Source organism: Poecilia mexicana, unplaced genomic scaffold (genome assembly GCF_051168715.1).
Source record: "Poecilia mexicana isolate PSO_F unplaced genomic scaffold, ASM5116871v1 scaffold_4, whole genome shotgun sequence".
NCBI classification, from domain to species: Eukaryota; Metazoa; Chordata; class Actinopteri; order Cyprinodontiformes; family Poeciliidae; genus Poecilia; species Poecilia mexicana.
The window spans coordinates 16,992,186-17,136,364 of NW_028263373.1; the positions used below are offsets into that span (position 1 = coordinate 16,992,186).

Sequence of the window (144,179 nt, forward strand, 5' to 3'; positions counted from 1 at the left end):
TCACAGAGTGTAAACGGATCTGCCCTAACATTATCGTCGGCATCACAGGTCTATCTATCTCATTGACAGGCCAGTGGCGTCAAGTGCCAGGGGGTATGACACAGCTGACACAGGAGTGTGCCCCACTTTCACACACACATGCATGCACATAAAGACACATTAATTACTGCCAAATACAGACACCCCTGTCTCACATCTGGAGTAAGAGGGGTTTAACCTCATTGCTGTCCAGATTTTGAGGTTATAGCAGGAAGGATTAGCCAGGGCCATTTTTCAACTTAAATTGATTCTATCTATATGAGCTTGTGGCACTTGCATGTGAGGTCAAGATCGTAAAACTTCAGAATGTACAGTTGCTTGGGTGCAGGGGAATCCATGGGGCCTCTAGCCTATTTGTATCCATTGGTGTGTCAACATGTTTGCCTGTTTGTGGGCATGCTTTTATTTTACGTTTCATAGTTTGTCCTTTAATAAAGGTTGGATTACAGAAAGGTGTCCTTTATTTAATTCCTTCTTTCTTTCTTTTGTTTTTTTTTAAGAAGCATGCCATTCTAAAGTCTTGAACATATATATAAATTTACTGTGTGTAAATGTTTATGTGTGTGGGTGGTGGTAGTAGTAAAGCCAAAAGGCCATGAAGCAGCTGGGACTTCAACAGCCCTCAGTTGACCATATCTCCCCCCAATTCATCCTTGTCATGTCGCTGTGTGGACGTATGACTGTTTGACTTTTCCTTGTAATGAAAATTCCACATGTGGCAAATCAGACATGGCTGATGGGAGCTGTCGTCACCACACATCCTGGTCACAGACACACATTCAGAAAGGGGAAAAAAAAAAAAAAATGCATTGTAATTTATTGTGAGCTATAAAAACTTTCCATTTCTTTTACCCATACTACAAAGTCAAGCATTCTTTTTTTCAAAAACAATGTCAGAGTCTGTGTTTGTCAATATTCCTTCATTATAGGCCAGTCACTGTGGTGACAAGAGGATCACTTCACAGCAAAACACCTTCTATCGAGCTGCAAATCGAACAAAGCATATAACCAGAGCATGCCCCACCAGCAAACAAGTCTTGTCTTTGAATGTAAGTGTTGAGCACTGCTTTGTGTTTTGGCATCTGTTCCTGCTTCCTTTCTATTTTTTTCCCCCTGTTCTCCCGCTTTCCTTCTTCTCTATTGTGTTGGCAGTGGATGGTGAAGATGGGATGGGATGAATCTCTAATAGATTTGTCTCGGAGAGCACAATGGAAGGAGGGATCGTTGTTAACATTATAAGATATTGATCGCTTCAACTCCATTTCCCAAGGCCCTGTCACACAGAAGCCATTACTCGCAGCAGTCAGCCCCACCACTGCTCAGTCACATTTAGAGGCCCTTGTACAGCATGTCTATGCTGGTTCAACATGTTCATTTCTTATGACCCTTTCAACCTTCTTTTGTATGCCGCCTTTTTGCAATGAGGACTTTATTTTTTTACTTTATCAGCATTAGCATTAACAAAAGATGGTTCTGGTGAGATGTTGACGGTGACTAATGGACATGTGTAGCATACATTTTATTTCAAACTCTGATTTAATTAGAGGAGTTTATGTCTGGATACATCAATTTACTTATCAAGTTCATGACTATCAGCCGAGAAAAAAGACACCATTGTCTTATAAAAGCAGTTTTCATATTTGAGTAACACTTTTTGGTGTTGGTTAATTACTGTTGTGCCTATCAAATAAATTGATATCACTGAGCTTTTCCATAGTTTGTTCAGTAACAACTACAACATTCAATGTAGTCTAAGATTGTAACTCACAATTATTAAGTCAACAGAAAAGCACTTATGATTTTCTGTAAGTTTTACAAATAAAAATCTACAAAGTTCTTTTTTAGATACCCCTGAATAAAATCCACTGCAATCTTTTGCCTCAGAAATTCTCTCAAGTTTTTACATCTCAGAAACACAAATAATATGTTAGATTTTTATTAAATTGCAGCACTTATAAAGTGCACCCTGACTTAGTCGACCTTTGACTGAATGACTTCTCAGCATTGCACAGTGACTGAAATAATGAGGGTTCCCTAATTATCAAAACTGAACTTTGGCTAGAATGAAACCACGTTTAATTTGACCAATCTCAGGATTGTGAACTGAGGAATTAAATTTGAATTAAATTATTACGTTTGTTAATTTATTTTGTGATGTTGCACATTATATTTATTTATTCACAATAAAAAATGTTTCCAGTTAAGTGTAAACCAAAGTTGATGTTCACTCAAATCATGTCTCTTTGTTTTTATGTGTTTCACAGTATCTTAGCTACTTATGAATCTAGAGTGACATGTATCCAATAGTGGATTACTCTTACATGAAACAGTTTGAAGTTTGGCAAAAAATAGCAAAAAAATGTGACAAACCTTAAGGGTTTTAAATAACACATCAGTTTACATAAAGTCTTGCGTGTGGATTGAGAAACTCGAATTCATTTTGTACTGAATTTCACACATTTGAATTTACTTCTTTGCCCTCTCTAAACTGCAGGTGGCAGAGTCATCAGACAAACTTGTCAGATGTGCTGACACCCCTTCACCACTTTAAAAATTTTGATAGTTGTGACTGAAGTTGCAGATGTGTGGGAAAAACATTGGATGAACATTTATAGATTACATTCCCTATTGATCATGTATCTGCAAAGAGTAGGGAAAGTTGGGTTTGTCCGTCTGGGCAACAGATGTGCCTCAACTGCTCATTTTCCATGAAAAGAACTGACAGTCCTGAAACATCTAAAGACGGTGGACTTCAGAGCAACTGTCCATGCTAATATCTTTGACAATGGATCTCTTAGGATGGTCAGACTGCAAATCTTACCTGCCTTGTCTTGAACTTGCTTGGGTCAAACTTCAAGAATGTGTGTATGTGAATGTTTAGCTGTGTGCATTATGTAATGCTAAACAGAAACTTTTACTCCAGCGTTATTTGTCCTCACAAAGAAATTCATAAAAAATATATATTTTAAGGCCTCTTTTTCTTCAAATCACCACTCTCTATTTACAGTCCTGTTGCTAAAATAGCACAAATTGACAAGTAAAAACAGACTAAAAGCTCTTGATCCATCATAAATGTTGAATTCAATTGCCTTGGCCCTTTCTGTCAGAGCCCATTTGAAGTCCTTCTGAAGACTGATGATCAGAGCCCTCCAGGGTCAGGAAAGATGCGGTTTTCTATCCCTCCGCCGTGAAGAAAAAAAAAAAACAACCTTTTTGATCTTAAAACTGAAGTTGGCCCTGATTCTTCCATCAGCTGAATGATGGTTTGGATAATGAAGAGTGAATCCTGATTTATTAAATATCAATTTCCTTGACGGTCACACATCATTATACAGGTTATCCATCTCTTGTGTCCGATCACAGTCAAAGAGAGATGAATTTTCAGCTTCAGATCTCTCATTGATGTACTTACTTGATTTCCAGCTTAAACACAAAGATTTGGAAGTGTCATTGTCAATTCTATATTTACCTTCTGTGAGATAGTTTGGTTGCAAAGCAGTGCAAGTTCTTCATTATACACATGTATCCAACTGCTTCAGCTTGTATGCAATATCTATTGAAATATCATAGCAATGACCGAGTAATGCTTTATCTCATGTAACTCTTTGCAAAACCTCCAACAGTGCTGATGAAAATTAACCCTACACTATAAAAAGCAATAGGTGGAGTTTACTCAAACAATTAAAGCAAACTTGTTGCTTCAAAAAATGTTGGTTTTCAAAACGTAAAAATGTTAATATGTCCAAGACGTACATCTTAAGTTTACACAATTCAACTAAGTTGATAATTTTGAGGAAGTTGTACTCAACCTAAATAGTTCTCCTTGCTTAAAAATTATATTCAAACTTGTTGCCTCCAAATTTTTATTTTAAATTAACTGATTGAGTATCATTTGTGCAATTTTAGTGAGTATAACTTAATAAATCTGAGTATCTTGTAATTACATCCACAGATTACAATTTACCATTTGTAGTATGTATCATGATATAAACAAAAAAGTACTTAATTGAAACAGTTCCTGCTTTCTATTTGTTTCTCTGCCCGAACTTTGACAGAAAATATAGAAAGCAGTGAAAGTTTGCTCATTTTATTTCAGCAAAAAAAAGAAAAAATGAACACGACATACAAGAAGGCTTTGATTTAAGATGTGAAAATAGCACAGTGATACTGTGCAGTGCTTTTGGTGGCTGCTTTAAAGTTAGATTTCTAACAGCTGAATTTTATTGCTTATCTGCTGGTAATTTAATGAAAATAATCAACCGATCATCCAGTTTCACATCCAGACACACGCTAAAGGTTTTGGGGGCATTATGCAAAATCAACATTTTTTAGTTTTATATCATGTTTTAACGTTATTCTGTCACCAAACACATATCTGGAGTGTTGGTTAGACATACTAATATGCATGTTTGAGGAATCCTTGCATCCCTCATGGCAGCCATTTGGAGCTGCCTTAACACCTATTCATACAATGCGCCACCTTTTTACCCAAACCTTCACCATTTAGCTTCAATGCCCAGGTGCCTGGAGAATGCTGATGTAGTGAAAATTGGTCTTTTATCATTACGAAACCTAGATCTATGAGATCTAAAAAAAAAAAAAGAAGAAGAAGAAAATATATGCACTGGGAGAACATGCAAAGTCCACACTGAAAGCCCGTGCCAAGATTTTGGAACTGGCAATGTGGAAGCTGTAAGGTAATACTGCTAACCACTTAACCCACCATGGGATTTTGATGATCGCTTGGTGTACTTTTCAGATTATGAAGCAATTTTTGCAAGCCACATTTATTTGCTTCATAATAAAAAGCATTTAACTTATTGACAACTGTGGGAATTTTGTTACATTACATATACGTTTCTAGAAATTGTCATTCATGAAGCAATAGTTGAATAAATGTCTTAAGATTTTCAACCTGGTCATGCTAAAAGTGAAAAAAAGCTTGTTGTAAAACATCTGCTACGTCATATTTATTTGGGTTATTTAATTTCCCTTTGGGATCAATAAAATAATTTTTGAATTTGAATGTAAAACGTAGTTGCTGTCTATATAATCTAGAGCATCTAAATTTCACCAGTTGACACATTACAAATTATATTTTGTGCTTCTCCAATTCCACCAGGTGCAAATCTTTCCTCCACAATCCAGTTCTTTTTCACCCAATCTTCTCTCCACCATAACATCCATAGTCCCTCAGGGGAGGCTGCTGTCCTTGAACTTGGACCTGGGACAAGAAAGTAATTTGCTGACTGATTTGGAAGCTACCTGGTCCAGCCAGTGGCCCTGACCTTGTGCAAGCTGTGGTGAATTATAATTACAGATGTCAGAGTTGGGTAACAGTAGCATGGCTGTTTTTTCCTGGGAGATGATCTGTGCCAGCCTTTCCTGTCGGCAGTTCTCATCATGTTGCTGGTCCGCACTCCTTTGTGTAAAAAAATCTGACGACATTGTTCATAAGCACTGAATTGGTACTGACCAGCACACATAAGCTTACTGTACCTGGCATGGTATGAAAATACAGAAGAACAAGTTGCAAAAGCAGTCCAATATACCAAAGATTGATATAAAAACATTCTCATAGACCAGAGAAGACAAAGAAATGTCAAAATATGTGATTTTTTTCCCTACTTACCATTTGTTTAGAATGTTATGGCTAATTTTCTTTGGAATACATCATGAGACATTCCATGATGAGCATCCTCATCATCATATCCCTGAAGAGCTATTTCTCCTTCCTTCTTTCCTGTGTGACAGTTCACTGCTTATACATTAAATGATCCTTTATATTCTTTCCCAAGGTCTCAAAGGTTTCTCCACAGTCTTTTCCTCATCTATCAGGTCTTCTTTTTACCAAACTCTCAGCAAAGGAGTTGTGCTTGAGTGAAGCATTATAATAGCTCAAGGAAATGGCCCTTCTTGAGAAACTTTCAGTGAGCTGTCAAAGGGAGAAGATTAATGCATGGCCAGGCTCTCCAGGGGATCCAGCATCCCCCTCACCAAGCTCCCAATTTAACACTAATTTATCCATTTCTTTTCTCTTTTCCCTCCATCTCCACTCTCATCTTCCTCACTTACCCCCCAAAAGTGTATGCACCTTCCAAACAAAAGATGTGGTAACAAAATGACTTTAAATGTCAAACACAAATTAATCTATTTCAGTCTTAGTGTACAGATACACTGTTTGTATGTGCAGTTTTCTCAAGAGACAGCAGAGTGCTTTGAATACAGTCTAGTAAAAAATGCACTCATTATCTTCCATTTTTAGGTCATATCACTCAGGCTGACAGAACTTAAGCACTCTACAACAGCAGGTGGATTTATTTATTTATTTTTTTACATATTTAAACATTTAATATGAGTTTAAGTAATTCAGAAATATTGTAGGAGTATATGTCAACAATAAGTAAAGAAAATGCTTTTATTTTTTGTGAAATGTAACTTTAAAAAGCAGTTTGCTAATGAGGGATGATAAATTGAGACTCCTTAGCATTTACGTTAACCTAAAATAACAAACAGAAACATGTGTTTTATTAATTTAGAAGTTACTATATATTTGGTTACCATAGTTAGAACAATGGAGTTTGGACTGTCGGAATTGCATTTGTGGTAACAATTTCCCAAAAGAGTGAGGAAAATGTGCCAAACCCAAGAGAAAGCGTAAACATATCTGTGCAAGAAGTGCCTTCTGTTCTGCTCAGCTACTTATGATGAAAACTGAGTGGATTCTAGGTTCTTTAAACGGGTCAGAGCAATCAAGAAAAACTATAGTAAGGCAAATGAAAACAAGACAATGAATATTTTACACTTTTACTGGAAATGCTCTGGGTATGTGGCAAAAAGAATGAGATTACAAGTGGCCGAAAATATTTCCTCTAGAGATAGGATGAGAAGTTTGGGCATCCTGGAGGATCTCATAATAAGGCTGCTTCTTCTCCACATCGAGGATAGCCAGTTAAAGAAGACTAAGAAGAAAGATCAGGACACACTGGAGGATCTATGTAATCTAGGATTCCCCCAGTTTAGCTGTTCCAAGTGGCTGGGGAAAGGAAAGTCTGGATTTCTCTGTTTAGGCAGCTATCTTCAGGAATTGACCCCAAATTAAGCAAAAAATTAAGAATGGATCTATCCATGGAGGGATGGACAGATGCTCTTTAAAATCCCTTTGCGTAAAGCTGTAAACAATATTCCAAAAGCAACAGCAACAAAGATATGTGTGTAAGGAATTGATGGGTGCCAAAAACATTTTCGATTTCACAGGAGGACTGAGAAGATGCTTCTTTGATGTGCAGAAATGACTAATTGCTGTTGAGGTTGAACAAACGGTTATGACAATTGTACTTGTGATCAGAGAACTGCATCAAAGCGCCTGGAAAAACTGTAAAATATCTAGTCAGTCTTTCATTGAGGTTTACTGGGGTAGCAAGCAAGCAAGCAAGCAGTCATTATGTTAAAGGGCACAAAGTGATGACAGTTAAGAAGAAAATAATAAAATCCCAGACCACAAACAGGATATTTCTTGCAACTTGGCAGCGGAAACTACCAAAAACAAACCATACTTAGTTTGCCATTGCAATTTTTTGAGACCAGTTTAGGAGCATAATTGGGTTAATCTACTAAATTACTTTCGGGGTTTTTTTTCTCCTTTTGTTTTGTTGCAGAAGCAGTAGTTATTTCATGTGCTTAAGTTTGGTCCCTGCACACTTAACGTGTTTATTGTTCATTATCTTATATTGCCCACAGGCTTAGAAAGATGTGCAATAATCATCTATACTCGCCAACTCTTCTCAATTTGAGATCACTCCACATTCTTCCCCCTTTGGTCTCCATGTGTCTGACATTGGATCAGTGACACACATGTATACATTTGAAGGCTGTGGACTATGGCCTATCCTTCTGCACAGCTGTTGAGAAGATGGGAGGATAATCAACCACTCAAACATTCCTCTTTCCCTATAGACCCCCTTTTCCACCCTCATCTTCTCCAGTTTTCTGAGAAGCGGGGGTAAGTCTTGGCGGGGTGCCCCGACTCTCTTTTTCTGCGTTGGACTCAGCAGTTCTCCTCAGGGACTGCTTGTTTGAACTTTTTGAATCAGAATTTGTAACGATCCTCAGCAAAGCATAGAAGATGCGGCCTTAACAGAGCCACGCACAACAGTCTAAGACGAAGACAGGCCAGATCAAACACACCCCTCGGGGAGCAATGATGAACCTCCAATCCCATCCACAGAGCGTGGCTCCATGTAAGACGCCTTTTGTTTCACAGATTTTTTCCAAGTTTGTGACCTCGGTCTATCATTTGCATCCAAGCAGCATAAACAAACATGTTATTTGTGCGGCATTCCCCGGGCCACCCACCCCTTTCTTCCACTGACGGCACCGAAAGTGAATTAAGCTCTTGGGGCAGTCTGTGGTTTCTGTAGAACACTTTGAACAAAGAAAAACAGACTGAAACCCCCTCCTAGCAGAATTTTATGAGCCAAGATATTTAATTTTTTAACCCAGTTCCAATTTGCTGTTGTACATTTGTGTTGGCTCAGATGAAGTGGCACTGCAGTACAGATGACAGGGGTAATTACATAGCTCAGAAAATGTTCAAGGAGAAATGAAAACAGTCATGTTTTTCTGACCATAGCATTGAAATAGAAGGCAAGTGGCACCAACCCCAATATCACACCATATTCATTCTCCTGACAGAAACCAGGACCCTGGTGCTGATTTTGTACCACTATTGCTCGTCTGCTTTGCAAAAATATGTCTAAGTTTTGCCAAGTAAAACTAATGAACTGAACCAAATGGCACTTTGCACTTAGATTTGCCCTATGGTTAAAAACTGGTGAAACAACTCCAGTTGAATTCTCAAACAAACTTTTTATATAAATAGATCAAATTAAGAAATAATACTAAAATAATCTTCCACCATCCTTATTGTGGATTTTGGTGGAATACAAAAAAAGTTGATCACTAAGCGTTCTGTATGTTTCCTGTGCTATCTAGTAATTTTGGCAGTATGTGATTGTATAGAGCAAACATACTGTGAGGCAGAAGGTTAGCTTTGGTGTGTGTGTGTGTGTGCGTGGGGGTGTGTGTGTGTGTGCATGTGTGTGTGTGTGTTAGTGGCTGTGGAAAGACATCTGAGAGACAGGATGTAGCTGACTAGCAGTTAAAATCCAAGAGAAGCCTACAGAGGGTTGGCTCCAATTCCAGTATTTTTTAATTTCGCTTTGATTTATTAATGTCACGTCTTGAAACACTTCCTGCTTCGGATCAAAAGCTGCCACACCTGGAGAACAAAATTTATACAGTCTAGCTAAGTGTGCGAAGTTGCGTGCTCCACAGCTATGAGCGCGCAGCTGTTATTGACAAAAAATGCTTTTAGTCACTGTGTAATGTTACAAAAGTGATAATTAAAAACACTGACATGTCCTGTTTCATTGAAGATTCACAATCCATGTCTCTGTTTAGCTGTATTGATTTCCAAAAAAAAAAAAAAATGATGCAAATGAACAAACATGCAGTTAGTCAATACAGGAATGGAAAAAATAATCTTCATTGAAAATATAGGTGGCATGGAGGGCCAAAAATTCTACTAGAATTGCCTATGTCATTATTATCAGGATCTCCATTTTTTCTATACATTTCTTACAGTCTGCTTTGAAATATCTCTACACCAAAAATGATTTAGCCACTTTAGCCTACAGATACCAGAGTCCAAAGAGTGCAAAGTGTTATTAGCAGTACCTCTAAGTGACCTCTCCAACACAGCGGTGTACCCTTTCAGCAGTGGGGTCACGTCAGGTCACAGCTTAGCCAACCATGTGACCGGGAGGGGTCACAGGGTGGAGGTTAAGCGATCAAGTCCACTTCCACAGGAGGCACAGAGCAGAATTTCAAACTCAGTCACAACATCATGGCTGTAAAAAGCAGGCAGTTATGAGGCTTCTCTAACAATGAGCAGGAGTTTTTTTTTTTTTTTTTTACATTTCTCAGTTCAACTTGGAACAGACTAAAAATTACAATGACTTTCTTTTCATCTAGGTCCACAACAGAAGACTTGCAGTTAAATATGGATCTGTTTAGACTTGTGGAAGAAAACATAGACAGAGAAATCTAAATTTTCTTTCTTCTGACTACAAAGGCAATCATTGGCACATGTGTGGAAAGGTTCCTTTGATAATGTGTCAATAAATGTATAAAAACTTTTTCTTTCCGTTTCTTTGATCTATTTCTGCGGTTTTCTATTGTTATCTTTAAATTATTTTTGGCTCCATTTCAAACTTTTACCTGCACAAATGTGCACACAGAGTCCTACCACCTTTATTCATACTGTGTGTGCCAGATGGGTCAGTTTCCTGAGTCATGAGGTCATCTCTTAAACTTTCTATTTTTTTGACAATATAACACAATCTTTATTTTATTGTATATCTTTGGGGGGGACGGGGTGGAAGGGAAGGAGAGGCTTTTTAAAATACTTTTTGTAATGATATAATGGGACAGTAGTGGCCTTTGTGTAATACAATTGAAAACATGTTTAAAAGGGAAACATTATGTATGTGTTCCAGGCACATAGTACCGTTTAATATCATTATCAAGTGACTGTGTTACCTTCAGTTGTGATTTTGCAATTGAAAATTATCTTAAAATTGGGACTCTGTATCTTGAAGAAGCTCCTTTACACTCCGCTTTAAGCACATCACCACAACAAAGCTCTTCTATCAAGCAGTTCTGAGTAACACAATGCCAAAAAGGACACATTAAAAGAAGAAGAAAAAAAAGTATGACACAACTTGCTTGGAAGTTGTGTAAGAAGATTATTAATCAAAGGACAAAATGCTGTGAGGGCATGAAAACTAGGATTGCGCGACACCCTGAACACACCATCCCTACTGCTGCTACCATGGTGGTAGCAGCATCATGCTGCGCAGACATTTATGTTCAGCAGGACGCTGGGAGTTGATGGGAAGGTGGAAGGATCTAAATATAGTAGAACCCTCTATCTAAACATACAGCCATGTTGTAGCCACAATGGAAATGTTCACATTCAAATGTTTGCTGAAATTTTTTAAAATGTCCCAATCAGAGTGAAATCCTATGGAGAAACCTTTGCAAGACTTTAAAACTGATATTCACACTCTTCATCCAAAATTTACTAGACAAAAAAAAAAAAAAGTCAGGCACTTCATCTTTAAAGCTGGTACACACAATAGACATGTGACTGGAATTGCAGTAACTCAAAAATGTAATTGACTTAATAAACTAAAAAACAAACAAACTACAACACACTTTTCAGATTTTATCTTTGAAAAAAAACAAACAAACCTGAAAAAAACATGTGTGAATGGTCTTTCCCTGACCAACTATGTCAGACGCTCTGTAGTTCTTGACATAATATCCTTGTAAAGTACATTGCAGTTTGTAACATGACAAAATGTGAAACAGTCTGACCACTTTGGCAAAGCATTATTCATATTTAAGCACAAGGCACATTTTAAACACTGCATTTACTACTCTGTTGGGGAACTTTTGTGCGTCAGTCTTGTGAACAAAAGAAAAATAAAAGCTCTAATATCTGTTCACCTTTTTGGCTCTCAGCTCGCTCGGACACTTTATTTCTTCTACTCGTGCACTCAGCTCCCGCTGGCTAATCTCTTCGACTCACTGACGACAATCACTTGTTGTGACTTCTGCCGGAGCGGCCTCGGATCATCTCCTCCATTTCCCTCCTTCCCCATCCGTTCCTGCTGATTTCATCACTTCCCCACCATTCAACTAAAAGACACTCAGGAGTCTGCACACAAAGGGGCTGCTGTGTGCTTCATCCGTGTCAGGATTAACCAGGGTGTGACAAGTTGGGAAGGTCCTTTCCTTTGAAATGCAAAGTAAATGGGAGGTAATAATTGATTTGGTTTTTGTTCTTTTTACACTACTGAATGCTGGTCTGATTATTTTTAGACTACATTCATTGCTGTGCATCAACTCAGTGTGGCTTTTTAAAAAAAATCAAAATAGATATGGGAGCCTTTGAAGTGATTTCAGTTACAAAATTTCATGTCCACTCTAACTTTCCTAAGTAATAGAATAATGGTTGTGGCTGAGAAATAAAATTACTGGACTGTTGCAATCCCATTAATCAAATTAAAGTAATTTAGTCACCCAGTGAAAACATTAATAACAGTCACAGTAGATTGGAAAAAAATAATCCCCAAGTCAGCTTAAGCGTAAGTCAATTTCCATCTTTAATTACCTGTTAACCAGGTCACTTATTACATTGTGCTTAAAGGAAGAATGTCAACTCAGCAGAAGGGAGCATTTGTAAAGATCTGACTAAAAATGGCTGATCTGAGAGGGACAAAAAGGCACAAATGGTCAGGGGTTAGTGGTTTATAATACCAGACAAATTTGTGCTTTGAAGCAAACTGCCATAATAGAGAATGGGCTATAAAACCTGAGGTGACAGATGAGGGAGGAAGTTTGAGCCACTTGGCCACCAGGACGTCCTGTGTGACTCACTTTCAAAGTGACAGTGGCCAAGCTGTGTGCAGACAGCTGGTGGACCTGGCAGACTGAGCCAGAGTGTCTGCAGACACTCATTACATCTGAAGCAGCTACATTTCAAGGAGTTAAGCTGTAAGCCGTCAAAAGACTCCACGCTGACACAAGACCCAACTCTGAACAAAGCAATCACGAGGCGCCTGCACATAAACATGAATAATGAATGACTGCATGCTGAATAAATGCATTTCCAAATCCTCACATGTTGGCTGAAAAGGTGCTGGTTTTTATGTGTTGAAAATCAAAATTTATGTTAATTTTCATGCCTCAGTGTACAGCACTGCATGGGAAGCGGTTTGCATTTCAATGACAAATCCACACTGAGCCTCCACTCAGACATTTAAATCCAGAGTTGGAATTTCAATTGGAGAATTTTCATTTCAGACCCCACCCCCCACCCTCCGTCTTCTAATTATTCTAGATAAAGTTGCTGGGGTAAAGACTCGTGAAGGAAATTAACCAGTTCTCACCAGATCATTCTCCCAATGTGTTCTCAGGCAAGTGGGAATCTTCAGCCCCTTCAGCAGCTTCTGGGTGTGCGCTGCCTCCATCCTGAAAAGATGCCCAAATCACCTCACCAGATGTTTATTATGTGTATAAGAGCAACTCTCGTCTGAGCTCACCCAGGATGATAGCTTAAACTTCTCAACCTATTTTTAAGGCTGAGTCTATTGAAGCATTTCTTTTCTTTATCATTATACCAGCATATGAAAAACCTTTCATTGCACTACATAACCTCACCACAAAAGTTGTGAAAAGGAGATATAAAAGACCAACATATTTTCACATGCACACACATCTATAATTCTGTCTCACTCACAGCCAAAATTTGAAGGTGCCAACATATTTTCTGAGCATAAAGACAATTGTAAACACAAAAAAATATATATGTCACCCTCGGGTTAAAGTGACAGCAGATTTTGTAAACGTAAACAAGATAAAATGTAATTTTATCAATAAATATTACTCCCAAATCACTATTTGGATAACAACAGTATTCAATTCAGTGATGGTCCTTGTGTAAAATTTGTTCAAGAACCTGCTGATGTTTTTTAACTGTGCACAGGACCTTGTTCTCTCAGTGATGACCGATAATCTCATCACCGTATTTGGATATGCAGCTTAAACTACCTTAAAAATCAAGAGTTTTGGTAATTTTTTTTTTGGGCTCCCTCCTCATCACAACAGTCCAGAGCAGCACTTTAGTTACTGAAGATCTGTTCAATCTTTATCCTTTCTCCTACCAGAAGAGTCAGCATGCCCTACCTTCAAATACCACCCAGCTCACAAAGCATCCAATCTGGATGTTTCTTCGAACTTTTCACTATATTTTGAGCTAAAACCAAGGAGCCAAGAATAGCACACAGGGCACAACCCGCAACCTAGGAGGGTGCTCCTTTTCTCCTGCTCTTCCAAGCCTGTGTTCGGCCATGCTTAGCCTTGCTTCTAGCCCCCTTCCTCTGTGTGTCCCTTGTAAAGAAACACTAACAGGAGCCAGAGCCTGAGGCAACATACCTCCAAGGATTATGGGATGCTCAAAACCTTCCTCTGTGTAAAGGTTGTGATTCTTTGGTGTGGGGGGCTAAAGGATTGTTATCAATGTCAAATGTACTTGTACATCACATTTCAAACAGCACTTGACCAAAACACTTCACAATTTACACCAACCATCATAATATAAAACAAAGATTAAAACAATAAAAAAAACAAAATCAAAATAGCTCAGAGATATCAAACAGCAAACAGAAAACAAGTAAAAGTATCAGAAAAACAGCAACTCAAGCTGTATTAAAAGCCAGTGAAAAGAGAGGTGTTTTTAAAGGAGATTTAAAAAATGGAAGCGATGACGACTGTCTAACATCAGAGGGCATGTTGTTCCAAAGATTAGATGCCACAGCCAAAAAAAAAAAAAAAAAAAAAAAAATCCCGATCTCCTCTGAGCTTCATCCTGGTTTCTGGGCGGTCAGATGATCTTAGTGCATAATATCCCCCCTTTAATAAATAATGGAAATATGGTAAGAATCTGTCTTCAGTGAGACAGATCACAAAGCCGCAATCAACATGTTGTGACAGGGAGCTAACTAAATGAGACTTTTTGAAGAGTCAGGTCAGATTTTCCATAGAACAAGTTTCTTTGTTTTCTTCTTCCAACAGTGTGAGCCCTCTGTGCTCCTTCTGCATTTACATCAGAACATTTAAAATTAATACTGTGATTTAATCATAAGGTGCATTATTTAGTTGCAGTTTTCTAGGGCAACAGGAAGATATGAGTGGAAAGAATGAGAAGCAGACAGATGAATTGTGGGCACAGAGAACAAGTTGAGAACAGGAAATAAGTTGCTGGAGAAATGGGTGGCTGTAAGGTTTTGGCATTTGGCCTTCTCTCTGTGTTTGCAAGGATGCCTCTGGCATTCACACATAGCGATTTGTTGAAAGGAACATCAAGTATTAATCCAGTTAGAATTCAAACACATTCTGCGAGTTTGATGTGACCTGAAAAAGCTTTCAGGATTCTTAAGGTTTATCAGTAATATTTTACTCTAATTTACTAATATTTTGCTTGACTTTATCTTACTTCCTATGACTTATCATCCTTTCAGGTATTTAGTAAAGTTAGACATTTTGATTTCTGTAATTGCATTTTTTTTTCTCAAGGTAGTATTACTGTAGAACAGGTATGTTCAGAACAACTCACAATATTGGGTACAATATTTATGTTTCTTAAATTATCCCAAAGATAAAAGACAGGGACCGGCAGTAGATTGAAATTTAGAAAAATAGAGTCTATTTTTCTTATGCTTTCTGCTGTAGTCAACATTTAGTTCCCAAAATGATAATGGTATATATTAAATAAAATACATAATATATATATATATATATATATATATATATATATATATATATATATATGTGTGTGTGTGTGGGGGGGGGGGGGGGGGTGTGCGCGTGTACAACAGCAGGCATGTGATGATAGCATCAGCTAAGACAATGCATTATACTGGCTGGGTTCACAAAAATGAAATGAGATGCAATTTTAGCAATACTTTGGAGAAAACCAAATACACACTCTTTGATAAACAGAATATTTTTTTTCCAAAGGTTGAACTCTGTAAATATAGTAGTTTTCATGCTTCTCTTAGACTCCCCAACCCCCCATCTGTCCTGAACTCATAAATTGCTCCCAGGTGAGTCCTGAGTTTCTCCAACAACTAAAAAAGGTGCCAGAGAAAGCTAATTTACCAAAGCATGCCACTCTAACACTTACTGTAAATCATAAATAAACAAAGTTTGTAAGTCAGACATGATGTTATGTTCAGCCTGAAGTTGTACAGCTTTCACTGTATAAGTGGAAATTCAGTGCTGTAAAACCCCTGTTGATAACTGGAATCACAGTGGGCTCAGGGTGATTCCAGTGGTCACCGCCATTACTGTTTAAAAATTCTGATAATCTCTAAACTGAATCATGCAAATAATGTTCACAAGGGAAAAACCAAAGACACTGAGACCAGGATCTGGCACAGGAAATCTTGGTATTACATAGACAAGATTAAAAATGGGATTGTCTGTGAGGATAACAGAAAGGAAGACAATTTTTAATCTCCCTTTTCATGTTTGGTTTGTTTGACTGGAATATCATCCATCAAACTTCCTACGATTAAGCCTCTAAATTCACTTTGTCATTTTCTCCAACCACAATTATTTCCTGTGAGTCTAAGAACAGAGGATGTCCACAACTGACATCGAGTCGATGATTTGACGGAGGCCACAGGCAAAGAGCACAGCCCCCACTTCCTAAATTGTTAGATTTAACAGAGAAAATGCTTCTCTGGTATAAAGGTAATGGAAGGTTCAATCTGGCCTTCACACTAGAACTGACACATTTGTTTTAACTGTCTTAAAGTTCTATGCAAAATTCACATTTTGAACTTCCATTTGGTTCTTCCTATTGCTTCTAAAACAGGCCCAAGCACTTAAAAAAGTCTCTCAGCCATTTTTTGGCAATAAGTTGCTGCTGCTGGAAAAGACAAGTGTTTTGTTGTTGACTTACCATCTAGAAACCACTTGCTGCATTCTTGATGGTTGTGGCAGAGGCTTTACTTCTGCTTTCTAAAGGCATACGCTTGTATAATTGAGCATCTGTTTGCTGCCATTTTCCCATGCCATAGTAAATGTTGAGTTGGGGGCGTGGCCAGCATTTAAAGTGGCAAGCGACCCCAAAACAGCTCGTTCTGAAGGAGCTCCAAAGAGGCAGAACTAAGCAGACTAAAATCTCAATATCTAAGAACGCTTTTGAACAAAAAATTTAATGAAAGTATTTAGTATAGCCCATAGATCTACCCTAACTTCTTCATGGAAGCATAACCTACAGGCTGAGATGTTTTGGCTCGGATGAATGTATTCTATTAAATCCCTAAGAAGAAGGCAAATTTAGCAGAAGTTTGACATTAGTACTGTAAATGGTTCATGTTTGACTGTTTTGTTTTTTGTCATCTTGTTTAGTAAAATAGGGAATAGGAAAGTTATTATTTGTATAGGATTCTCCATGGCAACAAAGTTTGTGGTACAAATGTGTAAATACGCTTTAGAGTTAAGCCTCATGACTTAAGTTAAAATATCAGGATATATTCACACAGGCTTCTCACAATAGTTTGCAGAAAGTTTGGCCCATTCCTCCTAATGAAACTGGTGTAACTGAAACAGATTTGTACGTCACCTCACTCACACACGCCTTTTCCAGGATTGCTAGCTGTGCTAGCAATTCTTCTGGGGAACTGAGATCAGGAGTTTGAGATGATCACTTCAGATTATTGATTTTGTTGTTGTTTAGTCAAATTGTAACTGATTTTGTATTATGCTTAATCATTATGCATTTGGAGGAGCCTTTTGTGTTCAAGATTTATCTTCTAGTCTAATATCTTGAGATGTTCTCTTTTAATATTTTCTTTTTACGCCTTCTTTTCTTGTGACACCATTTATTTCTTAAAATGGGGTTTTCTTATCTTCTATGGTTGATGCACCCTTTTTGAATGTGAATTTGCTCAATTTTGAGACATAGTACAGTATGATTGCTGAACATTCAGAGTGTCTATAGTATAGCATATTACTGTTTGAGCGAAGTGTCTGGAAGCTGTATTTGCAAATCTCTCTTCATTATCAGTAGAATTTTACTAAAACAAAATTTAAAGATCAAAGATTCTAAATCAAATCACAAGCAACAAAGAAGTGAATGATTTAAGGAGTTTTGTAAGCAACATAATCCCACAGTTCATGACAGATTAGGACTTAACTAAATTCCTATTAAAAATTTGGATCTTCATTTGAAAAAATCAAATGCCTCTGAATTTACTCAAAGATGAAAATATCAATATATTTATCTACACTTAAAGATACTTGATGTTGCCCTGTTCATAAGGTATTATGTCAGAGTGTAAAATCCATAATAATGTTACCAATCATAAACCATTAGGAAACATGACAACTAGCACATTCTGTTGAATTCTTTGAAAACCAAACAATCAAATAAAGTGAAGTGTCTCGGTGTTCTGTCCCTTTGCTGTTGTTACATCTGAATTTACTCACTGTGGGAACAATAAAAGATATTTCTATTCTATTCTTCTATTTTAATTCAGTACAACTGCAAACTGAAGAGTCTGAGTATTTCAATGTATTGAATAAGTTACACAAGTTCACCTAATGAACACTGAAAGCTGGTAAGATGAACAAACTAACCAGTAAACTCTGAACCAGTAAGTTTTTCAGGACCAGCAATAGACCAAAAAAGTGTTACAGAATAACCTGCAGATTTTTTTTTGTTTTGCTAAGGATCATGTAATGGGGAATATAAATTATATAAAAATATAAATATAACCGGATATAAAAACTAGATTCAAACACCCTTAATATAAACTCATCTCACAAATGTTTGATTGCATTTTTCCTTAACATCCATCTCTTTTTTACAGAAGAAATTCGATAAAACAAGTGCTCACAAATGCAGTCAAGCAAATCAGGGAGAGCTTAAATGGAGACGGTTCTGATGATTGAAAAATTTTATTCCAGGGATTTGAGAGGGAGTCCCTCTCCGGTGAACACTCCCCTCTCTGCAAACACCTTTCAATTTGCTGGATTAATGCCCCTGTTGTACCCCTGGCATGTTCCAAGAGACACTCAATGGCACAGACACCCCTTCTGAAACATCCGCTCTACCCCCACCTCCTCACATCCGACCGCTCCCACTCTCCCCAGTCTTATTAAACTAATTAAGCCTTTCCCCATCTCCGAATTTCATTCCATTCCATTTTGTTACGTCAGCTCTTTAATAATGTTTAAGGTTAACACAATAACCCTGTACCAAAGCCCTCTGCTCTCAGGTCTCATGTGAACAGTGTGTGACTATGGGGGTGGGGTGGATTGGCTTCAAAAGTAACTGTGTTAAGACTGCATCGCCAAAAAAAAAAAAAAAAAAACTACAGCAAATATTCTGAAACCAAAAATATTCTGTTTCCATGGCAATATGGACTTAGTCAAGCTTCAAGTGGCATACCATATGAGTGTTTTAAGTTTGACCATTTCTAAGCCGAGAAAACCAGCATGCTGCTCAGTGTTTTCATACAAGATCCTATTTTTTTCTTATTTCTATTAGCCTTTAACTCATCCAGTAATCTGATGATGTGCAGCTTTATTGTTTATGTAGAAAAACATCAAGATGTTAATAAATCAAGTCACTAAAGAAATATTGGCAGTGAAAACAAACCCAAAAAAGAAATCATCACCAGCTACAGCTGAAAAGAAGAGACAAAACATTACAAATATATATCGCTATAACTGCAATACATTTATGTAAGGCTATGTCTCAGTGTTTAATTCTATGTGTGGAATGAACCATATAACAATAAAATTTGCACACAAACACTGTGTTCTGCTGTTTATTACAAAACAAAAATAATTTTATGAGTCCAATGTTTTGTCGGTATAAATGCTGGTGTAAAGGTCCTCCATGTATTCCACTCACGCCACATTATTTATTTACTTTTGCAGCAGACAACATTTCCATCGCAAAGTCAAAACACTACACCTTGAACTAAGCTTACTTTGACATGTCTATCAATCACAGTGCGTACCATGGATTGCTCGGTGAAATTTCAAATAAACACACTCCAGCCACTGTTAAGTTCAGTTCTCTGTGTTTGGAGCAACACATAAACACACAGAGCAAAAAAAAAAAAAAGCAATACCCTGTTGTTGTTTCCAAGCACACACATCATTATAACTGAGGATGTGACCTTTCCCTTTCACAGAAGAACTTCCATGTTATCAGCAAGATCTTTAAACACTTTGAGTAAAGGGTATGGAGTTTATCTCCCATTTATATGCTACGGTCATACATGATTTTTTTTCAAATATGGCAACTCAGACAGATGTAGTATATTTATATTTAGTTAATGCTCATAGAGGCAACTCTAAGTCTCTAACTATAGAGATAGCTATATTAGTAATAGATTATTAGAAAAGAGGTGACCTGAAGTCCTGGTAGACATTATTGGTTGTGCCTTTAAATGTTTATCTGCCAAAGACCTTACATCCACTTAGTCAATATAGGATGATGAAACATCTTATAAACTGCAAATATTTGATTTCAGTTCAAAAATAATGTTGCCTGAAAGCAGAGCATGTTGCAAAGGTATTTATCACCCTTTAACTTCTCAAAATGTTGTCACATTACAACTATACACATTAATGTATTTCATTCAGATGTTTCTTTGGGAGACCAACATAAAGTAGAATTTTCTTTTAACAATTTAGTGTTAAAATTTTTAACACTAAAGTGGCAACACTGTGACAGCACCATGAGGACAAAGTTCATGACAAAATAAATGTTAAACAATCTATACATTTATTTTCAGTTTACTATGTTTTACTTTGTACTGGTGATCTCAATACCTCTTAAAAATTTAAAATCTGAATGAAAAATAGTTACAGCATGCTTTCTTAAGTGAAAATTCGGATTTACAGTCCAAAAATATTTCTGGTGTAAAGTAGGTTGTGAAAACTCTACATATTAGAACTTGGAGGGAACATTGGACCAAATTTACTCATTTGCTGACTCGTCCTGGCTGTTAGATTTACTTCACACCATGTTAGGTTATGGTGAAAATACCTAAGATGCCTTGGTAATGGTCTCACAGATTCACTGCTTGATTTTACAAGCCACATGTGTTTTCTGGTTAGTTCAGTAACTAGAAAATGTGAATTTGTAAAACACTCAGAGTTAACTCAACCAGAGTTAAACCGTGAAACAGAAAGTTTGGGGTTGAAATTTGGATGTATGACATAGATTCATTTGTTATTCTCAATGTCCTTCTTGTTTTTGTTACTGGTGTTTTATGCTAGCAAAATGTATTATCAAAGCAAAGCATTCAACCGATCAAACACAGTATTCTTACATTTTGTGTGGCGCACATTTTATTGTTTGAACAGTAATGAGTTCTTCACATGTGCCTTTCAAGTGAGACTGAAAGGCCACATTTTACAGTTTAACTCATATGTTTGTAGTACACTTATTTTTTAGAGACATTGCTTGTTGTTTTCCCATTGAAAGCCTAAGAATTTGTATTTCCTAAGTGTTTTTCATGAAAAGTCTCATTAACTCCTTACCTGTAGGGTAAAGATTGGGTTATCAATGAGTTCATTATTGAATTCTCCTTACATTATAAATGACTGCTTTATCTCCATAGCAAACTGTAACATCATTAACCTCTCCTCCTAAATAGCAACAATTTGTTAGTTCATTCCAGGAAATTCTACAAGGAGGTGGGCAAAACTGTGAGGTTAACACTTTCATGAGAATAACAGCTTTGGATGGTTGGAAGCTACAAATTGCCCTGCTTAGTTAGTGCTAGCAGCTGTTCAAATGTTTCCCAGGATGGTCACACGTCCACTGTCCAAATGCCACTTATCATTCTGTTGGTTTTTAGCACTTCGGTTTTCAAGACTCCCAGCCCCCAGCTAAACAAACCCAGGACATTAAAAACAAAGCCACGCCCTGAGCACACATCTCCTACCAATCATCCACGCTCGATTCTAAAGTCAGGTTCCTGACTTTTCTTTTCACACCCGAGAGGGCAGAACCCCCTTGAAGGATTAGAAGGAGGCAGGAAGAGACACACAGGGCAACAAGAGTAAAACGGAAGGATGAGCCTCTGTTAATAGCTGCTGGAGCGGCAGCTGACAGCAGCCACGTTGTCAATAGGGTGTGAAATTCCTGCTTAGACGGGATCTCCGTCTGGCAAATAGCTGAAGAGACACCGAAGAGGCGGAAACGCGTCAGCCTGTCTGCCCTCACTAGTCCTCTTGAGTCTTTCTGACATACCTCTGGACAGTGGACTGTCTATCTGTAGTCGCTGATGCCCAACCGGTCTCCCCACGACCTCTGTTGGCAACCAGCAGGGAGGCTGTCATAAAGAGCAACGAAGCAGTGAGGAAGTGCTGCTGTTGTTTTATGTGACTTGAAGCATTACAGAAAAAGCTATGATGAAGAAAATAAATCATTTGGGATCAAAGATGGTCACACTGTGAACACAGCAAAGCATGTTGACATAAAATACTTAGCCTCATCTTCTCCACACCGAGTTCATATAATGTGAAACTACTTCAGTGAACTAAACCCAACACAGCTGAGGTGGCGTATTTAACCAGCTGATGCATGTTGATCAGAATTTCACACACACCACAGATCATGTAAAGAGCCCTTTGTTGCCATTTAGTGGGAGAGAATTATCCCCATTTATGCCTTGTTTAAAATAAAGTAGCTTACTAAATACCTAAAGTATATTTATCCATCCAGCTATCCATTGTCTATACCTGCTTATCTTTGCAAGGTAGTGGTGGTGGGGTGGTTGGGTCCTGGTGCCCATCTCACATGCACATGTGTCATTAGGCGAGAGGCAAGGTACATTCTGGGCAGGTGGCCAAAAACATATGAAATATTTTCTTATATCTTTTTAAATAAATGGAGCCAGTACAGGGTTATCAAGTTAAATTTATGGCAATTGTGTGATGCTATTTTGCTAATATGGGTTCAAAATCCCTAAGAAATTACGCCTTTTTGGATCTCTACACCAAAGAACTGAGTTTCTTTGTTTCCGGTTTTTGAATAAGGTCAACTGACTGACATAGCATGTGTCAAAAAGAATGAAACTAAATGGATTTGGAAATTACCTGGCTCTAGACTATTATCAAAGACCTTAACCTTTTTTTGTTCTCAGGTCACACCTCTCCACATGCTCTCACCTCGAGCTTCGTGACATATTTTCCCAATAAGAGACAATTAATTAGCTTAGTGCATTACGCTGTTCGAAGGTGATACAGTTCTTTGCCTGGAGCTGGCCAAACTGTCTCAGGTGGGTAGGCACATGCAAATCTGTTTGTTTCATCAGGTGTGAATTTAATTTTCAAAGCTCCTTTTAATCTAGAACACCTTTGCCCCCAGCACACATTAGGAAAAGTTAGTATGAAAAACAGGAAAAGGAAAGGACAAAAGCAGAGGAGAGGAAAGAAAAGAGTCAGTTCCGCAAAACCTTGGAGAGTCTAAATAAAATGTTGTTGGGAACTTTTCCCAACAGCACCCATGGGAATTTCTGTGTTCAATATAAAATGTTTCAAATGCAAAAAGAGTGCGGGTAAAAAAACAAAACAAAACTCATGTTTCTACACTTTCTGTATCAGTGAATGCTGTTAGTTTTCTGTTTTGCCTGGGTCTGTTTTGTGCTTCTCTTCAGAATTTGCTTTATTTTCCCCAGTGTATGCAGTCAAATGAGAAAACATGGATTGGCTACAAAGACAAAACATCATTTTGTGGTGGAGTCGGTAAAAGAGGCTATCGCTGTCCCTGGGGGAGAAGTTTCTTGAAAGTAGGAGAGGAGAAATATTTGATTTGTTCACTGAGACACGTGAGAATGTTCACATAGAGACACTCAGAGACGAACCCACGAGGACTTTAAACACAACTTTGATCTGTACAATAAAACACCCACAAAACTGCCTTCTCACTCACCCACCCTTTATTTTCTACTCACCTACCCTGTTGAATAAACATACGCAACTGTCGGTTTCCATGTGTACACCTCTATATAATGCACACTAGCTATTTTTTTTATTTCCTGAATGGATGCTCCTGGTGATTCAGAGCCATGAAATGTGTTTGTGTGGCTTAAAAAAAAAAGAGACACCTCACAGTCTACCCAGGATGCCTCATTCAGGTCTGCGTGGGTGTAGGCCAGGATATGTTAGTGTTAACCGATGACAGATAGCCGATGTTGGTCCAACGCTGTCAATGCCGAGGCATGCAATGATGTGACATAATCTGTTATCACACGAACGTGAACCAGCCTCAAAAGCAACAGACTGCAAATCACGGCAGCTTTAGCAGCAAGCCATTTTCCATTTTAGGAAGAGTTTTGGGGAGATGAGTAAATGGCCTGCAGTGCCAGAAAGTGATGTTGTCTGTCGGTGTGTCTGTTTTTGCCAAACTGCTGTTTCATCATAAAACATTACTGTTTTTGAGATTTTGTGACTGCACAAAACATTTATTTTTGCACAGTCGCGGTTCCTTTGACTGCTTCTTTTTTCTTTTTTCTTTTCCTTTTACAGACATGCCATTTGGTTCAAATTAGGTTCTTTCTTGGGAAATGTTCCTAGAGAACTCTAAGAGCACACTAACAATAACACTTTTGCACCCTATCATTCCATCAGATCTGTTTTCAACTATCATCCACCTCTAATAAAAAGCTTCATGAAAAATGCTAAGCATAAAACATTTCTTCATCTGAGGAACACCATTTGAAACAGGGACACCTGTGGTTTGTAAAGCTCAGATCAACTTAAATTGAGAGCACATGCCTTGTTATTTCCACTAATGTAAGCACAAATTTAGGCATAGTCAAAAACAGCCATAGACCCAAAAAAAAGAGAAACTTTTTATCTGATGAGCTCATGATTTAAATTGAAGTCAGGCAATATATATTATCCTATCAACTAAATAGTGGAAAGTTTGATAAATATAACCAAATGTTCATTATGCAGTGTGCCAAAGTTGTGCTGAATAAGTCAGAGACCTAAACAGAAAGAAAAGCTTGGCCTCATTCATTAAGATAAAACAACAACATGGATTTCTACTTATCCTTAATTCTACTGTCCCCATGTATTGAATTGGATCATTACACATGTTGCATATTTCAGCCCAATCTCATATCAACTCTTACCCCTGTTCTTTCCAACCTATTCCTAGATTTCAAATGCCACAAGAATAATTGTGATGTCTAATTTGAAGTATTCCTACATGCTGCATTTCTGACAACTGTGATTAGATGTTTCATAATTCCTGGATTAATATGTTTTTGAGAGTTTCCACTTTTCACCACAGTGGATTTATTTCAATGAAATTTCAGCCAGCATTTGACATTTTTTTTGTACTGCATTTTGTTGTAATTCCAGCAACACACACACACACACACACACACACACACACACACACCCACACACACCCCCCCACACACACACACACACGCACACACACACACATATATATCTTTCCCAGCTGATATTTTGTGTGATTACCGCATGTTTTTTTCCAGTTTTACAGTGTGATGTGTGAAGCCTGGCTCAGCTCTGTGTGACTAACTGTTCTGATGACAGGTCCCTGCAGTCCACAGGGACACGACAGACAGTCGTGACACACACCACACCGCTGTACTGCAGCACCTCGGAGGGTCGCAGTAATCCCAGCGTATACCATTACACCGCATACAGACTAAACACAAGGCCAGGTGAGAGAATGACAGAGAGCTGCTTGTGTGTGCGTGTGTGTGTGTGTGAAGTCATAGTGTTGGTGTATATGAGCATGCATTTTTTTTTGGTGTGTGTGTGTGTGTGTGTGTGTGTGTGTGAAAGGAGCCATATCAATGTGTGTATGCGTGTCTGTGTGGGGCCTGCTGGCCTGTCTCACCCTGTGCTTCCACTATAACACTCTATGCCTGTGCCGAACAACGGGAAGTGTGTGTATGTGTGTGTGCGTGTGCAAGCCTGCTGGTGTGTAAGTCTACATAATGCAGAACAGCCTTGCCTCCCACCCCAAGTCAAAGAAAAAAAAAAGTCACAGCAAGGAGGCCACTTTGAAATACCAGGTGCTCATTTGGCAAATCCAGGCAACTGGGGTGTTTACATTTCAGCGACTGAGAGGGGAAAAAGACCAGATGCCCCCTTGAGCAGCACAGCAGCGTCCATACAGAGATGGCTCACATCACCATTTGTGCCGGACCTGCGCGTGTATATGTGTGTGTTTGTTGCTGTCATGGGAGAGGTATGGAATACAGAGAGAGCAGTGCAAAGAAATTAAACACACTGTGATGACTTGCAGCAGGAAAAAAATGAAATATTGCAACAATACTCATAATTAGCCACTCTTGTAAAGTTTGTTTGTTTGAACAGCATCCACTCTGTGACCCCACAAGCCACACACATGCAGGGCCTTGCAAAAGCATTCACATTTCTTTAGCTTTTTCACACTTTGTTCTGTTAGAACCACCATTTTTTTATTAGGATTTTATGTGGCAGTTCAACACAAAGTTGTGCATAAGAAAACGACACGTTTCAAAGTCCTTCACAAATAAAAAATTGTGGGGTGCATTTCTTTTACACCAATACCCCCAAACCAAAATCAAAAGCATCCAATTTTGCAATTAGTAATTTTCCATCAGTGCAATTTCATCTAAACTGAAATCTGTGAATTTTGCAAAGGCGTGAATGGGTATTGGGTTATCTGCTAAAATATTAGCGAACAAAGAGAATCAACAAGAAAACCACAGCAGTCATGTTGAGCAGAAATTTGTAGGAATTTTTTTTTTGTTAAATATCAAAATAATATCCCAAACTCTGAGCACTGTTCAATCCATCATTCAAAAACAGAAGGGTGTAGAACAACTCCAAAACTAACATGACACCCTTAAGCTGACAAGCCAAGGCAGCATTTTGCACAGAAGCACCCAAGAGGCTAATGGCAGCACTTGAGGAAACGCAGAAGAAGACCTCAAGAAGAAACTATGCCCAAGAAATTTTCACCATCGCTATGGTGAAATGTAGTGATGGCGACATTGTGCTGTGTATGTCATTTTTATTTTTTTCATTACAGACAGGAAAGCCTGTCAGAGTTGGTAGCATGACTGTTACAGGTAAATGAAGACATACGCTTGAGACATCAGAAGGACAAAGACCAAAAACAAACAATCAAATGTGTTTGAATAGGCCAGTAAAAGTCCAGTCATAAATCCAGGTGAGAATCTGATAAGACTTGTAATATAATGTTCACATTCCTCCTCCATCCATTCTGAAACAAGTTCACGCTGTTAAGCTGGGTAATTTTACAAAGACAACAAATGACAAAAGATTTCAGTCTGCAGGGGTTCAACACTTTTTTCTATAACATATTGTCCCAATAAAATACATGAAAACTTGTGGCTGTAACTGAACAAAATGTTAAAAAGCTCAAGGTGTACCTATACTTTTATAAGGCACTGTACTCTACTTCCACATACACACGCATATACACGGGCGCGTACACACTAACTGGTCTGTTACGGTGATGTGAGCAACCTCTGTGTGGACTTCGCTGAGCTACTCGCACACACACACATGCCCTCCTCACTGTTTCTCTTTTCTTCTAATTGACCTGTTCTTACTCTGTATAGCTGCTGAATGGCTCTATTGTCCTCTCTGTTTGCAAACTGCTCAAGTATTTCCTTATCAGTTAAGAAAACAGTGGGTCATAAAAGAGAAAGAAGGTAACGGGGGACAGGTGAATGGCAAAGTAATGGACATCTCCCGCTGCATCCCTTCAAGCACACGCACACACATGCACACATGCAGGCACACGCACCCACATGCACATGCACAGAGATACACAGTATGTCTGTCTATGTTCACAGGGACTTTGCACTGACTTACATCCATTTTTCAGACATTCATATAGCCGAATGCTGACCCAGTGGTGGTTCTTGCCAGAATTGTGTAGCAAGTCCCTTCTTCTGCCTTCATCCAACCAATTAAAATGCAAGTAGCTGATTTTTTTTTTATGCAGAAAACAGTCAGCCTATCTCCCAGTACTCACCAACAAGCATGGGAAACAGACTTCACTGCAAACGCGTTCAGGCCACGACAAACAGATAAGATCTAAATATTTATTTCTAATTCTTGGGTGCCTCGCCCCTTTCTAATGCTGCCCTGGGCAACTGTCCATAAAGCCCATATCAGGAACTGCCACTGCCCTTAACCTTATCCTAAGCTTAACCATTTAGGTTAGTCCTAAACCTGACCTAAATTCATGCCTTAGTCCTAAACTCAACCTCTAACCCAAAAACAAAACTTATTTTTAATGGGCCCCAAGAGGAGCAGGAGTCTTCACAACATAATATTTGTTGGAAAATGGGATTCATAAGCTGTGAAAAGCTAAAACGCACACACACACGCACACACACGCCCACCAAATGCACATGCAAAACTTGAGTACATGTAGCTTCAAGAGTACCTTGCCCTGGCAGACACTTTTATTGTTTCATTATGTCTGCTATCAATTTTCTGGCTTTAAATTCACTCTGTCTCGAGAAAACATTGCCTGTCAATTTTCTCCACTGCACCTGCTCATAACAAATCACCACAGCACCCTTCGAGACTGATTGCTTCTTGGCAGAGCATTTTGTGTTGTCCGTTTGTATCAATGACGACCATAAAGCGGATTAATGGAGGTTAAGGGTGTGTGTGTGTGTGTGTGTGTGTGTGTGGGGGGGTGTGTGTGTGTGTGTGTGTGTGTGTGTGTGGATAACTACTGGTGAAGCAATTGTGAGTGTTTGTGTATGTTTACTCACATAGATGTGCATTTTCAAAGAAAAGAAAATTCACTGTACATGCATTTCTTCTCCTTTTACATAATTTTAAATTGGAACTACAATTCAAATGAAGTGTTTTGCTTTTGGCAAAATGATTTTGTTTGTGAGTGTGCAAACTAAACACAAATATAAGCATCAAACATTCTTCAGTGCTGCTTTAATGTTTTCATAGACAGTCCCACTATCACATTGTGAAAATTACTGGCTTGTTTGGGTTAATGTCAACCTATTTGTCATGTAAATGTCACTGAAGACTGGAAAGGGGTTGAACTCGGCCACCTCCTGTGTGTTGCTGTCTGTCAAATGCTTCCCTGGTGCAGTTGTGTATTTGCCAGCATAACTGCTTTCATTCATCCCTCCCTTCTGCCATACTGCACAGGCTTTTCTGTAAGTGGTAGAAGGTTCTTAAATTACATAACAATCGTAGCGAGTAATTTTCTCTTTGGACGATTTCTTTATTTGGTCATCAGAAACCATGGCCGTGGACTTTTAAAACCATTAAAATTCCATGGCCATGGGTGAAATATGAAGGAAAATATTAATATTTTTAAATAAAGAGAGGCATTATACATTTTTTTTCCTAACATGGTTGAAAACATTATCTGCATGACATTAGAATTGGATGAAGCTTTTTTTTTTTTTTTTTTTTTTTACAAATTCTTCCTTCTACTTTTGTAAAGAACACTAACAGTATGGTGCAAATGAAAAGAAACAACCATGAAGCTATCCTCAAACGTTTTTTTTGGGATTCATTAGAAACAAATCAATATTATTTCACTCAAATGTCTACTTTCTAAATTTAAAACAACTAAGTGTAAAAAAGGATGGCAGAATCATGCTTAAGGTTATTTATGAGAGAGGGCAACCTAAAACAACTGAAGGAAAATTACAGGGACAACACTGGGAGCAAACCGGTAGGAAACACATAATGCAACAAATAACAGGGATAGTAATGGAAGCTTAAGGGGAGGGTCTGAGTAGGTCATAAAACCACAGGCAACTACAACTAAACACATGTATGGATTACTGATAAACAGCAGGATAACAAAACACCATAGTGAATCAAAACATAAAATTTCAGACAATACAAAACTCAAAGCCCATGTGATCATGTTAGATTAACTCAGGTGTTACTTTGTTTCGGTTAGCCCAACAATGAACGGGTGATCCATCTAGGGTGTAACCTACCTGTCGTCTTTTAATTGGTGGGATAGACTCCCACATTCCATACCCCCGAGATTAGGGACAAGCTCATCTGGAAAATTTATGGATGGATAGTTTGCTGCAAGCCATATGCAGTCAGTCTATAAATACAGGTCATAAAGCAAGCCCCGTCCGATACCAGACAAGATACGTTTGTCGTCTTACAGAACCGGTCACCTGGCTCTCCTAAGCAGCCTTCTTGCCGTGACTCATAGTTAGGATGGATTTTATGAGCGCTGGCATAGCAGCACTAGTTTCACTTGTTGCTCTAAATATTGATGATGTAATCATGTGTAACTGCATAGACATGTCGGAGCCTTGAGGCAAACAGTAATGCAGTGTGATTTGTTTTCTGAGCCGACGCCGAGACAACTGCGAAACTCCGGGATTGAGTACTTGTTTCATTTGCGGCTAGGCTTTAAATCGTCAAGGAATGCATTGCAGCAATATTTACATGAAAGCCGGAGAACACTTAACTTCACTTCTATAAAGGATGGAATTTAAACTGGTAAAACTATTGGCAGCTGGGTTCATTGTGTTTTACAGCATGCCTAGGCTTTACCTTTTCATACAGAATTGTAAGTGTTTATTTGACACGCCATCAATAAAAAGAACCACTTATTTTACTAAGGGTGGCAGATGGGTATATTTTATGCCATTGGAGGAAAGAAACTGCAAGATTACATGCTAAAAAGAGACTTTTTAAAAAGTTCAAAGTTATGCTCATATGTATACAGTTTTAACTATCCCAACCTAGCTTGCCAATATTTCAGCCTCACTAAGTTTAAACTTTCTTCTAAGCAACAGAGCAGCTGATGATGTGCATTACATGCATAACTTATCAGCCTATTGAAAATGCCATGGATCTCTTACTACATGTATATATGATGAGTAGACAGAAGAGACAAAATATGAACAATTCTGTATTATCTGTTGTATATTCCATTGTGAAATTCGTCAGGCAAATTAAAAGAAAAACTTTGAATTTTATTTCACATTTTTCTACTCATTTTTAGCCTTCAACCTTACATTTCTGAAGGTGTCCTAATTGTTTCTGTGAAACAGGGGAAGGACTTTTTAGACCGTAGAAAAAGAGTTTGCAAATACATAATTCTGAATGGTAAATATCACACTTAATTCTGGAAAAAGGTGTACTATATTTCAACTTAAAATACATACTAACTTTTTTAATGCCTACTAAAATGTATTCTGATATACTGTCAGGTTCAATTACTAAGTATATTTTCAAGTAAGATAAACCATCAGATCTGCATATTTCAAATATGTCTGAACATTACTCTAAATTTAAAAGTTTCTCTTTTTAAGCAAGAATATTCTCTATGGTACATACTGTCCAGTCTCTTTATTAGGTATCGCCTTTTGCTTCCCAGACAAACCTAATTTCTTTCAACTAGGTGTGGGAAACATTCCTGAGAGATTTTGGTTCCATAGTGAAATGCATGCTCATACTCCAGATGGGTTGGCTGCATAACCATGAAGCAAATATCTTGTTTCACCACTTCCCAAAGTGTTAAGCTGGATTAAGATCTGATGACTGTAGATGCCAACGGAACACACTCACCTGATTGTCATGTTAAGAAACCCATTTGAGATGATTTTAGATTTGTGATGTGTTGCATTAGTCTGGTGTAAGGTCCTATAAAAAGATGGCTACACTATGTTCATGAAGCGATGAATATGGTCAGCAACAATATTTGGGTTGGCTGTGGCATTTAAAAAAAAAAAAAGGCTCCATGCAAAGGAGCCCAAAATGTACCAAAAGGCATTCACCGCATCATCATGCCACCAACAACCTGATTTTTTAAGGCAAGATAGATTCATTTTTTTGTAGCTACCATAACACTAACATTTTACCTTTTTGTTTGACTATTCTTTGTAAACCTAAGAGATGGCTAAATATAAAATTCCCTGCAAAACAGCACTTTCTGACATTCTCAGACCAACCTATTTGTCACAAAGAACGATGGCACATTCGGAACCACTTAAATCCTAAAATTAGTGACAACTGGGCAATTAGGAAAAACAGAAACTACACTGAACTGTGCATTTAAAAACTTCAAACATTTTCTATCTTATCTGTCTATATGGAACTTTCCGGTTTTACTTATTCTTAATGTTCCTGATACTTACTAGTATCAGGAACATTAGGATGTGTCATTCATTATGAAGGTAGAAGCTAATCTGAGCACAGACTTACACACTGTGTTCTGCCACAGTAATAAAGGCCTCGGTTATGTTACGCATATGCTAGGTTAATAGGAACTTAGCACGCACACATATAAATGGACCACCTCACCCACACTGAGGTAATAAGGGCTCTGCTCCCTCACAGACATGCACACAGACATTCACAATGAATTAGAAAAGTCTTACACCAGCTTGCCAGGTGCTTTCTCACCACATGCACATGTACTGTGGAGACTTAGCAAACATCAGACCAAACAAATTGACCAGCTGACTCCAAAAACCACAGCCACCTTTTCAGAAGAAAAAATAAAAATTCCCATTTAGCAGTTCTGCAGAACTGTTTTACCCATATGGGGAAAGCTATTAGTACATACGCCGTATTAAGAATGAAAGTATTTCTCCACGGATGTGGGTGACATTTCCTATCGAATGCCCAGACTTGGCAACAGTGAAGGCATTCTGTTTCTTATTATGCATCCTTTTGGTCATGGTTTGTCATATACAAGTAGTGCAGAAAGAGAGCGGGAGAAAGAAGGAGAAAAAGAGAAATAAAGACAGAGAGAGAGAGAGTGAGCAGAAGCGGATGGAAGCCATGTTGAATAGTAGCAAGAGCTAAACTAAAACCATGTGCTTCTGTGGTTTGAAACTTTGTCATGACTAACTACTTCTGGGAGAGCGGACATAGATCTGGACACTAAAGGGGAAGGAAATCCTTTTTTCTGTTGAATGACAGTAACTAGAAAGGGAGTGATTTGTTGTGATTTAATGCTCATAAAAAGTTGACGCTTGAAGCTTCTGACCTCCACGTGAGACGTGCAGACAGCAGTAACTACCCAATCGCAGATTTTGATGTGATTTCAAATGGCTGAAAATACCTCAGAGCTGCTTTAACAAGTTAATTTCCAGACTTGTTTCTGTGGAACACTGGTGTTGACCTTCTGTAACCCACTGTCAAGAACACCGCTGCCTCTGGCTCCCAGCCTTTGGGTCAGTGGCTGCATAGAAAATTGCATTTCTGCAGCTGAATATGCTGACATGTCAAGGGTCAAGTGAGGGGACACTGGAAAAGAAGAATACAGCTCACAGGGGAGACGGTGTGTTGACATTATGCTCGGACACTTTGAAGAATGTTGTCTCAGACTGTAAGAAGCTTTGGGCCAATCAATCATTTTGCTATTGAACCAGCACCAGTGATTATTCATCCAGGGCCTTTGAAATCTGCCGATGTCAAATGGCCGCCGAGCCTCCTGTACCTCTTTACCTTCCAAATGTCTGGTCTCCCTCCATGGAAAATTGTCAAAGCTATATATCTTCAGAATGTTTACTTATTAAAAATAAATTGAGTGATTTTCTTTTTTCTCTCTCTCCAGAGAGCATGATGATAATCCACAGCAATGACGGAGCGGTCCAGAATATTTATGAATCTAAAGAAATTGTGTTGGCACAAGCTCCACTTAAGATATTTCAGTCTCAGCCATTGACGCATGAAGATATTGTAAATCTGGAGTGTGCAGGCAGGGCATACCTCAGCAGCGGAGACGGAGTAGGTCGCACATTAGGAAAAAATATGTGTTGCAGTACATTTCTCAGTGATAGCTTCAAAAAGCAGTGACCGGGATTTTTTCTGTTGTGTTAATGGGAAAAGCTTTGAAGCGTACTGTAGAGTTTCTGCTGGGGTGTTGACTTGAGCTGACCTCTTTCCACCTACTTTGCCAAGAAGGCCACATAAAAAACACTAAAACAGGGAACAGAGGTCTGGTGTCAAAAGAGTAGGGAGAGAGTTTGGGTTCAACTGAAAAATAAAAGGATTACATGATGGATAGAGGTATGTACCAGGATCTTACTGTAGGAATGATTTTTTTCAGTTTGTTGCTCTGGACTTTATTTGGGGTTTTCACAACAAAGGGGACTAAATAAAAATACACACCACACTTGTTCTATATCTAATAAAATCTCAAGAAAATATATCAGCACTGTATTTTAAATGTACACTAATATACTTCATAGCTAAAAGGTGTAAACAGCTCAAAGCTGTGACAATTCTAATTTTTCTCTCTTTTTTGTTTGAAAATTTACAATTTTCAAGGTGAATGATTGTGTAGAATTTGATGAGGAAATTAAATGGAAGCTACCGTTCAGAAACAGAAATGCATGAGACTTTATGCACCTGAAATCAAATGTGTAAAATCACAATAAGAGATTATATTGAGCAATGTTGGATATATTGGAAATCATTGCTCCACCAAACATGTACAGTGTGAAATGTTGGTTGTCTGTGGATGTTTACATGACTTTCCTAATAACTCCCTGCAATATTCTATGGTAGGCAAAGTGTGTATCTTGGAAGGAGAGGCTTTAATGTGATTTTTGTAGGCGTATTGCTTGCTTTGTGTATTGCCTTTACATGGCTTATTTTTGGCCCCATATAATGTAAACGGATTTGAAATTATTTGAACTAAATAATTTTCAGACTCAATAGAGCAAGCACATGTCATTTCAAATAAATAAGGGCAAAAAAATTGAGTGACGTCTTTGCACTTACTCGTATTTTTCAAAACACTTCTGATCCTGCTTCCCAGATCCTATGCAAGAACATGAATTTACATGTATCAAGTCAATGTTTTGTTTTCTTGTCTGCTTCTTTTTTGAGAAACATCACTGTCCAACACTCCTAAAATAAATATTCATAAGCTTCCATGTAAAGCTGAAAACCAAACCTCATTTTGCAAGAAAAGCAGCTTCAATGACGGACTCACTTTTTCATCCTCAGCTTTTAACGTGCCCTGTCAAACTTCTGAGTGTTCTCTACGTAATCCTGTTACGGTGCTGAAAGGTTATTTCTCTCTCACGTGTTGTCTGTACAGTGTATAATTTGCAGGCTCACAGGCTGTGTGTCAGCTGTGCATGCGTGTGCCTGCAAGATATCGTCATCCTCCTGCGTGCATTTGACTGACTATCTGTGACTGTCTGTCGGCCTAAATGGCTTTCTGACTATTTGTCTGGCTAAAGACTGCAGGGTCACGGTGACTCCAGTTTGAGTCATAAATCTTCTGTGAGTTGAGATAATGAAGTATATGTTTTCATGGTTTTGTGGAGAGATGGTGAAACGTAAAAAACTGTCACCAGAGACAGACATTACAGACATTGGGGTTAAGATAAGACGATGACAAAGAGATGTGAAAGTTGTTGAGGTTACATGGGAGGTGGGATTTAACAGCAGCGCTGCTGTTGAAGTCGTGGCAGTGGCCGTGAAGCCGAGTGGGTGTTTGTGCAAAACAGGGTGGGTGATGGTGATGTGGGAGGGGTTCAGTATGGACTGAATTTGAGGATCCTGCGTTAAGTGGTCGGTCAGCGGTGAAGGCTTGGAGGATTAGATCCCCATCCTAAAACTCTCGCAAACACCCCCCCCCTCTTTGTCCCTCGCACACTCACACACACGCACACACACACACACACTCTTCCTGGATTCCAGCTTTGAGCTTTTTGTGAGATTCTCCAGAGCCACCCACCACCAACTCCTCCTCCTCCACCAGTACTACCAATACACTTTGCCTCTTCACTCGTACGCACTCGCACATATTCAAGCTCACACACACACACACACACACCCCCACACACGCACCCACACACACACACACACATCAAAAGACACTCAAAACAGAACCAAGACCTTGCTGTTCGGTTAATATTGCCACCGTAAAGCGATCCTCTCACACTCACATCACATTAGTGCTGCTATTAGAGCAGACGCAGACACGATTGCCACAGTATGTGTGTGTTGGTGTGGTGAAGTCTGGAGGAGTTTTATATACATTGAATAGGCCGATCCCATGTGTGTGTTTGTGCATGCATCCAGGCATGTGATTCGAGGGGGAGGAATTGAAAGGGAAGTTCAGTGTGCGTCAGACAAGGTCCTGTGTTTTTGTGTGAGAGAAAGTAGAGACACTGATATCCTGGCACAAGATGAGTGGGAGGAAGGATGGATGAGGTTAGCAAGGGTCTGGCGAGAGCTCAGTAGGTGCAAGCTTGAGAAATTTCCATATGGCAGTAAAATGTCTGCCACTTTGCTTATTGGGTTTCTAATGTGTGCCAGGTGCTGCTGGGACGCTCTCAGGAGCACTTAGCGGACCATTTCCTTGTGTCTGTGCGCAGTATGTGTTTATATGCATTTGTTTTACCCGCATTTGAAACAAATTATGGACTTCAAACCAGATCAAACGCTTCACTGGGACAAAATCAATGTCCACAATTTGGTTTCACAGAGGTTGCGTCCATAGGCGGCTAAAATATCCCGTTTCCTCATGGGGGCTGAATTACAGAGTAAAGGTAAGGTAAATCTTCAAAATAAAAGCATGGTTTGGAAAAGGGTAATGGCTAGGGTGGGTGTCCAGGCAGAAAACGTCAATGCAATATTCCCAAAAATAAGCCATCTGTGTGTACGGAGTGCACAGATGGCGCAGAGCTGTAAAATTCAGTCATTACACAAAAACAGGCCTGCGGTATAGTTTTCCTGTTACCTTTGGTAGGAGGACTCTTAGTAGGAAAAGTAAGTAATATATTATGTAACATGTAGATACATAACTTAGATTAAGTTTAGCAAAACCACACCATTTCTCTAAAAACAACAGTTTGATAAAATTATGTTGACCTTCTAGGTTCTGGAAAAAAAAAGAAGAAGGAAAAAAAAAACTTTCTTAGCTTATTGGCTTTTACCAAGCTTGTATTTATAGTTAAATATATCTATTTTTCACATTTATGAAAAAAGAAGTGACACCTTCATTTTCACTCCCTGGTTTTGTGCAATATGAAAAAACAAAAGTTGAGAAATAAAACAAAGGTTGTGCTTTCTACCACAAAGCTGCTCTTCTTTCCCTTTACGTAAAACAGGAAGTACACTGAAGTTAAGAAGGTGGCTGCCATGACTTAGAGCACGCCTGGTCAACCTTTAGTAGCAATCTGGCAGGAGAGTCTGGGCTTTAGTGGTTTTGGCAACAAATAAAAAAAACTTTTTTGAAGTCGCCGCATCTCCTCTTACCCACGTCACTTTGCCAGACTGGATGATTTCCCTTTCAGGCAGACTGGTGACACAGCTATACACCAGATTCTACAAATGTTCTGCTAATGAGAAAACAGCACATATTAGGAGCAACAAAGATGCCCCTAATGACCCCACTACTTATCATAAATAAATGACACTTTCATTGAAAAAGAATTAAAAAATCTTTAAAATTTAAAGAAAATATATATTTTTTCAATTTCTCTGAATAATTATTGATCACAATTTGAGAATTTCCATTATGAAATTATAAATATTAGAAAAAAAAACGTTGCGAATTAATTGTCTTAAACAAAACTGTCTTATTTATTTTATTTATGTATTTATTTATTTTTTGCTTTTTAGATGTGTATTTTTTATTTATTTACTTATTTGCTAACAATGTGCATCAATAACTTTGAACTAGGACAATTCCTGTTTCAAGATGAACATTTAGTACATTTCTGTAATTAGTTTATTTAGGCTACTTATAATGATGGAGTCCTTTTCCTTGCTTGGGTCATTGCAGCTATTTTGCTACTTCACCAAATGCATGTACCAAAATAAATAAAACATAAAATAATTATACAAGCTTCAAAAAAAATGTATCTGTGAAATAAAATGCATGTCACTCACATCACTCAGAATAATGATGTCTGTAATAAATTTTCCAAATATAAGTGAGATTTGTAACGACAGTATTATTTTTTGGCCACATCTAAAACTGCAAGTTGTCATTTTCTTCAAGAAATAACATTTAATTAAGGGGGGAGGGGGGGAGGAATCAACAACTTTACATTACATTTAGAAGGTGAGGAAAATGCGTGTTTTTTCTATACCAGTAAGCCCAAACAACACAACAGTGAGATACAACAGATATGGTTACGTCTGTCTACTTGACAACTCCATTTCTCACAATAACTTCATTTTATATCCTCTAACTGTAGCCTGTATCTTCTTAACATCGTCACGTTTTTCAAAGCATAACGTCCACCGTTCAGTTGTACTCGCAAAACATAATAAACCTGTGCAATCGTCCTTAACTGTAAATGTTTTACAACTGTAGATGAAGTTGTACTTTTGAAAGGAGTGAACGCTTAAGCATTCATGATTTACCTGCAAGGCAACTCAGTAATGAAGTCCAACCTTTTGACCTGTATGCTTTCTTTTTATATAGTAATATGGGGTTAAAGTTAATTAAACTAAACTAAAAGATCAGAGAAACTGGAAAGGCGTTGATTTTAATATAACATTTGGGAAAAATCCACTAATCATTTGAACGAGTACTTCTGTAACCACTGCTTTGAATTTGCTGGAAACCAAATTAAGCAACAAAAGGCATCGAAAGGAGCGTGCACGATTGAAGATGTTTTTTTTTTTTTTTTTTAAACTTTAGTTACTGCTGTTTCTGACTCGATAACACTACAAGTGTTTAAAGCCAAAGGAACTACAATTCAAAGGGGAGAGGTTGTAAAAAGAGTCTGGTGGTGAGTCGTGATATCCCCCCGCCCCCCTCCTCTTTCTTCAAGTCACTCAATGACGGGGAAAAATAAACATTTATCTCCAACGATTGAGGTGAATGTCTAACCAGGTTGCATACAGTAAAGATAGACGCTGATATACGCTATTTTAGACCAAAGGCAAACCTTTATAGGAACTTGATTATGACTTAAAATTGTAAGCGGATTTCGACTGACCGTTTCAGTTACATCCAGTCAATCTCGATGATCTTGGAAACTGAGAATAAAAGTGCTTTAGTTGAAGGAAATAAGCCGAAAGCTCCTCTTTATTAAAATGAAAGGCATCCGCAGGGGGGCGCTGTGTGTCCATTGCTTTAGAGGAGAAACAGCCAAAGTGGCCCGGTACAAATAGATGACGAAAAAAATATATATATATATATATAAAAAGAGCAAACGTACCTTGTGGTTGGCAAAATTTGCAAAATCAAATGATTAAAAAAAAAAAAAAAGCATTAGCATATATATTTAAAAAATAATAATACTATAAATATTTGGGAAAACAGAGAAGGGGATTGATTTCTGATTTCTGTGCTGTGGGAAATGTGTGAGACATATGATAAAAACAGTCAAACAAAATTAGTGAATATGCATAGATTTTGATTTTTAAACTAAAATACTTTTTACTTTAAGACTGAAACTAAGTGATTTTATAGGTTGGCATTTTTTGAGCGCAGCTGCTCACACTGTAACCCCTCCTCTCTCTCTCTCTCTCTCTCTCTCTCTCTCTCTCTCTCTCTCTCTCTCTCTCTCTCTCTCTCTCCCTGTATCTCCTCACACTCCTTATTCCTCCTCTCTCTGGAGCTTCATTCCTGTGCACGATCCGAGCGAGACAGACGGCTTAACGGAGCAGCCAGAAGAGGAAAGATTCGCTCAGGGAATAAATATCTGTGAACTGCGCGGCTGTTTTCTTTACGGGAATACCACTGGGTTGCGGACGCACGTGAGCACCCACATGCTCTTATGGGACCGCTCGACATGGCTCTGATACCTCTGTTCTGACCAGCAGAAAAGAAAAGAAAAGAAAAGAAAAGAAAAAAAAAAAGTATTGTGGAATCTCCCGGAGCAGGTTGTTGTTTTGTAGCAGAATCTCCGAACGGGAATGCTGTCTGGATGGTGACCGCGGACTGGACTACCTGCTCTCCGTCTGTTTACTCAGTGCGCAGGAAAGGGACTGGGAGACTTGCACCCGCTGCCTGCGTGCTCTCTGGTTTAATAGGGCGCTTTGGGGATCAGTGAAAATAACACAAAAAGCGAGAAGGGCTTCTGTTTTTACACATTTTATTCCGAGGCCAGCGCTATTCTCTGCGAACTCTCACCTCTGAGTGTTTTGTTGAATGAGGATAACTCTGAGCCTGGAGCCTCTACGCAGCAACTGGGACTAGGACGGAACTGGGGGTGCGTGGAGCGTTGGGTCACCCCGGGATTGTTTTGTACCTCCACACTCTTCTCAGCCGCGGCTCTGTGTTCATGTCCAAGTTGAGCACTTTATGACAATGGATTACTTTCTGCTCTTATGCAGCCTCTTGGTGTCCGTGGTCTCCGCCGTTGAAGGTAAGATTTTTTTTTTCTGTTCTGTTGGTGTTGTGGTGCGACGCAGGCTCGCCTCTGAGCGTTTTTTTTTTTTTTTTCACCACTCCAAACTAGTATGACCCCGAAAGCTCATCTTGACGCACATTCTCAATTTTTATTGGTTTCAATTCAAAAATTAAAACTAAACTATTATTTTTTTTTTTTCAGAGTAACTGTTTTTGAGGAGTTTGCGCACCTGTGAAGGCAGGCTTCATTCAATATGCAATGGTTATGCCCCAATTAATGCTCACGCCTTCCAATTATACATTATAGATAGACTGTCTTTATATTTTTTGTAAAGATCAGATAGCAATTTGCTTGCTTTTTTTCTTCACTTCAAGGGAAATTAGCTACACACAGCAGGTCTCATCGGGGAGTGGCGGCGGCCTCTCCACCACCAGCCCGCCCCCCACTGCCACTTTCCCTTCAGGTCGGCTGCGTGTATTTTAGGCTTGTTTGCATGTGTGGTCTTTTGACATCTGGACTCCGTATCAGTTTAAGTGTACTTAAAAAAGAGAACAAAGGAAAGAAAAAAAAAAAGTGAAAATACAGCATAAAAAGTTTGGTTCCTGCGAACACTTGAAAAGTTTTCAAAATGTCAAACTTTAGAATGAAAATCAGAATGAGTAAGAAGTTTTACAAAGACCTTGTATGTATATATATATATATATATATATATATATATATATATATATATATATATATATATATATATATATATATAGTAAAACAATATTGATTAGTTATTTACAGTAATTTGCTTCGACAGAGGGACCATCTGTTTTAGCTGAGTCCTCATGTTTTCAGTGCGTAAAATCAATGGGAAACTCAATCTGTCGTTTCTTTAAGCAATCTACTCTCTTTTTCTATTGCTTAGTACCGTTTGGTGCATCTCCCCATGTTACTTGTGAGATATGATAGAAAGAAGGCTGAGAGAAAGGGGCCTGGAGCTTGAACTCTGGATGCTTGGTTTTCAGGCAAGGCGCACATTAGTTTCCGATGCCAGTAGGAAAGTAGGACAGTGGGCCACTGGTTCAGTGAGCACTTCTTTTTCTTTTTCTTTTTTTTAAAATTCTGTTTGTTTCTCGATCTGACTGCACAGCCCACCTGTAAAGTTTATCGTGTGACCGCAAGTGAATTGCGCTTCCATTGACATATTTATGTGTTTTACAATTTGAGACAGGATTGAAGTGCATTCTGAAACCGTTTTGTGAATTAAGCGATGGCTTTACTGTAGCTGTATTTAAACGAGGGGTGTTATTCATAACGTCCCAAGAAAACTTCTCGTGCTGCTTTTGTGAACCTGAGTCTTGTTACTAATTTTTACTGTCGCATTTTCTTAATTTACCCGGACCTGGCAAACAAAAATACACAGAAAAAAACAAACAAACAAACAATGGAACCCCCTTTCTAAAAGAAAAGAAAAAAAAAGCATGAAAAAAGTGTTGATTTCTTAAGCGGCTTGCCATGAGAAAGAACGTTCCCAAATGTATTTTATTGGTCCGTCAAACTTCCTCTGGGCAAAATGTTGGCGATTATTTTCCCTGGGACCCCCTGGCTCCTTCTCTCTGACCCTTGCGGGTCACCGGACCCCAGTTGGGAACCGCTGACTTAAAACACATGGCTTGAGCGAATGAGTGAATTCTTGGGGAGCTAGAAAGGTAGACACAGACGGGCATTATGGGGAATAACAGAAAGAAAGTGATCTCGGTTCGCGCTGCTGCGGACCGTGCTTCGTGTATTTGAACTATTTCGTTATAACAGTCTATTCCCTGCCTGACCTATGCCATAAATTGCACCCGACTGACCAGGTTGAGGATGTTGTTAAGATTTTTAATACGAGCTCATGATTTATGGGCCTCTGCTGGAACTTGTTTCTGGTGCATCATGATCACAACAAGGTCGAGGGAAACAGGAGGAACCGACCGGGGAGCGAAGCGCTTCTCCTCCGGGTCGCCGGGGCACCCAGGGCGACACTTGCGAGGAAATAATTAATGTTTTCCTTCCCCGTGCTGTTTCGTATAATCAGTTGAATTAAATGTAATAATGAAAGCTGGGGTCTTTCATCTTGCAGATGTAGTTTACTGTCTGTAATGCAATTATGACACAATTACACGGAGAGGTTTCGGTAAACGTGGTTGCTTAGGGAAAAAAATAAATAAATTATATGATAATCTAAAAAAAAAAAATAAATCCAAATAATAGGTGCTTTGCTTATAATGTGCCATTTCTCTTTCAATTTGTCTACGCATTGTGCTGAATGATGGGACGTCAAGCTGATTCGTTTTCAAATTAAGGAATCATCTTTTATGGTACTTTTTAGTGCTTTCGTCTCTCTCTCTCTCTCTCTCTCTCTCTCTCTCTCTCTCTCTCTCTCTCTCCCTGTTATTTACTTTTATTTTTTTTACTGGTTTTAATTAGATTACAAATCCACGCCGTTCTCGCTTTGATCAAAGTGCGACGTGGCTTGTTGCGGTGCCCATTAGGGTCAGCGTATTCCTCGGTGGGGAATAGCTGCATGCATGAGGCCTTGGCTTGTTGAACCTTCAGCTGCTGGAAAGCTGAGGAGACAAATTGCTTCGATGACAGTCCGCTGTGGTTGCAGAGGCAGTTTGCTTACCATTCGGTGTAAATTACCTGTGATGGGAGGAGGAAGAAAGTACAACACAAAAAATGTATTAACCAGAACTTAATAACACCCAGGACACTTTGGTACTGCTCCACTTCATGTCCCGCTGATTTATATTTAAAGCCACTAATGCTTGAATTACGGGGAGTTTTGCGCTTTTGTTCATATTTAAGGTTGAAAAAAAAAAAAAAAAAAAAAAAAAAAACTTCAAGTGATGGGTTTTATTCTTAAGTAATATGTGTGTGACCGTAGCTTAATGCGAATTTTAAACTCGGCTTTCTACATTTTATGTCTAAACAAAGACAAACGGACCTTACAGTCACCGCTCAGGATTTCCCCACTCTGTGCCTTTTTTTTTTCCTTCTATTTATGGCTGTTTATTTCGTGGCACGATTACGCACAAGCAGGCCCTTTGTGGCGCATGTTCATGTTTTTATGTGGGTGAGATCACACCTCCGCAGGAGTTTTCTTGTGCCTGTTTTCAATTGGCACATTTCTCATCGAACCCTCCTCACATGATTTATTTCTTTCCTCTCTCTCCCCCCTCGCTCTGACAAGGGATACCCGCCCTGACCTGGCCGTCGACATCGTAAAAAAAAACAAACAAAAAAAAAAAAAAAACTGCGTTTAACATTTAAATTAAGAATATAAAATACAGAGACCGGATGCAACTTCATTAAAGCAATATTTTAAAGGCATACATTTTGTTACTTATCTATGAAACAGACCTAAAAGATACTCAGTAAAACTTAGTCGCTCCTACAATAAGAAATAAAAGATACAATTTAGTTCCAATAGATCATTTGAGGCGTCTCGCTGCTCGCTAAGAACAATTAACCTTTGCAATAAAGAGAGTTAGTGGGGGCCATTTGTCCGGCGTGCTCGCTGTGCCATAAGGCCTCCATGCTTATAGACGCAGGATCAGGCTGTGTGGGCCCTCAGCGGGGCTCACACGAGAAGCTGCTGTGTCAAACTTTTCTCTGGGATCTCCTCTACGTGACATTCAGAGGCAAATTACTGAACAAATGTATTTAGGGTCTCCGTTGGAGTAACAAAGGGAAGTATTAGTGACTGTGGTGGCTATTACAAGGGCTGAGTGGAATTGGGCTAAAGAGGCGTGAAAGTGAATTTGCAAAATAAAAGCAAAGTCATTCAGCCACTTAAACTGATCTATCTATCTATCTATCTATCTATCTATCTATCTATCTATCTATCTATCTATCTATCTATCTATCTATCTATCTATCTATCTATCTATGTTTTAAAAATGTGTCATCACTTACTGTACCTTAAAATATATATATTTGTTTGATTATCGTCCATGCTGTTTGTAACAGTTTGATTTAAGGAAATCACAAAAAAGAGATGAGACACAACAACTGTGCCAGTCTGTCACCCTCGTCAGTGTCCCTTTATACTGAATTCGGCAGGGGATTCGAGCCAGCCATCGGGTCATATGCTATAGACTGACGCCATGTTGAACAGATGTACTTTGACTTAGATTCAGATTGGTGTATGGAGCGTTCTGGGGGGAAAATGGAGGAGTGGATGACGACATTTTGAGGAGCTGGGGCGGGGTGCTGTGGGAGAAGCGCGCTGGTGATGGTGGCTGGGTTTGAGGGGCGGATTTGGGTCATAGGCCCGGAGATCTGCAGCAGAGTTGACAGTCCTTTCAGATCGAGCAGGCATGTAACAAGCGCTCATGCTCACCTACCGATGGTTCATGAATTAAATGGCGACATCGCCACACTGGAATTTCATACGCAGATAATCTGCTGCCATATTCGGCCTGCGGGGGTGTCCGTTCACCTGGGAAAGGATGGTAGAGTAGGACAGTGAGAAAGAGAATGATGTACTCTTTTGTAAATTTTAAGTATTAAACTTTTTAAAAATATATTTTAAATAGTCCTTTCAACAAGATCCCACTGAGTGACCAGTTTTCTCCAGTGTCGTGTAGCATGATGGTTTTGATACACACTCCCTGGTAACTGGCTGAAAGAAGGCTCGGCTGCTCTTTGTTTACTTAAAAGTGTGAAAAAAAAAAAATAGTGTTCTGGGGGACATTTCAGACTGTGAAAATCACAGGCTGTCACTCATATTACAGTAACACTTCTTCAAAGACAGTAGGTCTCTTAAGCAGTGACAAGTTACACACCACTTTATATAGCCCAACAGACTTATCACTTAATATTACCTTGTTACACTCGTGTTTCCTTAAAAGGTGCAGAACTGAAAAAAAGTAATATTACTCTTCTTAATTTATATGATGTTTTTTTAAATGGTTTGTCTATTAAAATAAAAAAAAACCCAATAAATTCATTCTTAAGATAACATTGTTAAAATTGTAATTTTAATGTGATTTTATTTTAGCAGTAGCCTGACTTATTGCTTGTCCGTGTGAGATAAAATACTGTAAATATCTTTTATCTTTTAAATCTATGAAACCTGTGAAACTGGCATTGTTACTCAGAGTAATCATCCTGTCAGAATCTCATAAAACCTTATGGCTATCATAAAGCAGTTGCAAATTACATTTTAGATTCTTAAAAGTACACAGTGGATCGCTTTAGGTAATGATCTGGTTCATCTTACTCTCAATAATACATCTGATTGCAGCATATTTAAATATTGTGCATGTATTACCATTAATTATATGACCTTGTCATTTATGAGGCAGGCATATTTCATCCACACGACGGTGACAAGCTACTGGGTCATCAATCCTACTTAACTAAATGTAGGTTTGAGAAATAAGTCAAATGAATGTGACCAGTGTTTCCAGATTTTGTCACCTTTGTCACTCTATATCAGTATTAATTTACAAACTATTCTTTGTAGTACAAAGTGGCATGAGTGGCTTCCCAAACAGGATTTCCATTGAAGCACTCAAAATTTCAGAGTATGTATACAGTTTTTATGGACGAATCATTTGTGTGACATTTGTTTGGGAAGTCTATCCTGGCATTCAACAGAGGGGCCTTGTGGGATGGCAGGTCTTTGACACCCACTGTTGAGAGCAAGCCTGGGAGGGGGAATGTCTCTGAGCCTGCCCACCATGCACGCACACAGTCTCTGTCTCTCTCTCTGTCTCACACACACACACACACGCACGCACGCACGCACACATGCGCACACACACTGCTGCTGTCTGCAGGCGGCCAAGCAGAATGACAGAGACAGAAAGGAAGAGACACAGACGGAGGGAGTGAAAGAGAGCCAGGGAGAGATTTTGCGCTTGCAGGGAGTGCAAGATGGGTGGTACATCTAAACAGAAGGAGTGTGTTTATTGGTCGGGATACGTAGATAGGGGAGTGTTTTTATGTGTGTGCATTGCTGGGGGTGCAGTGTGTCTGGGTGTCAAGTGAGGAGGATTAAAAAAAGATGTAACGTGATAACTGCATAGAGGGATGGATATACTATTTTAGCATTTATAAATGAAAAAGAAGGTTGGATAATACCAGAGTGACTTTTGTTTTCATTGCAACTGCAGATAATCCACGCACAATTGGCTAGAGAAAACAAACACTTTTAGACTTACATTCCGTCATCTGTGTTTACAATTTAGTGTGTGGGAAAAGAATTAAGTTAGTCGACTTAGTGTACACTTTAGATGTTTATGGTTTTAGTTGAAAAATCAACTTATATTGAAGGTTCCTGTACAAGTACAGATGAAAGGAAGCTACTATAGGCAAGGGCCTTCTCCGAGGTTCTCACCGAAATATATAAACGACTTTCAAAATGCTGGTGAAATGTTCAGCGTAATATTAATGGCCATCAGAGTTGATGTTTTATAGCCCCTGTCTGCACCGGATGCCCATAAAGCGCAGCTGAGATTACCATGTGTCAAACTGTCCAGATTATTACTGAGTTAGTACCTGCTGAGATTTCCACCCACGGCAAACCCACGCCCCATGACCTCCACCCACAGGCCAAGAACTGATCCCCTCATGGAATATTTTTAGGCGGACCTCACATCCCTCGGCAAGTCTTGGTCTTTAACAATAGTCATAAAACAATCAATCTCCTGGGGTCCTTCTAATTCCAGCAGTGCATAAAAATACCATTGAAAGGTGGTGCGTATTTTGTAGAAAAAAAAAATGTGAGTGCAGCTTACCTCTGCTTATTGGCAGATACAAGAAAAGATAACTTTTCCATCATATTTGTATTGGCGTTTTCAACTTGCTTCCTGTTTTCATTTTGATTTATTGACTAGCTTCTCTGGCCCCATTGGAAACAAGCCTCCCCACGCCATGATGTTGCCATGATGTTGCCATGATGTTCCATGTTTCATCATCAAGATTGTATGTTGAGGCGATGTGCTTTCGAAATTGTTTCTCAACCCAGCCCTGGTTGAAATCGATCATTTCTGCAGTGTCTTAAATGTCTATCCTGATGCTACTTGTTCAGTAATGTCTGCTAGCAAACCTCTGCTTTAATGCTAAAGCTGAAGTGCACACAACTAGAATCTATTTACTAATTTGGTAACTTCTAAAGAAAATTGGTTGCAGTAGTTTGTGTTAATAGGTATCACATTTAAGGTGCTAAATGTTTTTGACAATACACTTTTTTGAATGAATACCAGGTTTCCCTTTGCTTCCGCTTGACTTTCGTGTTCTACTATGGGCTAGTGTATAACACGGGTTTATGGTTGTAATATGACAGAATGTTGAGGGGTATGGATTCTTTTTCTAGACACTGAATACTGTTGAGACTCACAAGTGGAGAATGTTCAAAGCATAACCACAGCACATAAGTTATGTTAGGGACCTCTCTTTAGCACCCCTGCCAGTCTGCAGATAAAGGTTTTGCATGTTGGATCCGCACTACCGAGAATGGACACATGACAACTATTAGGCTGTGTGACACAGACTCAAAGGGTGGAGCTCAAAAGAGTAGATTTCTCCTTCCAGCAGCTTTTCAAACTCAGTTCCTCCTACTGTTTCTTTACGAGCCTCAGACTCTTGTAACAAATTTCTGCCAACGGAGCAGAAAGAGATCTTTGATATTTTTATTTAAAAAGGGCCCATTACATCTGTGTGGAGAGAGTGGACACAACTGTAAAACACTGAGGCTTGAGGGGAATTACCTGGTTTCAGCCTCTTCTGGTCTTGTAAAATGTAAAAAAAGAGAAATGAAGGAAATAGAATGCAGAAAAGGTAGTCTTTTTTTTGTTGAATTGAACCATAGCCGGGTGGTTAATAACTCAACATTTTTGAGGAAACCGGCTTAGCTCCAGGCCTTATTCCTTTTAAGAAAAGAGAAGCAACTTTTGTGCATTTTTAAATGGAGAGCCTGAGTCAGCTTGTGTGTGAAGGTTGTTACTTTTTTTTTTTTTTTAAATAAAGAGCTTTGGTATCAGCTAAAATGATGGGCTTAAATGTCTGTGAAAATTAACAGCAATTTCTGTTTGAGAGAAAAAGTTGCTCAAATGGTCAATATTTTTTCTTTGTGCGTTGAACTGTGTGAAAGCGGTCCTGTTCATGTTGAGTTTGGCTTTTGCAGAAGGAGGCTGATACACTCGCCATGCTTCTTATCCTCTGTGTCAAAAACACTTTACAGCTGCACTTCATGTGCACTTCAAAAGACCTTCAGGGAAGAAGAACTCTTTCCTATTCAGTAAAATTTTTCATCATTTTTCTTCTGGTTTTTCTCAGTAACAGCAACAGGTTTAACCCAGACCCATGTTCCATTATCAACAGTTCAGCAGATTCCCCCGAACTTCCTAAACACACTCCTCTGCTCAGCTCACCCCAGGCAAATCCAACACATTTCAGTGGCAGCGGGACCAATCACACGCAACCTTTGTGAAGATATTTACATAATCCCCATGGTTCCACCACAACCTTCCTCAGAAGCTGCCCGCTGCGAAGAGCATTTATTTAACCTCAGCCAGGGTTGATGTGAAGCCTAAGTGACATTGTAACTTTAAAGGCTTAAATATGTGTACAGCTTAGAGGACAATATAAAGGATGTCTAAGCACCTAAACATCACATTTGGAGGCTAGCATTTCAGAAGGGCAATGCAGTAATTGTAAAGATGTTGCTTTTTATCTAGAGAGTCCTACCGCCTGTCCAGTAGACTGAGATGAAAATTAAAGATGTATGTGTGAAAGAGATAACCCCCTGTTTTTAGTTGCAAATAGAGGTCGGATTAATTCATTACTATTAGTTTTACAAAATCAGAACTGTCTATCAACTACTGATTAAGAAGATTCCCATTGCGTTGCAGTATTTCCACCCCTTGAACTTGATCAAATTTGGTCAAGTGAAACAAGAAAACTGGCCAGATTTGTTAGAAAAATAGATCAGCACAGAGCAGTTTCTAAAGAATGCCTGTTAGGATCTGCAAGATACTTGAGACTGGAGTGGAGGTTCACCTTTCAGGAAGGTAACAGCCCAACCATACAACCAGAGCTACAATGGAATGATTTAGGGAAATGTATATATACATATAAGTTACAAAAAATCCAATCCAACCTAAGACTTGAAAGCCAATGTACAAATATGATCTTCATGCTAACCAACTGAGATATAACCATTGCACATTGTGAAGAAGAATGAGGAAAAGTGCCTTCAGTGTGCAAAGCAGATAGAGAGATACCTCAAAAGACAAGAAGCTACAATTGTAGGAAAAGGTGATTCTAAAGTATTAACTCAGGAGTACAGATAAACGCATGCCACAATTTCTCATTTGCAATTATTTTGGAAAACCACTCATAATTCATAATTTTGTTGTTTTCTCAGTGTATTTCTATATTTGTTGAACATGGTCCTTGTTAGCTCCTTTTTTTATTCAGATAATGTGAACCACATTGAGCTAGATGAAAGTGCTGGGCTATATTGATTTACCCCCTCCATTTGTGCCAAGTCAGACTATAAACAGCTTCTCTTTCCCCTTTCACACTCGATGGGAGTCCCTCCTGACCTCTCATTTCCATCTCGAACACACGTCTAACTCAAACGAATAATGACAGTTGCTTAATTGCTCAACCGCACAAATGTATGCACAAATTACCTCCAAACATTACACATTTATTCAGACCCTCTAAAAATCTTCACCCTTGCAACCTCTCGTTGGGGTCAGAGCGCAAATCACCAGTCATTCACAGCTCAGCTAATGAATCAATCAGCTGGCTCTGTTCTTTTTATTTCTGTCAGACCCAATCGATCTTCCTCCCTGTCTTGCCAGAGCAGCAGGGAAGCGCGAGGATTGAGAGAAGAGGAAGGGGTTTGAAACATCTAGGCAGTGCATAGACCCCCTTATTTTCTGTCTGCTTTGGTTTCACAGAAACGTGGCATTTTTTGAAGTTATGTGGCAGTATGCAAGAAACGGTGCAAACAGAAAAGATCAGAAAAGACATCTTCTAAAGTTTTCCTAACTCTTTAGCTAAAGTCACATGTCTCATAACTCTAGATTGCATCAATATCTGATCAGAAGATGCAAAGTTTCATCTGTGTTTTATCTTTGCTATGATGCCTATAGTACTCCACCCTTCCACGGAGTTTATGGGTGAAAGAATGAAGGACGGGTAGATATTCTAAAAAAAAAAATAAAGTCAAAAATAATTTTGAAGGCTGTGATTGTGAGATCTGTTTGAGGAAAGAAATTGCAATGCAGCGTGTTACCAACACAGAGGCCCAACTCTTGGCCTGGAAAACAAAGTTTCCTTCCACACAATTGGACCTGAAATGTAAGATCTACTGTTCTCTACCAATGCCTTTTACTACCCACAGTCTTTAACTTGCACAACCTCTCTGCTCACAAATCATACATACAGGCTTTGATTCAATATAAACTGAACCAATTTTTGGCTTTTACAGCCATCCATCCATTTTCTATGCCCCTTTAATCATTGCAGAGATGCACCAGGCTAGGACGGCATACACCTTTCACAGGTCACCAGTCTATCAGTTATACACTGTGAGCTATAACAAGGGATAGGCAGATGAGGCAAAAAAATATTAATTGAACAAGTGAAAAGAGCAAAAGAGCAAGCCATCCTTTTTGCCACATAGTTCAAAACTACCTTAGCTTTTGAAAAATGTGAAGGTTTGAGCATCGTCTCATATCAGAATGACTTTGGTCACCATAACTTTACTTGTATAGGATGTCAGTTTACTTTTTACTCAAATGGTAATAGATTTTCTTGGGCTTAACACTGGGATACATCTGGGGTAATTGAATTAAACTAAAAAGATATCCTATAAGCATTTTCTGAAGGTAAGGCTTTATAGTCTGTCAGTTTGGATTGATCTACACAACCTTTAGCTATGCTAAAATCCCAATCCTGACAGTAAGCAGGTAGGAGACAGGTGATATTGTTACTGTCTAGTACTTAATTAGATCTTCAGTGTCAATATACCTCTGCTTGTTATGTGCCTGGAGAGAAAAGGTAGCAGCTCAAAGCTGTGGGATACATATATATCAGTTCCACACATTCTAGTGGCTGCAACTGTATTCTTCATCTCACAAAAGCCAAATGGCACTCAATATACAGGAAAGGGAAACAAAAGAAAGTTCAAAGACCAACACTTACATGACAGGTTTGGTGTACGCTTTTAACGTCATTGTTGCCCTAGGCTTTTTATTAAGAAAAAAAAAAGTGCGTTCCCCAGCTGTCAGCTTGGACAATGTGAAAGATTAGCTTTGAAGAAATGGTTGAAAAGAAAAAAAACAATAAGCAGATGGTTCACAGTTGCCTGTAACTTAAGATGCTGCTCTAGGTGGAAGAGGGTGTCTAAGTGTGAGTTGCAAGGGGATGTCTTGGTTTAAAATGGTGAGGCAAATGACTTAGAGTGTGAAAACAATCGACAAACACATGAAAGTGCAAGCGAGAACACATACGGGAGTCAGATAACCCCTGGGCAGATGGGAATGCTCAGGCGAACATAGGTTGATTTGGTGTGTGTGCGTGTGTGTGTGCGTGTTTATGGCAACAGTGTTAGAAACAGGTATACAAAAGCACTGCCTCCTTTGACACTTCTGGCCTTTGTAAATCCTCCAGGGTCCGGAAACTAAAAGGGTGGTGATGATTAGAAATTCAATTTAGCATGCTATCAATCAATCCCACAAAGACAGACAGGATTGCTGCCTATTGCCCATCCTTAAACCAGATTGGGCTGGTGTCTCATGGGATTCACACCCTTTTTTCACGCTTTGTTAATTAAGCGACCAAGCTGCCCCTGCACTTACTTATTTATGAATCTTGGCTTCGACCCCTACCACTTGCCCCCCACCCCCAATTAGTCTCTCACTAATGGCTCTGCTTCCAGACAATTTTTAGACCCTATTTTGTCAATGTGCACCACCAAAGTGTAACACCCAATTTGACCTTGACGTTACACAACTCACGCTGCCTGGTGTTGTGTTTCTGTGGTACTGGATAAAGTGCCCCCACATGGGATAATGAGGCCACACTTTAAAAAAAATCTATATCCATTGCCATCTGTCTGAGGAATTCTTCACCTGTTCATTAGGCTAAGACCAGAGCAGCCTGGATGTGTTGAGCCATGACAGCCATAGAATACTAAAGTATATTTAAAGAAACACAATGTATTTGTCATGGGAGTGAAAAGGGGCTTTTTTTTTAACATAGCCATGATTTTATTCACTTTATTGATTCACTTACTTTAAGCAAAGCTTTTTCAGTAGCATAATTCTGTATCTTGTGCCAACCTCAAATCTAGATACTTCAAAAGCATTTTTTTTTTTCATTTCATTCACTAATAAAGTCACCATTTTGGGCGACTGTCTTTATTCAGTGGGGCCTTGTGTGGTGTGGTTTTGGAATCCGGTAAACAGCGGTCCAGAGTCAGATACACAGACTAAAATCTCTAAGGACTCAGTTGTATTCCAGGCTGGTTCAAGTGACTAATTGGGTCAAGGCTGATCCACACCCTGAGCTTTACTTACCCTGCCTGTTTCACTTCGACCAACAAGTGGTTCTGCAAGTCTGTGTACTTATCACTAAGAGACAGCCGAATAATATTTTTGGTGCTTCCTGTTTCCCGTCTCCTCTTATAGAAGAAAACAAACATTTAGCTCATTCTGTATTATTTTCTTTTAAGCTTTGATAACACGGATTTTCACCTACCCACCCCAAAGCATGGACATACTTTTGATGTTTGGTGTCATTGTAGTGGAGTATTATTCTAACATTTTAATGAATATGCCTAATTTAGGTCTTTCAATACACTCAGTGATACCTGTGTGACAGATGTTTATGGCTTAGATCCAGGGAAACATCTGCATGCATAAATGTGCATTTTCTGTCAGCATGTTAATCAATGCATGCCTGGCTGCCCTGTGGCTAGTGTGTGAAAGTGAAGGTGGTGGATAACTGGTGACACCCCACTCCCTCTAAACTGCTAGTTTTAGTTACACATCAATAAAGAGTGAATAATACATTAACTGTGGTAGCCTACATCTTTCCTTCATACCTCAAAGGAAATAAGAGGATGAAAAGATAGGAACAATTATAAACTGAAAAAAGACTATCTTTGCTCTAAATTATCAAAGATTATTCACCCAAACAATTAAGTTTTAGCCTTACTCATTTTAGACTCTGCTCATTGTCTTCCTTGTTTTGACAAACACCCAGTGTCTTCCTTTGAGATCTACTCTGGTGCATCAAGATGCATTTATATGACACAGGAGGAAATGAATAATCTTTTGGCCTTGGGATTGTTGGACTTCCTTGTCGTGAGGATCGTTGACAATTATAGGTGACATGTGTTTCCGTTTGTTGTTTTTACAGTTAGAGGGAAAAAAAAAAGTCCTCTCTCTGTTCCATTTTATGCACGGTGTGTGAATTTTCTGCATTCTGGCACTTAGCTCCCTGCCACTTGTACATGTGTAAGTGCGTATATGCTATGTGTGTCCTTATCAGCCTTTGCAAGAAAGACTAACTGCAGCCTGATTTATTCCTTCTCTCTCCTGTGTTGCTGTCGGGGGCTCTCTGTGTGTCATGCCAATGCACAGAGGTCTTTATGTAATTGCAGTGGGCCTCCAAAAGCCCCCTGCCATATGGACCCCAGCAGCCTTGGATCTCTGTCTGTCCATCCGTCAATTACTTTTAATTGCCCAGAGCCAGGATTCTGTGCTGTGGCTATCTATTGAGGGGGTTCTCCATAGGTTAAATACATTAATATGTAATAAGGTTTGGGACCCCAGCAATCCCTGACCATGAGATTGACCAGATAATGCTGAGCTGGGCTAAAAACACTGTAGGATGTCAGGGCTGTTATAGTCTGGTTATAGTCTGGCCTTCATTCCCCAATTTGCTAGTGATTTACATTCCTTTTTAATCGAACAGTTTGGTTATTTATTTGCAACTTTTTAAACATAAACATGGATTGGATTAAGAAATAATATATCTTATTTATTTCTGTTCATTCCAAACCTAGATAAAGCACAAGAGTTTCTCTAAAGTTGAAATATTCAAAAAGCCTGTGATCATCTGGGGGATTTAGTAAAATGGACATGGTAATAGATGAGAAAGAAATAATTACCTATCCTTTCAACTCCCAAATGGCCCAATAACCAATCCCACATGTTATTTTTCAAAACTATGATTTTATTCTGCATTAGCACTTCTTGTCCACAAACAGAAATTTTAGTTAAAAAAAACCTGACGCATTTGAAAATTGAGATATTTTTAAACTTCAGTGTATGAAAATGTAGATATATAATTTTTTGTGCATACCCACTGCCAGTTTCTGTGCATGTAACCACAACAATAGGTTGGTTTCATGTCTTTTCCCCCACATTTGGCTTGCTGTGTTATATGATTGAGAGGAACAAGTTAACAGTGTAACAGAGAAGTACAAGGTAAAGTGGTGTCAATGGTGCATTAGCATTGCTTTACTAATACCCTCTGTTTCCAGCTCCTTAGTAAACAGCTTCTGGCTGTCCTCAAAGTTGCTACAAGTCTCTAAATGACAATGCCATTAAAACCAAATAATTGGACATGTGTATTTAATTGTTTGGAATTACAAATTAACTTCCTGGTCTCCATTCTTCTTTTTTTATGTTACAGTTGCAACTCTTTATCTAGGCTTGGAATGAGCAGAAGAAAAGCAAAATTGACATTCTTTATTTGGTTGTTGTTTTTGTTTTTGTTGTTTTTAATCTTATCAACTTCTGACCTAAAAGAAGTCACAATACATTATTTGTTTTAAACACGTGCAATACAATTTCTACCTTTAGAACATTGACTTTGTTTAGAGACAATGTTAAAAAGCTTTATGTTGTTAATATTGAAATTAATGCTGCCTGCAGTTGTACCATTGCTGTTAGCATTTTAGTATTTCTGCATCCTTATTCCAAGTTGTATTCCAGAAAAGACTAGAACTGCACTGATGAGAAGATGTTACAGAAAACATAAAATACAAACATACGCTAGTTGTTCATTTTTATTAATACTACAAAAAACTCTCTGCATTTTCTACCCTTTTCTACGTACTGGTTCTTCACAGGGGATTTTAGTTACCAAAGAAACAAAGTCCATTTGCACAGAGAACATCTAACAAGTCATTACAGCAGCCAAGTGTAAGATTAATTAACTCAACAGTGATTAAGAATAGATGCCCAACAAGGAGAAGAGGAGAGGTAAAGATAGCATGATACACAGCATCCACCTAAAACATATCAGCGTGATTAATATCAGCAAGCCATTAGCAGATAGGTAGTGTTGGAAAAAGAACTCAAAGTAATTATCGTGTCTCCCCCTCACCTTTTACTTTAAAAAATTAATGTTTCCAAATAATAAATAAACACTTATTTCACACCACTAACCTGAGTTTTAATGCCCGGAAAATAAATAAATAGAAAAAAAAAACAAAAAAAAAAACTCTTTTTTTTGTTTTTGTAAAAACTTACCATACAGCTGTTTATCATCATAGGCTATAAAATGTTGCTCATGTAAAGAAAAAAAAAAGAAAGAAAAAAAAAAGATTGTGCTGCCAACGTATGCAAAAAGAAGCTGCAGTATGGCGGTTTTGCAGGGCAGAAACATTAAGTACTCCAGTTAAAAGTTTAAAAGGTGGCTAGATATTTAAAGCTAAGAAACCCACATCAAGGAAGAAGGAAGGGATCAAGATAAATGGGAGCAGTAGCCATATGTATAAAAGGGAGAGCCGGTCATAAAAGTAAGAACAAAGAGACACTGACAAGAAAGAAAGGAAGCATTTGGGAAAGAGAAAGAATAGAACCATGTGAATAATGATGCATAGTCGCCCTTTGTAGATGTTTGGTCTTGAAAGGATGAAATGGTTAAGTGCATCTTGGTATTTTTTTAAATTTTTATTTACGGTAACCTTTATTTTACCAGCATAAAAAAAAAATTTCCTCTTTGTCAACGAAGTCCTGACCAAGAGGTAGCAACAAATACAACAGAGGAAAAATAGAATAACATAATTAATTCTTTTCCTGTTGCATTGCATTTGCGTGCAATGCTTCCTTTCTTAAAATCAGGTCCTGCTATTCTACTTAGAAACAAATTTTTTTCCACATATAAAGACAAAAAAGAAGGCACTCTGACATAGTTACAGTAAGGGTGTGTACCTTCACGGACACTGACCTGGTTGGCTGCATTCTTTACTTTAACTGTCCCACAGTCCCTTTTGTTTTTTTTTTTTGTCTGAAAAGCCAATGGCACGGAAAGCAGGTAAAGTCTCACAATACCTGTGTATGCATAAAGAGCTGATGTAAGAGGCACCAGCCAGCCGGGCTTTGCAAGTCATTTTCTTCTCTTATTCCCTCTTTAGAAAAAAAAAAAACAGCACAAAAAAGTGAGCTGTGACAATATTTATTTGATCACAGGGTGGAGCATAATTACTCATCCACTAAAATTTCTGAAACTTTTGTTTTTCACACAGGCAAAGGTAAAGTGAAATAATTGGTGATGAAAACTTCCTTGATAATTAACCTGCAGTGTCTTCATAAATCATTAGTTCTTGCTCAATGAGCCAAAAGATAGCTTTTAGTGTATTTAGTTGCAATCTATGCTAATCGCTAGTCCCATTCTCCCAGATGTGATATTTTGTTTATAATGTCTGTTCAAGTTTCCAAGGAGAAAGAGAAATTAAACAAGCAAACCTCAAAGACTGTTGGTTTCTACCACCACAGTATTTTTTTGTAAACTATTTTAAAGTAATTGGAAGCCACTGGCATGTGGAAAATGTGGACCGCATTGGGGCTTTGCCCCTTGCTGCAGTCACAGGGGCAGCTGTTCCGGGCTGAACAGGAAGTAACCATCTTTTATTAGATTAAACACAATCATTACACACTGCCCTGGAAGTGCATTGCAAGGTGAGCTGATACGTTGGCAGATGGCTGTGTTAGCAGAGGATGTATTAAGTGAAACAATGGCCCAGCGATGCAGAGGCACAAATACACCATGAGAGTCAAAGAAATTTAAAAGCCATGTGTTTGTGAGAGACTGTGTCTGTGGAAACAAAGTGGCAAAGCTGTGTGCTAAGCCCCTTTTCTTGTGGTGCTCAGGCATTGAAAAACCCACGGCTTTTGTTCAATGGATTTTTCTAGCTCTTTCTAGGCTATACCCCCTGTGAACTAGTAGGATTTGCATGTTTGCGTGTGTGTGTGTGTGTGTGTGTGTGCGTGTGTGTACGTGTGCACGCATGTGTATGTGTATTAATAACATGTCTACTTTTTATTTGTATCTATTAAGTATAATGTGTGTGCCTTTGCATTATGAGAGTATATTGTAACAGCTTGTTTAAGCTTTGATTGTTGAGTCAGCCATTGCTGACAAAATAGTCTGAAACCTGCTATTAAAGCAGTTGTAGCTATTTACGCACAATGCAGCTGCCCAGGCAACACCGCAGAGCTTCTCAAACAAAAACTGTGCATTAGTGTGTATTTTAGTGGATGTTTATATTTCCTTTTACTTCTGAGATCCACTAATCGGCAGCTTCCAACCATACAAGCAAATATTCATGCGCACAGGTGAATGTGCGCGTACACATGCAAACACCGCTTTCAGCGTCAATAAAACGATTCCGCTGCAATTCATACGGAAGTCCCCTAGGACAGTTGCTGCGATCAGCCTCATGTACGAGTTTGGCCCGGGAGTCTGTGCTTCTTTCTTCCAGACAGTCTTTTACCAAAGCAATTGAGCTGTTATGAATGGATGCAGTGGAGCAAGGTAACACTGGAGAGGATGGAAAAAGAGAAAAGTGAGGAAAGGAGAGAATGGCTGGGAAGAACTGGGGAAAGGACAGCGGTGATGTAGACAATGGCTCCCTGGACTGCAGTAAAGCAATGAGCAAAAACACTTCCCAACAGGCTTCATGTTGAATCCACACACCGCAGGCAAACACATGAACGTACAGAGGACACTGTGGATGTCTCTGAAGGTCTAAATGCATGTCAGCATGCCAGAAACACGGTGGCACGGAAAGGAGAGCAGGAAAAGTGGGAATACGAGAGACTGTGTATAGGCTCTTCATCCTCCTTTTCTTTCCTGTGTTCTCTCCTCCCTTCCTCTCCCTCCTTTGTTACCTCACTCACCTGTCAATCGTTTTGTGGTTTTTGTCCCGTCTTACCCTCTTTCTCTAACTTGTCTCTTATTTTCGTTTTACTGTTCCTCCTCCACTTTTTTTTCTTTGTGTTTCTTTTCAGTTGTTTTTGAGAAAGCCGTGGTAGCCACACCCAAAGCTCCGAATAATTACCTAATTGTTTTTATCTCTTGTTTATCCCTTGTTTTTATGCCACTCCCTACGCATCTTGAAAAACAAGAATATTAGGTTATTTCCTTTGTTGAAATGAGAGGGTCTGTGCTGAAAGCATTGGGGATGGGACGAAATGCTGGGCCTCTATTTACGTAATATTGATAATCCATATTTTTTTGTTTGTCTCTCATTGCACTATTCAGTTGGTTTTAACCTGTGGCCGCCTTGTGAAAACAGTTGAAGCCACCATTTCTGGGTCCAGAAATGAAAATATATTTTTTTCCTAAAAGTCGTTTTATGTTTCTATTTTTTCTTATTTTTTGGGAAACTCTGAGACATATTTATGTGGAGATAATATAAAACATATTAGATGGAGGTTCATTTTGTACACTTCCACTCTGGCATTCTGTAATAGAATCCAGAACAAAAGTGGAAAAAATGTCCCCTTTTTTGGCACTAGTGGCCCTTATTAAACAGTAATTTGACAGGAAACAGTGTGGAGAGAAAAGACGGAGACTAGGAATTTATCTAGGCCAACGGGATGGAGGACTATAGCCTCTGAAGAAGGTGTGCCTGCTCCTCCAACTTAGTCACACAGTGTCCCAAAGAATAGACATATGAAGGGTTATCCCATATGCGTCTCTCTTACCATGTAACTTCAAATTTTAAAACAAATCATGCCTGAGAGGAAAGGGTAAACATTGCTAAAGAAAACACAGGCTACAACTCTTGTGTAAATTCTTAGTCTAGCACTGCTTTATCTGTGATCAGGATCCTCTGTTGAATTAGATGCAGCAAACGTCAATATCACTGCCACCTGCAAGCGAAGCGGAGCTTTTTCAGCACATTTCACTGGAATCACTCGCGCTATGATTGCAGAAGTCTTTCAGATGCACAGGAAAAATATATGAGTTGAAGAAATATTTGTGGTAGCAGGATTGGGGACTTAGTTTTTCACAAAAAAATGTTGCTTAACATCTCCTCACATGAGCTTGATGCATCATTACACGCCCATAAAATAAGACCATGCAGTATTTTTTCGCATGAGTCATTCTTTCTTCATATGCTGTTGTGTGAGACGCAGAATCACTTGCTGTCACTAAGAAAACACTGGTTTATTTTTTTTTTTTTATTCTCCTTGTAGGAGTATCATTGGTTAGACGATCAGGATAATGAAATGTTTTCATTCAGAGTCAGGCATGGATTCTGCACCAGTGTGAGTAGGAGGAGATTAAGCCAAGATGTCAGGGTAAATTGAGGCCTGACAAAACCGCCGTCGACTGACATGATGTTCTAAATTTGACTTGGAAGGTGTTAGGAGGAAGTCGTGACACTCACCTGTCAGTTTTAGGTGCACCACTAATACCTGAACTAAACTGAGGTGTTAGGTGAATTTTTGTGCGCAGACAGACCTACACTGGCACTGTGTAAATAGACCTTTCATATATGCATGCCGTGCAGCAACTCTAGTTAATTGAAATTTCATAGGATTTAAAATTTGATTTTAAATAAGACTGTTATTTAAGTTAAATGCTTATTTCAAGAGTAATTAAATAATAGTTCACACTTTTTGTGACCTCTGAGGCACTTGGTTTCTCTGTACCGCCTTACGTTATTCTTATCAGATTGGGAGCTCTGGAGTGTCATTTGTTCATTAACGCTTTCCACAGAGGAGCCACTGAAGCAGGCCGCATATCAAAGAGTATCAACACTGTTTTATCTGAGTAAATGGCTCTGCTGCCCCTTTTATGTTTCCTTTATGGATGAACATATAATGAGGCACAGACGAACACCAGTAACAAGCTTTGAATAAATAAAAATTTATTCAGGAGAGATATATGTTTGTTTTTTATGTTGCATAAGTAGCTGCTTGTTCATTTATTCACATTAATTAGTGCTAATGTCTGGGTATTCAATGGATATTATGCGTTTTTTCTATTAACTGGGTTCCTTAAAAGCATCTTAATTATTTCTACATCTGGATATTTATGGAAAAAGAAAATAGATCGTTAAGTATATGTCATCCATCCATCGCTGCACTTTTTTCTTTCTGTTTGCCCTTTGCTAAACTGCCTTTGAGCAAACCTATTTTTACTATTAAAAACAAAGGAATGCTTTGATGAAACATGTTCGTAAGCAACACACTTTCTGCAAATGCATGTTAAAAAGTGAAGAGGGAACCCAAAAGTTTCCTCGGCTGCTCGCTACTTTTATTTGTGTCAAAAGCTCTGGTTTTGAAAGCTTAAAATCATTACCTGCTGCATGTGCATTGATATGTATCAGTGTGGTTGCATTTGCTTTCCTTTCATCTGTGTGGCACAGCTATAACTTGGTCAGAAATCGCTGTGGTTGAAGTCTTAACTGTGGTGTGTTTTAAACATATATTCCATGTAATAACGCTGATTCAAAGAGTAATAGATGAGACAAATCAACTGCTGGGGTGAAAGCAACCCCTCCAGAATGCTCTACCACACACAAACAGAAACAAATTGCTTCAAACTCACAAACACCCACAAAATTTGAAAACGGGGTCGGTATTTCCATATCCACGTCTTCCAGGTAAAACCAAACGTGCTACTCACTTGCTTGTTTGCATTTTTCAGTCGTGGCTGGTTGAGTCATCAGTCAGGAAACTGGGTGATTCTATCTAAACGTCTCACGCAAAGGTGTGCAGAGACAAGGACGTTAGTGCATGCTTGTATACCTTTAATTTATAAGCTTGTATTTCCTTTAAATCATGCTTACTGTTGGCATTTGAGGTTTTGTTTTATTGGAAAAAGAGAAAACTCGGACTAAATCATAAAATGTTGTAAAACTTTGAGGGGATATGAGCAAAATCTTTCCCGGATGAATGTGCTTAAAAAATGTTTCATTTATGGAAAAGTTTGAGGCAATTCTTTCCATGTTGGGCGATATAAACATTCCATGTCTCTACAGAAATCTGGTGTGGTGCCCATTTCCTGGGGTGGTTAAACACAGGCAGACTTTATGTCCTTAAAGTAATCATTTCAAAATGAGGACCATGTCTTTCCGCTATGAAAGTTTGCAAACCGAAGATACAAAACAACCAGTACTTTGTAGATTGCAAGTTCATTTGATATTTCAACAGAGAACTTTGTAATTTTGATGCACCAAGGGGCGTTGTAATATTATGATTCATAAATGTTTCTTGCAAAAAGGAAGTCTGCCATGCAAAGCCATTCTAATTACTGTCACATCTGACAACGTCTGGAAAAATACATGCATGCTATTATTATTGACCATCCATCCATCTATTCCCATATAAAGCTAAACCTTTACATCTAGTGCTTTATGTTTGTGGCCCTCACTTTATTAGACTCTTATGAGGGTCTAATACTTAGACTTTTATTTAGAAGAAAAGAAATGCAGAAGACATTGTTGGGTTGTTGCCCTATTATATTAACAGTTTGCTTAAGCCACTTTTTGATTTTTTTTTAAATCGGGCAGGATTGGGTATTCTTGGTAAAAAACAAACAAAAAAAACATTGACAGACATATGAATAACAGATGAGCACTGTGAGAATGCTGTTGCTTGTTAACTGTTACACGCCAGGGGCAATAAAATCGGCGTCCACTTTGTAGCTTTCTATCTCCTGTAAACTTTCACTGATTTTTAAAGGACTGTCTTTAAACATCTCTAGTTAAAAATGTGAGAAGGTGTTTGGTCAAATGCACTGTGAACAGACGTTCTCTAAAACACAGTTTAAATGTTTAAATTTGCAAAAAACATAAAAAAAGTGTAATGTTTTTAAGAGCAGGACCAAATTAGAATTAGATAATAAAATACACCAAGTAATGTAATTTGATTCTTGTTAATTGATAATTATTGATAAAACCTAAAACCTCTCATGGACCCAGTATTGTGTAATATTCATCCATTTTCATTAGCCGGGTGTATCTTTTGTCTGTAAATCTGAGAATTATTTTGCAGCCAGCTTAAAACAATCAAAAACATCGAACAGTTTTCTTTCAGGGAGATCTTTGTTAAACCTTAAGTGAAAACCTTTCTAATTACATGCCAGAGCAAACGGACAACATTTCACAGTCATTAATACTCAGGTTTTTTTCTCAAAACTTTGGAATTACTAAAAACCCAGTAAATCACACGCTGGGACATGTCTGACAAAAGATAAATTGATAAATGGATGAAAGAGGGAAGAGAGGTCGACTGTCCTTGCCACCCAGTTGTGAAACACATCATCGGAAAGACAAATCGATGGCCACATTCCCCTCGCACTGCATGTGAAGTGCAGCTTTCACAGCACTGAAAAGAAAAAGGTTCTTTCTGTTGCAACATTTAAAAATCTTTATCTGAGGACAAGTAGTGAAGTCTTTATCTTACAGGTGAACAACTGTAAAGAAAATGTTGTCTGGCTGACAAGTAAACATTGTGCAGGCCCTTTCAGAAGGGAGTGTTTGTTGATTTCAGCCGTCTGCGTGCATTCCCATATCTGTATTTTTCTGCACATTCCCAAAGCATGTCTGGACATATGCCTGCTTTTGTAAACATATGAATAAGACTGAATTTAACTAATAGTGGTATTTATTTATTTATTTATTTGCAAGATGTGACATAAACTTGAAAAATGCCTAGAACTTACACTTACATGTGTAATTCGAGTTTTAGATGAGGAAACGACTACCTCTGGATTGTTCTTCCAGCAATCAATTGTTGAAAACAGACTGATGCTTATTTTCCACTGTGGCAACTGCTGTGGTGGTTGTGTGCCTGAATGATGAGGCTCTGGTCCACATTATGTTGCAAATTTTGATATACTGTTTTTCTTTGTTTGCACTTCTCGTCCAAACACAATCAGTGTTTCTGGTAATTTTTTTTTTTTAAAGTTGTTGGATTTGGTTGATTTGAAAAAAAAAAAAAAAACTCTTGTTTGTGGTGTGTACTTGTGGACTGGATATCCAGAGACTTCCAAAATTGAAAACCTTGAGGTTCATTCTGTGTTAAAAAGCACATCATCATCATTATGAACCATTTTATATTTTATTTCTTCATCTAGAGCACTGTTTCACTCTGTTTTTGATAAACCCGTTATGTAAAGTAAGATGAAGAAGTGAATGACAGAGGATTTTTTTTCCATGCTCATGGTTATCTTCTTTTTAATTTTAATGTAGCTAAAGTTTTACAGCAATTTTTTTTTTGTAGTCTCAGAAAGTAAAGATGATTTATTGTCAAAACAGATCTAATGATATTTAATGTGAATCCAGGGCAGACTTATGAAAAAACTTATCACAAACTATTCTATAGACAGAGTCAGATTGTTTCCCCCCCCCCCACAAAAAAAAAATGTTTCCACCTCCCGTTAGGGGCACTTAATGAATAAAAACAAGACATGGCAAAACACTGTTTTCAGTAATGTGCAGATTTTTTTTTTTTTTTTTTTTTAAACGTAGACCATTCACTTCTACCTTAGCTTATCTCTACCATCATACTGATGAGAAAGAAGCAAATTTAAAACAAAAGGTACATTTACTGATGAATGGACAAATTCAGGCACAAACATGCTGACGCACTTAGGCTCCCTCACACAGACGCACACCTGGTTCTTTAGACAGCTGCCCTCAGGGCTACCTGTGTGTCAGATCCTCTGTGGGTTGTAATTAGGAGGGTGGAAGCGATGGGAGGATAGGGGAAAAGAGAGAGAAGGAGATGAGAGAAAGAGAACCAGGCAGAAAGAAGATAAAGAAGAAGAAAGGGATGTTAAAAACGACAAAATAAAAACAAAGTGACCCATTCCAATAGCAGGAACTAAAAGAGAAATGATCTGCCTTTGAAAGCTGCAGAAGCTAAACACACATGTACACACACACACACACGCACCCACACACACACACACACACACGGAGACGTGTTTCATTGCTCATGTCCTTCGTGCTGTGAACGAAGCCCTTTCTTCTTGTATTGAAACAGTTTTGCTCTGCTCCGACAAGCTCAGCTTAATAATCTGTAGAAAAACAAACAACAAAAACTTGTTTGTGTGTATTTATCACAAAGTCGCAGAGTCACTGGTAAGAACTGTTTGTCAGAAATTGCCTCTTGAGACATGATGGGCTAAACAGGAACACAAAAAAGCCATGCAGTCTGAAATCCATGCAAAGTACTCGGCTTTATGTACCTTTTGGCAGTGAGGAAAAGCAAACCCAGAGCTGTAATGTCCCTCAGTGACAAATAGAAGAGGGCAAAAACTTGATTTCATTAAACTTCATCACTGGTTCATCAAGGGGGAAGTGGGAGAAAAGAAGAGATGGAACGGGAGCTTATTTACCCATTATCTGTGGTGTTACACTGTTGGCACACAGAGACACACGGAGGATAAACGTCTTGTGTGACAGCCATTGTGAGATGACTGACAGTGAGTGGTAGCTTGAGGAAGTGTGTGTCAACATATGTGTGTGCTCACAGGGAGGGATTGTCATGGGAGGCAAGTCTGCCCAGGAATTCCACAGAGGAATCAACTCCTTGGCTTGTCCGTGTTGCAGTCACCAATTACCGTGTGCGTGTGCGCAAGCATGTGTGTGTATGCTTGGTGGGGGTTGAAGTAGAGGCCTTTCCTGAAAATGGAGGGGACTTCTCCTAATCATCGCCCTCTGGCCTTGGACAAAGGCAAAAAGACTGCTTGGACAATTTGAATTTGAATAGCATCTCTCCTCCTGCCCTCTTTTCTTCTGTGTCTGTCTTCCTCTTTTCACCGCCTGAGCTTCACTTCAGTTTGGGTAACAAAAGTGGAGCCAACAAAGATGGCCCACAAAGCAATCAGGCTAATAGTGCTAATAAGTTGAGCGTGGGGTCCTCGCTCCCAGTGTTGACACATTTCACTGTTTCTCTGACTAAACAGAGGCTGGAGTGTTTGGAAACCAGACAGCGCAGTATTTTAATGGAGTGGCTACCCCATGCCAGGTTGCCATGTGCTTGGGCTGTTTGACTGTAGAGGAACACAACAATAGCAAGTTTGGGAAAAGGTGGAGAGACGATAATTAAGTGGGGGAAAGCATCAGGGGAAGAGATTTGAGGAAGGAGTTATTAGCACTCTGCAAGTTATATTTTTCGAAGGAGGTTTGATGCTCCACACAAAATACTGCTTTTGCTTTGTATTTATTTTGCACCCAGGTCTTTACAGTATTGATGAAGTATTTAGGCAAGATTTTCTTGTTTACTAAAGCATTTCACGCGTGCCTTGTGGTTGTCGAAACATAAGGTTTCGTTAAACTGTCACCTGACGGAAGCACGCTAACAAAAATTGGCATGCTAAAAAGCACAAACAGTCACGGTGAGATCTAAGCTTAACCCCTCACCTGTCTGCTCCTTGAGACCAGAGGACTTGTAAAAAGTCTATGCATGCCTGTCTCTCAATAATAGCCCTTCTTCCGCTTTCCTCCTTTGGCCCCTCTTTTTTTTCTTCCTTTTGAGAAGCCTGCTTGTTGGAACAAAGAAATATTTTAAGGCGCTTGTAACTCTGTGCGATGTGTGCGTGAGTGTGTGTACACACACACACACATCCGCACGGGTGTGTGCGTGCATATGTGTGTTGGATGCGGCCGTAGGGACGAATGCTTCAGTGCCCTCCTCTGTTATTAGGCCTGGCCTGTCATTATGGGATTAGTCTGTAGGGGTTTGTGTTTTTTCATGCTTGTGTGTTTGTGTGCGTGCGTGTGTGTGTGTGTGTGTGTGTGTGTGTGTGTGTGTGTGTGTGTGCGTGTAAGCAGTTGTTTGCTTGTGTATGATCTCCCCGAGCCTGTTTGTACTACTACAATTTTTCTCACACAGTCATAGCATGCTGAGAAAACAAATGTCTCTGCCATTTTCCCCCCAGTTGTTAAGGTAATCCCAGGTGCATTTGACCTCTATTATAAATAACACTTTACTAAAGCAGTTCTCAGGTTGCACAAACAGTAAGTTGCTAATTGAAAAGACTTGGTAAGCAATGGGTGGTTGGAAAAACAGTCCCCCGTACACTGCATGTCACATCCATCAATGTGTTGCGAAAAAAAACATGAGCGATGACACAGAGGATTGCAAGAAAAAGAGAGGGGAATTGAGGAGAAGTAGCTGAGGTCTCCACTTACTTCTTAGTGTCCACAAAAACACACCAGTCAGGGATTGCTGAAACACATCTGCTTGCTTTAATTATGGAAGGTCATAATAGGCTGGCTTGCAAACCGTCTGCCGAAAAGAAGACAGAAGAACTAGAAACCAAGAACAAAGTAATTTCTCACCCGCATGTTTTGTGTCCGTTTCTTGGTAAAAATATCCAAAAACTGAACCAGACAAATACACACTTATACCTCAGGACAATTTAGAGACACATTGATTTAAGAGTGATGTTTTTTTAATTGTGGGAGGAAGCTAGAGTACTCAGAGAGAAACCATGCAGACCAGAGAAAACATGCAAAAAAAAAAAAAGAAGAAAAAAGAAAGACCCCAGGAGAGGATTTGAATTCAGGACATTCTTGCTGCATGTCAGTTCCACCAACTGCTCCACTGCTCAGCCCCCTTAATTGTATTTCTTAAAAGCAAGCATAATTGTTGTTTTTTCTTCTTCTGCTCATGTTTTGGTGGTATGTTTGCTCCCTCCTTTTCCCCCACCCCCTGAATGAGAGGATAAATATGTACAGTCCTGGTCATGAAAGTCTGGCCTGCATCCCAAAGTCTGCTGAGTCTCCTAAAAACAGGCACATCCAAATAGTGAAATTTATGCCACTCAGGCCTCATGGTCAAGGCAATCCTTGAGCAGACTGGAAGGTCTGAATTTGGTCCAAATAGAAGTATGAGATTGTTAAATGGAAGGAAAAATGAAAGAACGATGAAGTAGATTGATATTTTACATGGAATGATGACAAAAAGGGAATATGGCTTAAATATATTTAACAGTCTTGTGTAAGGCATACGTACTTCCCTCAATACCCTCATAGCCTCTTTCATACAACCCTCCTGTCATAAACCTGCAAAGACAGGCTCCTCTCTGAGCTGCCGCTGGCATTCATAAATCACAAATTAATCTTGCAGTACACCTCACATGTGAGCTTCCAAAACTCCAGCTGGCACAGCTAAGGAGGCATGGAGGTAAACTCAGCGGGGTCTATTAAAGGCTCCTCACATAAAATTAGTTTTAGACATAAAGGACAAAAAACAAGGTGGGGTGTGAGACCTTACCACTTTAGCTCAGTTTTCTAGTATTACTACTACTGAAAGAACTACCCATTGTTGAAGTCTAATTTTAATATCAGTGGTAAAAAAAAAATTACATACGTTGTGCATCTTTGCTTTTTTCACTTTAATCTCCCAGTAGTGAACAGTTCTGATTTGACTGCAAGTTCAAATCAGGACTTGCAATATTCCAGTGCAATATTCCAGAAAATACAGTAAAAAAGGGTCTAAATTCCAACTTAAAGACACTCATATTTTACTCCTTTTTTCTATGTGCAGTTTATCATGATACGTTTACATGCTCATTCACTTGATTTACTCTCTTTGCCTCATTATTCACAACCTGAGCTACAATCACTCCTTCTCATGTTTTATACTTGTGAAGAATAGAGTTCAAACAGAGAGATAAAACACAGAGAAAAAAAAATTTCTTTATATCGAAGAGTCTCTTATTCTCTTTAGTTTCACAAAGCTTTTGTTTTTTTTCTCTCCTCCAACTTGCCCTTCTGGTTTTCTTTACCGTCTATTTCTCTTCTCCTCATCCAGGCCCATTGGGCAACCTTCCAGTCCATTCTTAGAGGCTTTCAAAGATTGTTTACTTTGAAAGACACCTTTCCCTCTTTAATCTTTCTTAGTCTGAATCCTTGTGCTTTATCTTCTATATAGAATAAATCTGTCAGTTTGGTGCTGAAAACTCTTCCTTTGTTCATGAGCTTAATGCACTTTTTTCTTGTTTGGTATGTTGCGGGTGCCTTTTGCCAACGCTTTTTATAATAGCAGTACACATACATGTGTTGCCCGATATTTTCTAACCAGCTAACAAGCTTCAGCTAAGTAGATGAGAAATGCAGATGTGCATACACAGAGGGCGAGTGTGCGTGAGTGTGAGTGTGTGTGGGGTGGGGGGTCGACAGGTTAGATTGGGGTCATTCTGTGCTTTTACTGTGGCCCATTGACTCAGGATTGATGCTCCACTTTGACCACAATGTGGGGCTTTGCTCCCAATAGACACGCACATAATTACCTTCTGCCACTGACGCACAAAAAACCAGCCAGGCACGCACACATAGACTCAATCCCAGTTTGGTGAAACAATGCACATGCACCGAAAAAGGAGGGGTTATAGAAAACACCTGCACTCCAGAATGATCTACTGCCCAGACCACAGGCCTGGGCAGCGTATCTGTTTGCTTTGCAAATCTGCCTTTCTGCCACACGGTTCTTGTTCTTTCATTCTCATCACTGGTGTTGCAACCCTGTCAGTCATTGGGTTTCACTGTGTTGTCATTTTTTTTCTGCAAGGTCAGCTCGAGTAACATCCAGACTTGCATACATGCGACCTAGTTGTAATGATAAAGACCAGGCAGAGAAGGTATATCATTTTCACCACACCAACGTGCATACCTGTTTATCTGTCAGTAATAAGCCTCAAATCACAGAGTGTCACAATGTGAGTCAGGGGAAGTTTTGCCATAATATTTGCTGACAGTCTCTGAGAAACAGACACTAGTAAACTGTAATTTAGGTGAGAAGGCAACAGCAGATTAGTTTCATTATGTGTTTTAATTGGGCAACCGTGCCTCAGTGGATAGACTAGTTGTCTTGTAAGTTGTGGGTTTGATCCCAGCTTCCTTCTGCCTTGTCGATGTGCCCTTAACCCAAAGTTACCTACCAATCTGTGTATGGGCTTATGAATGTGTCTGCTTTTGTGAGTGCAATTGGCTGGATGTGTGAGGTGCTTTATAAATTTAGTCCACTTAACATTTTAAAGTATCAACAAAAACAAAAAAAGTTCAGTTCTTCAAGCATTTCTTCAGTTCTTGAACTGGTTTAGAGTAAAGCCCTCAACCAATGTTCCTCAGGGGGAACAAGTCAGTATCACAAGAGATTGCAACCGAGGATGTTTTACTTTCTCCAGAACAATCTTGAACATGAGGATGATATATGCTATCAGTGTATTGTGCATGTCAGGCACACTGTCACTCTGTGTGCTGGGGTAAAAGTCTACAAGAATTCTTCCCCCTGGGGAACATGCCATTCTTAAGAGTTAGCCATAATTCATCAGGAGCTCGGCGTTTGTCATAGCCAGTCTTCCTAAGTGCATCGATTGTGATAGCAAATATATGGTGAAATGGGAGAAATTTGGGTTACAAGCAGAAATGCATCAGTTATAGATTTTGAATCCAATTTCTGATCAGCAAATTCGTACAACTTTGACATGCAGATACATGTTTTAATAATAAAAGTGTTCCAGAAAACAAACCAATGCTTTCTTAAAAACATTCAAAGATTACAGAGCTTACTCTGAAGGATTTCAAATCTACAAAGACACTGAAATACTGCACATTGTGCAGCAAACGCATCTGTAAATAAAACAAATCTCAAATTAATTGCAGTTTATCTGACTTACCTTTTTTATCTCACCTAAGAGAGACTATTACTCACTCTGATTTTTCTGTTGTGAGTTATATTTCCATAAGACCATTTAACAATAAATAACTTGTGTCCAACTTACTTTAATACTGGAACAAAAAGAGTAATTTATTTATTGAGACTATGAAAGAGCCTCAAGCAGACTGTCTGTGAATCGATCAATTTTTATTTAGACTACATCAAGATAATGACAAAGTAACAACATTGCTCACAGTTTAAACCGTCTTTAGGATTTTATTTTCTCATTTACCATAAGTACTGCAATACCTTTGCAAACTGTAAACAATGATCTCTGTGTATATTTTCCTGAAAGAATAAATGCAACCAAACCTTAAATGGGAAATTCACGGTATACCAACTCAGTGTTTGCTCATCTCTCCCTTTGTGGCGGCCTCTAACAAATTTTATGCATCGTTTGACTTTTTCGAAAACCCCAATAAGATTAAAAATAGCTCTGTCTTCATCACTCAGTAATAACTTCCACACTAAAGAGTAGTTCCTGTAAGACTGACATTGGGGAAAATGATAGGTTTTTTTGTGTTTTGTTACTGATCCAAGTGTAAAATCATCCTATTCTGGTCACCATAACATTTAAAGTCATGAAAATGGATTTTGAACATGAGTTTTATTCCCTATCACCTCACCAAGTGAAGTAAAATTATTAGGAAAAACCAGATCAAGAGAAAGATTGCAGCTAAAAAAAAAACTTTTTTCAGGCCTTTTCCTTGAAACCTCATTAGTGAAATGAACCTTACATTTTTTTAAATGAACAGATACAGCACAAGCACACTTTTTTCTGCATGCTGTTTCATCATCTTTTACCATCATGTAGAACAGCGCGGCGGTTGAGATAATAACTGTGGCTGCACACTGTGCCTAGAGCGTCAGGTAGTAAAAGAACCGACATTTATAGCCTCCCTTCCCTTTTCTAACAAAGCTGGTAGCTCGTTGCCGGTAAAAATTAGAGAGTGGAAAGTCAGCAGGAAAAGAAGGGATTTGCCACAGAGGTCCACCATTTTGTTTAGTCCTTTGTATGTGTGAGTGTATTTGAGTTTGCCAAGAGATAGATGTTAAAAAGTGAGCTTAACCTGAAGTGTGTCCACACCCAGTTATTGACACAAAGTGATATGTGATTGAAGCTTTCTGACCTCTGGATCCCCCACAATCTCCTTCTTTGTGGCTCTAAACTTTATTACCTCTCGCTCCATTCAAGCCTTCTGTTGGGTTGTGTATATTGCAGGAGTTTTACAACATGCTGCTTACTGTATGTGTGTGTGTGTGTGTGTGTGTGCGTGCGTGAGTGTGTGTGTATGTGTGTAAGTGCCCTGTGTGAAACCAAAACAACTTCTCTTTGAGTTTTGCCGCCTTGTTTAAAACAACCGTCTAATTGGGACTAATTAGCCATATGAGAATCTACAATAAGATTTTACACAATACCTCGCTGATCAGACACTTCTATTTCTGTCTCCCTCTTCGTTCTTGCTACATACAGGAAAGCACACAATATTCTGCGTTAGTTTAATTGGACTGAATGTGCTGAAAATGTATCCAACTGTTCAGTTATTCTTGCAGTTATCTGAGAACGGTGACGGTCAAAGCCTCTTATCTGTTGCTTGAAACTCTTATACAATTTTTATGACGTTGTTGTAAAACCATTGAAAGTTCTATTGACCTATTCTCTTCTTCTCTGTCTGACCTAAATGCCTTCTTTCTTCCTCCAATTTACAGAGACACTGATGGACACAAAGTGGGCCACGACGGAGTTAGCGTGGACTGCACACCCTGAGACCGGGGTAAGTTTGGATCATCAATCTCTTCACTCCTGGGACCAGAGGGTGGTGTGGGCATGATAGCGACAGCTGTTTAGGGCCAAGCTTTGGGCAAACACAATTTGTTTACAAGTATGTATTCAATAATAAAATATAGGTATAATTTTAATAATCTTTAAGGATAAATGTTATAGGTACTTAGCGTAAATTATTATAGAAGTCTTGTTTATAATTGTATGTTGTTGTTTTTTTTAAAATCAAGTACTAATTCATGAGAACTAAGTACAACCTTTGTGTAAACGTACAATAAAGTAAAATAAATAGTCAGGCTCTATCACTATTTATTTTTTTTAAGCGTGAGCTGAGTGTAAATGGCTATTAATCACTGTAGAGAACAGATGTCCAACTCCAGGCCTTGATGGCAAGAGTCCTGCAAAATTTAGATATGTCTCTGTTGTAGCTTCTGAAATAAGAAAAGGAAAGATATGACTGTTAATATAAAATATGTTTTTCATTGGAAACTTTTAGCTTAATTTCAAAACCCATTTGATGTCAATTTTTTATGCAATCAAGAAGACATCCAAGAAAGCGAATAGGCCCACGAGTTGGAAAATGCTTAGGTCAGCTGTACATCAACTTAAAATGACTCATAAAGTTGTCTTAATAATCTTCATCGGGATATGCTTTTAATGATTAGGAAAAATATTTGCTGCCCAGTCTCACATGTTCTTTTTTTTCCTCAGTAATTTCTCTTAAGGCACCTGAAAAGTTGGCCATTGGGTAATTCTTTGAATGCTGAAATATGTTTAGTTTTAACCGATGCACATCCCCACTTCAACATTTACCTCACACACAAAATGCCAGCGACAGCCTATTCTTGCATTCCCATGTGGTGTTCACAAAGAGCCAAGCAGGAGCATAAAATCTTGACCTCTCCTCAGCTTTCCTTCAAAGGTTGCCAACGCTCCTCCTCTTACTTTTATGCAGTCCTCTGCAGCTTGTGTTTTCAAAGGTGGACCCAATATCTATTTTATTGTCTCCCTAACAATACTGGCACTGAGATCCTTCCTTAGCTGTTCTTAGCAGTCCACGCTCCTTCTGCCTTTTTGTCTTTCTGCTACTTAGCAGCTGATGAAGGCAGACACATTAGCCACCTCAGCTGTAAGCAATCAGGGGCCAAATCCCCTCTCGGCCTGTCATGACCTTTCTACTTCCCCCTTTTTTTTCCTTTTTCTCCTACTTCCATCTTTCCACATCCTTCTACTTCTGATAAAAGGCATGATAAAAGCAATCTATTTCAATATAATTTCATCAGTTCATTCTTTTCAATAGATAAGCACACAGTGACATATTTTGTATCGCCTATACCACAAATCTTCAGCCAAAAGATAGAAGAAATATTCTCCTTTGACGTTTTCTTTTATTATTTATCAGGAAACTGACAGAACTACTACTATCTGTCTACTTTTCTGCTTTTCTTTAGTTTGCTATTTAAAAAAAAAAAATCAAGCATCAATCCAATTGTCCTTCTTTCCATCCATCTGTAATAATGGACAGTGGATTGCATGTATTTAATCGTTTTGTCACATGACCTTTCTGATGGGGGACACGCATGTCAGAGGAAGTAATACACTGGCAGAGAGGATAAAATCAAACTTAAAAGATAGAGAGGAAAAAAAAACTAAATGAGAACATCTCTGTGTTACTTCAAGTGACAGGAAGCAACATAGAAATAAAGCCAAAAAAATATAACCACAGAAGAAGCATGCTTTACTCATCTTCACATAACTCATTTCTAGGAACAGATTGTGCATGCTTCTTATTAAATTGTTTCATTTCTGTCCCTGTCTTCAGAATTAGTATTTTCCAGTCACGCCATGTACCCTGCTTTACCGCTGTGTGATAGTGTGTGATACACTTTTGTGTCCAATGTTTGCAACTTCATGACCCTTCTTTGTCTTTGTGTATTTTCTTAGTTAATTTCCAATCATTGCAGCCATCGTTTATTGTGTGTAGGCTTGTCCAAAAGCTACATGGAAGATAAAGGGGGATTTCCACTTTTGCAAGCTTGTCAGATTTGAAGCAGTACCCACAGGGCTTTTTCGCAACCATTATTCCAAGTTGGCTTGTGAATTGTAATGACTATTCTTAAGGTAGTAATTGCACAAAGAGGCTGCATGCAAAGAGGCTGTTTGCAAAGAGCACATTTTAAAATCTATCCAACATCCTAAAACTGTTTTAAAAATCTGTTTTAGTAAACAACAGGTTTTCAGTTAATTACAATGTGTGTGTTTTTTTTTTTTTCATTTTTAACTTGTCCTTGGGGGCCACAGGAACCCTTCCAAAGGCTGGAGAAGGCCCTCTACCCTCAGTTTAGATACCCCCTTTTTTATGAAAAATAATTTTAGCTGTTTTTAAAATTGTAGCTTCTCAAAATGTTGGTGTAACTTGATATTATATAATGGTCAATGCCTAATGAAAACATTCTATAAAGCTTTCATAAAATCTTTTAGAATGCATTTTACATTTCAAGAGATGGTAAATAAGCTCATTTCTTCTACAATTACGGACTAAAGGTGAGATTATTTGTAATATCTAATAAAAGAAAAAGGGGAGCCATTTAAGTAAATATTACTGCAACAGTCAACATGTAAAAGAGCATCTTTAGTCAATAAAACCCAAAGTGCATTAAACTGTTCGGTCTTGCAGAACATTGTTATTATCTGTGAGTCACACTAAGCTCTTATGTCCAAAACAACCATAAATCCCTTCGCTCCTCACTGCTTGTAATAACTGATTATCAATTATGAATGTGTAACTGCTTTTTTCACAAAGCACATCGAGTGTCTTGAGGATTCTTGTGATAATGTACATAAATCCCATGAAAACAACTTTTATAGAATTAAAATCATAATAAAAAAATTTGCATAATCATGGGATCAAAAAGGGAAAACATAAAAAAAAAAAAACTCAATCACAAAGATACAGTCGAGTTCTAGACTCATGAATGAGCCAGACAATTTTTAAAGTATGTATTGCATTAACACAAAACACCACACTTATAAGCAACATATTGCTTTTGAATTTCTTTGGATAATCAGTTACAGCACTAATCTCATCTTTCTCATCTTTCTCAGTCCAATCTTGCTCTCTATTAATACTTTCCGATGTTTTTCCAGTAGTGATTTGGTGTAGACAGGAAAAAAAATGTAAAAAAAATATATAAATAAAAACAATAAAACAGTTGTTGCCAGGAGTTGTTAAAGCAACTATATCATTGTGACAATATTCAGCCAGGAGAGTTATGCATTAAAATAAAACAAGCAAAATTAAAAAGGTTTTACATTCCCATAGAGTTCTAAGGATTTAATATTGTGAATCTTAAAAGAGATGTGCATAATACTCCTACTTCATAGCTAGTGGGTATTTAAAAAAGTAGCAGTTACAATTAATTCAATTACCTTTGCATGGATGTGCTTATTGGGCTTTGTAAGTGATTTTCAGCATATTTTTGATGAACAAAAGTCATAACAGCAACTTGTAAGCAGTAGCATATTAGAAACACTCCAGAAATATTGCTATCCTCATCTTTGAGTAATACAAAATAATTCTTCGTGAGTATTTATAGGTATATGCACAACACTATTCTGTTTATATCAACAGCTTGTCTTTGCAAAACATTCCAAAATATAATTCCCAAGCTCCATAATGGCTTCAAGAATTGGCATTCTACATTACTTGCGTGTTGTTCAGTGTCATCTGACAGTAAAACTCAAAGCCTTGATTGGGAAGGACACAAAAACTATACAGTGGATTGCCAATTTTGCACAATTCATCTTGATGAGAGTCAATGCCAAGAATCTTGGGCCTTTTCACAGAACCTGCCTAATTTATTCATGCTTGGTAAGCAGGCACTTAGAGCATTTGTCCATTGGTGCATGTCTTAGGGAAGAGGATCGCTCTCTAAACGTGCACATCTAGCTTCGTATACAATCAAACATCCACACAGAACAAGAATGAGCTCAGGGAGGCAGGCACGCATTAAACAAACGCAGCCAAATTTATACACACGCCCACAAACACTTGGCTGCATTGGTTTTTTGCAAGGGTGATTTATTACTCCGAACTAAATACCCATTGACACTTCATGCTTTTAGCCATCCCATTGACCCAGGTGGTGATTATTGATTCCCTCCAGTCGCTTCTTCCTTCTTGAGCCATCGTTTTAATGCCACTACCCAACTACACCCATTCTCCCCCTCACTGCCTCATGGTCACCAGGGTCCTAGATGAATAGCCTTGTCTCCACCACATCCATATCACAGCCCTAATTAAGATACTCACCGTTCAAAGTGAAGCATCAGGGTCTAAGCAACAAAGTGGTGTCTGTTTGCAAGTTTTGAGTTGCGGAAAACCTCAAGTTCTAAGGAAAGGTTAAGTTGTGTTTTTCTCATTTCTCGTTTTGGGAAGTTAAACTTCCATCTCAAGGATCTGCTCAACCACACAGAGGAACATTAGACATACATCACATTAGACAGCCAATAAAAAATATAGTTTACTGTTTCTCAACTAGATTCTTTTGTCTGAGAGAGAATAAACAAACTGTCTTTGTAGACATTACAAGTTATTTTTACAAAGCTGCCTCAAGGAGCATTCACATAAAAGAAAACTTTGACAAATACAACATTCATATTTTTGAGATTTTTGGACAGCCCCTGTGGGGAAAAAAAAAAAAAAGATTAAACTTGAAGCAATAGCAAATGCATGTTTAGCTAATCTGGTGAAAGACATTTAGGGTAGGTGGATAATCAAATCTGGAATGTTTGGGGATCTACACCACTGTGCAAGTAAACGTGCATAGGTGTTGTATGAATAGAAATTAAATTTACATTCAATTTAAGCCCAGTCTGAACTTTTTCTTTGTTGTCTCTTTACATAGCTTCACTTTGTTCTTCAAATTGTTTGATATATTTTTGTGTGTTGTGTGGAACACTGTGGGACTGCCGTTTGAATTTGCCAGGCAAATAAACTTACCAGGCTTAGCTAAGAAAATTAATGTGCTCAACTCTTTGTGTAATGGAGAGGTGTAGGGTAGCCTAGCCCAAAGCAACCACACATGTAGACACACAGATATTACACACGCAGGAACTGCTGTTTGAAATTAAATGATTTCAGTGTGTGGCTTCATTCAGGAGTGAAACGTACATTAGACTTCTTGCTTTTACAGCAGAGTGTCACAGAGATCGCTTTCATTCATCCATTAAGACCGGCAATCAAAGTTTATAATTTTTATTCTAATTTATCTCACATAAATACTCCCCAGGGCAATGGAGTAGCGCTGAAAGTTGTAGAGGTCTGTGAAAACAAAAAAAGCATGAAGGTTAAGTAATGCCTTTTTTCCAGTCGTTATTAGAGGACGTTGCAGTCATTGCTCCATAATTGAAGCGTAATTGGTTGTGAAGCAATGTGGCTGCTGCTACTTCCAAACAGATATGAGGTAAACATGCTGTGGTGGTTCTGTGGTGAGGAGGTGACAAGTTGCTGTAATTGTGATAAATTTGCAGTTCTTGTCCCTGGCTTTTTGCCACACTAATCAGAGATGAAAGGCACATTATGTTGAGAGGAAGCGAGTGGAAGTTAAAATATGAACGGAAACATTCCAGCTACAAGCTCCGTACTTTTACTACATTACTTCTACAGTTTGCCTTCTATAAAATATTAATTAGTGTACCTCATCAAAATTGAATGAAAGCTCTAAATAGTGTCACAAATTAAATTAATTAGCTGCCCGACATGTCAAGAAACATGCAAAGCCTCTTTGTTAATTATTTATGTCTTTTTTTCTGTTCTCTCGTTTAGTGGGAAGAGGTGAGTGGCTACGATGATGCCATGAATCCCATCCGGACATACCAAGTCTGCAATGTACGAGAGCTCAACCAGAACAACTGGCTACGTAGTGACTTTATCCCACGCAAAGACGTCCTGCGTGTTTACGTAGAGATGAAATTCACAGTGCGTGACTGTAACAGCATTCCCAACATACCAGGTTCCTGCAAAGAGACCTTCAACCTTTTCTACTACGAGTCTGACTCAGATTCAGCCACCGCCACCAGCCCTTTCTGGATGGAGAACCCTTATATGAAAGTGGACACTATTGCCCCAGATGAGAGCTTCTCAATGCTCGAGTCTGGACGGGTAAACACAAAGGTCAGAAGTTTTGGGCCACTTTCCAAAGCTGGGTTCTACTTGGCCTTCCAGGACCTTGGTGCTTGCATGTCACTTATCTCAGTGAGGGTGTTTTACAAAAAGTGCTCCACCACAATTGCCAACTTTGCAGTTTTCCCAGAAACGGCAACGGGAGCCGAGGCAACCTCATTGGTTATTGCTCCAGGAACTTGTGTCCCCAACGCCCTAGAGGTCTCTGTGCCACTGAAGCTTTACTGCAACGGAGATGGAGAGTGGATGGTTCCTGTAGGATCATGCACATGTGCAGCTGGTTTTGAACCAGCCATGAAGGATACCCAGTGTCAAGGTGAGTGTTTTCACTACAAATACCTCAAGTCAGTTGAGGATTCTGTTACCCACTGTTGATGGTAGTGGATTAAAAACGTTTCTTTGTTTGATGTGGATTTGGAGTCTAAACATTCCTCATTGGGAAATCTGTGGTTCAAGCTCCACATAATGACCTGCCAGTGATTTTGTTTTCCTTGCTTTTACCTTTGTCAAAGATAGTAGTGGAGCTACAGAAAAGTAATTTGGCTTTGAGCAGGTCAAAATAAACTTCCTGGAAGCATTAGTTCTCAAGGTAATTAATGTTCAAAAGACTGAGGCTGAATCATGGTGGCTATAGATTAAATTATATCATTTATTTTCCAGTTGCCTCATAATTGTCAGTGAGGTAAGTGCCTCAATATTGGACACCTTAATACAGTGATTACTGGGCAGAATGAAAGACTTTACGGCATTGTCAGCTGGAGGCTTTCCACTTCTCTGACCTCGGTTTTGCTTTGCAGCTGGGTGCTGACAGAATGGTAATGCAGCTGATGCTGTCTGTTTGTGGAAGCTCGGATCCTGATGGTTTCTGGTCGAGTGGAAAACATGACACTTTCAAAAAGAGGTTGAGCTAGAGGTGAACTTTAACAGCATGATCTCGTCTGAACCAGAGTGCAGGTGACAGCAGGAGAAGAATGAAGGATAAATGGAAACTGTTTGCGTGTGTTGATGGCTATGAGGCGTAAAATTGGGCTCAGAGTGAGTAGGTCAAATGGAGAAAGCAGAAAAAGACTGAAGAAGAGGGACAGGGGCAGGCTGCGTTATTGATCACCTACGGCTGATTTCATGATGTCTTTGCATGCTCGCTTTGTGGGGGTTGGACTCCCTTGGTTTTAGAGGCTCATCCTTCCTCTCAGAAGGGACAGATGAGGCCAAGAAGATCATTTCTTCAGTACCCATGCTCATGATGAGGCATGGAAATCTTGGGGACCTTATGTTGACAGGTTCTGAAATTACATTCTCACCTGAGAGAGTGTCTGTGCAAGAAAATGAGAGCAGAAAAAAAAAATCCAAAACATAGCATTGTTGTTTACACGTGACAGCTCAAGGTTAAACTCCAGTGACTGGCCCTGATGTAGCATTTCTTAATCACCAAAAACCCTGAGGGGTACATCCCACTTTCTCTTTTTTTTATGTCACCTTTTCTCAGGTGTGCTTTATTGTTCCTCCTTTACCACTTCGTGACTTCGCGCTCCTTTGTCGTCATCTTTTTACATTTCATACACCCTTTTTGGCTTTTCTGTCCATGTTCCAACAGGCGTTGAATCCTTTTCCCTGTGAAAGTACTTACTTCCTAATCTGAAGGCTGCTGCTCTCATTAATAAGCCACCAGAGATACAGTTGGGATGTCAGCATTAATATTAATCGATGAGCCTTTTTTGTGGCAAATTTTTCACTCCCCAATATTCTTTACTTTCTTCATGCCTCACACTTTCCAATTTCAGCATACATTCTAATCAGTTCCTTAAGCTCTATGTTCTGCATGAGAGGATAAGACACAGGGGAGTGCAGAAAGGGTATAGGGGTGTGGGGGGTTAAAGGATTAGCATTTTTATGCCTCCATCCCCCTCCTTTTTCTCTACTACTTGTCTGTCTTTCTGCTTCCCTTTTTAATGGATCCTCTAAGGGGAAAAAATGGATGAAAGGAAGAGGATGACCCCTTAGTGATTGATCAGCACTTTTAACCTTTTTCATGAAAATGAAAAATAGCCTGTTTTAATGGAAATCCACTCAATACATCTGGTCAAACCCAACGTGTTCAAGAACTAATATTTCATCCACTGTTGGGAAATTTCTTGCAGTTTGCCGTTTTGCTAGGTGAACCTAAATGAACTTACAGAGGTCATGATACCAATCGAAGAGGTTGTTCTATAACCCGGTGTAACTGGTGGGCATTTCTTATCTGTTTATCAAGCAGCACTTCCTGGTAGCCAGGAGTGTGGATGACTCTGATTAATGCTGGAAGAACAAATACACTTAGTGATAGTGTACACAGTGCAGCCAACTGGCAGTTTCTAGCCAATATTGAAGCTTTTAAACAAAAGAACAAGAGGAGCGTTCTGCTACCCTTGCTGGTGTTGGGTTCATGTGACTCCCAGGCTTTTTTTTCCCCCAGCAGGAGACATAAATTCACCACACAGAAGCTAAATGCTAATCATCATCCAGAAGGACAAACTTTGCAGTGTGTCCTTGACATTGACGAGCCACTGCACCAGTGGGTCAGCTAATCAACAGGCCCTAGTAAACTGTCTGCCTTACCTGCTTCTGTCTTCTTTTATTAAGCACGGCGGCAAGCTCATTCATCTTTTATGAAGACAGTTTATGAAAGATATGAAGCCCACCGAAGGATTCTGGATTGCAGTGTCGCTGTTATGGTTACACTCCACATCTGTTACTTATCAGCAGTGTTATAAACTTCCAAACAGCCACTATAAATGGAGATAGGATTTTTCCAAAGGATAACAATGTTTTCAGATTAATGAGACATCAGTTTATCAACAATCAGTTTAGGTAGAACTCTGTGAAAGGTTTTTCCCCAAAAATAAAAAAGACATTCTTGTTCTGAGGAAATTGTGTTGACATTAATACATGACAGTGACACTTTTTCACAATGTGGAGTTATAAACATTGTGTAGTTTCATTTTATTTACAAGCAGCACAAACATTTAATTGGTAAGGTAATGCCCATGTAGAGTGAGTAGATATAATATTATGACATACTGCCTGATACATACTGTGTGTTAATTCCCCTTTTGCTGCTAAATTAGCCTAAAGTCATAATGGATTTTTTTCTTAAATTAAGACAATACAGAGGATCCTCTAAATATGCCATAGTGTCACTTTTCAAGATTTAGAATTAGGTAACATTAGCTGTAATAATTACTACACAGTTTACAGAAACTTCTCATAACTCCACAACTAACTCAAGAACAAGAACGAAGCTAGAATTAAAATGAATGAATCTGTGAATATGAAATATACGAGACAGTAACATCTAACTTCATTTAAACATTTACATTTAAAATAGAGATCCCGATGTATGGTTAATGCTGTCTTAATTGTTAATTGCCTTAACAGTCGTCTTGCTCACCAATTTAGTTGTGGAGGTTTAAAAGGTTCTAACTCGGATGTAAACCCAAAAAAGATAAGATTGTTTTTTAATCAGATGGTTAGGCCTGCAATGTGCTAAGCTTGCAATAGTGAAATTACATGGTAACATTACCAGCATTTTCCTTATTCAATTGAAAGATTTCCTCTAAGTATAATGTGTGCACAGCAAGACTCTGGGCATCCAAGTTGGCAGACAGCAGCCCTATAATCATGTCTAAAAAAATCTATTTGATATCAAAGCTAGTTTCTACACAACAAAATAAATAGTTTGATTAGTAACTTTAATCATCTGATGTTACTCATACAGACATGTATTAAGAAAATCTGCTGAAGGTTTTCAGTATAATTATGGGTCATAATTACCTGCACTGATTTTCTGCTGTTTTTGAGTTTTAGCTCCTCTTGCTGTTCTGCAGCAGTTTGAATATGCATTTCAAGCACATTTTAGGAATATTAAAATTACTAATTGTTGCAGGTTTTGGTTAAATTACTTGTTTAATACTCTAAAATAAAAGTTTAAGACATCAACTTGGCTCAGAACTTTCATGTGTTTACTTGGAACTTTACTTATGACTCAGGTGGAAAGACTTAAGGCTTACTTTGAACTTGCAAAGGAACAACTTTGTCCCAACTCTTTATCATATGCTTGGCCACTTGCTGTGCAATATATCCCAGATGCCATACATTTGTATGATAAACAGTTTCTCAGATAAAACCTGTAAGGGCAACTGAGTTAAATACTGTGCATTGCTATTAACACTTTTTGTTTTATCTCATTGTTTTCATCTGTTACTTTCAGCTTGCAGCTCTGGCTCCTTCAAGTCCAAACAAGGGGACGGCTCCTGTTTTCCCTGCCCAGCCAATAGTCGAGCCACCTCTGGAGCAGCCATCATTTGTTCCTGTCGAAATGGTTATTATCGCTCTGACACAGATACTCCAGACTCCCCGTGCACCAGTAAGTAAAGCCTTTTTTCAAGTGTTCCAGATACTGAGGGAGGTTCTGATCACAAGACATATTTTTCGGGGGTAGGGGTATATTAAATGTTCACCTAGGTTTCCTGTTTGAACTGTGTTTTCAGTAGCTGATAAAATCCCTGAAGAAAACATTCCCATCATGTCCCTCAAATGTCAAACAAGACTGCTTACTTTCGCAACATTACCAGACCTTTATCGTCTTAGCTCTACCTCTGCCATCTGCTTGTAATCTCTGTGAATGAGTAGTATTATTGTCCCTCGACCTGCAGAAAATGGTGTGTTTTTTTTTTTTTTTTTCCTCTAGCTGTATCTTCATTAAACACAAACATGCAAAGGTGGGAGAAAATTCAGTCAAATAGTGAAGAGTGAAAATTTCTTTTTTTCTCCCGCTGCTGAGGGGTGGGGGTCTCATTCTCCCACAGTGCAGTGTGAGATAACACTCTGTTAATTGGATAAGAATTGCCAAGACTCTGCCAATAGTTTGTCTTACCCTTTCCCTGCAGCACTTTACACACACGCTTAGACACAGTGGAAATAAGCATGCAATTCAGATTTTAACTTGTGTCCTCCTTTTTTCTGAAGAACCGCTGGAACAATCTCTTGCAAGTTGAAAAGAAAAAAAAAATCCTCTAGCTAATTCATGAAAAATGTACTAATAGCACAGCACCAGGGAAATTATTGGGTCATGAATTGTGCTGAAAGCAGCTTGCAGTAATGAACATGTATGTGTATGTGTGATGATATGTATTCTGTGTACCACAATAGAACTGTCTATTGTCAAGATTCCTCTGTACTGTTACCAAGACAATTTTTTACACCTATTGTGCATGGAGATTAAATTCGATCTCATTACCAAGCAATTTTCCTCAACTCATCCACGCCTTTACCTCGCTTTCACAGCTGTTCCATCGGCCCCACGCAGTGTCATCTCGAGCGTTAACGAAACATTGCTGCTGCTAGAATGGAGCGAACCTCGGGATATGGGTGGCCGCGAGGACGTCTTCTATAGCGTCATCTGCAAAAAGTGCCTCCCTGAGCGAGGGATGTGTTCACGATGTGATGACAATGTAGACATTTCTCCACGCCACCTGGGCCTGACTCAGCGCCGTGTGACAGTTCGCAACCTCCAAGCCCACACGCAGTACAGCTTTGAGATCCAGGCGCTCAACGGTGTGTCCAACAAGAGCCCCTATACGCCTCAGTTTGCTGCAGTGAACATCACCACAAACCAGGCTGGTGGGTACATGTAGCCAACCTTGCACTTACCTGGCAGAGATCAATATTGATCTTGCAGGCAGTCAGAACTTTCAATGTCTGGAAAAATAATTCTTGTATTCATGTGGGAGTATGTTACATATTCGCTAAGTAAAAAGAAAAAGGCTGAGAAGGAAGGCGTTGTTGAATGAGCATTGAAAGGGACCCTTTTCACACACCCACAGCATGCTGTCTTCTAAAATGGCTTCAAATAGAAGCAGCTCAGCAGTGTATTAAACCTTTAGTGTTTTAACTGCCCACTGGTTTCATCCCACTGCTTCATCTTACAGCAACAACAGTAAATAGGCCACCATAGTAATTTTAGCTGAGATTAAGCAATTTTGCATGCAGATGATTTGGAAGCAAGCATCAGCTTGCAGCACATTCTTTTTATTAGCTATTAGTCGTCAAGAATCGACTATTTTTCTTTTTTCCAAAATTTTTTTCAAAGTTTATTGTACCATATGTGACCACAATAAAATTCAGAGATCTTGAGTTTACTCAGTACCTTAGCGCTTAAGAGCAGTCTCTTTGTTGAGACTCTCCCAGGGCTCTTAAGTTGTGGCTTGGATGTGTTTAGCCCCTATGTTAAATTTGCTCTGGCGAGGCTCAGACAACAGCACAGATTATGCTTTGCTTCAGCCCCTTTCTCTTCGATCCATGGCCATGTCCTCCTCACCTCTAACCTTGTGTGCATGCCCCTAAAAGATGCTTTTGGAATGCTTTTGTGAGTGTCGGACCCAAAGGTCTCGCAGACCCCCATGTGAGAGACCTCATTGTTTTATATGGAGGTCTTGGCAGTAGGATGACAGAGTTGACTGTCCTTGCATAGTGCATAAGTTGCAGAGCAGTAGAACAGGGCAAGAGAGCATCAACTTTGATAAGATTATCCGTTTGTGATGCCCCACGACTATCCCGGCATGTGGATTCCCTTTTTAAGAACCAAAATAAATACCAAGGGTGGTGATAAGCCTCAGAGGCTACCTCCATGGTTACTGCTACATGCTTCCCCAGTGGAGGGCCTCTAATCCTTCCACCAAAGTAGCCAGGGGCCCTCCCTAGGAAGTATTGTCTTCTGTTATAGAAAGAGAGACATAAAGAGAAGAAATAAATTGGGTTGGGTAGAGAGGAAAGGACTTAGGCAACGTTAGTGTTTTGGGGACGAAAGATAGTGAGAGAAACAGAAGACTCTCTAGGTCAAAAACACAAGGGTGGACTGAAAATATAGAGGGTGGGGAAGGCAAACTGGATGGATCTAAGGAGGTGTTAACAAAACAGTGAGGATGATTGTGTGCTCAAAAAAAAAGGCCTGAAGTTTCTTGTGAAGGAAAGGTGCCACTAGAGATTGATAGTGGAAGCTAAGAGACAAATGTAGTAATCGAAAAGTGAGTCAGAGCCACAGAACAAGACTGAACTTAGAAAGTCTGAGAAGGCAGATAGTGGTTGGATGTTGGTAGATCCAAAAAAGGTATGAAAAGCTCAAGTGGGAGGAGTGGCACTGTGTTTTGTGCTTTCTGGAATGGTGTTTAAAAACTAGTACCACTGTATTTATTAAGTTTTATAAAGTAGCTTGTGGAGTTCTCGTCATATATCCCAAACTATATGCCCATCAAACCATGCTTGTGTTTGTAATTGGGAAATATTTATATATGTACAGAATTTGGATTGGCTTTTCTAACCTGACCTTCCCTGATTTATAAAAGGGAATTATTATAATATGTTTGAGAAATGTTTGCACATTTCTACTGTTTGATTCTTTTTGCATCAGTCAAGCACTGTGAGACATACAATGTTAGCATTTAGCTGAGATGGGTTCCGTATGCAAACTAGTGTCAGCAGCATTTCACAAACCTCACAACATTAGATGTGTTTGGACTACATAGAGAGACAGAAAAAGGCTTGGAATTTTGAAAGAATGAACAGGACATGATCATTAAACCAGGTTTTCCTGTACTGTTTGCCCCAATGTAGCACCCTCTGCGGTCCCCACAGTCCATTTAATGGCAGCCACAGCAAGCACAATGAGTCTCTCCTGGCTTCCTCCAGAAAAACCCAATGGAATCATTCTGGATTATGAGATCAAGTACCACGAGAAGGTAAGCAATAGTGTCAGTGAATCTCCAATAATTTAAGTAGTTATGTCAAAAAAACAATCCTCAAATTTTACAGATATATTAATTATTTAATTGTGTAGTATTTTCCATAAATTTTTAATGACACAGTATCTCCAATATTTGACTAAAGATCTTTCTTGGGTCAATTTACTGATATAAACAAAACTCATCCCACACAGGACATAACAGAAAAAAAAACATGTTTAATAACTGGTTCTCAAAGCAGGTATGAAACTTTCAGAAGGCTGATATGAACTGACAGATGGTCAACATATAACATCCAACACCTACATTTTCATATCTAGCAAAGGTTGGTTGTAAAAATACTGACCTACAAAGTTATGAAATGATGACAGAGGTAAAATCTCCAATATCCCTAAGTTTGACATTTCTTGAGGGATTTGCTTTGGGCCACCAAAGGTCATTGATTCGGTAGTTGGAGCCATACTTTGGTGTTAAGCACAGAAACATGCAGTTCTTAGTCAGACCATTGGTCGATATCATGTATGAAAAAAAAATAAATAGAAAGATAAAAATTCTTACAAGCTTTGATTTGTTAGAAGACTAGCAACCTCCTCTTATCACAGAGCATTTTGTTGCCCTGTAATACTGTGTTAAATTACTGCCTGGTATTAGTCCCTAATTCTTTTCTACTTCCCCAGCTGCCAGATTAACATTATTTAACAACAGGGGGACAATAAAGAAATAGGTTTAATGTTGTATATAATTTTCTTCACTCATCTTTGTTTATACAGGATCAAGGTGAAGCCATTGCCCACACCATGACTGCTCAAAGGAGCAACGCCCGCATTGAGGGTCTTAAGGCTGGTACACCATATGTGGTTCAAGTCCGGGCCAGAACAGTGGCTGGTTATGGCCGTTACAGTAGCCCAGCGGACTTCAGCACCAATCTGCAAAGTATGTAACACACAAACTTCTTTTTTGTTTGTTTGTTAGTCTCAGATTTCGATCTGTTCCACCCAAGAGGGCTAACATTGTTCTCCAATTTACACCTATAGCCGACCCACCAAAGTCGTGGCAGGAACAGCTGCCACTCATCGTTGGATCCATCACAGCAGCCTTGGTCTTCATCATTGCAGTTGTGGTCATCGGCATTGTCTGTCTTAGGTAAGACTATAACACTTTAAAGAGTAACTTGAAGAGGAGATCAATAAATAATGGAGTAAGACACTTCTTCAAATATAAACTAAAAGTTGTGCATTTTTTTTCCAACTGTGAGAAAAGAAAAACTGCTTCAAATGTCAACTTTGTTGGCATGTCCTCCAAACAACCGCAGAGCAGTCTCAGTGGATTGCTGGGCCACCTGTGAGGCTACTGAATGCCAGATTAGCCCTCTGCATCTCTGAATAGTAAACAGCTTTGTCCAAAATGCTGCTGTGCCTATTGGATGCTGCTTGTGACAGCAGCTGTTGAGCTTGATAGGCCTGCACTCATAGCTCAGCACTCAAAATCAACTGTGCAAATACCTAACCACAAGGAACCCAGATGCTTCCAACTGACTAGGAAGATGTGAATGGCTACTCACACCTTTCAAAACGTCTGATTCTGCATCAGCTGGGTCTAACTGCACTCATTTATCCGCACACCACTCCTTTGTCAAGTAGCAAATGCAACGCGTGAGTGAATGTGTACGTGTGAACGACTGGCACCCATATCTGACTGGCGCCCCCTGAGCTCCCTCTGCAAGCCAGTTCAGGCAGCGGCTGACAAGCGTGGGCATCGGTCATGCTAGACTGAATAATAATCTCCCTGATCCCCCCTCCCCTCCTCTTTCATTCTGCCTTCGCTCTCTTCTATTTTAACACCACCACATTGTGTCTCTCTCAGGGTCTTAGCCACAGCTCTGACTGCCCCTGAAGAAGAAGAAGGAGAAAATAGTAATAATATGGAACACGTAGCTCTTGCATACAACAGAACAAAATTAGAAATTGAAATGAGATGCAAATCACCATTGGGCATTTTTTTTTTCCCCGATTACTGGTTAGACAACAAAGGAAGCACATTAACATGTAATTTCAACAACTCACTCCCCTATCTGTGGTTCCCACCCCCTTTGCAATGCAAACAAGTCCTATGCAGGACGGTGAGGTTAGACAAACTGGAAACACATATGTGAAAAAAAAATACCAGACTAATAAAAACATACAAAGAAAGAACAACTCCTAGATGGTAAGAGCCCATGTTGAATCAAATTAAATTGGGAGGAAAAGCATGATGTCTGTAGGGCGAGTAAAGCAAACAGCTGAGCTTGCTGTTTGGTTTTTTTTTATTTTTTTTTATGTTAGCTGCTCATTTTGGTGTAACTCGGAATGAATAGCTTTTACTTCCTTCTTTATTGTATGATATCCTTTTGTTCAGACTTACATCGGAGTGTCCAAACATGAATCATTTTCCTACTTCACTGACACATTCTTTGTCGGTGAATCCCTTCCCTCAGATAAAGAATCTGAACATTTTTACCAAAGCATGCAGTAGTATGACAACATCTCATATCAAGATCAGGAATTAGTCGGGATCTGTTATCTCTTGTTGCCTTTGTTTGTTCCCATTACTTGAATTCCAGTCAGTGCATGTGACTTGTGTTTGTGTTTTTATCATTCCCTGCAGAAAACAAAGAAATGGTTCAGAATCAGAGTACACAGAGAAACTTCAGCAGTACAGTAAGCATCTTTGCTAAGATCCCCTTTCTTTTTGTACACCTTGCTGTTGATTAACTCTTTCAGTAAATTGCAAAAGCATTCCATGATATTAGTTGTTTTGCACAGCCATAAAGTAAACTGGCTTACTTTGATATTTGTTGATCAAACTTCATTTGGCAGCATAGATTCACGTTCCTGTTCTTGCTACTGAATCCCCAATAGTAACGCCGGGAATGAAGGTCTACATTGACCCCTTCACCTATGAGGATCCCAATGAAGCAGTGCGAGAGTTTGCCAAGGAGATTGACGTGTCCTGCGTGAAGATCGAGGAGGTCATTGGCGCAGGTAACCCACCAAAGCTCCTGAGCTACAGGGGGAAGACTGCTAGTCACCTCCAGGCCATACCGTTAGAGGACTTCACACCAAGCGGTACTTTCACTCAACTCATCGTTAGTCCTCTTCTTCCTCCCACCCCTGCCACACTTGTCACCTTTTAGGATCCCTCTCCCAGTCTTAGAATTATCTCCAGCACCCAAACCCCTTATTTTGAAGTAATTATTAATTATGTCTGACTTAAGTTAGTGTGACTCACAGTTCTTGCACCTTTACATGCCATGCAAATATACAGACGCATGGAAACATTTTGTAAAATGGATAACCATTTTACTCTTTTCTTGATATTGACCCAATCCTGGAACAAGAGCAATGATGAGAACAAAAATATGAAGTATTTCTGAAACCACGGGAACAAGATTTTGGATAATGTCAAGACATGTCAAGCCTCATGCAGACATGACTTTGTACTGAAGGGAAGAATTTTGCCTGATACAAACACCAGTTTGTATAAGTCGTACTTCAATTTGAGGGTAGATTATTTGAATTTGAACCATTTGGTACATTAGCATAAAATACACTTAAGAGAAGATTTTATTAAAATAATTTCATTCTCCATAAAAGGGTAAAATAAAGGATTTATCTTATCATGGGACAATATAATACATTGTCTCTTGTCCAGGATTGTCTTTATCTTTTCCACTTTTTATGATATTGAGAACTTCTTAATTAAAGAAAAGAAGTTCCACTAAATCACTGTATTTGATCCTAGTTTTTACCACTTCCACCTTTTCCATCATGTGGTTGTCTTTCCTTTGATTTAAAAGCCCCCACTCCCTACATGATGTTGTAGACAGTGAATTAATTTGTGAACTTGACATATTTAAAAGTAATATCTCTGCTTAAAAGCTGCAGGACTATGCTGTGTGAGGTTGATTTTTTTTAACATATGTATCTGAGCAAATATGGAGGACGTTGTGATGGCAGAGATGGGAATCCCCTCCTACTGCTTCTACTACTACCAATACTACTGCTGCTACTACTACTACTACTACGACAGTTCTTCTACTGCTGAGGCTACTACTTGAAACCCATCGCTTTCCAGCATTCGCCTCTAAAGTGACAAACCCTCATTCCCTGTCTTCCCTGTCCCCTTCCTCTCCTTTATTCCTCCCTTAATCCATCCCTCCATCCATCCATTCCCTTGCTGTCACTTCCCTGACTTCCTCCACTGTGTGACCTTTGCACTCATTGACACGTTACTCTCATTTAATTTTTCTTGCACACGCTTGGTGTAGAATCTAAACATAAATCGTCCACAGCTGCAAAACCCCCAAAACTTTTGTCTCCTCCCATGTCTTTGTCCGGCTCCCGTCTTTCCAGCCCCACTGAAGCTTAGCACCTCCTTCCTGATCCACAAATCCCACCATCCCTTGGCCTTACTTATCCTACCAACTTAATCCACTCTGTTTGATTTTATTTTCAAATTTGTTTTTAATGTTTCATAACTTTCCACTTGTGAGCATCAAATCTGTCTTTCACTATGTTTTTGTTATTGTTTAGTCTAACAGTAAAATTTGTAGTAAATTTCCCATTCCACCACCATCCCTCAAAGACTAGCCCTAAGTCCTGGCTTCTCTTGCAGTTGCCCATGCCTCAACCTTCCTCCTGCCCTTCCCTGGCTCCTTGGTTCTAACCAGTTAACTGTTCCCTCTCCCCTCTTTTCCCCCACTCTCCTCCACTCTTCCATCATGCCTCTCTTGCATCTCTCCTCTTCCTCTTTTGCTGTTTTTCTGGCTCACCTGGACTCCCACAGGAGAGTTTGGGGAGGTGTGCCGAGGTCGACTGAAGCTGCCTGGGCGCCGAGAAATCATTGTGGCCATCAAGACTCTAAAAGTGGGCTACACTGATCGCCAGAGGCGAGACTTCCTGTCTGAAGCATCCATAATGGGCCAGTTTGACCACCCCAACATTATCCGACTGGAGGGAGTGGTTACCAAGAGTCGGCCAGTCATGATTGTGACCGAGTTCATGGAAAACGGGGCCCTGGACTCTTTTCTAAGGGTAAGAAAAAAAAACACAAACAAACACATTGCTTAACAGTCATAAACTAATTCCAATTCTATTTTGCATGAATTACTGCATGGAAGCCCAGGTTGATTTGATAGTGATCTTCAGGTGATTTGCATTGTTTGGTCTATTGCCTATTATCTTCCTCTTGACAAAACCCAGATAGACCTGTACTGGGTTCAGGTCAGGTGAGTTTGCCGGCCAGTCACGCAAAGCCGCATAGTGGTAATTTTACCGGATTGTGGCCATATCACAAGCCCTGAAGGAAAATGAAACCAGCGTGTCTGTATAGCTTGTCAGTAGCAAGAAGTATTGAGTGTTCTACCATTTCCTGGATGATTTCATTGACTGCGAACTTTAGAAAACTTATTGGACCATCACTAGCAGATGACATGGAACCTCAAATCCTTATCGACTCTGACAACTTCACAGTAGACTTTAAACAACATGGATTCTCTGTCTTTCCACTCTTTTACTTCCATTTTGATTTTAAGCCAGTGATATATCACTTAACCCTTTTGCTGCTTGGTGGATGTAATCCATCTGTCTCACTCTGCAGTCCCTTTCTAAAAAATAAACATTTTATTTTAACACTTACCAAACCTTCTAAACAAACAAGACCATTCAGATCTCAGTAATATTTTATTTTCATGTTGCATTCTTTTGAGCCTTGTAAGGTCTGTTTAAAGTCAGCCACATTGTCCCCATTAGATATTTGAAAAATCAGGCTTTAGTGTTGTTGCTGACCTTTACAAAGAGCTCAATTCCCAATGACTCTCTGCCTCAAAATAACTTTTCAATGATTCTATCAGGCAATGCCCGATGAAAAGTAGCAAAACACAGAGATATAGCGAAGGGAGTCAGGGACAGGTTGCCAGGAAAATAAAAACAATTACAATGTGATATGATCACAGATGAACAAAGAAGGCAGAAGTACAAACTGAAAATAAAAAAAATGTAGCAAAATAAGAAGTTAAACAAGAGAGGAATATTCCAAGAATTGCTTTGATCCACAATCCCACTAAAAATGTGTCATTCTGTTTCCCTTCACCAGCTCAATGACGGGCAGTTCACAGTAATCCAGTTGGTTGGCATGTTGCGTGGCATCGCAGCAGGCATGAAATATTTGTCGGACATGAACTACGTGCACAGAGACCTGGCTGCCCGCAACATTCTGGTCAACAGCAATCTGGTGTGTAAAGTGTCCGATTTTGGACTGTCGCGATTTCTCGAAGACGACCCCACAGATCCCACCTACACCAGCTCTCTGGTGAGTCAGTGTACACATTGCGTGTTTGGATGTTTTCAAGGTGAATGTATGTTTGAAATCAATGTTTAAAGTTGTTACACGTAACAATTTTAACAACGGTATGCTAATTGTTTTGATTTCAGCAACTTCTACACATGAATTAACAGATTATGCCCACATTGCTTCGCTGTTCTGTCTGTTCTTGCCAGTACGATCCACCATAACGGAGAGAAAAAAAGAAAAAAAAAACATCCCACCTGATTTCCAGGAAACATTTTTTCATTCCAATCAAATTTGAGTTATAAGGAACCATAACATCCTACAACCATACTACATTAATTTGGATTTTCATATTTACTGTATAATAAAACATAAAAATCCTTTGTTCTTCCTGTGAAATAGCCTGACTGAAAATCCATTTAAGAATATACATCATGTTCGGTAAATCAAAACAAGCTAAAAAGAATAAAAACACCAAGAGCTATATGTGGAAAAAAAAACAAACAAACAAGTAATGTCACGTCTTCTGTTTTCAAGACGCAGCATTATTAAATTTTAAACATATTCCTTACCTTGAGAAACACTGCAAGTATCAGATCTCAGGCATCACTCTAACAACTCAATTTGTCATCAGTTTGCATGAAAGGATTTTGAATCATGGTGCAAAAGAAAAAAAAAAAGATTTTGCAGCACAATAAATATCCTCAAAGCTTCATGTGTTTGTACTCATTTCCGTCTAAATGTTGACTAACCTTGTGTGTTTTGGGTGTTTGAGTTCTACGGCATGCACCCATGTGTTGTGCATTAACACCTCCCTTCGGAGTTTTGTTTCTCACCCTCTCTCTTCCCCTCTTGTGTGTGTGTGTGATTCTGCCTCTCTGTCTGTGCTCCATCCCTCCAGTATTTCATGCTTACATACTCATTCGCATATCCACAGGGAGGGAAAATCCCTATCCGCTGGACGGCGCCTGAAGCCATCGCCTACAGGAAGTTCACCTCAGCCAGTGATGTTTGGAGCTACGGCATAGTCATGTGGGAAGTTATGTCGTATGGTGAGAGGCCATATTGGGACATGAGCAATCAAGATGTAAGTCAGCTTGATAAGGGTTTTTTTTTTTTTTTTTTAGATACCAACTGTTAGATGCTATCCACAGTAAAGTTCAAACTCAGTCATATGCCTGGTTGATGTAGATTTCAAAGTAATGTTTTATTTTGGACTTTGTGTTTCCACAGACTAGAATTTATTGTTTTACAGTAGCCTTGCTAGGTACCCAGTTTCCATCTGAGAAATACCCCTATGAAAATGGCTTTGGAACATGTGTGTCATTTCCAGCCCACTACAAGCTTCTTTCTCAACTGAATGAAAACCATTTTAAAACTAAATCTCCAAGGGGGCTGAATTATTTCCTCAGCTGTACATGCCAACAGACTGTCTTTTCTTCCCTGTCTTCACATATATAAACATGAAGTTTCCTAGTATCTTAGGACTTTGAATGAATATGTGGAAGAACATTCAGTCTCAGGTACAGTATAGATGAGGATCTATGATGTTGTGGGCCTGCTTCTTTTCTGAAGGCCATGGAGACCTTGCTATATTTAATGGAATTAGGAAGGCATAGCATTTTTGTACACAACTGTTGTTACATGATTTAAAAGAACAAACGACAAACAAGCAAAACCATTACATTACAAAAAAAAAAAGGGTGAAGGAACAATTATGTTCCAGTTGTTATTAATCAAAGCAACGCTAAAAAAACAGGTTTTTAGCTTTGATTGAAAGGAACTCGGTGTTTCAGTTGTTGAGTTGTTTCCTGGAAGTTTCTTCCGGATGAGAGGAGCATAGAAACTGAATGTTGGTTCTGGTTCTGGGGGGGCAGCATAGACTTGAACCAGACAACCTGAGTGGTCTGGAAGGCTGATACAAGAACAACAAATCTTTGATATACTTTGTTGCTAAAGTATTCAGTAATTTGTAAATACGTATTGTAAAGTCTGTTCTCTAAGCTACAGGGAGCCAGTGTAAGGACTGTAGAACTGGGTGATGTGCTCCATTTTCCTAGTATTAGTGAGAACGCAAGCAGCAGCGTTCTGGATCAGCTGCAGTGGTCTTATTGACTTTTTCGGCAAACCTGTGAAGATACTGTTGAAGGAATCAATTTGACTAAAGCTAAAGACAAAGTTGAGTTTCTCAATATCATGTAGAGATATTAGTTATTTGATTAGGAACCTTTTAAAATCCCACCTTTTAAAACATATTTTAATTTAACATTTTCTGTGTACATTTATCTGGGTGCCAATAAATATTGCAACAACTGCTGGAATTGAAATCAAGTAATAAAATCACACATTTATCTTCACAGTCATATGTATCACATGAAATGTACTAGTTTTTGACAAGTTTAAGATCTGCATCTCTGCAATGCTGTCATTTTGCATCAACACCAGTTTGGTAATAAGAAACAGAAGAATACTATTTCTTTTGTTCTTCCTAAGGTGATAAATGCTGTAGAGCAGGACTACCGGCTGCCTCCACCCATGGATTGCCCCACAGCCCTCCACCAGCTTATGTTGGATTGTTGGGTGAAAGAAAGGAACCTGCGACCGAAATTCACCCAGATTGTGGCCACGTTGGATAAACTTATTCGCAATGCCGCAAGCCTCAAAGTGGTCTCCAACAGCACACAGTCCACTGGGTAAGTCTTATATAGGGTAGTATAAATTTCTCATTAATACCACATACGTACTATAAGGGCTTCAAAGTAAACACTTCATCCAGCAGTGTGTCTTCGATACTATGGGAATAAAAATATATTATATGTACATATATATATATATTGGACATGCTTTTTGTTTCACTGAGGTGTCCAACTGTGCTGAAACCTTTGCAAAAATCTGTTCTGGTTTTATCAAGGTATTTGTTTCTAGAGCAAATACCTTCCTCTTAGTATTTGATTTGATTTGCTAATTTGCTAAATAGTTTAGCTTATGGAACTCTGTTTGACTTGTTAGGTTTGGTCTAGCTATTTGCATCTCAGTGCAACTGTTTCGGAAAGATTGTTGATATAGTGTGCCCAGCTGACTCTGTAGGTGTGTGTTAAGGCCATAGACAGTGTATATTCAAATCTTTAGCACTCACAAATGTAGGGCTATTCTTAAAACACATTAAAATTACCACTGCTCAATACTGCCTTTAAAGCAGTTCATCCACCAACTGGGAGTTGAATCAATAACATTGCATCTACATTTAGCTGATTTATCTATATCTGAAACCTGTTTCTTGGAAATAGTTCACAGCTCAGAAGGCTGCAGAGTTGGAGGATATAGTAAAGGGGTGACCTACCTTTCTGTCCCTGCATCAGGGTCTTTCTGTCTTGAGGGAAGGCCTCAGACAATCCTTGGTTGGGCTCATGAGGGAGAAGAGGGTCTCGGTTGGCCATCGGAGTGACGTTCTTAGAAGATTAGGCTTGTGGTTAATTAGCTCGATTAGGGCGATGCAAAAAAGAGATGCAAGCGCCTTCTAATTAGCCACTAACAAGATTTTAAACGGGCCAGCGGAGGGGTGGCCTCCTGCCGACAAACTTAACAAGGGAGGAGTGAGTGAGAGGTGGAATAGCAGAGCTGGTAGACTGCAGGTTCAAAAACACAGTCTGACACAATGTCCTTTGCTTTTGTGTTTTATGTACCCGAGTTTTAAAAATTTTAAATAAAAATGTATCAATGTTTACGTGCTTTTATACAAAACAGAAAACCTCCATGGATGCTCTTTTACACTAGATTTTTAGTTGTAGTTTTTCTTAAAATTTTGATTTTTATACAGTAGAAATGATGCTTCATAAGTTCTTATTTGATTTTAGGTAAACTTGCTGATGGCACAGAATTGTATCCCTTTATCTTCAGCTGTTTTATAACAAGTTTAACTGGCTGATATGAGCTGTTTACTCAGGATAACTGCCCTGATAGAAAATGAAGTTGGATGCCTAACAGACATGTCTCTCATAGCTTGCGGACTGTAGTTTTATAACACTGCCCCTCTAATTGATAATGGGTGGAACTCCTTTAGCTTCTATTCGATGAATATTCAGAAATATTCAGAATAAGTGTAGCAGACTTCTCTAAGCAAACAACCGGTATGGAATGGGGAGCTCTGCGTCTCTCTATTCTCCATACAGCCTTAGAAAACTACTGCTTCTTGGCATCTTATTAAAAAGACTTTAGACCAAAGGAAGGTAAAGAGGTAAGAATTTAATGATTTTGAAACCATACCCTTTATATTGGTAAAAGTCCATGCCTCATTCAAACTTCACAAACTCAACATATCAAGTCCCTACACTTATTAAAATGCAAAGTAAATAAGCCATTTGTAAAATCTGATACACCTCTGTCGGGATCATTGCAGCCCCTTGCGAATTTAGGTTTGGTCTTTAGCAGCTAGTTCACAGGATTAGCCACCTTTCCAGCTGTGCCACCATCTTTGGGTTACATTTAACCAGCTACAGTCTGGGGCCAGCCTAAGCCAACTTTAGAGAAGCAGGACTAACAATACTCAATTAAGAGAAGCCAGAGTCTGGCGTTAACGGCAGCCTTAGCCCTTGGGCTCCGGAGCACAGGCCTTATTAAAAATCCCTCCATCTGCACCACTCAATGGAGCCTCTGTATCTCTGTTATTACCTCCACCCCCCTCTATGCCTTTTTCCCCCTCTTTCTCTCTCTCTCTCTCCATTCCTCTTTTAATTGTTAATGAATTTAATGCCATCAAAAAGGATGACAGAGATCAGCAGAGCAGAGAAAAGAAGAGACAGTGGTGCTCTTTCTCTGGGCCTGCTCCCTCAACTGTTTCTCCTCATTTACTTTCCCTCACCTCCCCGTCATCCTCCCCACCTCTACCTCAGCTCTTGCTCATGGGCTCTCGTTCACTATGAGATGTTGATCAGTTTTATTTAAACTCCCATAGTGGCTCATTTATCTTAAATGTTGATCAGGGCTGGATTTTTTTTTCCTTTCTTTTTTTCAGAAGTGATTGTTTTTGCTGTCAACAGGTGTGCAAAAATGTCCAGAATAATATAAAGCTTATTTTCAGATTCAAAGGAGAAATTTCAGAAACTTCAATGTACACAATGTCTTTTACAGTTAGCCCTGTTGCAGAACATCAAAAAGTTGAAAGTAACTACTTTCAGAGTCCATAGGATCACGTATCAGTCACAAGTTACAACAAGTACATGTGAGCAACATCTGTGTTTACATTCCAAAGATAGTCCTCTCTTTACAAGTGTTCCACTCATCCTTTGCTTGTTGTTAGCCCTTGCAGAAAGTACTGTAAATCCAATGATTGCGTGTCTAAGGGCCTAACATTTATAAAATATGAGCTGGGCTCAAGTTCATACAGATGGTCTAGATTTTATTTCAACTGACCAATAAAACCACATCAAATCAATTCTTTGCAGATTAGATTCAAATCATGTTTGTGAGAAGGCTTAAGAATGTGAATGCGCCCAACAACAGAAACCACATTTCTAAGGTGTTTTTTTTATGTGTTGGCAGTGCCAAAAATACACATTTACTTTTTCTTGCAGCAAAAAAAAAAAAAGGAGTTTAACAGAAGACACAATGAATGGAGGAAAAGATGATTCCAGGGTTCTTTGAGGATTCTGGATATTTTACATGACTTAAACAGAAATACTAATAAATCCATTAATGACTACCACATGACCATGCCTCACCAGCTGCAGTGCCAACATCCACCACCCAAGCCTCCAGCCAGTCTCTCCACAGCCATAAAAGTACATAGCCTCATTGCACAAAACTCCTTGTATTCTGTTTGGAGCAGAGGGGAAGAAAGGAGGAGAAAAGAGAAAGGAGATGCAGAGAAATGGAGAGGTGGCGCTTGGGGGGTGAGGTTGGCCGGTCGAGGCAATAGAGCAGTGACCTTAACCCTCTCTCTGTCTCTCTTTCTCTCTCCTCCTTTCCTGCTCCTCCCTGATGTAGGGTATCCCAGCCCTTGCTTGATCGCTGTGTGCCAGACTATACCACTTTCACCACTGTGGGGGACTGGCTGGATGCCATCAAGATGAGCCGCTACCGTGACAACTTTGTCAACGCTGGATTTGCATCCTTTGACCTGGTGGCCCAGATGACGGCAGAGTGAGTGGAGCTAATCAGGGCTAAAGTGATTGACTGTGTCGAGTTTGAGAGTCAAATTAGAGTTATAAAAATTGACCTTGAGGAAGTAAAAATAACCTCTTGGATAAATTAAAAAGGGTGTGGGAGCAGTTGGCCTTCAGCGAAAACCAAAGGAATTACAATCTCGAGCCTATGCGATCATAGCATATGTTTTCTCCTGCTGTACGGTGTGGAAGTAGGCACAATACACATTTGAGTAAAGATACTATTATTTCACAATTCCAAGTGCATGACATGATCCGATTTCTTTTGTTTTAAACTGAATATTAATAACTATTCTTAATATGTCAAAAAATAACATGCTGATTATTGTACTTAACTTCAAAATTATTGCAATTATATATAAAACAAACATGCTAAACCTAGTAGTTTTCAAGTGCTTATTTCTAAAAATAGTTCCCCTTTTGCCATTTTCGTCTGTGTATTGTAACACAAGAATGCCAACATAATAAGAGCTGGTTAATCAGCTGGGCTCCCAGTTCTGGAAGCCAACCTGCAGGCCACCGATAAATAGTGTGTCACTCATAGCTCACCAACTGTGGCTTTAAAACAGTAGTGCTTTATAACAGTCATCTGTGGTGCTCCTTTAGTTTCTACAAGATTATGGCCGGTATACATTTTTGACATGGGCCACAGAGGCAACTGCCCAGGGCAGCTGTTAGAAGAGAGAAACTTATCTGTGAACTTCACCCTCAACAAGTCTGCTATTGCTTCCATGCATGAGTCGTCCTTGGATAGTTGGCACCCCCAAGTGATATGTGTGCAGTGCACCCACTGTTGCTGTTGAGAGTAGGACAATTAGTTTATGTGCTCTGTGTGGCAGAGGTACCTCTCCTAGAACACCAGTCTGTACTATCCTTGTTTTTCATAACCACAAATATATCCACACAACAGAAGTTTTGTCGGCAAGGACAAAGGGTGGAGATTTGCAGTGTTGTTCTACAGTCACTAACTGGCATTTCAATAAAAACGATTTGAATTGTAAGAAAGGTATGATGGAAAAACTTGAGAAATTTATAAGCTGTCACTGTTGAAAACTGATATATTCTCTGATTCCGGTTACTGGTCCACACCTATTTGATAGAAACAAACTGTTTTAGTATAACCCTGAACCTTACAGAGCAGCACCTTTAATACAAAATGTACGCAATATACAAGAGCATTATGCCTCTTTATGAAGCTTTTGTACCCACTGCTTAATTATAATCTTTAGCTTATGGCTAACCCAGTATCCGTCATGTTTACAAACAGGAAATGATGTCACGGAAACAATGTAAATCAGAGGCTGGTGATGATCAAATAAGTGAATTAGGAATATAATGATAAATAAATCGTTCTCATTAACTGCATAATAGCCAGTGGAGGTGGGGCTAATCTGTTTCAATTTGGCTGGGCTGACAGGTGTGGCGTACTGTGGCTCTCTGTTGCCCTTAATGGCCAGTAATTCCTCTAATGGTTCCCATTTATTATCATTTCATCCACTGCTGTTGTGGTGAAGGGGACGGCAAAATATGAAGGAAAAAAAAATACACCATTTATTTGTTCCATGCACTTTGATGTGACAGAATGAGAATGTAGTATGAATATGTGTGCCCGCCTGTCTGTAAGTTTATATCTTCATACTCACAGCCACAAAGTCATTGGCTGTCTGTATCTAGAATTAGAATAAGAGACAAGATCTGTCCTCTTCCCACCTATTGACTGGTGACATCAAATGAGTGAGAGGAAGAGAGAGGGTACTTTGATGTTGCTGTACAGTGCAACGGATGCTATTATTGAATTACACCATCTGAATAATGACATAAAACGCAGGAGTCCTCTGAAATGTTTTTCAGAGTTTGGATTAAAGCTTAGTTTAACCACATGCTGTATTTATTAAAAGTATCCGCACTATATAGAAAATCATTAGACCTGAGATTCTTTGTTTGCTACATCTGCTAAAGTCAGATTTTCTTGTAAAGTAGGTTTTTATCAGTAATACCTGAGGCTTCCAAAAATTAGGAAATTGAACAACTGTAGGACAAAAGAAGTGTCAGGCCTACCAATACCATCTGAAGTACATGAACAGCATCTGAATTTTATGTAGTTTAGGGGGAAAAAAACCCCATAAAATCCATGTCCCTCAGCACAGTCTGTCATCTAAAGTTTTCAATGTCGGTTCTAAAATACTATTTAGTCAATCAATTCTGTTTTAGCTTTATACTTTCCTGCACACATAAAGCAAAACAAGTACCTTTCTGAAGAACTACTAAAAAATGTCCAGATATCCAGTTTACAATTCAGTTACTGTTGGAAATTCTTATGTTTTCCATATCTCCACCTGCCAAACGGTAGCCAAGTTTGTTATTCAATCATTAACTATGGTTATGGCCTTAAGACACATTTCCTCTTGCCCATCTTCTGGGTAACAGAAGTATGTTTCATTAAGACTGCCAATCTGTCCCACCCTAAGATGCTCTCCGGAAGCCATTTTATGCCTGACTGCCCAGGTGTCTTAATCGACCTGGTTCAATGAGCGTTCACTTGTGATGTAAAGTGAAACTTACTCCTGTGATGTTTGGTCTCTTGTTTTATGACAGACAGCTGTTCTTATTTCTCAATGCTTTCTCCACAGGGACTTGCTGCGGATAGGTGTGACGTTGGCTGGTCATCAGAAGAAAATCCTTGGTAGCATTCAGGACATGAGACTACAGATGAACCAAACACTTCCTGTCCAGGTGTGAGCAGCAGGACACACAAGACGGATGCAGTCAAAGGACAGCCAGACAGGAAAAGGGGAGAAACTGTGCCAGAGAAGGCCACTGGAAAACCCTAGCTGCCTGACCTATCTCTGCCAACTAGACACTATGAAACTGGCTTGCAGTGCCTAAGATTTTTTTTTCTTTATTTCAATACCACTTACATTTCCTGTCCCCACTTTTTGTTGCCTGCATTGTTTCTTCCATCCAAAATGAATTAGTATGTTTTTGAAAGAAGAGGACTTACCCCTAATTCCCATGTGTGCCTCACCAACTCTAGAATGGGTTGATGTTTGCATGCATGTTTTTTGTCAAGTTGGCCTTAGTTGTGCTCTGATCCTCATGCAAGACCCTCGTTTCTTGACCTTCTGAGTGTAATAAGAGACGCTAAAGGATGAACTTCCCTTGCAGGAAAGTAATCAAGGTGACAAAGATATCTGTGCCAGACCACAAGAGGCGGAGGACAATTATTTCCCCCAAAAGATGCTGTTTTACTGTGCATGTGTGTTATTCTCCATCTTCATATTGAAGGTGTGTTACCTAAAAGGGCAGATGCTTGGAGAGGCATGGAGTGGTGAAGGAAAAAATTTAATCGTGCTGCAGTCGAAGGTTAAGAGGCTGATGGAGGTCAAAGAAAGGGAGCCACATTTTTTGGACACCTGCTTCGACTGTTGGGTCACCAGGCGACCTCTTCACTCTAACCTGAAGTGACTTAGGATTGTTCCTCTTCTCGGGAACACCTACTAATCAACTGTTTTTTGTTGTTGTTGTTTTGTTTTTTACATATGAGATCTCTGTCCACAAAACAACATGTGATGTTTCTTTTCGAAGTTTTTTGTTTTTTTTTTGTCTCTCTCACACATTTTTTGGGAGAATTGTGGCCGGTCCAACCAGTACCCTGTCAACTGGACACTGTATGTGACGAGGGGAAGACAAGGACTCTGGCAACACTGTTTGAAAGACCTCCTGGCCTTTTGTGTGCATTTTTTTTTTTTCGATGCGAGTGTCTACTTGTGTGTGTGCGCACGAGTGTGTGTATGTATGAATAATGAGTGGATGTGCTAGAGTGCACCAGGTTGCACACGGATATACTGTAAAATATGGCTTCCGTAATTTGACACCATGGAGAATTAACGCATGAACTGATCTGTAATAAGCAGACACTATATCTGAAATAATTATGCTATATTCTGTGGACAGCTGTTAAACATTCACCTTTCTTTATTGGATCCCAAAAACAGACTTTGATCACACGCACATACACACACACACAATTATGACTGACGCTTTTATTTTTACTATTATCTGGATTTAGAAATAATCAGAACAATCGTCTCTATGTTTCTTGACATCCTGCCCTGTGTATTTATTTGTACCTCACCCACCAACCCGTGATCCCTCATCAGTATAAAGATGGACTAGGCTGTTTTGGGAACGTGAAACAATCAGAGAGAAGACGAAACTCCAAGAGAATTCACCTGATGAAATAACAATTAATAAAGTAATTGCTTATATATTGGATTTTGTATTTTTGTTGTTGTTCTAAACAGCCTGTACAGGTTTTGTAACAAAAGTAAGATAAATGACTAAAGAAAGAGTTGTTGTAAAATGTTTGTCTTAGAGTGAATTCATCAGCAAGTAATGGGTGTTAGGAGAGAGAAAACAAGCATGTTCAATCACTGAATAACATGCCGTTTCTTTTTTTGTTTTGCATACATTGTTATCTCAGTGTTGACCATGTAGGTATATACGAGTGTATGTGTGCCTCTTGAACCCGATACTCGGCCTCCCCAGCCCCATTTTTGTTTTCAACATAAAGAGCATTTGTGAAGCACTGGGCTGTTACTAATTGTCTTCCAGGCACATAATTTTCATCTCCCGTGAACCACTCAACTGTTGTCCAACCCATTTTACATAAGCTTGTCAAGAGGTTTGTAAGGGGACAAGCCAAGGGATAGTGTTGCATCAAACTAGTTGCCTCACCTTTGTGTTATTTCGGTCAGCCTCGGAGGAGGAGCTCTATTACAGGACTTGCAGTTTCCTTTCCATCCAACAGGATCCTCATTAGAGAATTCGGAGCTGTCTGGCAGGAGAAACCTATTGGTCTTTTTCTGTCAGCTCGATTAATGCAGCAGCCAATCAGGCGTTGCAGGGATATGAATGTGCAGCACACAGGCATTTGCAGACACAGGGCAGGCAGACATATCATTATCTCTCATTCATTTGCTGTCTGGCCTGCAATCACCCTGTCTCAAGCTCCGGGTGCTGCATGATTAGCACAGAGCTGGATCAACAGTACGAGGGATACAGGCCAGCCAAAATCTGGAGCCAGCTTCATCTTAACTGACAGCAGCTGCATCTCTGAGGCCATGCTATTTGTGCTTCTCACAACAGGGTGTTTGGTGCGGGTGGATTAGGGAGTGGGGCGGTATCGCTGCTGTGATCTCGTAGATAGCCGCCATATTGTTTGGATTGGAGTTGATCAATGCAACATGTGAATACAAGTCTTTATAATATTTCAATGGTTTTGGCAGTGCAGTGGTTCTTTCCAGATCTTTTAAGAAAAGTCATATGCAAAACAGCACACACTCCTTATTTTGTAACGATCCCTTTTACATGTGCAGATAATTTTACCGATGTAGCTAAACTCGTTGTAGAGCTTCCTATCCTGTAACTCTTTTAGTGCAAACTTAGAATCACAATAGCAGTTTGACTGTTTTTGTACTAATACGGTGCCATAAAGAACTTTCAATTTGTCATTGCCAAATTAATAAAATCAGATTAATTACATTACTCACAAAAAATGTAGCAACATGACAAGAATTAATTGAAAAAGCGTTTTACTGGGCGCTTTTTATTGTTATTCATAAACACTCTGCTCTCTTTCATGCCAGGACTCAGTTTATTGGAAAAGATTGATATAGCGCATGTTTGTAAAGTGACGACTATTAGAATCTGAGATTGCCACAAGTTCCCAATTTCATCTTCTCTAGGCACGTCCAATCTTTCAGTCACTTTAGCTTCCCTGCTGCTCTAACTCGTTTGTGGCTCTGAGTCAGATGCTGGGCACTGAAATACAGAAAAAGTGGGCAGGATAAAGGGGCTAAACACAACAAGATGGCAAACATGCACGCTCAAGAGAAGTGGCAGCCTGGAGCGTGAACTATTGATGAAGTGCACATGGTGCTTTGAGGTCTGGAGCTGTGTTTAGTAGAGTCAAACTGGCCATGAGTGATGTGCTCAACTGGCAGCAATTTCACATATTTAAAAGATTAATTCACTTTAACTACTAACAAATAATCTGTAGGACATTTATTTTTCAGACAAACGTGGAAGTTTTATTTGCTTACTGTGCACAGAACGGAAAGGAATTATATCTCCTGGTTTTTGTGTTCATCCATCAAGCCGCATGTGGCTGAAGTTAAGATGGACTGTTACATTTGTGTGTGTATGTGTGTGGGAATAAAACAAATGCTATTTTATAAAGAAACTGTTTGATTGCCAGAGCATAGACTGTCAGCTATGGTTGTCATTCAGTGTCAATAGAAATCGAATTATCCAAACATTCCTCAACTTTATTTTATCCGTTTTACATATATTGCAGATTATCACAGATTAAAGTCTCTCCTAAGAACAGCACTCACCCCTCCACACACACACTGAGCACTCTCTAGCTTTGTTTCCATTAAAACGTGTCTGTTTTAAATAAATATACAGTCATTTTTATGTCCTCTAACTTGTCCACAGACTTGTTGTCTTTTGGTCACTTTTATGTTACTTTTTACATTTCTTTCCTAATAATAAGCAACATTTTTCAGAGAGTACTGTACATGATTAGTAAAATAGGAACAGTGGGGTTGGGAGAATGAAATGCAATTGTTACTTCCTCTTTGGAAAGCATTGAGATGTATTTAATGGTGCAGACATACACAACAAATTACTAAAAGAAGATGCATTCTTGTAGAAATATTTTTAAAAGACCCTTTTTTGCAATTAAATTATTTAAGAAATGTGATCCTATCTCCCATCTGATTCTTTGTGTGTCGTTTCTTTTCACTGATAATTCCTCCACATGGAAAGTGTTCTCTGTCCTTTAGATACCGTGCCAGTTTATAATCACCCTCATGCTCCACAGTCAAGCAATTGCCCAAGACAAACACATTCAATCTCACCACATATGTTTTCATTCTCTTGCTTCTATGATTATTACCAGAACTAGTCATGCAGCATTTATTAGAATTTCATTTTTTATTCAATATAGCCAATATTTGGCTGACAAAATCACAAAAAGTAACTGCACTTTTTCTTACGGAACTACTCATTTTCTATCAAAAGCTTTCAGATTCAGTGTTTGTGTTCCACGTGGATTTCAGCTGCATTGTTGCCCCTGCAGTGGGAAAGCCTGAGGTCATTCAGAGTAACAATGATTTTCCAAATGTGCTTTTTATGGGATGTCTTTAGCTGCAAACACCAGAAGAGTAAATATTGATCTTTTGAGAAGTTATCCAGAGTTCATCACTTCTAATGTGAGCTTTAGCTCTTTGCTGCAGCTGCTCATATTGAAATCAAAAATTAGTAGCTTCATCATCATCATAATGCAGCCGTTGTATTGAAATGTCAAAGAGGCTAGCTTTCACTTTTAAAAATACAGAAACAAAATTTCATAAAAGTCAAAAGACCACAATCAAAGACAAAAGCTGGTCAGAAACTTGCTAAATGTTGTAGAGGTAAAGCTTTTTTTTTTTTTTTTTAACTATTTTTGATTGTTTCTGATTGAAAATAAGACAAGCCTTTCTCTAAAGATCATCAAACTAACATTTTAAGGCAATTTCTGACCCGCATGCAAGAAACTCTCAGGAGATTACATCGACAGATTTATCGTGATAAAGAAAGGTGAGAGACGAACCAGTAGAATATTGAGAGTCAGACTTAAATCTGTTTTTCCCGGTACCACTGGTAGCACAGCGTGCAGAGAGAAAGACAGAGAGACACCTTCACACTGTTTTTCTTTTGATTGCTCAGCTCTCACTCTTTCTGTAACTCAGCTGAATGAAGCCTGCTCTATTCACAGCAGATCTTAGCTTTGATTAGCATGAGAACCTTGTGGCCAATCACATGTGAGGTATTGGATCATACCATTATGTGAAAACGGAGAGGGGGAAAACACAGGACAGTCTGGTAAGTCCATGCCCTCAGTCAATAGACAAAATAGCATACATATAATTGTCACCTGTAAAAGAGAAAGCAGTATCTGGCTGAAGATTAAAGATATCAGATAATCATAAATTATTATCAGTCTTCTTTTAAATATCACTTATTATTGTTGTCTCCATTTAATTATGGAGTCTTGATTCCATCTCAAATTGGATAGAATGTATATTTTTAAATATCTCTGATTGGGACTCAAAAATAAGGTTAGATAATCTCACTTTTTTGTCACAAAACTGTCAGAATAAATGTTAGCACTATGATAAAACCATGTTTTCTTTTATGTTGGATAAGATAACTGGATAAGATCAGTTTTATGGACAGCTCTCTTCTTTCTAGTAATTTGTTTTTATGATCAATCTCCATATACCTATTGTGGGACTACTTTGGCAGAGAGGGCGTACAAATCCCATGTAAGAAAATAACTGTAAACATCCCGATCTGAACAAAGAGACTATATTATAGGTTTCACATTTATTTTGGCTAACTCACACAGCAACTACCATTTCAGTGCTCAATGCATAGTAGAATCTGTCAGTTTGAGGTAAATATGGACACATGCCAAGATGAACTAGAGGACTGTATACTTTCCTCAAGCTATTGACATAGTGTCACATTACTCCAAGCTGGAGAATATTGATTGTCTGCAGGCCCATTTCATCAAAATATGTCATATAACGCAAGGGAAAATTATTAAGAAGTCAATAAAGATTAATTTCTTATCCCCTCTTGGTCTGTGAGGCAGCATTAGCATAAATATTGTTACCTTCACATGCCTTAACCACATGTCGGTCAGGAGGAGGATCAATGAAAAACATGATCACACAGCATTAAAAAAAAAAAAGAAAACCGCTTCCTTACAATGTCCTTGCTGACTCCTGATTTTCAAAGCCAGGCTCCTGTCATTCAGTCTTAGTCCCGATAGTCTGTTCCCTCCCCTCATGAGCTCCTCACTAACACCCACATATCCTTTCCTTCATCGTTTCTCATCTCCTCTGCCATAATCCCTCTCATTTACTTTGGCTCGGAACAACTAATTGGTCACGTCTGTACGGTGACATGGGGACCAAACATAATTGCTGGACAAATAGCGAGGCGTTTAGCTTGAGACCTGTCTCAAGCAAGCTGTACACAGACACCAACCAACTGGAAAGCCTAATTACCACTTTAGCCCCACAACTCGCTAATTGGCAAATACTTCTGACAAAGAAATATGTGTATCTCCCTCTGCGTGTTTGTCAGTGCTTTCGCTTCCTTACTTGAAATAACAAGCCTGTGAAATAAATGAAATGCGTAAAAAATAAAAAATCAGCAGCACATATGAAAAGTCAAAACCTTAAAAATGGTGGTATTAATCACATGTGTTGTTGCCATTGTGCTATCTTGCCATCAGTCCGCTAATTGGATTTGCTGGGTTGGTTTAGCCTAGTTCAGACTTTTTTTATATACTCTCCCACCAACTTGACAGTTCTTTTTTAAACCCCAGTGCCATTTCCAGTTGAAACTTTTAGTTACATAGATAGTTGTAATACTTTAACTATTACAACAGATGCAGCGTTTTAAGTAAACAGAATTTTGGAAGTTGAGAAAATAGTCCTTTACATCCAGTAGATAGATAACACTTCACTTTGAGTTTGTAGGAAACACCAGCTGAGGTGATCGATGAAGTCCACAACCTCAAACAACAAGCGCCTGATAGAAAATATGGAAATTCTCCCACTGAAAAAACAAATCCAAGCTGAACAACATTCTCTTATAAAAATTGTAGATATTTAATGTGAGCTCCGGTGGTGTATCCAACTTTGATCAGCTTCTTGATTATTAACTTTGGGCAGGAATGCAAGCAGCATGTTAATACCAGGTATGTGCCTTTAAAAAACTGCAGAACCTCACAGAATTAGTTTACTGTTTGAATATTAAAACAACCATAGCATGTGCAAAATAAACTTTACTCATTTTTGAACCATACAAATAATTCTAGATATGTTTTTAAATGGTGTCAAAATCTTATATGCTTAAGTGATCAGCTTCTTAAAATAATACATCACAAAGAAAAATCCCATTTTTAAATCCCTGAAAACATTTGCTGACATACCCGAATTGCCCCTAACTCTTAATAGGGGACCCCACACATTATTTTAAATGTATTTTTAAACTAAAACAAGTGTCCTATTGTTGGACACTCAGGTGCAGCTGCATGGTCTCTCTGTCTGACAGGTTAAGCATGTCTGCCAGGGAAACAATATTTAACAGGACTGTGCCAAGGGACCTTGAGTTCACGGTCAAAAGCTGGACAGTCAGTGGGGATCTGTCACATCTGAAGATATGGCAGCCTTCAGGTGCAGCAAGGCCACTGAACATGCAAAGCAAGATGTCAGCAAAGGAGAATAACATGTTCTCACAGCTAGTTAAGAAGATAGCGGCTTAACTTACTGGAAAAAAAGCACATAATACAAGTACTACGCTGAATAAATCACATGGCTCAACACAAGACGTCCTTAACATGATGCTTTGTGCTAGCTGTCGAAATAAATACCACACATACAGCATACATATTCTGTCTAGTGAAGTAATGTATGGAGATGCTTTTCTCACAGCTTCGCAAAAGCCTTCTGTTTGTGATCTTTTGTGGGACTTTAATGCTCTACAATCTAATGTGGTAAATATTAAACTTCAAATTTAATTATGGGGATAAATTCACAGTGTGTAAAGACACATTTAACTAAGTTTATAATTAGCTTATTATCTCCTTGTGGGCAGGGTGCTATTTATATATGCTGGTCTCAAGATTTTACATGAAAAATCTACCTTGTGAATAAGAATTTCAAAAAACCATAACTTTCAGTTTAGCTGCTGTAATTATTAACAATAACAGCTCAACAAGCATCTGCTGGGCTCTTTTTCTTGGATGTGAATGATCACGTTGCGCCGTTGATAATTACACACACCAGCCAAAAATAATTAATTGCTATTGCTTTGTACTTATGAAAGACGGTCACGACATTGCCAAGTCAAGGTCATTTTTTTCCCCTCGTCATCGGTAGGCATGAAGGGAAGGGCCTTGTTCCATCCTGACATCTCATTAACTCCTCGTCGATATTTATCAGTCTTAATCAGAGCTGTGACAGGTCCGGTGTGATTACTTCCTGTGTGTGAAAGCAATCACACCTCGTCCTCCCAACTGTCCTTGATTTATTGAGGGAAAAACACTCTAGCACGGTTGAGGAACTTTGAAAGCTGTGTAAAACACACAGAAAAGAAAAGAGCACATTCACAGGCTCTGCCTTATCTCTGGGAATGGTGAAACAGCACAAGATTAAATATTTCAGCAAGAAATCTAGGAATAAGAACTACTTGTTTCATCAGACATTCAACAAAGTGTTAACTGTCTATGTTGGAAAAAATAAAGGTCTAGGAAAGTATCTTTTAAAAAACTGGAGGTGAAAACTGGTGAAAAGATTTTTTGAATATATTGAGAAATACCATATTTACCCAACAGTACATTACCATAATATGGTATTTTACCTAACAACCCCTAACAACCAAAAATCCCAGTGTTCCATTGATATTTTATGTAATCCACCAGAAAGTACTGCCTGGATGTAAATTTAAATTGTGGAATGCATATATATGCAGTCGTTCAAAGACAGTTTCTCCTTCCAGCATCTAGTGTTATTTTGGGTATGATGATTTTAGCTGACCAGACCAGCTTCTTTGATGACGGGTTCAAAGAACATAAGGTTGAAAGGGCAACTTGCCATTTCTCTCATTAGCTTCAACAAATTCTAAAAAAAAAAAGTGAAATTGGGGACTGTGGCTGGGTCACCCCAAAACATATACATTACTCAGAAAAAAAACACACTGGTGAAATTAAAAGATTACTTTTAACTGGTGGTGGTACATATATATATATATATATATATATATATATATATATATATATATATATATATATATATTTAATGAAATTAGTCAGGCTTTGTAACAAATTAATCAAGATAAACCACATTCTTGCCAAACAGCAATATTTGAAACAATGAAAGGTTTTCTAAGCAAAAAAAACAACAACTTTTGGCTCAATAAATATAGAATTTATATACATTATATTATAAATTATTTCCCCATCATGTAGGAGGAAATAAAAGACAGCTTGGAAACACTGATCCTAGCAGCGGTAGAGCAGACTTTGAACACCAGAGCACTGGAGGGATGCATTTATATTTTATATATCATGCTGTTTACCGTCATCACTTTGAGAGTGACATGAGTTTCGCTTAAGTTGTTGAATGGCCAGTTTTTTTTTTTTTTCTTAATGAGAATTCTGCAAGCAAACTATTTCTGCAGTTTCAAAGAAAACCTAAATACACATCCTAAGGCTTAACACGGCCAGCAGGAGGTAGGAATAATTACAGCACAAAAAGTGAGGCATCTAGAAAAGAGGCCATACAGGGTGGAATATGGTAGTGAAGCCTTTTAATGACTGATAAGAAAGTTCCAGTTTAATATCGCTATTTTTCTACCACTCACTTTTACTTTGACTAACAATATGTTTTAAACTAATGTTTTAACTGAAACAAATCTGTTAAAAAAAAGAGAATAAGCAGAAAATTAGAGTAAGTGGCTAAATTAATTTCTTGTTCATGCAAAACTGTGGTCGTTCTTGATGAACATCAGGTGTTCAGTCATTCTTCTTGACCCTGCTAATGACCTTTAACAAGAAAAATGTGAAGCAAGGTAATATCAGGTGGCAGCCAGACAAAGGTGTGACAATAGGGGGTGTCAGATAATGTGCCAACATTCTTGCAGCTGTGTAGTTTTGAAGGCTATGGATGTGGTTTTCTGAGGGACCAAGTGTTAACTCATTAGGAAGTCTGCCTCACCTCTCTGGACCAACATTGACCTTTGAACAGCGCAGATCATACCGATTCTTAACAAAACAAAGGGAGAGGGAAAGAAACAGTTGTAGGAAGTGGGACACTGTCCAAATGCACTCTTTAAGACTGGCTATTTTAACAGTATTTACTTGTTACATTGCATGATGCAACCCTAGTCACGTCTAAATCTTGGTACCAGTCACAGCTACTCAGTCTCAAAACATGAATCCTATTTGATAAAAAAAATTGGTTGAGATATTACCCCACCCGTGGCAAGACCCTCACATCATGGCTGACAGGGTCATACAAAGGACAGATTACAATGCATCTTGGGTGAAATGTCCCCCCCTTATTTTTAATAAGCAGCAGTTCTGCAAAGAAGAAAAAAAAATGGGACAGCTGGTAAACAGAGAAGCCATCGCTGCTGAACCAGACAGACGTTAAATAAAAATAAACTGATCAGACATTAAGGATAGCTGTTGCCATCACAAAAACGAGTGCTGTGTTTAATAGCCGTATGGAGACCATTCTAAACACACAGTACTCACTTATAGCTCATTAACAAGGATTTGCATCAAGCCTAATTTAGCCGAGTGCAGTATGAGGGTGTAAATGGTGTCCAATAAAGAACAATAAAGGTTTTCGATACCAGCATAGTTATTCTTGGCAATTACATCCCATTATGTTCTAGATCGTTAGAGCCATCATATTAGCCACATGGAAGATGTGAAATAAAAGGTATCTTCCATGCATCAAAAGTACTCTATAAACACAGCTCTATATTAAGATTAGAAAGCGTTGTTTGATGAAGCAATATTATCTAGCGCAATGATGTTTGTGTGACTACAACAAGAGGAGTACACAAGAATTTTAACCCAAACCTCACACAAGGGGTTCCACCGTATTAGGACTGGCATTTGGTCCCCACAAGACACATCAATTTTCAGCAGGTTAGTAAATATGCCAGAAATGGTCCTAAATAGCATAGCCAAACAAGTACACGCACACGCGCGCACACACACACCCATGCAGACAAAGAAATAGGTTACCTCAGTTGTGCTTGCATTTCAGTGATGAAAACTGGATGCATGTTCTTTTCTTTTCCATAAATAGAGTTCTACATCCATATATTTTTGTGGCAGAAAAAAAAAAAAAAACATACAGGATTGTGTTTTGATGTGACAATGCAGTCTCAGCTTTCTTTAAAAACACACAGAAATGTGCTTAATAGAATTACATTTAATTTGATTCAGTTTAGAAAAATAAGGAGCAATGTATGTAATGAGACTTCACCAATATTTGTGAATGTCGTGGTTTACGTGATGTGAAATGTTCACATTGATTAATACTGTTGTATTTTAAAAATATATTATTCATGTAGTTACCGTAACCTTAAAACCTTGTATACATTTCTTGTAGATTTACAACTAACATATTTAACAATTTGAATATATTTTAAAACCAAATTAAATTAAAATTTAAACAGGAAGATCTTTAGATGAGGTACTATAATGTTTTTAGACTTATGTTCTGTCTGAGAATACAAGTACTTGTATAGGCCAGCTTCTGTTTTGGAAAATACAAGCAGTGGTTTCCGTTCACTCAGTTTGATTCTAAAAAAGATGTTTACTTTAATGGAAAGAAAACAAATGGTTGTAGTAAATAAATGAAAAAAAAAAGGTCTTATTTTCTGCTATGGCAAAAAGTTAGTTGATGTAACAATAAGACTGCATTTATTTTCATAAAACTGATTTGAAAGGTGCAGGTTCTTTTCATCTGTGTTGTTCAGGGTTGCGTGCCAAGAGAGGTGATACTTACTGGATTATGACGTGCCTGAACACGTTTCACAATTGCCTGCCATGCCTTTCAGCCCATATGAGAGTTTTTGTCACTTCGCACGGGGGCCATTGCAGAATGTGCAGTATAAGATGTGTTTGTACTGTTGTTGTCAAGCATGTCTGTTTTTTTTTTCCTTTTCAAACCTACCACTAATCCTCTTTTCTGCTCCCAACAGGGAGGGAGAGCGCTTGTATGTCAATCCAACAAAACTGCCTGCTCTGAAGAAGTGCACTGAACTCTTTCAACTAAGTTTGAAAGCATCAAAGCAAATACTAACTAAATGAACAGCCAAAGGAACTGTATTCACTTACACACAAACAGGTCACAAGTTGCATTTAGGTGCGACCAAGTGAAAGCATAAAAAAATAAATAAATCACAAACTATCATTCAGGACAAAAATATTAAACAAAGCCTAAATATTTCTAAATGTTATATTTTGTATCTGAGCCCCTTTTGGAATTGACTGCGACACTTCCTCACAGTAAAACTGTGAGAAAATTTGGGATTTTGCATATCTTTGCAGAGCTTTTCTCATAACTTTCAGAAGTTTCACTATCTGGATTAAGAACATCAGTTTGGGATTTGGTTTAGAGATAAGGTGTGATTTAGGTTTTGGTTAAGGTTAGGAATATTCTGTTGATGGTCAGACTTACGGAAAATGTCAGGGTTAGGCATAAATTCAGAAACTAAAATGAATGGAAATCATTACAATGTCTTAATGTGGATAGAAATACAAATCTGGGTTTGTGTGTGTGTTTTGCTTTTGAAAATATTACTGTGTCATCTGTATACAGTGTTCAAGTAAGTAATTATCAAGCAAAAGAGCAGATCACATAGCATTGCTTCTGACTTTCTGTAGTTGAGCTTACAGTCACATTTTAAAAACTTTTTAAAACTTAAACTATTTTTTCTGGTTTTGTTATGATGTTGCCTTTCACACACAATATTCTGTTTGCAAATACACATCAGCAAATAAGTGCCACATTTTCCAATGTTTCTATGAGTAACCAACAATAAACCTTAGCATCTACTTTGTGATTCTGCTCTGTCTGTATTGAAACGTTTTTTCGTGTCTGGTTGGTTGGTGGTCTTATGAGCAAGTGGGCCACCACACCACATTCAGTTCTGTCCAATACCCCATTTAACCCTAGGTTCCTTCAGAAGTGTTTTTTTTAAAATTAATCTTTTCTGACGCACTGGCCACCTCGCTAGTTTAGTTATGAATAAGAATCATAAAAACACACATAATATACGGACCTGGGAGTTTTAAAAACGTATGCCTTGCAACCAGAAACGCTGTGTAACTTTTACCAAACTAGAAAAGTTGTTCAATAATATCTCCAGATCTCGCTTCTTCATGTTAGATGAATGATAAAGGAGACTGAAACTTTCAAACTGCTTCTAATGCCAAGCAAGCCACAGCTTGTGAAAATACATGCAGTCTCTGTCCAGAATTTAGTCATAACATTTTACTTATTTTAAATCAGTCGGTCTCAAAACCATAAAGAGCTAGGCTTGTTTTGACTCTGCTGCTAACTCCAAATCTTCAGATATTGTAAGCTATTACATTTCTAAGGTCTTAGGCAGATTATTGAAATGGAAAGCTGAAGATTTATTTTGTATTTCTTAATTTTCCAACTGGTTTTAAACTGATTTCAGCCGCCAACTATGGCAAAAAACTCAATTTCCTCATTCCTAGCTGGCTGCCATGTGTAGTTGAGATAATGTGGCCCTAGTTACTGCCTGTGCTGACTTTCTTTTCCTCAGGACATACTGCCATTTACTGGACTGTTGATTATTGCCAGACTGCATTTCCTCTGCCGGGGAACATTCTTACAAACAGCTTTGTCTATCTCTCTTAAACACACCCACATGTAACACTCATTCACAAACGTACTCTTGTTTGCAAGAGTTCAGATGATTCACCTTAAATGCAATGACAGTGATTTTTCTCTTAGCAGTGAATGGAATCAATCTAATGTAAGTGGAATAGAAAGAATTAAGGTAATCCTTCTTTTTTTTATAGCAAAAGAAAAAAGTGAAAGAAGCAAGAGCAAAGCTAACCCCTCTGAAATGTACTTGTTCTTCTCTTTTGTTACCTTCTCTTTTTTCCTCCCATCTGATGCATTGGTTTTAATCCCATGACCATCTGCCCCCTGCTCTGTTTCAAAGAGAGGTCATGCTTATAAAGTCAGATTCACTTCAGATGACCAAATTCTAGGCATCACGTCCAATATAATAAAATACTCGACCCTGAGTCATAGCAGTTGCTCTGCTATAAAACAAAGTAAGGATATATTTGCATGACCACAACCTAAATTTCTGCATCATTTCATTTATGTATTCAAATTCCTGTTTGGTGCACAGAATTTTGGCCAGTAAACCTGAGTCTGATTATTTCTTTTATCTGGCTTTTTTTTCCTTTGCAAAAGGCATATTGGGCAAACAACTATATTACTGCAATGTGTCCTCCTTTTCAAATGAATGCATTCATATCATTTGCAAAAAGTAAAGCACAAAAAAAAAAAAAAAATCAACACTGGTTTCACTGGTTTGGTCAGAATAATAAAAAGCTAATCTGCAGTTGCAATGTCCAAAACAGGATTTTGTTTTTTAATCCTCCATATGAGTCAGTTATGAACAGTAATTTGAGGACATGGAGCTCCAGCCCAATAGTTCATTACAATCAACACTGTGTATGCAGTGAAATAATACTGTATTTCATCAGTATTACACAGTGGACAATAGACTGAGTAGCACTTAAATTTCTCACTAGGAATATCCAGGATGCTGCACTTTCTCCTATCTGCTTTTCCTGGCAGCAACATATATTTTGTTCCAATATTGTTAATTCAAATCAGTTTATGTACATATCACCTATTCACAACACATTACCTTAAGACACTTTGCAAAAATAATAATAATGAAAAAAAAAAATCAATCAAAACATTCAGAGAGATTGCAGGTCAAGTTCAGTTCAACCATCCACTATCTGTACTTGCAAGTAAGAGTATGACATAAACATATTACAAGCAATTAGTAAAAAATAATTAGTAACTGATATGATATTTAAAAATTATATATTCAGGCAGAAAAAATATATAAAATGTGCAACGTTTGATGTTGGATTCACTCCTCCCATTCCACTAGGGGGCTCTATAGTTGCTTTGTATTGGTACGTGAATTAATGTGTAGAAGAAGAAAACGAACGGCGGACCAGTAGTGTGCTTAGGCTGCCTAGCTTAATAACAAGTCGAACCTGCCATAAAATCACATGTTACTAATGTTCATGAGTGTTGCCCAACGTGATGAGTTATATTAATGCTGTAAAGCTGTAGGAGATAAGTATTTGTTATCTGCTATAAGCGTGCGCTTGGTGTTTGCTAGAGCTAATTAGCCAAATGCTAGCTGTTTGCTGTACTGATATTTGAATACCGATGTTTATTATACGAAGTGTTCTAAAAGTAAACTTTTCTTAATAACCGGCTAGTCAAGCCAAGCCAAGCTCCTAAAGCTATGTTTAAGTTTGTTTATTGAATATTGCAATACTAAGTATTGACTTTTTTTTATTTTTTTTTTTACTTTATTTACAGTTTAAGCGGCATGTCCGTGTAAAGGCACTCGGCAATAAAACTAACAACTATAACAACAACGGCTACCTTATGTTATTTGTAACATTTGATACTTAAAAGACATAAAAAAATAACATACAGTACAAAATAAATTAAGAAGAAACACTTTTCCCCAACAATGTTTTCTATAAAAAAAAAATACTTATTAAAGTAATACAGTAGGTACATCATAATATTTTTAAGTCATTTTGGGACGTAGTCCTACATTAAAGTCCGTGTCGACATTAGGGCTGTTGTAAACGAATATTTTAGTAATCGAGTAATCTATCGATTATTCTTACGATTAATCGAGTAATCGGATAAAAAAAATTATAAAATGAAATATTGGTAAATCTGGCATAATACCGGTGTTACTATCAGATATCAATATCAGTCCAATTTTTCATATTTGAGCATCCCTAACAGTTGCTTTTTTGTAGTTTAGAAAACTAACCTGTAACAATAATAGCTCACTTTCTAAGTTAACCAGAAGAAAAGTTATAGAAAAATCTGAAATTATATTGAATTTAATAACAAAGAGGCAGGCTCACAAATATGCTTATAAAAAATGTCTACAATCCAGCTTTTAGTTTATGTATTCATCTTCAGTGAGTTTAATAGATTAATTAAACTCACCTTGCCACCTAACCTGTCACGCTTTGGGTTTGAAAATACGGGAAATGCCGCCTGGAGTGGGAGGAGAGGGCGAATGAACGAACGTAAGATGGGGTGGAGGGGAGGAAATAGACCAGCGGACTGATGAACCGTTAGACCGGGGGACGAACACGGGGGGAAGCAATACGGGATATTTACGACACCTTCACTGGTCACACTCAGAAACTCATCTACCAGCCATGTACGATGCGCTCCACCACCCGTTTCTTCAGACCGGGATATGAAATTTATTGTGCGGTTCGTCGGTAAAGCTAAATTTACACGGTAAGCATAAGCTACTCATTCGCCCGCCCTGTTCAGTCTATCCGCTCACCTCAGCGCTCTTCCCGCCGTTCGCTTTCAACCAGCAGCCCCGGAGGAAAATGCTGCCGTACTCCAGGCATTCCCCAGTCATTTTAAGGATGCTTATTGGTTCCCCAAAAACGATAAAAAGTCGGGCATTATCATCAATCAATAAAATCCCCACGGGCCAATCTTGAAGATTGGACTTTATGCCGCTGAGACTTAGCTTTTGTCAACAACTCAGAGGCGGAAGTGAGAGCTACGCGCAACGCAAATGAAGTCCCGGCCGGAACACTGCGCTAACTAATAAAACATAAATTAACGAAGCTTCGAAGCAGGTAAATTTTCCTCGAGGAATTTTAGTAATCGAGGTACTCGAATCATTCGAGGAATCGTTTCAGCCCTAGTCGACATGCAAGCACGGGCACCCAACATAACTTACGTTTTGGTTTCAACTTAAACTGACGCGGTTCGTCGTGGATGCACATGCGTTATTCCTGGCTCAATGGGCTCTTTGCACCGGGCTTGGCCAAGGTTTGTACATCGATCCGAAGCCCCAACAAGTCAGCTGGAGAAAGGTTTTAAGATGTTCGCCTCGTTATGCATTCACTGACACAAAGGTGAGTTTTACTTAAACTTTGTGGCTAACATTAACGTTAGCTTATGCTAGTAGGCAATATTCTCGGACATTGTTCTTGTAAAATGTGCTATTTAAGTATCTAAACATTCTAACAGACAATGTATTTATCTAATTTTCAAGTATATTATGTGTGTTTATTGTCGTTAGTGTCACAGACTAACGGGGAAGTTACGGTTCGGTCTTTTTACTTCCGAAGCCTGACGAAGCTCAACAAGCCTCATAGCTTGACAGTAGCGCAGCTCTGGTGTCAGAGATCTGGTTCAGCTGTTCAGGTTCAAAGTTGCTGCTTTTAGAAAAATATGACCGTGTTGCTTCATGTCTCTGTGTTATTTCGTTTTATTACCTTTGCATGTTTCTTGTGAAGAGCTCAGGACGGTGTTTACAGCAGTATGTACAAGCGGATCAGTTGCTCGGCTGTCTGGCTCTGGTCTGCTCTCTCGTTCCCATAAACTCTTTCAGGCTGAATATAGAAGTGATTCCATGGAAATAACTCAGGGAGGCTCCTTTATTTACCATCCGTATCCCCGGTAGTTTTAGGCTGGTCCGGACTGAAGTGAAGGCTGCAAACTTTGCTGTGCGGCGTTAGCTGGTAGCGACAGATATTTACAAGCCAACTTCTTAATTCAGGATCGCTTGGAAATTAACGAAAACTTAAAAGCCCATTATATTAGGAAGACAACAATGTTAATAGTATTGTTTTTTTGCATCTGAAATACGACTTAGTCTTTTCTACCAGTCATGGTAACTCAAAGCGGAAAAAAGTGAGCCGCATTAGCTCCTGGAGATGTGACGTCAACGCCTTAGGTGCAAAGAGACCATTGTCTTATCCATCCTAGTTTGTGATTTTTAGTGTCAAACATTTTCCCGGTTAAGAAATTCAAACAAAGCTACTTCCGGATTAAAGAGCACGAGAGGGAGTCACGTGAATACAAGATGACGTCATGAATACGTATTAATTAAGTGTTTTCTATGAAATTAAAATTAAACTAAACACTCTATTAAACCTGGTCACAAATTTATTTTTTTGTCAATGTTATGATTATTTTATTTATTTTGTATACTTTGATAAGAGTTTACTTGAATTAGAAGTTATTTTTGATTTCTGTGTCTTCTTGCGGGCGGAGCCTGTGACTATAAAAGATGGTTCTGCAGCGCAAGAAGTCTGAGTTTAGACTCCCAACAGGTCGCAATGATGGTGACGGATTTTTGAGCTGCAATAATGATACTGGTGTTTTTTGTCTGTTTTTTAAACTGCCTGGATGTGGATGTCCCTTCTACAATAGTACTAAAACTATTATCTACTTGGAAAAAAACAACAAACATAAAGAATAAATGACACACAAACCACTTCTGGTATAGATTGTTAATTTTCTTTGGAGCTCAGCCGTCACATGGCATTTAACAAGTCAATTAAATATTTTTGCAACTGTATCAGAGTCTAAACATTGCTGCTGGAAATCTTTTCAAATCCATGTTACAAATTTTGGTTTCTAGTCACTACTGCTTCTGATACCTGTCTAACATGGCCAAGAATGTGATTGTGAAATTAAGTATAAAAACAAAAATACTCCTGCTCCTATAATGGGACCCAAATACCATTTTTAATTAAATTAGTATCAGAGAGGGGAGAATGAGAGGACATTCTATTCTCAGAAATGATAATAAAACATGGTCATAAAAACTTAAGAAGAAAAGCAAGGATATAATCAACATCTATCAGTAAAAAAATGACATTTTGTCAATCAGTGGGAAACACGCATAATACATGTCAAAATCCCCAAACACACTTATATTTTATTTGAGCTTGCTGACTCTTTTCAGGTCACAGCAAGAAGACAGCATTCCCACAAAGGATTAACAGTAACTCAAATTGCTTTCTACTTTGTTGAGTTCCAGAAAACCCCTATGGTGCTAGGAAACAGCAACCAATTCTGTACTCCAGGTTGCTGAAAGTAGAAATGATAAGCAGCAAAAAGTGCTGATCACATCTTCCTGGAAGATCTTATCACATCTTCTCCAAATAAATCAGCAAGGTTGGTCTAAAATTGTAAAGCCAGGGGTAAAATCTAATATCACCTAAGCCTATGCATTAAGGAAAGTCTCTCACACTGCAGACGCATTTTATCATCAGTTTGATTAACTAAGCAGAACAAAGACACCTGAGGTTAATATAGTTTTTTGGCTTACAGCACCTTCTCATATGCTGGGTAATTTTTGAATAGTGTGCATCACTAAGAATCAGAGGATAGACCAAAAAAAAGCGTTCATTACTCTGATACGTAAAAGTAATTATGCAACTAGTCTATTAGAATTTTAGAGTGAAGCTTTTAGAGTCCACACATAAAAACATATATATATATTTTTTTTACAAAATAGTTCATGTAATTTAATATTTTGTGTTGATTGCAGAATTTCATTCTGAATATTTTATTCAGAATGAAATAGTCAAATAAAATTTTTCCAGTGGTATCTATAATAGAATAAAGACTAAAAAAACAAACAAAAAAATACCACAAAAAAAACATATTTTTAGGACAGAAAACATAGATATTGCCTTTTTGTAAAACAGGGCAGAACGTGAAATACATCTGAACGTGTAGCATGTCTTTGCAGTCACTGTGCTGTAATTGACTTGAATATATCGCAGTAAATCATCTCAGTGTGAAGTTAATTCCATAGATGAATATCTATGGTTTTATTATGACGGCATAATAATACATTATCTGCATCATTTTATCCAGAAACACAGTATTACATGCATTGCAATATTGTTTCAGCCACTTCCTTCAAAGGCAGGCATATTATCCAAAGCCATTACCTACTCCTTTTAAATGCAAGCTTACTTTGCCCCAAAGTGGAATAAAACACGATTAATGATTTCAATTACTCTGACCCTGCTTGTCGTTTACAGTGCCTGAGGTCTGCGTGAGGGAGCTGTGCTGCATAAAAGCTTATGGTGAAGGACATTTACTGGTGAAATGATTCAGTGAGGAGCTGGCAGTTTTTGCTGCCTCATCAGAGGGGGAACAGAGTTTGTCTTTGTTCTAGGATCCTCTAGTTGCTCTGCATGGAAACCACATTGTTGATTAATGATGCTGATGCTGTTGGTCTGCCATTCTTTGTGAGCATAAAAAGCTCTTGTGATTTTTCATGAACTTTCAAAATGACTGCAATGTGTCAAATTGAACTCCATTACAAATTCATTACTAGCTTCAAAACTACATAAAATTATCCCATGCAATATGAAAGTAAAAGCATAGCTTGTGGTTGTTTAACCACAACATGGCTTAGCATTAAGGAATGAGTACATAAACAGAGGTTTAATTGTCATAGATTTGAACTGCATGAATTTTACAATTGTGTAAAATCTAAAACTTCAACACAGTCATCACCTCCAACAAGCAATTGTTTCTCAAAAGTATTGTGGGTCCACATCCTCTTTTCGAAGCAAAGCCTAAAACAAGGGGCCAGTATTTACCAGGCTACTGGTACCACTAATTAGGTGACTTCTTAAGGTATTTGTTTGCAAAAGATTTTATTTAGGGATATTAGAGTTAATGGGAACAAATACACATCACATTTTGTTTTGGGTTTTTTTTTTTTAAAGAAAAACTGCTAATTTTCTTCCACTTAATAATCATTACCACATGACAACATGAGAAAAACTCAAAGGTACATCAAGCTTCTATGCTGTACATAGAAGCTCCTGTACATGTATTTTTTAAAGAAAAAAACACTGCATCCTGCAGCAGGCTATAAAAATGCTTGTTTCTGATCTGACCGGAGGCAGCTTGGTGTGGGAGCTCATTAAACAACCCCAAAGTAAGGTATCATTTGGTGTTTTCTATGATCTTTCCTATTGCAGGCCCCTGTATGTGAATGGGACTTCTGACCCCAGGACAATTGTTATGTTCACAGAGTCTGAGCTTCTCATTTTGTACAGTGTTAAGTATCAGCATGGCAAACAATTATTACAACGAGGGGAAAAAAGCAGATGTCTCTCTTCATGCTGCACTTCAAAGCACCGGTGAAGCCTTTGAAGTTGTAGTGTGCCAATACCTACATGCAACAGATAGACACCAATCCCATTTTGGTGTAAACCCTCCTTTTCATTTGCTTCTGAGCAAATAGTAGGGGAAGAAAAGCTTGAAATACAAAACAAAATGTGCTAAGTGGATTCTTTCGTCGCCTGTAATCCCTACGAGCTGCTGAAATGCTTCTGGAGCTCAACTGTGAGGTCGGACGGTAACAATGTCCCTTTCTGTGGGCGATGAAAGAGTTTGAAGTCATTCCATATTCTCTGTGGGCCTTTGTATCCCTTATCCACTTATTCAAATCAGTATAAATGGCAGTGAGTCATATTAGCAAGCAGACCAAGAGAATTGAAAAAAAACTTTGGCTTGTAAAAACAAAGACTTGAAGAAAGGACATCATCATCATCAATACACTGTCCCGATCTACTGACCCTCTCGATATCACTTTGTCACATTCCAACTCTGGTACACGTTACAGGATGCTGTGTACGCATGTGTTTGTGTATGGTCACATGTTATCTGACCTCCTCACACACAAAATTGTCTCACTAGATACAAGGAAAGACATTCTTGCAGTATCAGTGGGTCAGACTGGGGACGGGATTGGCACACTCAATGTGGAGTGACAGATGAAGTGAGGAAAGAGAGGGGGGAGTCTCCAGGAGCTCCACGAAGAGCTTGCAAATGTCAGCACCATATCCATCATCCTTGTGTATAAGTGAATCCAGAATCTATGAGGAATAATCACTAATTAGCTTGGGGCATGAACCAGCTTTGAATGAATCCATGAACATTCCAAGGTCTTCCCACCCTCTTGTTCTACTTTCAGCCCAACCCCCTATCCCTGCCCTTTTTCTTAGTGTCCCTATCTTTCCCTTCACACAAGTGAGGATAACAGTGATCCTTCTTCAACCCAGCTGTCCTTTTTATCATCTGAAAAAAACAAAAGGCGAAAGAAGAGTTTAGGAGGGAAAGGCCCTTTAGACATTTGAGAATTTTGCTAAACAGGATTAGAATTAGTTGAAATAGGGGTAAACAGTAGCATGCTTCATGGGGGTCCAGGGGCAAAGGAGTTTTTGACAGGGTTGTGGAGGGAAGACAATGGTTAGATTAGCCATCTGTGGGGCTTCTGGTGCCCGGCGTCATTAACCAGCTTAGGGCCCCACAGTAAAGCCAGACGCCCTCCTTCCCCCTTTGCTTTAAGTGTTCAGCCTTGTGAGGTTTGTGTTGGGATGGGAAACATAACAGTGACAAGATAGTGTCTGATGAAGCTTTTAATTGCTTATGCAAACATTCGCACACACGCATGTATAAGCAGACTAGTGCACATCTGCCTCTGTACTTAAGCCTTGCCAGCATAATCTCTCACTCTCACACACACACGCACACACGCAGCCACCCCCACATCTTTGCACTACCATCCAGGGGCCTCAGCTCTTGGTTCAGGGGAACAGAATTTGACAATCGCTTTGTCTCCCTTTGTGCCTCCTCAGTAGTGGATTGGTGCCACTTTGCATATCACTGTGCATCAGTCGGAAAAGACACATCTCCAACAGTGGGACCATATTCAAGTATGTATCAAAGAGCACAGGAGAGGGATAGTGAAGCAGGGCTTCATGTCGTTTAAAATCCCAAATGGGAAATTTTGATCAGATCCCATTGTGGAAAGACAGATTCATGTTTTTTTCTACCCTCCATCATGCAGTTTCTGACCGATTTAATGATTGACCTTTCATTTATGATTCATACTGCTTCTTAAATGTATATATAATTTAATTCCTTTCAATGTATGTATAGATTGTTGCAGATTAGAACAATAAAAAATGACAAAGAGGTTTCAAATCTGCATAAGTAACCATATTTATCAGTGAGTTGACTCATTAGGATCTTCACATTGTCTATAAATTATTAAAAACTGCACAGTGACGGCTCACCATGCACACTCATTAAACAATATCCCCTGTCAAGTTTTCGTGTCATGGAACTGCTATTAATATATTTTTGGCTGTATGGGGTTGACAGACATGTGGTGCACATAGTGGCTGTTATGTGGTAAATGATAATCTCATTTGCAAACCCAAATGGCAGATTGTTTCGTGTTGGACCTACATGAAGCTGCTGAGTTTATGCAATTACAAAGACTGTGAAACAAATCATATTTTTAACCCATAGATAATAATACGGATAACAATGACAGCTGGAGTAACAAGATTCACTTCAATGGTTGCGACGGATGGTAAAGTCTTGGAAATTATGCACAAGACAGTTAATACATAAAAAGCATCACTGACTTAAACCTGTGAGGCTTAAATGACTTCTTAAAGAGTCTGATGAAAATCTTACCCTTTGTGCATAAATACTGCAGGAAAAATAAGTATTGAACAAACCAATGTTTTTCCTCAGTTTGTTTCCAAAGAGGTCACTGACACATACATGCAAAGAAATCAAAACAAATGAGTCCATAACACAAAGCAAATTAGCTGTGAGAAATCAGAATTAAAATAGCTTAAATTTGTCAGTTTTTAGAGAGCAATACCACTCAGTATCATTACTGAATATTCACTTCAGTAAAAGTGAATATTTAAGTCATCTAGTTAATGGGATCCTGTAAAATCGGGTTTAATAGGAATGCAGGGGAAGCCTCTCATGATGGCTAAAAGAAAAGCGCTCTCAGAGCTCTTTTCCCTGGAATCTTATTGATGCAAAAGATACCGATAGAACTGAGTATAGCTTCATTTCCAAAATTGTCAATTCTCTCACTGAGAGAAACATTGAGACAATGAGTAAGAAGTATTTCACTGGCCCATAAAATGGCCATGAGCAGGTACTCCTGGTATCTAGTCATCATGTCACCACAAATTTGGCCTTACAAGGAGGATCCACCCACTTGCTCTCCGCTCAGACATTGTTTTGTTCTGTCCATGTCAGGAGTTCAGATCTGTGCTGGTCGTCAGCCTTCCCGCCCACCTAGTAACTTCTGCCTTTTTTGTCTCTGCCTGCCTGGTTACGTTTCCGATCCCGCTGAAGCACCAATTCCTTTCAAAGTTTGCTTTTAGGGCTCTGGAAGTTGCTAGAACTTTTCAGTGAGAACAGCTACTAATTTTGGATGCGTGTGTCCTACCCAGAGGTTACACATTTGGTAGTCCATCATTTTGAGAGACACAATATAAAAACATCTCTTATAGTCTATTTTAACCCATCATTTTTAAAAGATGAAAATAACACATTCAATTGCATTTTATTTTCATTTGATTTGATACCCCACAAGCTGGATAGAGAATTCACATCATGCCTTGACGAATCAAGCAGATGAATACATGTAACTTATTTTTCAGTGACAAAACCACTGACCATTGTCAATTGCATTTAAATTATAAACAAGGTCATGAATTCTGCACCTTTTAATAAAATGTCTCAGGGTTTATATTAATCTGAAGGCTGAATCACACTCTGCAGCCACCCTGGGGACTAGAATTACAAGCGGCACTTCTGCCAATGTTTTGAAATCAGGGAACATCTCTCAAACTGAAGCGATCGGAAATCAGCAAGACTCTCCGAGTGAGATAGAATGCACTCCTTCTTCACTGGATGTGTGTCTGCACCAAGTAGTAAGGTATGTGAATTGTAATCCATCAAAATGATGGACGGCCTTCAGACTTTCCCATCACATAAAAAAAAACAAAAACAAAGAATGTTCAGTTAGTAACACTCTCACCCCAGCCAGGAGAACTTCTCACTCCCATCCGTGCTGGAGGTTTAGACTTTGACATTTTTCCAAGTTTAATGCTTAGACCCACCAGTGGGTGGGGAAGTTTGCAATATAAGAACTTATTCAGCAAATGTACTTCCATGTAAATGTAGCAATGCATTTTCCCCTTTTGCACAATAAATTGTTTTTGGAAAAGCCAAAAAGCACCTCAAGTGAATGTAAAAACGTATTTGGAAACTGAGGAAGTTTTTTTTCAAATTTTGCCATTTCCATCAAGCTTTTCTAATGCAATACTTTGCATTAAGGAAAAAAAAAAACATTGATGGAAACATGGGCACTTACTTGAATTCAAAAGAATATTTCTGGAAAGAATTTCAAAATGCGTACAAAAGGCCCTCTAACTTCAAGAGTTGGAGAATTTGCATGAAAAGACTTGACAAAGCATTACACCCTAGCAATGCATTCTAGTAGTTTATCCAAACAGAAGATATGAAAATGTAATAAATAAAAGTTTTCTTCTAAGCACAAAATGAATTGCATTAAACAGGTTCCATTCTTACTGTGTCATTGCACTTTATTATAGTGTACAGACAAATTTGTAAGGATTTTTTTTGTATGTGAATGACTTTGGTTGCTACAGAAATTTTACATAAAATTTATGAGGACAGTCTTGTATTTTTAGAGAACATGTTAACATATTCAATACTTTTGCTCCCATTGTATTTCTTTCTTTCCTAGTTGTGGATTTCATGATCTTGTTTGCACAGAGGGATAAAGCAGGACAACTTATTTTGGTTAACCACATACCAGCTATGAAGGTGTTATCAACATCTTTCTTCTGTCAGACATAACAAGTCACCTATTACCATCTGGCTCGTAAGGAGCGGTTATCCAACAAGGTCAGGGTTAGGTTATCATGTCTGCATGTCACTTTTCTGCATTGGGTGATACGTGATTGATGCAAACACTGCAGGAGATTTGCAACCACAGATTGGCTTGTGCAGAGAAACACAAATCTGGACCATGTTTGTGAAAGGATTATGAACATTTTCAGTCATATAAGCTTTATAAAAAAATAATAATAATCATATGTCATCCTATGCTTGTCTGACTGAAATATGTATATATTCTATAGCCAATTATGTACTTCCTGTCCCTCTGTGCATAATATGAATGGCAGAAAATAGCATTTATATATCACTCATAATGCTCTGTGACAGATTAGAACAAGCTCCCCCCATCAGTCTATTATTGTTACCTATCTGATTCGCAGCTTGTGAATATAGAGAGCTGATTAGTTTGAACTGATTAGCAGCATTGTCTCCATTAGCCCTTCTGATGGAGTCACGCAAACTCAAGTGGCACTTTGGTATGGCGGCCATGTGCAAACGAGATCCCGATTAATGGATCATAGAAATGTTCATTAGTACTCCACCTGCCAGAGCAGTGCTTGAAACATGCAAATTGGTTGTTGTTTTTTCTCCCCCCCTCACCATACCACTCACCTTTCAAGAGCTATATGAAGTACAGTTGGAACATTTGGGTGCGGGTAGATGGATTAGTGTGGAGGTTCAGTGCCGATGCACTTCCACTCAAAAGTGCTTGTTCCAGCAAAAACCTGAGCCCTCCACTCATTGTGTCTGGCCTGTTAATCACACAGACGCTCAAATCAGATGAAGGTGTTTGGGTGTCTGTCAGAAGCTTCGCCTGAATTATTAAACATCTGTCATTGTACACTAGACCTGATTCATAGTGTTTAATTCCACAATGTTTCAGAAGAATTAAATATAATAAGGCCTCTGTGTCAGCAAACAAAACCCAACTAAATCTCTAATATCTCACAAATGAGTGAGTGAAAAATGATATTTCCACCTTTCTTTTTGGCTTTGACGAAGTTACACGCCTGACATAGTGCAATTTCAAGAGGCAGAGAGGAAAAATTGACACCCAGGTACGCAAAGTTATTTTTGACCATTTTCTGACCCAAAGATAGTATGAAGAATATGAATAAGTAAATAATAATAATAATAAATCATTTATATTATTTACAGAAACAAGTGAAAAAAATGCATACTTCAAAAAAATTATTATTGATATTTAAAAAAGTCACATTTGCTGGTTGTTAGTTTTGGTTTTAATTTTGTGTGTGTGTGTGTGTGTGTGTGTTTTCTTTTTTTTTTTTTTACCAATACTACTACTACCAGTACTACTACTACTACTATTACTACTACTACTACTACTACTACCAATGATAATAGTAGCAATAAAAAGCAAATAAGTAAAAAGATATCTTTGTGAAGCTTGTTGCCCCACTGATATAAGTCAATCTGGAGCAAGCAGCACACAGAACAATAAAGAGACAGTGAGACTCCACTACACATACCAAGTTTCCTACCAAAGGTCATTCCTCCACCCCAAACCAAGAGAAGTAGGGACATGTCTACCCTCTCCATTTTTTGTAAATGTACACTTTCTTTTAACATGAAACACATAGCATGCAAAATGTCGCAACAAGTCACATACAGCATGTTTATCCATTTCTGTACAATTTCTTTCATTTTTCAGTTCTATAATTACTTCAGTTACTTTGTGTCATTGCAGACAGAAATAGCACCTGCTTTCATGAAAGCAGCAGGTAATCAATGTTTGGAATGGCTTCAAGGTTACTGATTAAACACATTTTACATTTAAAAAATTGCAATAAGTTTTACCTGAAATGTATAAATGTTCTGTCTCTCCTGTTGTACTTGATTTGAATTGATACACCCACACATAGAAATACTATTAACTTCTGAACATAGTGCAATGCCTGCATAATTCTCTAATGGAAACATGACATTAAAAGTTCATTTTAAATCTTCTTGGAAACTGTGTTAAAACACAGCTCATATCACACACAATTTATCAATCATAACTTTAATTTTCTGCTAGACAATATGCTGGATTTCTTTACAGTACTACACTCATGGTGTTCTTTCAGGTACTGTTTCTGTCCATCTGGAAGTGATGGAGAAGGCTCTGTGGGGTATTGTGGAGATTAGGTGTCCGCCGATATCAGGCCTGACAGGGCGCCAAGGCTCATCCCTTCTCCCCTGCGGGTATTTACAAAGTACTTGGCTTGCCCACAGGTGGCTAATATGCCATGAGTGGGGCCTCCTCAATCCCAAGTATGTCTTGTGTCCATATATGTGTGTGCGAGGGAAAGGGATAGATAGGGAGGCATTAAAGTGTTGAGAGGCTTGCCTGATAATCAATCAAACAAACAGATAAAGAAGTGTGTGTATACACAGGCGTGTTGAGATGCCACTATCATCTGTTTAGTGTAAATTCTTTGCAAGTACATGTACTCTCCAGAAAAAGCAGTCTGAAGAACTTTAGAGCTAGCATGTGGTTTTATATTGATTTTGATTCACTGTGGTGATAAAGTTTGAAGTCTGCATTTTTGAATCTTGCAGAATCCACTGAATTACAGCAGAAAACAGTATGTCACCTCCATCTTCATTATCTAAAATTGCTGAACTATACGAAACTGGTTCCAAAATCACAGATAGGTCATGCCACAATCAGCTGTTGCAGATTACAGAACAAGAAAAAACTTGTGCAATCCTTATTTCTGTCTGTGTTGGACTATGACGATTTCATTTGTTCTTTGTTTCTGCCTTCCTGTTGAACAAACTGCTGCTGGAATAATTCATACTGTGCTATGACAGTGACCAGACACATCTTGGGTTGGCAGCTGTGCGTGCCTCACTGGCTAACTGCATCTAGCAGCTGTTACACCTAATAAAATATACAATATGTTTTATTAGGTGTTACAACCTAAAGTCTTGCATGCTTTGGGCTGAAGTAAAAGATTGTCTAACATATTGTATTTCAGTGTTATTTCCTACTGTTTAAGGCGCACAGGTGACTCCATGACAAAGGCTCACAAGACAGAGGTTCAAAAGCTTATTGGAAAATGGGAAAAAGCTATATATTTCTAATTAGATAAGGCAGACAAGAGCTCACCTTTGACTGCACACATTTCCAGTCATACTTGTTAAAAGTCAATGCTGGAGAATGGGGTTATAGCAAAGTGATGTAAATGAGCAGCCATTGTTAACACTCCCAGGTGTGATCCAAGGTTTGGGGACAATTTTTCTGAAACTTTGAGGCCTGTTTTCTCACTAATTTTGTTTGCAGAACACCAACATTCAAATGTCCATATCTTCGTTTTCTATATTTTCAAGTGTTTGACATAATTAGAAAGCTTAGAATCTGCATATTCAGAATCTTTAAATAGCTCACAACGCAACGAGGCAGGCTTGTTTCTGGCTTTGTTGTGGCCAGTCACATATTTGTCCAAGGTTGAAATAAAAATATTGAGTGTTTGTTCAATTATACAGCTCTTCAACAGCCTTATCTGAAGATTTCATCTAAAGGGGGAAAAAAATACAGTTTTCCCATTTATTTTCGGACTAACAGTGTGATATATCAAGGGAAGAATAGCCAATTAGTGGCAAATAGTGTTGGATTAATAACAGAAAATTAAATGACTGCAACATTACTGCTCATAGATTCTTTTGCTCAAAGAAGCAGAAAAGTTATACTTTAGAGTAGAAGCAACTAATAAACCCCCCGAAAATAGGCAGATTCTTCATATGGTATATTTTTTTTAGCTCTGTGATTTAAATCTTGTCATACTGCATGCTCTTGAAGTCATCATCTCTAATGGAATAGTGAACATTACTTGGTATTCAATGACTTTGCTGTGTTGGATTCAATATTTTTGTCCCTTTTGCATAGGAAATAAATGGAGCTTTGCAAAAAAATCACACAGAGTGGTGAAGTTACATTAGCCACCCACAGTTTCAATCATGTGTCACCATCAGGAGCTCATATATAAGTTTCTTCTGCTGACTGTCATCCAGTCATATACAGTAAAAATAGATTTAATGGTTAAATCAATCATCAACGTTCTATACGGCTCTGCCAAAGCTCCAGAAAGTCACTATTCATAACATGAGTTCAAGTGATTTGCCCTTTTGATGAAAACCAAATGTTCATATCCACACTGCCATTGGTGTGTATTGTTTTCTAAATAATTACGTGTGTATGTTTTGCATTCGTCATTGTAAATGTATGACTACTTGAGACTTGTGGATGTGCGCTTACGCTCTTCATTAAGGAAGAGTAGAACATATTTTATGGTGCTTCTCCTGACCAGTAATGGATTTGAGGTGTTTGCTCTGCCTCTTGGGTGCTTGTTCACACATGCAATTATCGTGTATATAGGTGAAAATTAAAGTGGTGTTATTTATCACTTTGAGGGAGTGTAGCCTTAGGTTCCCCTGATATTTTTATGTGTTACAAAGTGATTGTGCAGTAACTGTAGAAATGATGAAAGCGATGATGAAGGCAAAACTGTAAAGCTAAAAAGTGTGTGCGCGCTGTTCACACAGAAAAAAATGTAGATGTGAATTTATGAACTGAGGCTAAAACACAGATAATCTTGGCTTTCTTACACAGTAAGACTAAAGAGAAGAAAGCTAAATGTAGTTCGATGTACCGTACGTCCATGTCTGCGCACAAATATATCACATAAGTTCAGTTTCTCTCATTTACTTTCCAGTTTTCTTTACTTTGTTGAAAGTAAAGAAAGTAAAGAACTTAACTAAACTCACCAAAAACAAATTTAAATTTCCAAGTTAGTATAATAATTTACGAAAAAATCTAGAAAAACATTCAAAAATGATATCTCGGATCTCATGAACTATTTGAAGAACTTGTCTGTATATATTGTAAATATCACTTAATACATTTCTCAGAATACTTCCACAGAATGAGGGCGCATTACAGTAAATGTAACACACCTACTTAAAGACGTATCAGGATTTGGTATTTCACAAATTGTGTCTGTTTTCTTCACACCTTCAGTTACACTTGAGCGTTTTCAACTGTATGCTGTCACTCCTGGGCAGATCTCTCTTGTAAAAGAGATCTTTTGATATCAAGAAAACAGACATGGTTAACTAAAGGTTATTATTATCAAGTGATTTTGATTGATCTTCATGTAACTGTCTGCAAAACAGTTGGCAGAAACGTTTTGTTGAACTGACCTGGCAAAGTCCTATCAAAAACAAATATCACAAAAATCCTCGGAAGATGTTATAAAGGTTTTATTCAACCTTATTTATATTGCATGGTAATGTTACTCATTATTGCAGTATTCTATTGACTTATCTAGTTGGTGGAATATTTAAGTACGAAGGGTGCAAGCATGGTAGTTACTAAGGCAACATGTTTTAAAAAGCTGCTTAGCCAGTGTTCTTCTGTTGCCTTATCTTCTCTCCTTTTACAACTTTTATGTGTACATTAATGCACTGAGATATATTTGAAACATAATGTGTGAGTGTTATTCCAGCTCTGTCGGTGCTTTGCTTTTTTTGCAGTGAAGCAATCCATCAATCTGTCGACTCCCTCGCCCAGCATATCACATCTTCTCCCTTTTGTATTATTGTCCCCCTTTGTCTCACTCCTCTATCTTTTCCTTACTAATATTCTTCTCCTTATCCTACCTTATCAATTTCTTCTTCTGAAAGCTCCATCTTAGGTATTGCCACACTATGCTTTTGTAACACTTATAATAGTTGAAAATATATATACCCTTTTAACACAGACATTGCATCCCAGCTAAGGGCATTACCTCCATTCCTTGGGGCACCTCCTGGAAGGAACTAGCTGAGGTCAGTGTAATTGTAGCGACCTTGATCAATGCTCATTTGCCTCTGTGGCTGCTGTCTCTCACTTGCTAAACTCTTGCCAGCCGTCATTCATGCATCATTCATACAGAGTGTAAAGAGAAGCGCAGCGACTCTGGAGCCGTCTAACCTCCGGGCCACAGTTGGACCCTCAGTGCCCTTTGTGAGTAACTTTGTATCTTGAATGTATGTAAATCAAGAGCTTGTTCAGTTGCAGTTTGATGGTGTAATTTGAATGAGGAGCATATGACTGCCAAGAGATAAGTCTGGAGTGAGTCATAACAGTTCAAGTTTAAAGCGTAACTAATCCCCCTCTTAAAGCAAACATTTTGAAAAACTCCAGCAAAGTGGGCAGAGCCAAGAGACACAGCCAAGTGTGGGGATGAGCAGAGGGGGTGTGTGGGGCTGCAATCAGGACAAAAGAAGCACTGTTGTCAATTTATCCAATATATTCATTGTTTTCATACTCCTCCCTTTTCAAAACGACAACTAGCGATAAATCTAGTGACTCTTTTTTTCTGTGTTGCTGGAGACTTTTATGGCAGCAACGCTCTGCAGGTTGTCTGCAGGCCGGCTGTCTGTCCTGAGCGAGCAGCGAGAGTGGTCAGCCATAAGCTGCTGTTAGCCTCTCCTTCTTCCTCAGCAGTGCAGCCAGTCCCACACATACCTTCACCAATAGTCAGAGCAGAGCAGACCCTCTATACGAAGCAAAGCGTAGTGCAAGGGGCTGGTTTTTACCAGGCTACTTTGCCCCCAAAAGTCTTACATTAGCTAGGTGAGCCCTTTTAAGACGCAATATGGCAAAGACGGAAGGGAGTATGAAACATTCATGGTCAGTGTTTTTTTGTTTGTTTTTTTTTCAGTGGTCATTATAACTAAAGGAAGCTTTGAAGCTTAGTTTTATAGCCATGGACATTCCCCTGCCTGGCAGATGTAAAACTGGGAGGAAAGGTGGTGACAGTTTGTTTGCGTGTGGGTGGGGTGGTGCGCGCATCTGCCAGGCAAAAAGAGGCAAGACTGTTATGAAAAACAATTATTCCCGTAAAGATGGGCAGACAACAATAAAGCAGCTGTGTGCACGGGTCTTGTGGTACTGACTGTACCTCCCACTCTTTCTTGCCTTTCCCCCTTGTCTCCATCGCCTCATCTTTCCTTTGATCACTGGCCTTTCTTTTCACAGGACTCACTGTGGCTCATCACACGCAAACACTGTCTGTATGTGAGAGTTTCTCCACCTTTCTTCCATCTTTCCTTCCCTGGGTACACCGAGACTTTGATCTGCATCACAGACTCCCACAACCCTTTCCCCTTTTTTTCTGCTTCCCTGCATATGATGAGTCTCCAGTATACATGAACTCCTTGGGGCTTTATTCACTGTTTACTTACTTTATATTTGCCAAAAAACACAATCTCGGAAGCTGACAAATATAAGAAGTATGTTGATAAGCCACTAGCTTAGCCTTAATTATCACTGGAAAAACTGTGGTTGTGTTTAAGTTTAAGTTAAGCCCTGAAATGAGATAAAGAAGAAAACAGAGAATTATAAGGCAAGAGAATCAGATTGATTTTAAGGCCCTAAAAAAGGTAGTGCTAAAGGTGTACAGAGTAAGAGGTCAGTCTCACACGTGATTGGGCCGAAGGCTGCCTTGCTAATCAAAACAAAGTTCTGCTGTGAGCGGAGCGCTTGCACCGAGAGTGAGAACTGAGCAGCAAAAAGGGACGAAAATATGGGGAGACGCTCCCTCCCCTTCTTTTTCTTTTGTTTTTATTTTTCTTTCCCTCTATCCACCTCGTGTGGTGCCCTGGTTGCTGTGCTGCTGTGTCTGTAGCCCCGCCCCTTTTGATGAAGAGCCATCTCCCGTCGTTCACTTCAAAGAGCCGACTCCGAGAGCCGAAACGTTTGCGACTGACTCATCACTATTACAAAGGTTATCTTCAGACCTGGCATCAACATCTGTACTGAGAGTCTTATTTTCTTAATGCGTCATTCAGAAATGTGTTTTAAATCTGTCCTGAGCGGCCGCATGGATACAGAGCTCACTTATAATGCTGTTTGCAAATAAACAGAGAAAGGAATAATAGAAGACTCTCATACAGATGCTTCTTTGTCATGTTTTTTTTTTTTTTTAAACATCATCATTATACAGCAGCAGGATGTTCATGAAGCGCGCAGGGATGGTGAGGGAAAGAAGGCACTGTGTAATTTACGCAGCACTGTTTATTTATTAGCCTACTACTACTAATTAATTATGACGGGAATTTCCTTTGTTGAGAGTGAATACTATTGCTAAGACAACTCCAAACGTCTACACTACAGCCAGAACTGTGCCATGTATGTGTAAATAAAAAGCATGCTACTTACTCAGTTGCTGATTATTTCTTTAAAGGCAAAATCTGTCCTCCTCTTTTTACGCAGGAAGAGTTAAACGACTCTATCATGGAGCTGATCAGTTCCATAATGTCCTTTTCAAAAGCCTCAAGTTTCCTCAGAAGCATTAAGCTAGTGGTACCACTCAAATTTAAAAACACTTTTTTGGACACACTGATCTCACTTTATGACATCCAGTTCTTCTGAAAAACTACTAAAAATCTGTTTTATCATTCTTGAGACCAAATGAAGTTCTCCTTTTCTTTCAGCTATTGTGGGGACAAAATAAAAAAAAACAACAAACAAACGAATATTAATGTGTGCTGCACCGATTGTAGAAGATGATAGCAAAAATCTGATGCTAAGGATGCTCTGAGCATCCATGTCAGTGGGTGGAAAATTTCTAATATTGTAAGCCTGCTAACAGGCTCTATGAGGCAAATTTGAAAGCTGATTGGTGAAACAAAAACAACAACAAAAAAGAAACTGTTCCTCTGCAGTTCATTTATAAATGAGGGCCTGCTCTGTGGAAATCCATTCCGCAAAATAGTGTTCTGTACATTTTTCGGCCTACGGAGAAGGCTTTGTGTGTTTGTTTAATACATGCCTGGATATTCTAGGAAAATTAGAGTATTGGAATAATGTCAAGAAAAATGTACCTCTGTGTTTTGCGTTATTGCATAAAATTGCATAAAAACAAGATTGCATAAAATGATTTGAATCTCAGTTGTGCTTTTTCTTGTGCACATATTCAGTGATGTTCTTTTGTAGATATTTTATTGAAACAATGTCTGGTTATTACAGAGTTCACGAATAAAATATTTACATGTACTAACAGGTTTTCTAAAAATATTCATGTTAAACTGGAGTGAATGTGGGTCTAGCAAATACTAGAAAAGCGACATACAAGTGTATTCTGTTTATTGAAATATAAATCTAATACAAATAGAGTATGAAATATTGTAAATTAATATGATTATAAAGAATTGAAATACTAAAAAAAACTGAGATGAATGACATTTATCTCTTACTTTTTGTTTATAAGTGTTCACTTCTTTTAGAAATTAAACATTTTAGCTCACTCGTCTGCGATAGGCGACCTCTTCTCTTGAGTGACTCAAACTCATTCAGATTTTAAGCTTACTCCTAACATTAGCAACACACTCTAATGTGAATATATCTTGTTCTTTACCTTTATGTGCGTCATCACAAGTTATCCCTCCATCTGTCTCTCCTCTGCATCGCCCTGTAAAACAGTTAATTTGACCGAGCCTCAGAGTTCACAAACATACCTGTGGAACTAACCATCTGTCCAATGTATAGCCTTTAAGGAAAAATAAATATGTTTGTGTAGGTGATGGCGTGCCTGTGTCTCTGTGTGTGCTTGCTTGTGCAGAGTTTGCGATTAGGAATGGTGGAAAAAAAAAAGTGATGGCCTGGTTACCTCATGCATGCATGTGAGCGTATTTAAAATGCAGCAGGCGTTATGCAGTTTGCTCCCTAAGAAATTGCTTTGCTTGAACTCAAGACAGCAGGGCAAAGACCCATTTTCAATCAAGATTACTACTGCCTAGAACTTTAGATGTTATAAATCAATCCTCAATAAATACAAAAAAGTGTCCAAATAAACATGGTTAAATAAATGTGTCGCATAAATATTTAACAATAATAAGAACAAAGAAATTCCCTGACAGGAACTTAGGTTTGTCTATGCCAGCACATGCCCAGACAGTCGGGACAAGCGGAACCTTAAAGGGTCCACTCGGCACAAACTGACTACTTTACAGCTGCCCTCACTGCTTTTTCTGGTCTTAATCCCTTCCTCCTCATTTTGCTGTAGCAAGATTTTGGGTTTACTGTATAATTGGCACAAACTACACACAAATACATTACACACACACACCCACGCACACACGCGCGTGCACGCACACACCTATATATGCGCTCTTCTGTTTTACATTGAGAGGACAAAAAAAAAAAGAACAGAGCAGTGACTCCTGCTGCCGACTTTGATTAGCTGTGGTTAACCTTACATTTTGCTCCTTTCATACAACTTTATGCATTAATATGGTAGATAAGAAGCAGTGTGACGACACTGTAGTGCAGTTTCACACATCCCAGTGAGTGCACAGTCATGCTGCGATACAGTTGCTTCCTTGTTTTTGACTATCAAACTTATTCGCTGAGCTGCTGAGCTTGTGTGGCGCTCCCAACTGATCTATGTTGTGGTTTTGTCTTGTGTCAGTTTCGGTAACATTGTCTGCAACATTACACTTTGTTTATGTCTGTGCATGAGAGTGTGCACAGTTATTTGAGTGATTTTGGCTCAAGAACAAAGCCGAACATCACAGCTGCGGCTTCCTGTGGGGAAAAACACGTCAAGGTGCAGCCGCATTAAAACCGAGGGTGTCTCTCATCAATCTGCAATACTTTTTAACCTGTTTGGTAAGTCACATATTGTGACAGAGCTAAAAATGGAATCAAATAAACATTGCATGTGTGCTTGCATTATTCAAAAGATAATCACGAAGAGACACAGTAAGTTTTACTTTTTTTTTTTTTTTTTTTACAAAAATGTGTGAAAAATTTTTGATAAAACAAAATTTTGTAGTTATGAATAATGATACTGGTTATGTAAGAATAATACTGGTCATGAGCTTTGACCTACTGATGCCAGTTATTGATGTCAAATTATTTATATGAACTACAATTACCAGCTTTCTCAAATATATATATATATATTTTCTGCTCTTCCTATTGTAAGATGTCAGTTATTCAGAGGCAATGTCACCCTATGGTATGTTTGGAAAGGAATTAGAGTTTTAGGTTCCAGATTTCAAGTGAAAAATGCACATTTAGCATTTGATAGAGCTGAATCATGGCTCTGCAGCAACTCCATGATACTATTAAGTGGATATGGATCAAAATCATTCAGGGAATGAGAGAGAGAGAGTGAATGAGTGAGTGGGTCCTTGTCTGACCATGTAAATTTACCACAGATGCAAATTCTAATGAAATATTATTTGGTACAAAAAGAGTGTGTCAACTCTTAACGTGCTTTTGCCGATGTATTATCGACTGTTTTGATTGACAAGAATACTCTGTCAATTTGACATACATCTGTGCTTTTGTCACTACAGACACAAGCTCAGACAGGTTCAGTCGCACAGTTCGACACTCACTGGTTGACACCCTTTGGTAGTCTCCCAGAGGTGCAGTCACTCAGTCATTGTCAATCTGCAAGTGTCAGATCTCGACGTGCTGAGAAAACCAAATCAGCTGCTTTCATTCCTCAGATGCTGTTGCTCTTTCAAAGCTCATATCGACACATTGAAGACCAAAGTCTTACTGTGGAGCTTTACACAAGTTTTCGGACATGCAGATGACAAGCTGAGAGCCAGTTTGACAAAATAGACACCTGGAACATTCTGAGCACTGGACATTTGATTAAACAGATATCATTTAGTGAAAGACAAGCTTGTAGGAAAGTGTGTCTTCTGAAAAAATGGATTTTACTTTGGTAGATTTGCGCATATTTCAAAGAGAAAGAGGATTCAAAAGATTTTGATGTCATGTCTACATTATTATTTTTCTTTTTTTTTTTCTTTTCCATTTTAGAGCTGAAATAAATAGCCTTACCGCTTACATTAGCAGTTTAGTAACCCCCTGGGAAAAAAAAAAGTCTGTTCATACCAACATGCCTGAAAACAGACGTGTCTCCTAAGACCGTCGACACTTTCATGCACATAATGATGTTAAAAGTAAGCACAAGGGTGTTTCACAAACTGAAGAGACGCACAATGGGCAATTAGACAGATAAGGTAGGTTGATTAGTTTTGAATCATGTTGCTTCCAAAAGTTATTCCCAATCTCCATGCAATGACAAAAAGCCAATTAAGTTACAACAGAAAAGCTGTGGAATAATTTCAGTTTGTGAACTATTTTTTTTTTATTAGCCAGGCTCGAAAGTAACCAGTAGTATGAATTAAATGCATATAAATGGTTTGAGAGTCGTTTAAAAGCACCTGTTGCATAAAAAAGAAGAAAAAGAAGTCACAGAAAATAAAAACGTTGGGAGCTTTAAACAGTCAGACAACTTTTTTGGAACAAAATAAACAAACATAAGGAAAACAGTTAAGTGAGTCCTTAATAATCAATAGTGGATAAAAATTTTACAAAATACATTTATGCAAATACAAATGACACCAAGATGAGCTTAAATTAATTGAAGGGCCCCAAAATCAGTAACAACTGATTGGCATGTTTTCAAAAATAACCTCATTAACATTATCCATGTTTCTAATTGCTAGTAAAGCTTTAGAAAGTAAATAAATAAATAGACAAATGCCTAATAAAACAGGTACAGGCATTTGATTGTACATTCCACTTGTAAGGTGGAATGTTATTATGTCGTTTGAGTAGTTAATTTTTTTTTCTTTGAAGTTGAATTGAAGCAAATTAATTATAGTTTTGTCTTCCCAAAGAGCCACGACATGATAAAAATAAATAAATAGAAAAACTATAAGAAAAATATTCTTACTGCTAAACTCCTTGGATGGGTGGACATAGATGTTCTCCGGCCCATCTGGCTAAGTAAGTGACTTTTCCAGATTTATATGTTGAACAAAAACATCATATTCATTTCACAGAATTACTTAAGGAAATCTAAACACCTAAAATAATCTTACAGCAAAAGTGAAAACAACATTTTCCATTCTCATTTTCAATTAACTGCAAACCTTTAAAAGGGAAATGGCTCAATGAAACTATGAGTGGCTTCTTGGAACTAAAGGGCATGTTGGTGATTTTCACTGCAGCTAATGATGCCTTTTTGACTGATTTTATGTCCTCCAAAATCTTGGAATTGCACACATTCGACTCTTCTCCGTGTACCAGGTGATCACCTCCCCTTTTCAATGCCCTTTCTCTTCCTCTTTTCTTGTCGTTTTCTATCTTTATGCCTTGTCATCAGGAGAAGCGTCTTCAGGGAGATGTATTGCTTTAGGCAGTACATCTTTCTTACTGTGACATACCATTCCCTTTTTCTCTCTCTTCAGAGGAGCAATTGACCTAGGTCAGTCAAATAAGAAATAAATGTAGCTAATTTCTTTTTTTAATTTTTCAACTTTAAGTTTTGTTCAAAAACTTTTGAGGAAATAAAATATTGCTAAACTGTGTTTACTAATGACAGAATTTTGGTTTGTTAAAAGGAACCAAAGTTATAAGGATTAAGCTCTAACTTGTAAATTACATTTCTTCAGGGGACTGAGTCTAAGCAGCACAACTGTGTTCCCGAAATGGTTAAAGGTTGGCTTGTATAAAACAGCTACACCACTTCTGTAGTTTTGGTTTTGACTGGTATTGCGATGTGTTTGAGTGCATCTTTGTGTATTTTTGATGGTTAACGTCCTTCTGAGAAAGTGGTGAAGATTTGGAGCCAGTGGTGGGGACTTCCCTAACCCATTCACCAAAGCAGCAGTTGGTGACCTTGAACTTTGCAATATCCTCCAGCTGTGACTTAATAATCGTGAGGTTTTTGAAGCAGTTTGTTTTCCAGACACCAAAAAACACTAACTCATTGCCAGAAAACGGCTGGGTATTTTTTTTAAGCGCTTGAACTGTTCCTATAAACAGTTCAGACCCAGATCGAAGTACAAAATGGTGCTACTGTTGAACATTTAATTGTACATATTTTCTCAATATCATGTGTCACAGCACACAAGGTGGGTTCCCAATTTCTGTTTTGTTCTCACAGTGAATAACAAAAGAGTGTCACACATATATTTAATTAAAACAACCATAAATTTCAAAGGTTGAACTATCAATTGCAATCTCTTTTTCAACACTTTGTAATTTCCAGACAGGTTTCAGAGTTATAAAACTGTCAAGAAGCATCTACAGCATAGCTGCAGGACTAGATCAGAGGAGGTTGCAGTTGTTTGTGTTGATGGTGAAGATAAAATAAGACATCTAAGGCTGAACTGAAGCATTCTAGAATAGAGGCTTTATCCAATTTCACACACTGAACTGTAAAGGGCTCACTTCTAAAGGTCACACTGACAAACACTTTCACAAGGAGCCCAGGTAGTTTTTGGGATTATGGCTTATTGACATGAGAGGGAACGTTCTCGTGGCTATGTTGTGTCACAGATCACTGATGAAGAAATCAAAGAGAAAAGCACCCTTCCAAAATACAGAAATGAGGTGGCTGTTGTGGTGTTTTATTTATTTATTTATTTTTGTTTGCTTTCATTATAGTGCTAACTGATTCCTGAAATATTAGACTGATAAATGTGAAGTTTTACTTTTGTGAATAAAAAGCATGTTGAAAAACATATCAGCAGGACATAAATGCGATGTTGCATAACTTCTAACAGCAGAATAGTATACACAAAGTTAATTAATTTTAAACGTGGTTAAAAGTTAGATGACATAGGTTGAAAGTCTTCCAAGAAATCTACAGTATTATTTTCAAAGGAAAAAAAAAAAAGATGTTTTGGTAAGAAAAAGAATATTGTTAAAACAAGTCCGTTTATTTGACCAGAGTTGACATTTCAATGAAGAATATTGAAATTAAACGCACACATGAATTAAAACATAGTATTAACAATGAAGATGGATGCATGCTAAGAGTAAACAAGATAATGTTTCATTGGTCATCCCCACCTGGATTTCCAGTCATTTGATCTGCTTAAATGTTCTTGAATGGTGGCCAGCCAAAGAAGATGATGAGGGAATCTAGCTGCCAGAAAGCAGACTTGCTAACTTCAAGCAAACATGCAACAGTTGAGTAGTCCTCAAGGCACTGTAAGCTGTGATGAAGATTTAAGGAGACTAGCTACATCCAGAAACCTCCTTAAATTAAAACAGGTGCAAAAACGTCATCTAAGTACGAAGAAAAGCATGCCAGCCTTAAAAAAGTCCTCTCGTCGTCATGTGACTAGCTGGAGGAAGATGGTGGCTATAGAAGAAGAAATGTTTCATTCACATCAAAAAACAAGAATCTTCATTACGTTGGTCAGAGAAATCTTTGCGCAGTCCAACAGGCTCTTGCACTTGATCTTTCTCAACCACAGAATTTTTGTGCCAACGCAGTTATCTCTTCCCTTTCTTTTACGGAGGGACGGGTAACATGATAAAATGTAAAACAGACATATTATTAGAATTGAGCTGTCAATCCATTAAAACATTTCATCAGATTAATCACAATCTAGACCTGTGATCAATCACAATGTTTTACTTTGTAAGCTTGAAATGTAAAAATTGCTTGTTTAAAAGAAAAAAAAAAGAAAATGTTTTATTGTCTCAAACAAAACATCTCAGTTTTCCATGGTTTCATATTCAGGAAGGTCTAAAAGAAATTTGAAATGTAATTTTGAAATGTTAACTATAAACTGGTTACGCTTAAGTGGAAGAATAAATCCCCATTGCAATAAATAGCCTATACTACCTTGGTTTCATTCATCCTGCTGCTATTTTTATTTTTTATTTTTTTGGCTTTAAACATAAACATGGAACAGGCACATTTTTGCTTTAAGGGAATTTTTTTTATGTCTATACAACATGCATAGTATTGCCTTTTTATGTGTTTTATTTATGCATCAAATGCCTTTGATGATGTAAACCACAAAATTTTGTTTTCTAAAGTTATTTAACAGGGGCATTCCAAAATGTATGGTGAGGAATCCTGCTTTTTGGTCTGCTAATCAATTAATATATGTGGAATGGGCAAACACTGGTCTTTTGGTGTGAGTCAAAATAGCATCCTGTCCCTCATTTTACTCAGTGTCAACATGAGCAATCTGTAAATGTCTGTGAAACAGGCTGTATGGTTGGTCACAGGATCATCAACCATTATGTATGATGATTTAGCATTGTTTGTCCTTAAATTGCTGGCAACAAAATTTGCATGCTAGGGCTTATCTCCAGCAGTCATTGGGCAAAGCCAGAGCACACCTTGCAGACAACCATACACACACACACACTTGCACCAAGTGACCGTTTAGATTAGAAAGACCAATAAACCTAACCGTCATGTTTTTGGAAGTTGGACTACATGCAGGAGAACTTATAAGCTCCCGGTTGCAAGACCCAAGGCCAGGATTTGAACCAAGAACCTTTCTGTTGTAAAGTGCTACCAACAGTGCAACTTTGTCATAACAACAAAGCAAATTTTTATTGCAAGATTTTTTTTTTTTTTAATAAGATGCATGGCAAGGTGAAATAGGCGAAATGCATATAATCTCTAAAATATTTTGAGTACTAATGTTGCACATTACATTCCACATCACGTTTTGAAGATGTCTTCATATATTTTTACACTTTATTGTTGGTTACTGGATGTATTTACATGTATTGTTTCATTGTTGTGACTTAAACTTGACTATGTATCCCAAAGTGACTGATAATCACTCTCTTAAGAAAAGCTTGTTTTTGCCACAGCAACACTAACAGGGAGTATTTCCTAAAATCAGATAAAGAGAAATGGGTTGCACAGCCAATAATACTCCCTGGAGCTTTTACCGCAGGGAAAAAAGGAACACAATCACAAAATAGCTTCAAGAGAATAATGCATGTACTGTAAGACTGGGTTCTCCTTCCAGTAATAAAACCAGATGACCCACAGATAAGGAACTGTGGGATAAAGGCCTTGTCCTGTAAACCTTAAGTGCAGCATTGCACAGGCTGTCTTTATATTTCTCAGGACACAACAGCAAGTGTTTGAGCTCCAAACACTTTTTCTCAGTATTTTAGAAGCAGGAGGACAGGCCAGGTGGTGAAGTTGCCAATTCAAAAGGGGTCAGAGTTTACGCTGCCAGATAAGAACACACAAATTAGCATCCTGAAAGGCAGTGGATATGCTTATTTTACATCTGGGGAATAAAACTCAGCAGGTGTTCCTGTTCTATAAATTACAAATCCTTGATGTGGACACCGCGATCAACCCACTCATTAAAGTGTATCAACAACACGCTAAAAATGTATTTGGGTGAGCCTTACCTCTTTCTCTCCTCTTAAGACTTTATGAGAAAAAGTGTCCATACTTATTGGAAAAGGGGCAGTATCAAGTAAAATCTATTTTTTTTAACTGTCCTTTGTGTTATAATATAAAAACATACCTGGAGTGTTGCTTTGATTTGTTTATGAATGTTTGAGAAATCCTTTCTCGGAAAGAAGTCTTGGGTTTTTTTTTTTTTTTACA

The 144,179-nt window shown here is 38.6% G+C and overlaps 1 protein-coding gene across 4 annotated transcripts; it reads left to right on the top strand.

The window, feature by feature from the left end:
- The first annotated feature begins 39,222 nt into the window (after positions 1-39,222).
- Positions 39,223-105,011, top strand: ephb3b (eph receptor B3b). 4 transcript variants are annotated; one of them, XM_014974771.2, is made up of 16 exons: positions 39,223-40,040; positions 71,723-71,787; positions 77,623-78,295; positions 82,226-82,381; positions 83,302-83,637; positions 85,627-85,751; positions 86,525-86,687; positions 86,789-86,897; positions 88,398-88,450; positions 88,640-88,858; positions 90,579-90,826; positions 91,887-92,102; positions 93,019-93,168; positions 94,575-94,774; positions 98,064-98,219; positions 100,873-105,011. In XM_014974771.2, the coding sequence occupies exons 1-16, from the start codon at positions 39,977-39,979 to the stop codon at positions 100,979-100,981; spliced, it is 3,042 nt and encodes a 1,013-aa protein (XP_014830257.1). In that variant the 5' UTR covers positions 39,223-39,976; the 3' UTR covers positions 100,982-105,011. The 4 variants fall into 4 exon arrangements, with proteins under 4 accessions (XP_014830257.1, XP_087861153.1, XP_087861154.1 ...); XM_014974793.2 differs by having other exon boundaries at positions 39,224-40,040; positions 88,640-88,774; XM_088005027.1 differs by lacking the exon at positions 98,064-98,219.
- Positions 105,012-144,179: the final 39,168 nt, after the last annotated feature.

Excerpts from the sequence above, each read along its gene's own strand:
- ephb3b (XM_014974771.2), top strand. The coding sequence starts at position 39,977 with ATGACAATGGATTACTTTCTGCTCTTATGCAGCCTCTTGGTGTCCGTG. Across the intron at positions 86,898-88,397 it reads ATCGGCATTGTCTGTCTTAG|AAAACAAAGAAATGGTTCAG; the intron begins GTAAGACTATAA and ends CATTCCCTGCAG. Across the intron at positions 92,103-93,018 it reads CCACCTACACCAGCTCTCTG|GGAGGGAAAATCCCTATCCG; the intron begins GTGAGTCAGTGT and ends GCATATCCACAG.